The sequence below is a fragment of the Lepidochelys kempii genome, chromosome 5 (assembly GCF_965140265.1).
Source record: "Lepidochelys kempii isolate rLepKem1 chromosome 5, rLepKem1.hap2, whole genome shotgun sequence".
In the NCBI taxonomy this organism is placed as follows: domain Eukaryota; kingdom Metazoa; phylum Chordata; order Testudines; family Cheloniidae; genus Lepidochelys; species Lepidochelys kempii.
Genome location: NC_133260.1, coordinates 92,200,915 through 92,345,093, shown reverse-complemented (window position 1 = coordinate 92,345,093; position 144,179 = coordinate 92,200,915). Strand labels below are relative to the sequence as shown.

Below are 144,179 nucleotides of genomic sequence, written 5' to 3'. Positions count from 1 at the left end.
GGGCCCAGGTTTTTAAAGGACCTGCCTCTTCCAGTTGAGGCCATGCCCCCTGCTCAGGACTCCGGCGTACCGATAAGTCCTTTAAGTTACTTTCACCCCTGCCAGTGCTCCATCTACTAGACTACACTTTTCCCCCTCTTAGAACCTTTTTCCCGTGTTTGCTGAAACTGAAAGGTCCACATATTTACACAGTGTAGGAGGTGTCCATCCTCCACCACTTCTGATCAGCCCAAACCCCCTTCTCCTTTGTGAAGCAGAAGTGCACCTCTTGCACTGCCAGGGGACCCTCTCTGGCTACACCAGCAGTATTTGCCCCAGAATGAAATTCAGTTTGGCAAGGAGAGCTTGTGTAAGGTGCTCTACACCACTTATGCAGGGAGAGGCCAAGTGGAGGAAGATTTTGAGGGTGTGCTGCTGGAGGAACTATTGCAGATCTAGTGGCTCAAAACCAATGGAGGTTAATTGTTGGCCTCTATTCTGGGTCATAGAGGGGCTGCTCTTTACAGCCCTGCAAGGGTGTGTGTTTGTGTGCACATGGATTCCATCTTCCCAGCCTCCCTGGAGTTTCCCACAAAGAGCTTGACCCATGAAAGCTTTGTTAGTAGAGGAGTACCTTTTACCTCCCTAATGAAAACCACCTTATTGGCAAACACTGCCTTGTGTCCAAAAGACCCACAGAGCTGATATCGGGGCAGTGAAAGCATCTTATGTCATCTTCACTGAAATGGAGACAATGTGATCAGTGGATTAATTAGAACAGTTTCATGTATATTAGCTCCAGCTGACCCATGAACCTGAAAAGTTAATAAAAGGATTTATTTAAAACATTAATGTCTCATGGACTTGCATCAAAGCCATAAAGACGTCAATGCAAATGAGACTGAGATGTCAGTGAGACACTTTTTTAAAAATTTTTTATTTTGTATTAGCTATTTTATAGGAGCATGAAAACAGCAAAGGGAATTAAATACAAATACAACTGTAAAATGTCTGAAGCCAGCAAGCTATTGTTATTGTGTCCTTTAAGGGGCACTGTCAAGTTGTTTAGGACCATAACTTCGGTCTGCTTTTAAAAAATAAATAAATAAAAATAAGACTTGGTCATGCTGAGCTCTGGGCTCTTAGCATCTGGCCCTAACTTTTAGAGGACATTCAAGTAATGAGGGATATTTATTCCTTGCCCTTCTTTCAAAAGCTGTTGCCTCCAGATGCTGATATCTATGCAAACTATATTTTAGTCTGGATTTTGAATGTGAGGTGGAAACAGAAAACTGTATGGAAAACAGTAGGGAGACAAAATATTTTTGTTTTTCTCCTTTACGTGTTCAGTATTGGGGGGAGGGCTATGGAGGTAGTGATCTTGCCTTAGCCATTAGCTGTAGTATATTATGTTGTACAATATGGGATTTACCTAACCCACTTCCTGTGACCCCTATCTTTTAATCATGAAGCCTGGACATAAGCCCCTCAATCCTGCTAGAATGCACACCAGTACAATGTCCCATTGCGGTCAATGGAACTCCATGAGGATGCAAGGGCCAGTATACCCAAACTCTTATGATATATGAGGAGAGGCCGAGGGAACTGGGATTATTTAGTCTGCAGAAGAGAAAAGTAAGGGGGGATTTGATAGCTGCTTTCAACTACCTGAAAGGGGGTTCCAAAGAGGCTGGAGCTCGGCTGTTCTCAGTAGTGGCAGATGACAGAACAAGGAGTAATGGTCTCAGGTTGCAGTGGGGGAGATTTAGGTTGGATATTAGGAAAAACTTTTTCACTTGGAGGGTGGTGAAGCACTGGAATGGGTTACCTAGGGAGGTGGTGGAATCTCCTTCCTTAGAGGTTTTTAAGGTCAGGCTTGACAGGCCCTGGCTGGGATGATTTAGCTGAGGATTGGTCCTGCTTTGAGCAGGGGGTTGGAGTAGATGACCTCCTGAGGTCGCTTCCAACCCTGATATTCTATGATTCTATTTGAAGGGATGTGGCTTATATTCTGCCTTTATGATTCTAGGAGATACTAAAGTAGAATTTTTTTGTGATTTTGATGTTGTTCCTTACCACCACATACCATGTACGTTGAGCATATGCAGTGACTTAGTCTGTAATGGGGCCATGATTTAATTCCATTTTTGGACTAGAGTTGAGTGAATAATTGATTTATTTAGTTCGGGGCCAAATTGAAAAAAATCTGAAAAGAATTAGAGTTAAAACTAATTTTGGGGTCCCTCCTTCACTGGAGTGAGAAAAAAATGTTTTGGGTAAAATCAAATGTTTTGTTCTATCCAAAATGTTTTTTTCCTTGCCAGTTTTTGGCTTTGTTTCAAGTTGAATGAAACACTTCGCTGACTTTGAACCAAATCTGAATTTATGAATCATGTAATCTTTAATAGAACCTTTCAAGATTTGGTCCAGGATTGATAAACAAGCAACCCACCTATATGGACAATATGTTTACTTAGAATCTTGTTTCAAATATTAAAGGCTTTTTTCTTAAAATTTGGAAAAATTTAATATAACAGAAATCTTTCCATGTATTCTTTGTATTCCTAAAACATTCACTTGCAGTGCTTATAACCTAGTGCATAACAGCCGGAAAAGAAAAAAAATTACCAAAAGTGAAATTGAAATATATTAATATGAAAACTGAATGAAATGCAAAAAGCAACATCATAAATGGGAAAAAGGACATCAGATTTTAAAATTCTTTCAATTTCAATAATCTGTGATGGTGGTAAGTGTCACATGGAAGGAGAGAATACAATAAACATTTCAGGTGCCTATCATCCCTCAGAATTTGGTTCCATTAAGTGGCTCTGACATGCAAAGGCATAAAAGCTTATAGTATATTATGTAAGATCACCCACTGTTCTTGCAGTATATGCAAGCACAGCAGAGGGAGTCAATGATGAATGTCAGACTTAGTTAGGAATTTTCTAGCTTGAGTCAGTTTGACTTAGTTCCCAGAGGACTGTTGTTTAGCTGGTTCAGAGGGACTTGGATAAGCATCTCCAGTTATCATGAATGAGAATGATGTGCTGCAGTTCTTCATGCTCTGTTCCTAAACTTAAACACTACTTTGTGTATCTTGTCTGCATTTAATAATGTTATAAATTTAATATAGCCCAATAGTCAGCTTTTCCCCTGCCTGGGTTATTCCTTCATAGGGTGAATGAAAAATTCCCAAACTTGGGGAGTTTCCTAATAATTCTCCATTGGGTGGAGGATGGGGATTTGCCCCTCTTCACTCCAAAAAAATAGTCAGGGGAATCCTCAAAGATCTGCATGGATTTGGGGGACCGCAAGAGGAAAAGGGCTTCCACACATAGCCACTTGCCTCCCAGTCCCTATGCAGCCTGACTTCTACAGGAGCCAGGATTCCAGTGACTCTCCTGGCATCCTGAATTGAATCCTCAGCCCTAATTTGTAGTAGCAGATGGACAGTCCGGCCAATCACTATAGGAGTGCAGTGGATGCAGTCCACTGCTTTCCACTATCCGGGATTTTTGGCCAGCGAACGTGTACTGTGCATGGACACGTTGACCAAGCGCTCATCTGCCCACAATCCATTTGCCTAGGGAAGAGAAGCACTGTGGAGCACAGCTGTGTGATTTACAGGGATTGCAGAGTTTCCCTGCGCAGAGTTGATGTGGCATTGCAGCTGCTTTGACATTTATGTGGCCATGTATTTGCTTATCTGAGCCACACTAGTCTAGTGTTGAATTTAGCTGCTCCATCTTGAAGGCCGAGGTTTTCTTTCTTTCCATTATAAGCCTGATTTTGGCTTACTCTCTAAAATCCTTAAGAAGGTCCTTCTCATTTCAAATTGTGTCCACAAATTGTATCCAATTTGAAGAAGAAAATATATTTTTCAAAATTTCTAATTAGATATCTAGCATGCTGAAGGCAATCATTCCCCACTCATCATTTAAATTTCAAGTGGCATCAATTATACAGGTATAACCAAACACAGATTGTGTATCTATATTATACAGATATCCTGGACCCAGTTCAGTTTAGAACTTGCATGAAGAGAACAAAGGTTAGTACGGGTTGAAACATCATGTTTAGTATTGGAAAGTCTCTCTAAAATTTGAAACCAATGATAAAAATGATGTTTGGTGGTTACTATTGTTAATACTCTATCTGTAAGATGTACAGTACACTGTCTTTTCTCAATTTAAAGATATGCACAGATGGCAGACTTCTTAAATCCCTTGTGAAAAAAGATGGAGGGAAGATAGTGGTGGTAAAGTCACTGTATCAATACAGAAATCTTTTCCAAATGTAAGATGTCCACAGCCATATGCCTTGATTCTGCACCATTCAAGTCAATGAGAATTTTTTCACTGACTGGAATGGGAGCAAAATCAAGCCCATAGTCTATGGACTTCTTAAAGAAGTAGCTCTCAACCTTTCCAGACTCCTGTACCCTTTTCAGGAGTCTGATTTGTCTTGCCTACCCGTAAGTTTTTCCTCACATAAAAACTACTTCCTTACAAAAATCAGACAAAAATACAAAAGCGTCACAACACACTATTACTGAAAAATTGCTTACTTTCTCATTTTTATCATATAATTATAAAATAAATTTATTGGAATATTTATATTGTACTTAAATTTCAGTATATAGAGTAGTATAAACAAGTCATCGTCTGTATGAAATTTTAGTTTCACTGACTTTGCTAGTGCTTTTTATGTAGCCTGTTGTTAAACTAGGCAAATATCTAGATGAATTGATGTACTCCCTGGAAGACCTCTGTGTATCTCCAGGGGTACATCATTGGTTGGGAATCACTGTCTTAAATTTCTTAGAAAATCCTTGATCCAAATATAACACATATTGAGGGGATGACGGGATGCTGGTATCACTCTGGGGGAAAAATCAAAGTTGTTTGGGTGTTCTAAACTCTGGATTTATATACTTTAAAAGGTTTGGGTTTCATTTACTTGTAACCTTAGCTTTGAATTTCCTGAGTGTCTAATTGTTGTTTTCTTTAATATGAAATTAAGGCAGAGAGAAACAATTTTAAGTTTTAAATCTGATAATACAATATAGCCTGACAATTCTTGTCTAACTGCGAGCAGTGGAGTTCTGTGGCTGGAGGACTATAAAAACCACATAGAAAATGATAAATTCAGACATCAAAGACATTTGAGAAATGTTTGCAAGCTAGTGTGGTCAATCAAGTAAAATTAAGCTTTCACATCTGTGATTTAAAACAACTCTCTTAAAAAAGATTATTTGAAAATTAGGTTAATTGAGTCCCACTAGGCAATACCAACTAGACAAAACAAGATGTTCATATTTGTCTGATGATATCAAGTCAGACTGTTAAGATCTCTCTTTGCCTGGTGTACCACCTTGTTATTTGATTAGATTTGAAATATATGTCAGCCTTTTGCAATTGTTAATCTTTTTATTTTGACTCCATAAATAAACCTCAAATAAATGATACTTAATAAAGGCATATGCCCAGCAGCTGTAACCCATAGCATTTACAAAGTTAAAATTTAAATCTATACACTCTAAATATTAAACAGAATTTTTTGTTTTGTTTCACATTTTCTCTCCTCTAACAAGGGGAAATTGGTATGCTCTGTGCTTCCTCTGGGCCATCAACATTAATACTGATGGGAAGCAAACAGCCATCTCACTTTCCCCATGCCAGGTGTTCACTGATTGTAAACTGAATAATGGATAATAATACATCCTAGTCTATTTATCAATCCACATATCTTTTTACAATGCAAAAGAGGTCATTTGAGACTCTGTGTAGGTTTTTTCAACTCTATCTATTCATCAACAACAAGCTGTCTGTAAAGACTGCTGTGTGAAAAAGAGGCCACATTACCTGGAAACAATAATGGAGTGTGACACTGCATGAAATTGTAATTAGGTTTGACCAGGGCCAGGATACAGTTGCTATAATCAGTATCACTCAGAATTAATTTCACACTTATGAAAGGATATGAGGTGAGATTGATTTAATGGTGACCAAAGCTACCCTATTTCCCATAAGCCCAAAACCTTTTGAAATGGGGGGTGGGGTGGGGGGCCCAGCGGAGAGAGAGAGAGAAAGAAAATTGAGAGATGATCATCATATTATTAGCACCATGGCGAGCATCCTGATCCCCTTAAAATAACAATGTGTTGCCATTTTAATGAGCTCTAAGGGAATAATAACACGGTGATTATCTTCTGAACTCCTAGACCTTTGTATTGCTCTTTAGATTTTTAAAGGTAAAACTAAAACACTAAAAATGTAATTCCATCCTTTCATAAATTTCACATTTTAAAAAAAAGATGTATGCAGAGAGCAACATTTTAATCTTTACAGGGCAGAGGTGTAACAAACAATGAAGTTGGGAGTATACCTTATTTAGGAAGCACTCGATAGACAGTCAGTCCAGATGCACATCTTATTTTGCCATGTCTTCAAATGAGTAAACAGGATTTTTCCAAGAAAAATTAAGGCAGGAGAGAGACTAGTTCTCCCATTGCATCTAGATTGCTGTGCACAACGCATGAGTCCATTGACCTCCCAGTCAAGTAATAACAACTTCCCCCTTCAGCAATGGAAAACCAGTTGACCAATGGTATTTGAAAGCAAATGCAATGTAATTTTCTTTTTAGATTTATAATTCAGAATAAGAAAAAGCTTGTGAGCGGTGAAGGATGGGGCAAGAAGAATGTCGTGCATTTTGGTCTGAAGACTACGGAAACATTATACCAACGTTATATTCCACGTTATCTATTTTCTTGCATTCTTCCTCTTTTCAATCTCACTGCCAAGTGACTGCTTAAAAATAGACTTAACACATACCATCTGTTATACTCTGGCCCCCTCCACGGTGCCCTCTTGTTTACTACAACATTACATTTAATCAGTTTTCTTTTGCCTCTGACATTTAAAAAACACACAGACCCAGGTGAACTAGACAATTTCAAATCACTGCTAAGCTCCATAAAACACCTCCTCATACATATGTTACTACGTTTTCTTCTCTTTGAATTTTCTGAGCCAATTAGTCTTGGGCTACATCCTAGTTCTGTTTGTTTGAGGAAGGGAGGTTGTTATTACCTTACTGGAAGGGCGGAGGTGGAGATGGGGGTCAAGCCCTATACGGTTTAAAACAGTAGATTTGGTAATTGAGGATTAATAGATTAAATAACTAGAGTTTGCCCCCTTAATCCCCATTCCACTTTTATTAGGTTTCCTCCTTACTCAGCCGCAATCTAATTAATCAGGAGCCAAATGCCGCTCTCATTGGAGTCTATGAAAAAATGCCATTGACTTCAGCAGGAGCAGGATAGGGGCTAAACACGTCTATTTGCAGATCAAAATAGTCTTGTCTTCACTTCTTTACCCCTTAAATGGGAGCAGGAGCTCTGCAGAAATCAGTTTACTAATGTTCTTAAATTCAACTCAGGCAATATGCACAGTGCATGGGCATTTAACATAACATTACTGTCGAATACCACAAAGGAGCTGTAGTGAGTGAGTACACGCACATCAACTTCATGATGAAGAAATAAAAGTATTTTTAGAAAAGTAGCTGACTACTATTGTGAAATAAAACCACATTCCTGCCTGGATGTGATTCAATACTGGGAAATGTTAGTCCAGGGTATATCTACACAGCAAAAAAAGTCTCATAGCCTGGGTCAACGGACTCAGGCTCATGCTGCAGAGCTACAAAATAGGTGTGTAGAAGTCTGGCCTCAGGCTGAAGCCCAGACTCTGAAACCTACGAAAGGGGGAGGGTCTTAGGCTGCAATTTTCAACCCCTCAGCGCAAGCCCTGCGAGTCCGTGTCAGTTGACGCGAGCTGATACTTGCTGACACTTGCTGATACTTGCAGACACTGCTGTGTAGACGTGCCCTTACTCACTATTGTCATGATAATTATATCGCTTGTATAGTTTTAGACCATTTCAACAATGACTATTGTGTGCTTGTAAACTAGTGGACTTCCCACTCTACTCTGCAAATAATTTATACACATTGGCTAATATTTTCAGACCTAGGTGCCTAAAGTTTGGCTCCTAAATCCACACGTTGTTACATAAATGAGGGTGGTCTGATTTTTCAGAAGTTCTGAGTGTGACGTTACTGACATAACTTGTGACCATATAAGTCATTGTTGCAACCACTGTTATATATTTGCAGCAAATTTTGTACAAGGTTGTCATGTAAGATGTCTATGGAAAGGTTATAATTTGCTGATTATGATTATGCTGTCTGTATCATTTTTGTAGTTGAAGTGATAAATATTGGCTATGTACTTGTATATCAATGTGTTTTGATTCTAAGTAGCCTCATTGAAGCATTTGGTCAGCTTCTTGAGAAGGGACTATTCTCAGTAAGTGCCCAATCAAGAAACACTTAACTGACAGGTTTCAGAGGAACAGCCGTGTTAGTCTGTATTCGCAAAAAGAAAAGGAGGACTTGTGGCACCTTAGAGACTAACCAATTTATTTGAGCATGAGCTTTCGTGAGCTACAGCTCACTTCATCAGATGTTTACCGTGGAAACTGCAGCAGACTTTATATTCGCAAAAAGAATAACTGACAATGGACTTTGGAAGACGCCAATCCATATCTGAGCTTTCCTGGGAACATTCAAACTAACATGTATGTAAACAATGGCATCAGCCTGAAAAGAACTGAGTCATGCATGGACATGTGACTTGCCCATGTGACTCCAAACTCCATCTTACTGTGATCTTGCACAGGAGAACTAAGGGGTTTCCACCTACAAGAGAAAGGATATAAAAGGCCCTGAAAACACCTCTGTCTTGTCTTCAATTCTATTTCTGATCTCTGGAGGGACTTTCCTACAAACTGAAGCTCTAAACAAAGAACTGAATGTCCCATCCCAGCTGTGGATGTACTCCAGAGACTTGATTTGTGCCTTCAGTTTATTCCATCACTACTACAAGCCTGAACCAAGAACTTTGCCATTACTGTATGTAATTGATTCCATTTAACCAATTCTAGCTCTCATCTATATCTTTTTCCTTTTATGAATAAACCTTTAGATTTTAGATTCTAAAGGATTGGCAATGGCGTGATTTGTGGGTAAGATCTGATTTGTATATTGACCTGAATCTGGGGGTTGGTCCTTTGGGATCAGGAGAACCTTTTTCTTTTACTGGGGTATTGGTTGTCATAACCATTTGTCCCCATAACGAGTGGCACTGGTGGTGATACTGGGAAACTGGAGTGTCTAAGGGAATTGCTTATGGTTAGCCAGTGGGGTAAAACTGAAGTCTTCTCTGTTTGGCTGGTGTGCAAAGGAACCCCAGCCTTGGGCTGTAACTGCTCTGCTCTAAGCAATTTGTCCTGAATTGGTACTCTCAGAAGTGTCCCACCAAGGGCAGCATCATTACACTGAGCACCCACAAATCCCACTGAAGTGGATGGGAGTTGCAGGTGGTCAGTATTTTTGAAAATCAGGGCACTTGTATACAGTGACAAGATACGGAGTCATTTCTTCACCTCTAGAATAGGAGCAGGATTTGGGGTGGGATGTGAATGCAGACCTTGGCACTTAACTAAAAGTGGCTCATTTTCCAAAGGTATAGAGGGGCTTTAGAGTAGGTAGAGGATGCAGTCACATAACCTTATGGAACCTAGGGGTGCCTGGTTAAGGAAGCTCTAGTTCCCTGGAGGGTCCTCCCGCGCACCCTGCTCTTATTCAGCAAAATCCCTCTCCCCAGCTTTAGATGGGAATATGGTGTGGAGAATGGTTGCTTCTTGCCTCCAACTCCTCCCACTCACAACTCTGCTTCCCATAGTTTCATGGAGCACTGACTCTATGGAGCTCTAGCTGAGGGACTTCAGTGAGGTCTCCAGGACTGAGAGAGGATGTCATGGAATTGCAGCTGCCCCCAGGCAGCATGTATCCTATACTTCTATGAGTGGAAAGGATGATTAGGCCCCATGTTATTTAATCACTGAACTGTAACAGCTCTTTTGTAGGATTGAGGCTCCTTTTAGAGAAATAGCTGTTTTAGATAGCCAGAGCATAACAGTTCAAAAGGGGCAACGACACATGCATTTTACACCACTTGTATGTAAATACTTACAGTTTTAAAATTAAATTGATATTTAAAAACTTTGTTAACGATCAAGATATGCCAGTAAATATTGGTTTAGACTGAAATATCTTAATGTTATTCTTGTTGCTCCCAACCTTTGCAGCCTGAACATTTTGCAAGCACTCACAGTGCATTCTGTGCTGGAGACACATAATTCTAACCCCGCTTTCCTGCATATTTCTCCTGTCTATTTAATTTGTGTTGAATTTTTTATGATAATATGAAACTAAAAGGAATCATGAATTTTATTTACATATGATGTATTTTATTGATAAATGCAGAACTCAAAGACCAAAATATAGCACAGACCTTTTAAAATGTATGCAATGCCCCTAAAGTTGTATTAATTTACAAAAGTGTCCAACATGCTAAGGGTGATGAATGTAAATAAAATGCGCAGCACTCAGGAGAAAAATATAAAACAACAAAATAAACAGGCTTGATAGCCAAAATAGCAATTAACTTGTTATAGTTTAATTTTTATATTTTAGTAGTAGCCAGAGAATGCCCGATCAGGACCATGGCCCCATTATATTAGGCATTGTATAAAGACAGATGGAGACAAGATATTTAGAACAGGCAGTCTAAGGCTCCTGTTCAGCAACAGGCACCTCATCCCTACACCCATGCTAAGCCCCATTGATGTCATTGGGACTTCACTGTGTCCAATGGAATTATTCATCTGCATAAAGTTAAGCATGTATATAAATATTTGGAAGATCTGGATGTAAAGACTTGAACAGGGGAGAGCTATATTTATAGTTACATGGGGCCAGATGTGCCTATAAATAGAGATAGGCACTTTTGAAAATCCCACTGTGTGCATATCTGCACCATTAGATGCCTAATACCTTTAAAAAATTGGCCCAGAGACAGGTCTTCCTCAGGGCCCAACCCCTCACATTTTCCTTAGGGTGAGATTCATCATCACACACCCTCCCTTCCACCTAAGTAATCAGGCTTTGTGTGGGCTCCCCGAAGGGGGCTGCAGAATATAGAGGATTTCAGCCATTACAATTTTCAGCAAAAAAAGGTATCTTCCTAATGCTTTCAGAAAACAAAAGCTCCCCTCTTTGTAATACATTCTTGCTCTATAATTTGAACCCATTATTATGCTAATAGAGCTATGCATATTAAAATATTTAAAATTTCGTTGTTGTAATATTAAAAAACTGTGTCTCAGTTAAATTGTTACGTTTTCTTTTTAAAAGATACTGGAAAGTCCGCATCGAGGACTAAAACCCTTTAAAACAGCATTAAAAATGAAGACATTTTGAATTATAACAGCCCAAATATTTATATACAAAAAAAAAATCAGTAAAAGTCAAATGTATATTTCACTTCCTATGAAATTGGCAGTCTGGATTTAATAAAATAAAATAATAATAATAATAAAAGAATTCTTTAAAAGGAATCACCATCCTCTGTCCTCCTTAACTGAACCAAGTTTAAAATCATAGGAAATCTTCTCAATTTAATCATCAGTCCTGGGGGGTCTATAATGGAAATGCTGATGGATGCTTAATGTTCTATTCAACCTAATCCTGCCTCAGAAGCTACGGAGTATGTGGAAGCTGTGTGGGCCTCCTGGGCTCTGTAGTCATAGATGCTAATCCCTACTGTAGGGCAATATTACCTTTCTGCCAGTGGATATCTATGTAGCCTGGTCTCTGACTGTCCCCATCAAGTGATGCCCCTCAGTGATCCTCAGCTGGGGAAGAATCTGAGAAAGACTGCACAATCTAAACTCCACTCCCTGGTTGACAGCTCCAAAACAGAGCTCACACAAGCAGAAGCCAGGGGCTCATTCCACACCGGCATTTGAGGAGGTGGAAACATCCACACAATTGTTCATTGCATCTGTGGGTGTATTTTTGAAAGTGCAGTTCCACTATACAAAGTTCCATCTACGAATAACATTGTGATTGTTGTTCTTATTGTTTTTCAGTAACTCTAGCTTAACTGTACTCAGTGTACAAGTAAAAATTCCAGCCCTGCCAAGCTAACCTGAACTTTCAGAGTCAAGTGGGGTTCCTTCCTTCACATGCATCATCATGATGAATAAAAATGACGTAAGTGGAACTTAATAAGAAATTGTGTCATGATACGCAAGACAGAATCAAATCCGGCTCATGCTCCCAGGGCTGCGCTGACTCTATTGTATTAATTAATACTGTTTTCAGTATTTCATCTTGTAGCTAAAGTGAATAGATATGACTCTGATCACATACAGGATAACATTTGCTGAGTCAACTTCTCAAAATGCACCCATACTTTAAAAGAAGAAAAAGAAATCCTGTCAAGATCTGTTCCGCTCCTCACAGCTGGAGTCTCATAAGGAGAGGTTATACCAGGTCTGGAGACTTTTTACATTTACAAATATTTCTCTATGAAGGGCCTGGATAACTCAGGGACTTGATAATGGGATGCAGAACCTTTTGCCTCTAGGTCACCAGTCTGTTTGTTAATAACTGAACATTGTTTATTGTTGGCTAGTGGCTTGTATGAAAGGGGTATGTGATCTCAGTTCAGTTTCAAGTGAACAAGTGACCCTTCTACAAAAACCAAACCTCCATCCCTGGCACCTCTGTTACTAATCTCAGCAGAGCATCGAGGGAGCAGACTGAACTGTCCTTTTGGCCCAGAAAGGTGGTTTTGCCAAACAGGACTGAGGCACATTGGCTGCATAGTGTGGGGGACACTTGGTGCTTTTGCTACATGTGCTGGACCTTGAGCAATCTGGCAGTTTCATGAGCAGCAAATTTACTATAAATAAAATAAGTTCTTCTGTGAAAGCTGTTCTGATAATAATATAATAAAGCAAAATTTTTCTGAGGAAGTCTTGTTAGATTTCCTTCATAAAAACTGGAAAGCATTGACTGAACCAAACAGGTATATGTTTAAAGTGCCAAAAACCTTTTGGTGATTTGCTTTCAATTCTCTGATTTTTTTCACATATACACTTATTTCTGTAGATACCTTATCCTGCTTCCACTAATGATTAAAGTCCCAATTCTGCCACCCCTACTCGTGAGTTGCCCCACAGATTAAATGGGACAACTCATGAGTAAAGCACCAGTCACGAAAGGAGATGCATGCAGGTGGATCCCTCTATCACCCAGAGCCTGCTTAGAATCAGTGGGATTCTATGCAGGCTCAGGTGTCTACCTGCCTCTCTCTGTAGCATCAGGGCCTAAGGTACTGAACATGACCAAGGGTGGGAGAATTATGCCCTAAACAAACATGGGGGGAATAGGCAGCTGGAAATAGGTTTGGTCTGAGAATTACTAGGATCACCTGCTTTTGTATTTCAGTATTTTCACTTGAATGTTCCAGGAGTAATGTTAAAATTACTTGTAAATAGCAAGAAAAGGAGGATCCATAATGCACTCATGTCTTCTCTGATGCCTAAGTGATTATAAACATAACAAAACTGCTCTTTTAAAATTCAGAAAGTACATCTTGGAGTGCTTTAAAGACACCGTCTGAGACCTGAAGCAAACCACAAAGACATTAAGAAGGAGCAAAACATGATTTTTTAAATTGCAATTTACAAGAGTACAGCTGAAAGATGGTCTGTAATATTAAATGAACAGTATATACCATTGTTGGCTGTAAACAGAGTGCTTCTTCTAACTCCAACTAAAGCTCCAATTCATTTCTAATTATGGTGTCTCTTGGAAGAGCCTTTCACATTTCTGTATCTCTTAGAGATACACACATTTCTGGTAATTAAACACAAAACAAAAACAGTAGCTTATCTTGTATTTGGACGGTGTGTTTCTACCAGGAAAGTTGAATTCTTATTATATTTCAGTCATAATTTATACTGGAGGTAGACGAAGTGACATACATTTTAGTTCCAGGAGAGGATACAGTAAGCATGTTCTAATTACATTACAAACCCTGCATTTAAAGTCCTTCAATAAGAAAAAATGGTTGTATTATTCACCTTCATGATGAACCAGTTACACAATAAAAATCAGCCATAGAAAATGCCAAAACCTTCCCTATGTTTTTTTCCTGCTGAAATACGGTGATTCAGTCTTGTGCAGATTTTATTTCCCCTCAGAAGAAAAGTTGGATTCCCATTCCATTTTAGGGAAAAATCCTAAGCTCCCTACTCACAGCCTGTTTATGCATGTGCCTTATATGCACACACCCCCAAGCACCATGGTGGAGGTAGAGCAGGACAAAGCTAGACATAATAGAAGTCTCTGCATTCAGGAGAGCTGAGGTGGGGAAGGGCAGGGAGAAAGCAGAACACAGCTCGTAGCGTAGGACTGGTGCAGCATCCAAAAGTGGTCTTGCAACTGTTTCCTCTGGAGCACAGTAGAAGGTGCTCTTTGCATTTATTATTTTCATTCATCATATTTTTAACTTTCTTTTTATTCACATTAAAGTACTTAAAAGTTCTAACAATCAGCCACCACTAAAAAAGGAAAAAGAAAATAGAAGACAATAACTACCTACTACATATCTAATTCTATGGACATGGTGATCAGTCTTTGGAGTTGATTGGCTTAACTTCCCAGTGACTTTATGGTATCAAGCCCTTTGTAACAGTTGGGTTATAATAGCATTATGCCCCCACACAAGTCAGCATACCAGGCTTGCTAGGTCATTCATATCATGCAAGGGTGGATCAATATGGTCAGCCAATGCTCCAGCCAAACTTTGGCATGAAATCCTTGGACTAAAATAGAATGCTATATTGATGTCTAGTATCTCCTGATCACAACTCTTAATTCTTAGGCACCAAGAGATTCAACAAACAGGAAAGAAAAGTAAAATATGCAGTCCAGCTGATGAAATGTGGCTGAATTTTATGGTTCTTAGGGCAACGGTGACTTTCCATCTCCTGACATCTTTGTCTATGTAAAAAGTGTGATGATGTGCTAATGTACTGTAGTCCTTTGAATTTAACTTTCTCATTTTTTTAAATAAATAAAGGTACCTGTGATTGACTACACATTCAGATCAACTCATCATCACCTGTACATGCATGTATCTGAACGTGGAATAGGCAAACGATCTCACATTTGAATTTTCTCACATGCAGAGCATATGTGATCTCACAGTCAAATTGTATCACACATGCCAAGTTAGAACATTTCTAATCAAGAAAATTGGAGTTATCTAGGAGAACAGCAGTGTTTGAACAATTTTGCTAATGCATGAAAAAAACTCCCACTTTTATGCTGCATTATGACAAAAAGCCCAAATGGATTTTTTTCCAATTTTCCAAAACAATTATTTTTATATTTGTTTTTTTACCCAAAAGTTACCAGATAAAAGGCTACATTTCTTGAAAAATTACAGGTGTTTTTGATGAAAATGCTTTCTCAACTGTAACTGCAGCATTGCAATCATGGCTAACACAAAGGGTCAAAATTCTTCCCACTTTACTCACACAAAACTCCCATTTACATCAATGAGAGTTAGGTAAGTTACATAAGAAGGATTTGGTCCTAACACAAGAAGATGATTGTTTTTATAAAGCATGACACCATGGCTCAGGTGCTCAGATATGCTATGGGATGAGAGACATACATACGTTCAAAGACATTTTTCCTCCAAGTATTCCTCAAACATTTGAGTTATATAGCAGATAGAGTAAATGACAAATATGTGTAGCCTGGAACAAATGAATGTGGAGTGTTCAGAGTGGTCTTTAGAAACATGTTAACTACCTTGAGTTAACTGACAAATAACTCCAGGTAAAACCTTTAGGTGCATTCATGTTAGGATTTTTTTTTAAACCACCATGTTAGCTAACACATGGTAACTAATATGTGATAAACTCCAAGTGTTTAGTTTTCACATATGTGAGCAGGGTGACTATGGGAAATCCAGGGTCTCACCTTCATTACCTAACATGTGAACACTGAAGTGCCTTGTCCACACTAGGATTTTACTACATAACACATACTAAACAAATACCTCTTTTCCTAGTGAGGACAAAGTCTTAGTGTAGATACAGTTATAGGATCTTTCAAGAAAGAAAGAGTAGACAAGAGCTGAATTTCTAATGTAAAACAAACAAAAAAAGTTGATAAAAACAATCATATCAGGTCTTCTTCAAACAGGACAAAAACAATAAAGGGCAGAAACCCCATTTCCCCCTCTTTTGCAGTCTACCTTTAAAATAAATGTTTAGAAGAGTAGAGAAAAACAGAAGGAGGAAGACAAAGAATTTTGAAAGCTAAATACAGCCTGCATGATGGCTACTTGGATTTTCTTCAATTATACAGACTACAGCTGTGATACAGTGTTTGAGTTGCAATACAACTCATAAGGAAGAAGCAAAAGGTCTAATCCTGTATTCCTCAAGGATTCAGTCAAAACTCCCATTGAAGCCAGGCAGTTTTTCTAGAGTAACAACCACAGGCAAAAAATTTTTTAAAGCGACTGAGTGACTAGGATCCTAACGCCCTATTCACTGATATTTAGGCTCCTAGGTCACTTAAGTACTTTAAAAAATTTACTTAATAGGATCAGTTCTCAAGTTTTTCACAGTGTTATTTTTCTTCCCTTTTAATAACTTCTCAAAAAACAGGTTGCTTAAAAGGGAGTTTTATACACTTCGGGCCCAATCCTACAATGTGGCTAATGTTTCTAGCAAGGTGTTTAACAATCCCTAGTCCCGCTGATTATAATTGGATACACTCAGTCCCCTTTGTTGGATTGGGCTCCCTTACACAACAACAACAAATAAACAATTTATGAGGAATTTATTATAAACATTTTGTAAAAATAAAACCTTTTTTTAGGGAAGACTATGTAACTTTCACTTTCAGGAAGCTTATTGGCTGACAGAGAATCCACTGCATATTCTAAGGCACTGAAACACGAACATGTTCATAATAGTTCTGTACTGCACTATATTTTGTATTAAATAATCTGGTTCCATGAAAAGTACGTTTTAATATGGTAGCACCTACTTCCCACTATGCTTCTAGCGCAGAACAATTGTGATCCAACACCATCAATCCCTGCCACCTGTATAGACTACATAATGAATATTTTATAAGAAAAATTTACTTAGGAGTTAAAACCCTGGATAGTAAATATTCATGAGGCACTTAAATTGTTGTTTTAAAATAGCTTTTGTGATGTGGAGGGCATGTTTTTTTTGTCAGCTGCTCAATATTTATTTTAAACGTATTAAACCACCACAGAAATATTCATTGCACGAAAACCTTTTTACGTTTGAGTGGATTAAATTTACAAGCCCAAATTAATGCTATAAATTATATTTACATAATTCATTCTCCACAAAGCAGAATTTGTTTTGCATGTGTAGTTGCTAATATATACACTGAAGAAGAAAACACAGCACAGTATTGTTGTCCACACTGCTAATTTGGCCTAAGCAGAGTTTATGAACCATTTCCGCACCACTCTGGTTGTAGGATTTTTCTTTCAGTAGCTATATTTCACAATTAAGCATCAGGTACATGTGTTCTCAAACAACAAGGACCTTGCTAAGTAAACTCAAGCAGCTCTCTCTCTGGCTCTTAGGAACATAATAATGCTTAAAAAGCAATTATTAGCATTTTGCTTATTACTGTAAACAAGAAAAGGCAACTGGGGAGAAGTGAAGTAATTGAACAGAAGGTTAGACACTAATGTCTTTCCTTGTTGATCTGAAACATCCACAAGAAAAAACAAGCTGAGCTCAAATTCTTGTGAATATTAAACTTTTTTTTTTTAAAGTTGAGATTTTCAAAGCCTACTAGGAGATGTAGCCACACAACTCCACTGAAATTAATGGGAGCTGTGTGGCTAAATCCAAGTCAGCTTTGGAAATATCCACCAAAAGTCCCATAGTAACTCCCAGTGGCTGAAAACCAAGTTGATGTGGTACCTGTGATCAAGTATGTGTGATGTGGTAAAGCTGGTAAATTGTTCTGCAAAAATTCAGTGAAACACTTCTATTCATACATTTTCTGGTCTAGAAAGCATGACCTACGAGGAAAGATTGAAAAAAATTGGATTTGTTTAGTCTGGAGAAGAGAAGACCGAGAGGAGACTTTATAACAATTTTCAAGTACATGAAAGGTGGTTACAAGGAGGAGAGTGAAAAATTGTTCTCATTAACCTCTGAGGATAGGACAAGAAGCAATGGGCTTAAATTGCAGCAAGGGAGGTTTAGGTTAGACATTAGGAAAAACTTCCTAACTGTCAAGGGTAGTGAAGCACTGAAACAAATTGCCTAGGGAGGTTGTGGAATCTCCATCATTGGAGGTTTTTAAGAACAGGTTAGACAAACACCAGCCAGGAGTAGTCTAGTTATTACTTAGTCCTGGCTTGAGTGCAGGGGACTGGACTAGATGGCCTACTGAGGTCCCTTCCAGTCCTACACTTCTATGACAACAATCTAGGGCCACTAGTTCTCCAATGCTTTCCCACAATCCCCCAGAACACCTCTTCCCTCTGGCCTTTTCTTGCCATCTTCTCTAATCACTATTTCCTGACCAGAAGCCACCCACCACTGCAAACAGGCCTGCTCAGCATTCTTCCCACCTGAGGCACACGCAGCTTCTGGTAGCAGGAATTGCACACACTGCTGGCACAGACCATTGTATTTTGAAAATAGCCTCCAACCAGACATCATCTCAGTGTGCTGTCAACTAGACAGAGGCTGGTACCCAGGCAGGTACTGGTGGATTTCTGGTGAGAGGATAGCAAGACCTACAATATTGAAAGCAAGATGCAAAGTTTTACTATTAAATTTCTAAGAAGTTATGGGATAACAGTTTAGGGAGGAAATCAAAGGCATTAAGATGCAGTACAGAATAGCAAAGGACCATAATTCCCAGGCGAGGAATTCCATGATGATGTGCCCGTATTATAATGAGATGGATTATGTCATTAGCAACACCCCAGCCATGGACCCCCATTTTAGACTGGGCTGTTTAAAGGCACCAGGCAGATGATTGGGTTAGGTGGACAGGGGGAGCATACAGAGCCAGAGGATGGTGAACTGGAGCAGTTGGAGTAGGCCCAGAGTTCAAAGACCTATTCACAGAGGAGTCCAAAGTGGCGAGAAGACTTGAGATGGATGTGACAGAAGATCTGGCGTCATAGCCTGTTAAGATGTGTGCTGCCATTCTGGGGGGAGAGGGTTCACCTGCTAAAGGCCAATCTCTATTACTGTTAGGAGAGATATTACAAAATGGAGTGTGGGTTTTTGCTATAACCAATCCAGTGACATCTGCAAAGAACCTGGAATCACAGCTCTGAGAGGTCTGAACTGTTCTGTTAATCTCAGTCAGGCATTAACTCAGACACCCCATAATGATAATACAGATATCAACTGTGTGACTATGTCACTACTGAGCAATCATGTAAAAAGAGAGAGAGGCCCACTGATCTGTCCAATCTACTTACTGTTCCTGACATTTCATTTTAGGATCATAAGAGGATGGTGCTTCGGCAAGTCTCGCTACTTTTTTTTCTTTTTTTCTCTCTTCTCAATATGACCTATGGAATCAAAAGGCCAAAGGGGGGCAGAGACAAGAGGGGTACCTGAGACCCACTAAAGAAGCCAACACTGCAGAGCTCATTGGGGCATCCAAGCCCTCTTCCAATAGCCTCCCCGCCCAGTGGTGTGCTCTGGTAATGATGTGGGGACCAGCTGCTCCTCTCTCTCCTGGAAGCTGCCTGCAGCCTCAGGAAGACAGCACTGCATTGGTTACACTCAGTTCCCATTTTAGAACTTCCCGTTGCAAAGATGAGAGCTAGAAACATTTATAGTAAATGAAAGTTTAGATTTTCACATCACATGGGCAGAACCCTATGCCTTTATCTGGGCCTGCCCAAGGTTGTAGCCACACCTCACAGATGGAAAGCCAAGCCTAGAGGAGCTCAGCTGAGCCTATGTGATCATATTTTGAATATCTGCACAATCTACTGTGAGCGACATCTCAGTTGGTATCTCAGGTGGGCGTAGCTTGGCTTGTGGGACAAGCATTACTACCATTTTGCCCTCTCAATTTGAGACCCTTTGCTTTGTTAGTTTGTTTCAGCAACCTGTTGTGTCATGTCTTTTAGAGTATAAGTTCTTTGTCCATGGACTGTCGGTGACCATATGTTGGGACAGTTTTTGCCACAGTTGTAATTTTTCATTGTCCCTGGTACCATATTTAATCATTCTTTGTTCTCAATGCTTCATGGATATTTAACCAGATCTACTTATTTCCTATGGATAGTGGTTCCTAGATCATGGTCTCCCTCGTCGGGGATGCCGTCACTGGAGACTTAACTTGGGCTTCTACTCAGGTGTTGCTCCTAACTTCCCTCTCATTTACACACAACCCCGCCCTCATCAGAGCATGGTGGTGATTTAAACCCAAGCTAGCTGGCTCATCTGGGGGCATGGGCTAAAAGCTGGTAGCCTGTCCACTTTCCAAGGAAGATGCAGGCTAAACTACTTGAATGCTGATAGTCCTCCCATGCCTTCTGATAATTAATTCCTACTGGGTGCCCAGAAGGACAGACAAACTCTCCCACAATTTACTGGGAAAGAATCCTGGAGTGGTTCAGCTTACTGCAGCACAAAGAGCTGTGGGATATGCCCTGAGTCGTCCTGGAGAGAGAGACAGGAGAGAACACAATAACTCAGATGTGGTCTTTTCAGTGTGGCTGCTCAAACCCAGGCTAGGCTAATCCAGCTGCTCAGACCCCAGTGCCAATCACTAACATTAACTGCAGTGAAAACATACAATTTGAAATGAATATCTGGAGTTCCTAAGGTAAAATCCTCTGAAGGCTTAGGAACTTCCACAAACACTTTTGGTATGTTCAGGAGCAGTGAGTTATCCGTTCCATTTATACAATTCCTAACTCTGTACACTTAGAACTTTAACAGAATAGTTATTTCAGAAAAAGTGTCTCCATATGGAGGCTAACATCGAAATAATTATTCCAGTATAGCTATTTTGCTACATTTCCAAGTGTAGACAAGTTCTTAGTGAGACCATTAGGGAGTAGCTTGAAACCACTGTTGTAGCCAGAGATGACTTTTTAACTAGTGTAATCAGAATAATTAAAATCTCTGAATACAACATGATACTCAAATACGCTTATGTTGCCACGACACTTTGGGTCAAGTTAGCAGTTGCATGCATACATTTAAGAACTTAATTTGGCCATTCCTGTATAATTCACAGGAAAAAAAGGAGTATTTAAGCAAAGTTACTCAAAGTGACCAAAGACAGATAATTCACAATTAAGCTCCCCCATAACTTGTGTTGTTAGCAGTACTCTTAACTCAGCAATAACACATTTCACAGCTCTTTAATAGTGCGTGTTAGCAGTGGTGGATTAGTCACTGGGCCAACTGGGCCCGTGCTCAGGGGCCCTGGCCAATTGGGGGGCCCTCAGAAAAATGGACACCCCTGTGCCCTGACCCACTCTGTCCCCCGGCACTCCTGCAGGCAGAAGGGGTGGGAAGGGGCCCCCACCTGTTCTGGCCCAGGGTCTCACAAATGCCTAATCCACCTTTGTGTTTCTTACCTTAGTATAATTAACACTTTTGTGTGTGATTAATAGTAGGGTGTTTCATGGATGGTAGCACTGTACTTATTTTGAAACACTGTTTATCACTCATTTCTAGATAAACAAGAATGGATTTCAATATAAGAGCCTGCTCCTGCTCCCATGGAAGTCAATGTCAAAACTCAAATTGACTTTAATAGGAATAAGATCGAGTCCTTAAACTGTAAGGTTTATATCATGAAGAGTTCATGGCAAATTCTGGGTGGGAGGAGGATAGTAGTACTTAAAGATAAACAAAATCTATTTTTTGAACTAACCCAGAGCAAACATTTTGAAACACTGCATTTCTTATGAGTCAAAATCTGATAAGCTCAGAACATGTATTGCTTTCCCATTGTACAAAGTACTTCTCCTGAGAATGTTCCTCAACAAAAAGTTCCCTGAGATTCCCTTATTTCCCACCCTTTTCTGTGCAGGACAATTCGACTCAAGTCGGTCCTTATTAAAATGAGTGCTTGACAACCTCTGGGCAATAACTATATCCATTCCCTGCTTATTCTCCCCTCTTGATGCCTATTGGGAAGCACTCAACACCTTGGATTCCTCTTACAATAGTTTTATCCAGACAATTTGGGCAAAGCTGTTTATCAAACAAAACATGCTTTGTATGAGTTGTGTTATCCCTAAGCATACAGAAAATCATTTAATCTAGCTGGGTTCATGATACCATTCAGCTTCTCTGATCTCCTGCTTCAACTTTGCTCCTGTTGATGATGTCTCTCTCTTCTCTCACTGAAATATATCTGATGGCTCCCCCTCCCAGTAAGACTCCCGGCAGCTGGCCACTAGGAATAGACAGTAGGCATGACAAACAACTGGAGTTTTTCCCAGCTTGTCTGATGAATGGTTTACACTCTACAAGAGATGGTGAGAAGCTGGAATTTTCCTGGAGGAGTTGCATAGTTGAAAGGTTATGCCTTTCCCCTTGCCTCTTCAGTACAGCTTAATTTTCTCTATCCCAACTCACTTTGCCACATTTTGTTAAACAGAGTTGCCTTGTGTACCTTGATTGCTTCCGAACAGTTTAGTGTCACTTGAACCAAACTGTTCTTGCTGTTTTATGTATGAACACATAATGAACGAACCATGAGCCTTGCATTTCTCATGCTACAGAATCAACCAAGGCTATTATCTCTGTCACCTTTGGCACCTGCGGCTGCTTAGAGCGGTATATGGAGGAGCAGGAAACTGTGTGGGCCTGCATATGGGGGAGCCCTCAGAAAACAGTTGGATCTTTGTTTCTTAAACCCTTTGGGGGCACAGTGTAGCCTTTCTGCAGAAGCACATCAATATAAAATGCAGGTAGATTTAAGAGAAATTCACCAGGAAAATCCAAGTTCAACATACAAACTTCTGAAAATTCTCTCCTAAAAAGTTTCAACTACATGAGTTCTGAAAAAGGTTTATTTTGGTGCTGGGGAAACTGTTCAGGTGCAAACAGGAGGCTGCCCTCTTCCAGCCAAGATTGGCATGTTTTAGTCTGCTGAAACATGATCCAGAAAGTGCAACTTGCATTCAGCAGATGCTTGTGTGACATTTATATTCTGAATTTGTGTGGTGACATAAAAGGAAGCTTTTCCAATGGCTGTCCTAGAAGAGCTCTGCATTCTGGGAGTCCAGCCCAAAAGCAAAGGGAGGAAGAGAGTTTGGATTCCCATTCCATTTTGCTGAAATTGTAGTCAACAGATAACCCACAAATGTGCACTTCTCCTGATTTCTTGCTCACACCTCAGATGTCTTGACATGTGAGGATGGCAAACTCATGAGAGTTATGGTGGAGACTAGCTTTCTATTACAAGTCCAGTTTTTTTGAGTGCTTTTCACTTCAGGCTTTGCATGTGTGGTCTGTGGCCAGAAAAGATTTTTTCCCTTGATTCTCAGGTGATTTGGAGAGCATTGTGAAATCTGGGACTCGGAAAAAAAAATGCATGGAACATTCTTCTAATGCTTTTTTGCTACATCTCATTCCCAAAACAACTTGTCTTAGAAACTTGACATGAACTTCATTTGAAAGATCCTGATGAGATCTTTTGCCATGATGAGGAAAGGCATAAGAAACTTAGAAAGTTAGAATAATCTCATAGGTTCTAGAGAACCAGATGAACCATACCAAATGACTGCTGGAGATCTAAGCTTTCTTTACAAAATAACAAAAAAGCAAGTTGGTCTCTTTTTCTTGCAGAGTTAACTTTAAAACCATCATAAATATGATTTCAAAATGTAAAGAGATTGTCAGGGAAGTTTATCATAGAGATTTATCTGGGAAAAAATAAAATCAAAACATCACAGACTGACTCCCCCACCATCTTTGCTAACTCTCCTCTTGTTTGATAACCCTTGCGCAGCAGAGCTCCTATCTTCTCATTCCCCCTCTGGTCCACCAAAGGGAGTTTTCATTCCCCTTTGTACTCCTCCTAGATTTTTTGCGTGTGTTTCCAGTGACAGTAGTAGCATTACCACCAGGAGAAACTGTTCTAAATTGTTGTGTTATGCAGTATTTAATAGTGGTTGTGTTGCACCCAAGAGCTGGCTACATTATGTGGTGGGAAAAGCAATACCCTACACATAATTATTACAAACGTTGTAGGGTACTGTGAGGCTTAATTTCTGTGGCAAAGTGCTTTTAGCTCCTTGGATGAAAGATGTTACAGAAATACAAGTATTAGTGATCCACCAAAAATTGTGACTCGTGAAAATTAAAATTTAGAAAACATTAATTGTTCTAAAGGAATGAATCCTCTACTTCACAGCACTTACAGAGTAAAAATGATCTCCAGCCCCAGTGTTCATTATATGTTGCATTGCCACTTCAAGGAATGATGCTGGAAAATGGAGAGCAAGCAGGGAAATGTCTGGCATACAGTTGCCAACCCTCCAGGATTATCCTGGAGTCTCCAGGAATTAAAGGTTACTCTTTAATTAAAGATTATGTCATATGGTAAAACCTCCAGGAATATGTCCAACCAAAACTGGCCGCCCTAGTGGCATATTCACTTAAAAACTTCCATTAATATCCAACATAATGGGGAAGTAACATCAAGTAAGTAAGTAGATAAAGTCTGTAGGCTAGTCTCAGCAGATACATACTTTGAAAATGATTATCCTGATGTACATACAAATATTAATGGATTCCTTAACAATCTACAAATTCCCCACATATACACACACACAAAAGGATAACTTAGAAAATGCATTAGATGAGAAGACCATGTGCAGTACTCCATGTGGCCTTTGAATGTGATAAATTGCCCAAGACATTCTGGAGCATTCTTATGTAAAGCTAGAGACGTGTTGCCTTTATCTAGCTTATCAGCAAAGTACTTGTAAAGGTATTGCCAAAAACCTGAAATCTATTATTCAGTAAAACGTCAGAATCAGGTTAGCTTGTTAATTTTTTTTTTTTTTTTTACAATAAAAATTACCTTTGATAAATGTTAATCAGAATAAATACAACAGGGGGCATTGACTACAGAGAGTTACTTTTTAAGCACTGATAATGTCCTTGCTCTGCTATAGGAGTTGTCCCTATACCAAAGGGTTTACAATCTAAACAGACAGAGAGAAGATGGTATATGCTGGGAGAGACCCAGAGGAGGATTTTTTTTTTAAATCTAAAATGTATTTTTGGGGATTATTTTTCTAAGAAAATGCCAGTTTCTCAGGAACAAGAGAGGGAAAACATAACAGAAGTTAATACTTACCAGCTAGAAGAGAAAGAGATACAGCTAGTTACAAAGCAGCCAAAAAATGAACAAAAATGTGCTATTGCATTTCTGCACTGCAGATCCAGAAGCATCATCACGCTCAGCTCTTATAGCGCTTTTCATCAGTAGATCTCGAAGTGATTCACAATCTTTAATGTATTTACCCTCACAATACCCCTATGAGGTAAGGAAGTGCTAGTATCCTCATTTTACAATATGGGAACCGGGGCACAGAGAGAGTAAGTGATTGGTCCAAGGTCAGGCAGAAAGTCTGTGGTGGAGCAGGGAGCTGAATGCAGGCCTTCCTCATGTCAGGGAATAGATGATTCCCTCTTCACTCTACTGTTGAGCCTGTGGTTAGAGTTATGGGCACCTCAACCAGAGGAAGACTGCAGCAACAAAATGCTTCATCTCCTTAGAAAACAAGATTAAATGGACTGTTGTAAATATATTAAACTTGATGGAAGAAAGTGGTAGAAAACAATCAGTGGAAAGGTGGAAACACTTAGGAGGGAGGGGAATGATTTAGTGTGGTCCAGGGTGTAGGACTGGTTATAAGTCCCCAAAGGACAAGTCTATTAGGCTGAGGAATAGCTTGCTAAGTAACATGGTTGAAGCCCCATTGCTTGAATCATTTACAATAGACTACAGAAAGCACATGCACAACACTTCATCTGGATGCGGGGGAAGTGTTGGTTTGTTCCCCCCCATGGGCCACGAGTCTGAAGACTCACAATGTTGAGCAGGCCCAACCTGCGGGCTGTGTGTCTTACACAGAGCCACAGGTTCTTCCTACCACATACATCTCCTTTAAGTCAGAGCATTGTCCTTAACTCCCTGTTGTCCTCCCTCACTGAAGGACAAGCAGGACATGGAGAATGAATCCTCTCACTATTCTCCTCAGTCTCCTGGCTGGAAAGTTATACTTGGCTTCCTGGGCCAGGTAGGTGGATCGCCAGAGGCCACAGGACCTCATCAGCTGGCTAAGGGTATGGAGCTTCCCACAGCCTGGGTGTGGGTCACAGGCAGGAGATGGCATTGGTATGTAGAGTGAGTGAGAAGGAATGCAGTGTTGTAGGAGGTGAGGGAGCTAGGGTATCCCTACAGGTGTTATTTCTCATTGCGGCCACCAAGCTTAAGGCCAGCCCTGTGCCTGAGCCATAATGAGATAGAAGATTTTCCCTCCACCCTGTCTAGGACAAGGTTGGCCCAAAGATTCACCCTGGGCTTAATCTGGACTGTCTGCCTCTCCCTTCACCTGCACCTTTCTCATGGGAAAATACAACAACAGCAAGAGGATTTATACATAGACAAATTTTAAGTACAGCTGTGCATCTTGTTTTTCCTTTCCTGGTTTCTCTATACCTCTGTTTATCTTGTTACTATATTTTCTCCTCCCACTTTCATGTGCATTTCATCTTCCTTTTTCTTTGCTTCTTTCTTTCTCTTCTGTCTCTCCTTCTATCACTTTCTGTCACCCTTTCTTAGGTCCACTCATCTCCCATTCTCATCTTTTCCAGGTTATCCCTTTACACTCTTGCCTGCCACCTTTTCTAGTAACCCCCTTCTGTCTCCTCCTCCCCAATTTTCTCTTCTTCTGGTTCCCTGATTTCTCTTTTCTACCCTCATTCTTCTCCCTCTCTTCTGGTTCTCCAAATATTTCTTTCCTTCTCCTCTAGCTCCCATATTTTCTCTTACTTCCATACTCTCCCTTCCCTGCTATTTCTGGCTTCCTGTAAGTTATAAAGCTGCAAAGAAGTTGCTGTTTGTCTCTGGGTAGTTAGTGCATTACAACGAGAGCAGACTTAACTGTTCAGATGACTGTAACTGTGCATTTCATATTTTGTGAATTATTAAATAAATATTAAAAGAAACCCATTTCCTAGCTTCCTAAATGTTTGTTATTTGATTACCACAACCAGACTCTCACATGTTCCATGAAGCTACATAGGATGTGGCACCTTTATACAGCCCTGGCTGCAGATTAGTGCCCCAGAATCCAAACTTCTATTCAATTTTTTTCTAGCCCTTATGGTAATGAAAAAAAAACATTTAAAACATCAACCATGTATGACCAGTGCAGTGAGTCTGTAGATGGCATGAAACAGCTCAGAAAAGTGAGTTATTCATCTATCTCGGATGACTAATGATGACAATTTACAATATTAACTATGGTATTTTGCTACTGATCATTTCAGCAGAAACATCCAGATAGTGTACAATCCCCAAATGCCATGCAAATCACACATGAAAGTTTTCTGAAGAGGATCTTACCTAGAGGAGAATGACTTTGTAGCTCACCGACAGACCCTTGAGCTGTCCAGTCATATATTTTCATCGTCCCCTCCCCCTCCCTCTCCCTCCAAAAAGAATAGCAAAACCAAAAACAACAAAACAAAACATAGTAACAAGACTAAATTCTGACTTGGGTTGTGTGCATACAATGTCCTTTGAAGAGATGTGGGACACATTTTTCTTCTTAAAAACATTGGGATAACCTCTTTATATAAACCACAATGCAGATAAACTGTGCTGAAAGCTAGTTACATGCACATACCCCCCTCAAGGTCCTGATAATATTTCAAGCCACTTGAGAGTCGTTCTTCTGGTTACCATGTCATCAGACCCTTGATATGTTTTCACAGAATTATAGCTCACAGCAGTGATTTTTCTCTCCCCACAAAACATACTCAGTTAATGCAAATTTAAATTTGAGAATTTAATCCCTAAATAGTCAGGAAATTCAGAGTCAAGCTTCCCACATTAACTTCAATTCTTCCTTTGCAGCATGGCCCGGTTTTTGGTGGCATGTTGAGCTAGTATAATAAATCTAGGTGGCAATACATTGATTCACATAGGGCTTGATCCAAAGCATGCTGAAAAGAGGCAACACAGTCTAATGGGTAGAGCACTGTGCAGCTACTCAGGAGAGAGGGGTTTTAATCCCAGTTTTGATCTTGGGAAAGCCACTTTTCTGTTTTCCCTCTCACCTTTACTCTATTATGGGCCAGACTGAAATCACATTTGTTTGTGAATAGTCTCACCTACTTCACCTGGATTAAGGTATGACTCAATGTGAGTAAAGGTATTAGAATCTGACCTTTAGATTGTAAGATCATCAGGGCAGGGCCCATTTCTCACTTTGTTTGAAGAGCCTCTGCAGCTCTGATCTCAGTAGGGGTTACTAGTCACTATTGTAGTGCAAATAATAAACAACAACAAATGAAATCAACTGGAATCTTTGGTCTTCAGTGGAGACATCACACACTTTTTTGCTACACTCGCCTCAGTTTAATGTCTCCCAGCAACTCAGAGTCATATACAAGGCTGAATAAAATAGTAATGTATACCCTTTGGGAAATGGCAAAAACAAATAATAAAGCCAACCCATCCAACAGAAACAGTCACTTACCTAAGCCCCTATTGCTTGGCTCTGCAGTCTTTTGGTATCATATTCTGAGCCATCACACAGCAGCTGCATGGTACCATTTCAGTAGAACCCTAAACAGAGAAGAAATAGAAGTTTTTAATTGTTTGCATACTGAATGGCCCATTGGCCTGGTTAGTTCAGTACATATTTCTGTAATAAAGTACATGTACCAATTGTATTTTAAGATCCCCTTCCAGAATTCCTATATCAGGCATAACATATATACAGCACATGCAATTTACTAAACCCATTCCTCCATTATATTGCCCTGAAAGCAACATTGGCAGAGTCTATGCGTATTTCTTTTATTGTTCATACTGTATATTTGTATGTGTTACAGAATGCAAGGATAGCTTATGCATACCCTTAACCAATATTTCATGCCCATAAATCTATCTTCTTTATGCCATGTGTACACTGTACACTCTGAGTCTGATTCAAAAACCCACTGAAATCAGTGGGAGCCTGTAATGGAGTTAACAAACTCCATAGTGGACACATGCAGAAGTGAGGGGAGAGTCTTCCATGTTTACAGGCAATCAGGCTGATCACACCCCTGCACGGCTGCCAGAAGTGCCAATCATGGAGACATGCAACCACAGCTGTGACCAATAAAGAAAACAAGCCCAGCTATAGGGGATGGGGAACAGAGAGGGAAAAGGAGGCAGAAAGGCACCAACCCCATATCATGCTGCCACTGAGAAACCAGCAAGGAGACAAAATGAGACTATAGCCCTGGAGTTTAAAGGCTGAAAGACTCAATTAAGTTAAGAGTTTATGGACTGATCTAATTGACAATGAATTGAAGGGGACCAGTTAGGAAACAGCTGGGACCGCTATAGATATTGCACCAAGAACAGAGGACAAAGCCTTTCCATTAACTTCAGTAAGCTTTGGATCAGGCCCTACACTACTTAGACAGTAATGCTGTGTTCCTTTAAAAATACATTACATTGGAATGATTTTGAGTACTCTGTATACTCATATTTTAGTCTTTACAGCTTATATAATGCAATAGATACCTAAAACACCTCGTAGAAAATGTAAAGAATTCCCTCCCCAGAAGAACTTATAAATGAAGATTAGAGCAACAGGAAGAGACACCACACGGAGGAGTTGGGAGGGGTCAGATAAGGAAGAGGACAACATGATAATGCAGTCTCTTGGAAGTTTAGTACATGGCTAAAATATTCTTAGATTTTAATTGGATTAAGTTTCAAGTGAAGAAATGGATTTGGAGACGGGATTTAAAAGAGGAGAGGAATGCAGTGTAACTGATGGGATCAAAAAAGCCATTCCAAGATCAGGGCGCTATGTGAAATAAAGTAAAGAAGTGAGGCCTGGTCTAAACTACAAAGTTAGGTTAAAGTAAGTCACCTTGCATCAACCTATTTGTGAGTATCTACTCTAAAACTTGTCTGTGACTGATGTAAGTGCCCTGTTACAGTAGAACAGTCTCACTGAATGGTGTGGCGCTATGGTTGACCTGCTGAGGGAGTGTGACCTGTGTGAACCCTAACTGTTTTCCAGCAGCTGTCCCACAATGCCCCATTCCTTGGGACAGTGACTGCTGTAGTCATAACCGTAAATGCCACTGCCTGGAGATCATGGAGATTGGAAACCTCCATCCTCTTTAAAGCCCCCTATGTATTTTTGAAATGCCTTTTCTTGATTACCCACGTTGGGAAGCACATCTGGCAGCTCTCCCATATTGTGTGCAACTGCCCATCCAACCATGCAGGCTCCATGCACTAGATGCTCTCCAATGCCAGGAGGCATTGGATCTCCAGGACTTGTGGGAGGAAGAGGCTGTACAAGCAGAGCTATGGACCAGGTGTAGAAACGTGGACATATATGAAGATTGCACGGGGGATGCAGGCAAAGGAGTTAGGTCAAGGATCATCATCAGTGTCACATGACAGTGAAGGAACTTTGTCAGGAATACAACAAGTTCAGGAAGGGTTATTTTACAACGAGCTGCATGTCATACTGGGCAGAGAACCCACCAGCTCCCCACAGACCACCATGGGTAGCTTAGAGGAACCCAGGACACAGACCCCTGCCATGAACAGTGAGAAGAAGGAGGAGCAGAAGCGCTGTGGGGGCTCCAGCAATGCCATAAGCCAGGCCCTGAGGCTCCACTGAAGTCTAGCCAGTCCTGGTAGCCAAATACAGATGAGCCCAATGAACAGGAAGGACCTTGGGTAATTGTGTGCATGCATTTTTCCTTACAAAGTTTAAATATAAAGATGTTGCCCAGCCCACCCCAAAGTTGACAAGACCTGGGTATCAACTTTTCATTGTTTTACTTTTATGAGAAGAGGTAGAGGTACAGCAAACAAAGGTAGAGTTGGCATCTGCTTTTCATTCTTCTGTTGGATTAGGTGGGGGCAGGGGGCTCACAGAGCAGTTTGTTTATGTACACAGGGATGGCTGCTGTATCCTCCTGAGAGGGCTTGAAACTTTCATGGAGATACTCTGCAATTCTCTCCTGAAGCTTTTTAGGGGTAGCAGCTGTATTTCTCTCTGTGCGATCGGTCACTTTCTCACTCTGCTCCATGATGAGTTCAGCTGGCACCATTGAAGTAAACAGGCTAACAGCATATGGGCCTGGGCAGCTTTGGGACATCAGTAGCAGCTCTCTGTGCCTTTATTAACCCCAGAAACGAGTTACCAGATTAAACCATCACTGCCTCTGGAAAATAATTCCAGTATTCAAAACCATTGCCCATGGAATAGGGACCAATTTTTTTTTGTTTCATGCAACTGAAATTCTTTCCCCAACTCACCGTTGGTGGGCCACACTCACAATGGCTGGGGCTGGAGAGTGGTGCTGTGAAGGGGCGTTCCAAAGCTGAAGTGTCAATAAGTATGTCTTATTAAAAGTTATGAGAGTAAGGGAAGGAAGTTTTGAAACTCTTTCCCTTTCCATTGTAACTGTAAATCCAATGACACATCTATCTGTTTTTATCAGCAGCTGCTGCCATTGTGGCCTTGAGGGGTCCTTCTCCAAACCTGCAGATTGCATGACCCTGATGAGAAGTAGAAAGAAAAGGACTAGGAGGACTTGTTCAGTGAGAGCTCCTGCAAGCTAGTGCTGTATTGGATTGTAAGAAAAGGGCCAACATGGCAGATGGCATGGAGAAAGAATGAACAGACAGGAGAAAGGGCCAGGAATGCAAGCAGGAAAAGAGGGAGAGGTATCAGGACATAATGGGTCTTCTCAAGAAGCAAACTCAAATGCTGCAGACCCTAGTTGACCTACAGGTCCAAAAATCCCAAATTCCTCATCCTTTGCAGTCCTTGAAGAACTCCATGGTTGCAGCCCCTACACCCAACATACCACATGACATTCCAGGCTGGATCCTTACCCCTATCACTCCACATCAGAGGACAGCAAGGAAAATCACTGTTTCACACACACTGAACTGTGAGAACTATTATTGGTGTATGTATAGCCACAACAGACTACATTTGTGCACTGAAGTTGACAAAAATGTTTGCTGCCTTTTCAATTTCAAAATCCCATTTTGTTAGTTTGTTTAAAGTTTGCATTGTGTTGTCTGTTGGTTTTTGCACATTGTTTTTCTGAACTATTTTTTGCCAGTCAATAAAGTTCAAGACACATACTGCAGAATGAATTGCAGTACTTAAAGCACTTGGTACTTGTAAATGTATAGCAAGCATCATGTAACTCATAACTTCAGGGAAACATGGTTATATTTATAAATGTAGAGCACGTACTACACCATTGCTAGCAGCACACAATGCACCAACCCAGAGAACAGTCCAGGACAGAACATTACTGTGGCTGACCATTGAAGTGCTCTTTCAAACCTCCCTTAACCACATAGCTCCATGCTGAGCTCTGGTAATGGCCCCTGTGTCTGGCTGTTTAAAATCATATGTTTCACCTCTGCCAGCCACCCTGGTGGCAGTCTTTCTCCCTTTACCTCACAGATATTATGCAGCTGGCAGCTATAACAACTGGGATATTTTTATCACTGAGATCAAATCTAGTGAGTAAACACCACCAGCATCCCTTCAATCTATTAGAAGCACATTCAACTGTCATTCTGCACCTGCTGAACCAATATTTGAATCTTTCCTTGGTGCTCTCGAGGTGGCTGGTGTACAGTGTTATGAGCCAGGGGAGCAAGGGATAGGCTGGGTCCTACAGAATCCCGACTGACATTTCAGTATCTCCAATGGTAATCCTCTGGTTGGGAAAGAATGTCTTTAGTTCCAGCTTTCTGAACAGTCCTATGTTCTTAGAGAGACAAGCATCATGCATCTTCCCTGAACTGCCCATACTTATATCGGTGAAACATCCCTGGTGATCCACCAACGCTTGTATAACCATAGAAAAACAGCCCTTTCTGTTAATAGGTGGGAATAGAGGAAAGTGGGTTGGTGACAAAATAAGGATATACATGGTGTCTATTGCCCCACTGCAGTTCAGGAATCCCATTGCTGTAAATCTATCCACGACAACAGTGATTTTTCAAACCTTTTTTTCTGGTGACCCAATTGAAAAAAAACTGTTGATGCCAATGACCTAATGGAGCTGGGGATGAGGGGTTTGGGGTGCAGGAGAGGGCTCCAGGTTTGAGGGGGGCTCAGGGTTGGGGCAGAGGGTTGGGGTATGGGAGGGGGTCAGGGCTCTGGACTGCGGGTGCAGGCTCTGGAGTGGGGACAGGGATGAGGGGTTTGGGGTGCAGAAAGGGGCTCTGGGTTTGAGGGGGGGCTCAGGGCAGGGGACTGGGGTGCAGGGTTGGGGCACGGTCTTAACTTGGACAGCTCCCAGTCAGTGGTGCAGCTGGGGTGCTAAGGCAGGCTTCCTGCCTCTCCTGGCACCATGGACTGCGCTGCACCCAGAAGCAGCCAGCAGCAGGTCTGGCTCTTAGGCAGAGGCATGCAAGCAGCTCTCACCCACAGGCACTGCGCCCCCTGCTCCCATTGGCCAGGAACCGGCCAATGGGAGTGCAGAGCAAGTGCTTGGGGCAGGGCAGCGCGCGGTGCCCTGTGGCCCTTCCTGCCTAGGAGCTGGACCCGCTGCTGGCCGCTTCCGGGGCACAGTGCAGTGTCAGAACAGATAGGGACTAGCCTGCCTTAGCCAGGCAGCACCGCCGACTGGTCTTTTAACGACCCGGTCGGCAGTGCTGACCAGAGCTGCTGTGACCCAGTGCCTGACATGCTGCGACCCACTACTGGGTTGCAACCTGCAGGTTGAAAACCACTGCACTACATCTTGCACACTGCAGACAGTCACAGTGCTGGAGGGTGGCACCTGGCACACTGGGATATCTATCCAGGATGCACCACACTTTGCATCTACACAAGCACTCCTAGTGACTATGCCCCCCTGCACCAATGCAAGCAACAAAATGTCCATGCATGAGTGATATACAAACTTCAGCAGTTGTATGCTACTAAACTTTTGTTGACCTCATTTGTCATGTAGACATGGCCTGAGTCAGAGAAGAACATGAACAGGGTAACACTGAAATGTGGTGGAGGAGCAACAAGAGCAGAGAAGTGGGAGGGAGCTAAATTGTGGAAGGAATTTTAGGAAAGGCTGAATATGGCAGCAGCAACTGGCAAGGTAGGTGATTTTTAGCAACAGATTTTTGCATGGACTGGAGAGGGCTAGAGTGATCAGATAGCAAGTGTGAAAAAGCAGGACAGGGAATAGGGGGTAATAAGAGCCTTTATAAGAAAAGGCCCCAAATATCGGGACTGTCCCTATAAAATTGGGACATCTGGTCACCCTAGAGAAGGCTGAGCTGAGTTTCATGAGGCTAGGGAGAAGGTAGCAATAGTTGGGGCATGAGACAATCAAAGCCCGGATAAAGGTCATGATGATGCATGTTTTCTAGTATGTTTGCACAATAGTAGCTCACCTTGGATTCAAGTATTATTAGTCCAGCAAACACATGAGATGGAAAACTAGGGTCTTTGAGTACTCTTAATGTTCTGTCATTTCAGTCCTGAGAATCCTCTTATGCCTAGACTGGATAAAGCCAGATGAGACTATTAACAGTGGAATGGCAGGAAGCTCAAAGTGAGGTCACCATCTCATAGAGTGCCTGGTCTGGGGGATACGTGCAACTCAATCTAAACTATTTCTAGAGCACTCATCACCATAGTATCTAAGCACTAGGTAACTGAAGAGATGTTGTGGCAGCTGAAAAAATGAAACTAAAAGCTTCTCCAAAGTTGAAAAACTTTAAAGAGGGAACATTAATTCCAGTCTTGAAAAATTTCCACAGAAGGCACTGTTAAGTTTTTACTGTAGCAATGACATTTTTGAAACCGGATAAATCTAAGAGCCAGGAGGAAATGTTGTTGCCAGACAACATAATGAATGAACGATAAATGTATGTGTACTTATGAGAGTTTCATGGTGGAGGGTCAGGCTGTAACACTTGTCTGACCCCATATACATTTCATGGGCATAAATCTTGTTAAAATATTTTCAGCAAACTAGGTTTTAAATGCAAACACTATGTGCTTATTATCTCATGAACAAACATAGGTTTAAGCAAGTTGATTTTATCAGTTAGTGTAATTCCCCTAGAGAACCCATTGTATTTCAGACTTACGACATATGTGTATTTCTTAATATTAGATATTCCAAACACAGAACATCGATTAAAGTCAGAATTATAATATTAATTAATGCAAAGCTTCAGTCAATCCAGGACAGCAAAGCACTCTCCTGTTTCAGAAAATAGCTATAATATGGAAATTCTGCCAACAATTCTAAAATATTTTATACTTTGACTGTTTCCTAATAGTTGATATTTTTAAACTCCACTCATTTTTTAAAAAATAATTCATCCTTTATTTTGGTGTTTATGGGGCCAGTAGTGGGGAGTGTGTGTTTGGGGCAGATTCAACATTTTAACAGACTTATTTGGAGAAGGACAGTCCTGAGTTTTTGGCCTGTGTTCCAGGTCCTCTTATCTGTCTTGAGAAGTCAGTTCAAAAAGCGACCCAAACATTGTGGTGCAGTGTTGTGTCATACCCTTGACACAATAGTAAACTAGAGGGATTATTCGGCTCAGTGTAGTAGTTCATTAAAATCCAGGGAATATGACATAAAGCTAGTTTAAAGCAATGCTGGATGTTCATTCTCTTGACTGGAAGGAGGCTAAGGGTATATTTGCACTGTACTTCAATATTGTACCATCAGTGGCTGCTTCATTTGTACTGTTTTTAATTTAATCAAGAAGGCACCACTATGATTACTAATTTACACAAACACACCTGTCTCTTGTTACCGTGTCCACCACACCTTCTTTAGCTTTTTCTATTCTAACAACTGGATTGAAAGCTCTCTGGGGCCCGGACTGTCTTTGTGTTATTTGTTTGTGCAGTGGGGCCTAGTCTCTATTTGGGGTCCTTAGGAATAAATAATAATAGTGTATTATTTTCATAATGTGTTTTGGGATAAGGTTTGCCTCCAACACTGCTGCTGAACAGAACGGTGTCAAGACCAACACAGACTTATTTTGGCCTGTTCAGGAAGAAAGGTCTCCGTGCAGCATTTTGAGCTGGATACATGACTACATGGGGCTCTTTACCAGATGTAGCTGAATCCCACAGAACCAACAACTGAAATCATAACAATGGTACTGAGTGGATTATTTCTAGTGGGAAAATGTAATAATTTACAATGCCACCAAGATAACCCCAGGGCTGGATTTATACCTTACGCGCCCACAGGCACAGCATCTTCAGTGCCGCGCCCCTGCCTCGTGCTTACAGCTGACCTTTGTGTTGCACACAGTTTTAGAGAGGTAAGGCAACCCTAGAATGCCAGTGCCCCTAGGCACATGTCTACTGCTCCTAATTGGAAATCTGGTCCTGTATAACCCTCATTTCATTTGTATTCAGGGCTACGGGTTTGCATATATTTGAAACGCTCTAGCAGCACAGCTGTGGAGCTCCCGTTTAGATACTCACTACAATGATGGGAGTGTTCTCCCATTGGCATAGTTAATCCACCTCCCTGAGAGACGGGAGCTGAGTTGATGAAGAATTATTCTATCTGTGTAGCACTGTCTACACTGTGGGTTAGGCTGGCTTAACTGCATTGCTCAGGGGTGTGGATTTTTCACACTCCTGAGTGAGATAGCTGGATTGACTTAACTTTTGAGTCAATAGACCTGGCCTAAGTACTGTCTCCTTTATTCCTCTGAACTGGGAAAGGTGACCTGCAAAAAAGGGGGAGCTGTGCCTTTCAATAAAATGTAAGTCTCAACATTTCCCCCTCAAAATAAATGAAAATAAAATATTCATTTTATCATTTTTTCCTCTGGTTATTTTTTACATTAGGAATATCAGATCAGGTCTTACTGGTGCACTATTTGGTGATCTTAGATGTTTACATGTAGAAAAAAAGATTTTTCTTCGAACTGCTAGTGCTGCAAACTCAAACAAAGTTTTGAGAATCAAGTTACGTCCTTCCACTCTTGTTCATCACCAGTGCCATCCATGTACCTATTATTACCTTAATGGTGTGCACAGAGATGCCTGGAACATTTCTTTTTAATGATGCACAAGGAGGAACAGAATCCAGCTCACTGACTCTTCACTGTGTTGAATCTGTAGTGCTAGCGGGAGTCAAAAAGAGTAAACTATTATTTTTGCCACCTAAATAAGCAGGTGTGACTGAATACACCCAAGAAACAGTTCTGCTGAGTGAGAAGAGACCATTTTTGCCTAGTCCTTTTGTGGACCAGCTAATATTGTTAGGTAGGGATGTAGTGTGCAGCTGCAGAGACCAAAGATCATTGTGATGAGATGCCTGCCCCACACTGGGCTCTAAGCGGTTAATAGAGCCCTAGGGAGGTTGTGCAGGAGGCAGACAATCAGAGGAGGCCTGAAGGAAGCAGCCAATCAGGACCATGCAGGCCCATATAAAAAGGGAGCTGGGTGGCAGAGGAAGGCAGTTTTCTGCTGGGACCTCAAGGAGAAAGGACTATGTTTCTGGAGGACTGAGAGAACTACCAGCACCCTGGACAGAGCAGTGCTGCTAGCGGGGACTGGGGGAGTGAGAGATAGCTCCTGGCTGGCTGCTGGGGTTTTCAGGCTGAGGCAACGGCAAAGCGGATGCTGGGGCCATGAGGAAATGGCCAGACAATTTGCTGCAGTAGCCACTAAGTGAAGTGGCTGAACAGTGGACTGTGGGTCCCCTGGAAGGGGTGAGCACAGTGTGTGGCATGGCTGAAGGGCTGTGTTGCTGAAGAGGATGCTGTGGTCCTTGGAGAGATGTGCGTGCTAGAGGAGGAGTGATGGTGGCAAGGCACCGCCTGAATAGGGTGCACTAACATACAGTGCTAAGCCCCAAGACAGCCAGCAGAAGGTGCCAGAATGGTGAGTGAACCCTGTTATAGTCATCCTCTATTTTTGAAGAGGGTTCTGGACTGCTGCGTGCTTATAGCTGGCTCTCATTGCTGTACTATGGAAAGTTTAAATAAAAACAATTTAATTCTTAAATGCAAGCTCTCTGTGCCTTAATAAGAACAATACAATCTATTTTCAGAGAACAACACATTTTGTTTATCTTTCAGTACAGCTGTTCTTTGGATACAAATATTGGACTTTAGGTATCAGTAATTTAAAGTAAAGTAGAATGAAGTTCACTACTAGGTAAAAGGCCAGATCAAGGCATATGCAGCTCTGAAGTCCTGCTTACACCCTCAAAATAGGCCTTTTGCACAGTGATTAATTTCACCTATACTGATGAAAATAGCAATGATTAGCTGAAGATTTTTTTTTATTTGCTATTGAGATAGACCTGACCTTGAGGGGGAAGTCTATCTTATTAGCACCAATGTGCAACACACTCTAGAAAGAATTTCTAGCATTATGCTTCTTGGAAGGGAAAGATAGTAATATATTTGGTACTGTCTGAAAACAAAAGGAATAGGAAAAAATACTGCAATGACTTAGCATGGTACTCACTCCATTTTATTTTTACTTGATTTTTTTCTTTTAATCTTTATTTGGCAGCTTCTGCACTGAAAGTCTGCAAGCCTGCAGCTCAGAACTGCATCACTTGGAACCAACTGAAAACATCTCTAGAACATATGTTGTCCTGATTAAATAGCTATCTATAGGCAAGCCATAACATTTCTAATCTTATAGGATAGAGAAGCCATTACCAAACGGTGTTTATTGAGTGGATTAGGTACCAGTGTCTCAACTACACCAAGAAGTGGTGGGCACAGCTAAAAAAGGGATTGTATGCAAAAGAGCCCTTTTGAGGCTAAATTGTTTCAATGGGAGATGGTCCAGTAAAGTAGCCATCTTGAGTCACTGCATCTGAAGTAAGTGGAGTGAATTACGTTACATAAACTAGATGCTCAGTTACCATGGTTACTAAAAAATAAAAACAGCTCACTTAAGCAGATCTAATGTGTGTATATATAAGCTTTCTCCAGCAGCTCGAGAAGCTTGTAGGCTTTGTATCTCCGCCATACCACCTCCAGTTTCTAAGCCTTTCCAAGTTTTTAGAGTGCATTAGGAATGGTTTCAGGTCCACTTTCCATGAGGTAAGAATTAGTTCTCAGAATACTCCTGTCTCCAAGCATGCTTTTTCTTGAAGCTGTAAATAATGCAGCCACAGCTACGAGAGACAAGAACAGCCAAATAAGCAACACTGTGGTTTGTTGTCACACATTAGAAGGTGGTGTGACAGGTTGGGTCACAGAAACCCGCTGGGAGCTACCACCTGATGTGCCAAGACTACTTCTGCGCCTGCTTTCCCTGCCAGCTTAGGACTCCAGCACCCTGTCTGGCTGAGCCAGACACGCCAGTCTGCTCCAACCCAGACCCAGGGTCTGAACCATGTACCCCAAAGCTGCAAACTTAACTGAAAGCAAGTTAAGAAATGTTCCTGCCTTTAACACTCAGATGCCCCACTCCCAATAGGGTCCAAACCTTAAATAAATCCATTTTACCCTGTATAAAGCTTATACAGGGTAAACTCATAAATTGTTTGCCCTCTATAACACTGACAGAGATATGCACAGCTGTTTGGCTCCTCTCGCAGGTATTAATACATACTCTGGGTTAATTAATAAGTAAAAAGTGATTTTATTAAATACAGAAAGTAGGATTTAAGCAGTTCCAGGTAGTAACAGACTGAACAAAGTGAATTACAAAGCAAAATAAAACAAAACATGCAAGTCTAAGTCTAGTACAGTAATAAAGCTGAATACAGATAAAATCTCACCCTCAGATGTTTCAATAAGTTTCTTTCACAGACTGGATGCCTTCCTAGTCTGGGCACAATCCTTTCCCCTGGTACAGCCCTTGTTCCAGCTCAGGTGGTAGCTAGGGGATTTCTCATGATGGCTGCCTCTCTTTGTTCTATTCCACACAGTTATATATCTTTTGCATAAGGTGGGAATCCTCTGTCCCTCTGGGCTCCCTCCCCTCCTTCTCAGTGGAAAAGCACCCGGTTAAAGATAGATTCCAGTTCAGGTGACATGATCAACACATCATTTTAGGGCAACAAAAATGATTCGGGGTCTGGAACACATGAGTTATGAGGAGAGGCTGAGGGAGCTGGGATTGTTTAGCCTGCAGAAGAGAAGAATGAGGGGGGATTTGATAGCTGCTTTCAACTACCTGAAAGGGGGTTCCAAAGAGGATGGCTCTAGACTGTTCTCAATGGTAGCAGATGACAGAACGAGGAGTGATGGTCTCAAGTTGCAGTGGGGGAGGTTTAGATTGGATATTAGGAAAAACTTTTTCACTAAGAGGGTGGTGAAACACTGGAATGCGTTACCTAGGGAGGTGGTAGAATCTCCTTCCTTAGAGGTTTTTAAGGTCTGGCTTGACAAAGCCCTGGCTGGGATGATTTAACTGGGAATTGGTCCTGCTTCGAGCAGGGGGTTGGACTAGATGACCTTCTAGGGTCCCTTCCAACCCTGATATTCTATGATCACATAGAATCATAGAATATCAGGGATGTAAGGGACCTTAGGAGGTCATCTAGTCCAACCCCCTGCTCAAAGCAGGACCAATCCCCAACTAAATCATCCCAGCCAGGGCTTTATCAAGCCTGACCTTAAAAACTTCTAAGGAAGGAGATTCCACCACCTCCCTAGGTAACGCAACTCCTAGTGAAAAAGTTTTTCCTAATATCCAACCTAAACCTCCCCCACTGCAACTTGAGACCATTACTCCTCGTTTTGTCATCTGCTACCAGTGAGAACAGTCTAGATCCATCCTCTTTGGAACCCCCTTTCAGGTAATTGAAAGCAGCTATCAAATCCCCCCTCATTCTTCTCTTCCGCAGACTAAAAATCCTAATTCCCTTAGACTCTCCTCATAAGTCATGTGTTCCAGCCCCCTAATCATTTTTGTTGCCTGCCGCTGGACGTTTTCCAATTTTTCCACATCCTCCTTGTAGTGTGGGGCCCAAAACTGGACACAGTACTCCAGATGGGGTCTCACCAATGTTGAATAGAGGGGAACGATCACGTCCCTCAATCTGCTGGCAATGCCCCTACTTATACATCCCAAAATGCCATTGGCCTTCTTGGCAACAACGGCACACTGACTTATATCCAGCTTCTCGTCCACTGTAACCCCTAGATCCTTTTCTGCAGAACTGCTGCCTAGCCATTCGGTCCCTAGTCTGTAGCGGTACATGGGATTCTTCTGTCCTAAGTGCAGGACTCTGCACTTTTCCTTGTTGAACCTCATCAGATTTCTTTTGGCCCAATCCTCTAATTTGTCTAGGTCCCTGTGTATCCTATCCCTACCCTCCAGCGTATCTACCTCTCCTCCCAGTTTAGTGTCATCTGTAAACTTGCTGAGGGTGTAATCCACACCATCCTCCAGATCATAATGAAGATATTGAACAAAACCGGCCCCAGGACCGACCCTTGGGGCACTCCACTTGATACTGGCTGCCAACTAGACATGGAGCCATTGATCACTACCCATTGAGCCCGACAATCTAGCCAGCTTTCTATTCACCTTATATTCCATTCATCCAGCCCATACTTCTTTAACTTGCTGGCAAGAATACTGTGGGAGACCGTGTCAAAAGCTTTGCTAAAGTCAAGGAACAACACATCCACCGCTTTCCCCTCATCCACAGAGCCAGTTATCTCGTCATAGAAGGCAATTAGATTAGTCAGGCATGACTTTCCCTTGGTGAATCCATGCTGACTGTTCCTGATCACTTTCCTCTCCTCTAAGTGCTTCAGAACTGATTCCTTGAGGACCTGCTCCATGATTTTTTCCAGGGACTGAGGTGAGGCTGACTGGCCTGTAGTTCCCAAGATCCTCCTCCTTCCCTTTTTTAAAGATGGGCACTACATTAGCCTTTTTCCAGTCGTCCGGGACTTCCCCAGATCACCATGAGTTTTCAAAGATAATGGCCAATGGCTCTGCAATCACATCCGCCAACTCCTTTAGCACTCTCGGATGCAGCGCATCCGGCCCCATGGACTTGTGCTCGTCCAGCTTTTCTCAATAGTCCCGAACCACTTCTTTCTCCACAGAGGGCTGGTCACCTCCTCCCATGTCACTGTAAGACTTCATTACTCACTTGCCAGCACACAGGTATTCAAGAAGACTTACAAGTAAAACAGAGCTATCTACAGTTAATTGTCATGGTTAATGGGAGCCATTAAGATTCCAAACCGCCATTAATGGCCCACATTTTGCATAACTACAATAGTTATATTGTACCTCAGAGTTATATTTCACATTTCTAGTTTCAGATACAAGAGTGATACATTTATATAACTAGGATGACCACACTCAGTAGATTAAGCTTTGTAATGATGCCTTACAAGAGACCTTTTGCATGAAGCATATTCCAGTTACATTATATTCACACTCAGCATATTTTTATAAAATCATATAGAGTGCAACGTCACAGGTGGAACATCTCAGTTCTCTCCAAGAGAGAAAAATGAAGGACACCATCTTACTTCTATTCTGAAAAGATCTGATAAGAATTAAAGAGCCTTCTTTGTACTGTACAAGCTCTTGCATCTTACTGCAAACAGGTTACTGTCCCATGAAGTGGATTACTTTTCCATATTTAGCAGTGATAAGTATTTAAGCCCATGAGTAGGGTTTCTAGCATCTTTGGAGGGCAAGGCTATTTGTGTTTCTTTCAGCCTTCTACATAAAAGTTGAGCAGCATTGACAACTAATTTTTTTCAAGAAACATGATCTTTTCCATCTGGACTAAGGTTGAGGTCAATGATCATCCGGTTTTTCTAAAGTTGCCTTTCGTTACCCCTCCGCAATACTTCCACCTGCCTCTCTTTGCCCAGAGTACTATTTTCTAGCACCACTAGCTTTGCTACCTTTAACATCCTTATTCCAATTCTTAGACGGCTTGACAACATCAGCTTCCCCTTACAATTAGAATCCAGCTGGGGAGAATTTTAACATCACTGGCCAAGATTTTTGAAAAGTGATTAGTGATTGTGGGTGATGAATGAAAGTCATTGTGGAGGGGCATGATTTTCAGAGTGTGGATGCACTTCACTTTAAAAATCAGGCCTTTTAGAAGAGTCGCAAGTTGGGCATCCTAAAAGTGAGGCACCCAGAGTGACTAGTGCCTCTTTAAAATCGTGGTCCAAAACTGATGGTAGTTTTGTATTAAACTGGTATTGGACTGAGTTAATAAAAATATTTATGCTTTCATTGTAGGCAACAGACATAAACAATTTGTCTGAGTCATACAGCCAACTGGTTTGTTACAATATACAGGTTTTCTTGTGAAGAACTTTCACTGATGATATTCTGCCATCTAGTGATGTTTAGCTGAGAAAGGAAACATTCAAACATTCTACCATGTGGGGATGGTGGGAATCAAAGCAAAAATAACCCAGAACCATGTACTGGCTGCACCGCAGTACATGAAAGTAATACATGTTTCACGAAAAAGGAAAAGATGTTTAGGAGAAAAGAAGCCACAGCCGTAGTAGCAGGAAAGTCACATGGACATAGAGGAAAAGTGCAACTGCAGGTCTCATTCTGGGCTCCACTGTTGACTAATTATGGCAGCTCAGCCATCCTAAAGAGGGTGTAAAGAGCTGCTTGACCATTCTGAGGGGATCCCTCTGGTGCAGGGGATTCCCTGGGTGGGGTCAGGTCAGCATAATTGAGATAAAAATCTAGCACCAGTTATACTGGGGTAAATCCAGAGTAATTCGGTTTTCATAGTAGCATTGCTCTGGACTTCCATTAGAATAACTGCATGGCTATAGAGCTGAATTCTGCTCTCAGACAGTTTGAGCAAAATCCATGGGCAGTTTTTTCAGAATCTATGGGGCTATGTTTCATTCATACAATACTGTACACCTACCACACTGTCACTGAATCTTTCCAGTGGCCTCCTGGGGTAGTGCATGCAACACAAATATAAATGATTCAAGATACATGGAAGAGATATTGTGGAGTTTATCAACTGTGTAATCAGTGGTAGATTAGGGCAACATTGAATGAGTTGCATGCAAGTGTATATGCAAATGATGGGACCCAGTTTTGAACACTTGGCCCACAGAGCTAATAAACTAGGTAGAATAGGCAGCTGTGGATCACATGCTGGTAAACAGGGACTGCTTGCTACTGCATGAATTTAAATGCATCTCCTGTTATCGTTTCCTGCCTCATTTTCAATCAGATGCTATAGTAATTGGCTGGTGTTTGCATTAGGTAGAAAAATAATACTATTGGTGATATATTAAGGGACTATTTACTTCCTCCTTTTATGGACTAGAGTAATCCTATTCGAAATTGAAGACCCAAGACAACAGTTACCTCTGCTTATACCAAGCCTGAATTTGAGCCTATGACTGGGGGAGGGGCCGAGGTATGTGCTCTGTGGTTTCTAACTCTTAGGTGCAACATCAGACCTGAGGACATGCCTTTGTATGCTCACATGCCTACAATGATCCTGCTCTCACAATCCATCCATCTAACAATGGCATGGTCCCCATCACTGTACTAGCTGACCACTTCACAACCACGGATGACTGTGCTTTCACAACACTTCTGAGGGACAGGGAATTATTCCCATTTTACAGATGGGAAACTGAAGCACAGAGAGATTAAATAACTTGCCCATGGTTCCACAGGAAGTCTAGAGCAGAGCCAGAAATTGAACCCAACTGTCCTGGAGTCTAAGTCCAGTACTTTTACCACAAGACCATTCTTCCTAAATGGGGAACTCACTTTCCTAATGTTACTAAGTCATTTTGAAGCTGAGTGACAGTCTCCTAGACCTAGAAAAATCCTCAGAAAGAAAAACCTAAGAAAATGTGAAATTTCTTAAAGATTAAATAATTTTATTACATTTTTTTTCTGCACTGTTAGTAAAATTCAGCCTATTTTCTGGTTTTCTCTTGACAAACCCAGGTCTGAGCACCAGCCCACACTCACAACAACTGAACTCAAACCTACATGCTAACAATTCGATGAAAGGCTATTGTCGCTGCCTTACATTTCTAGCTACCTGCCACCAACGTCATCAGTCAATAAGGAGAAAAAAAAAATCCCTGGGTCTGTTTTCACCATGACAACCCATGCATAGTAATCAATGTCTCTCTGGTTTGTACGCTGGTTGCTATAGTGAGTCCCTATGCTGCAGTATACTATAGCAACAAGAAAATGCCATAATTCTTGTTTGTTTACAAGGCAACAAAGAGCCTGTTTAATCCTGAGCCAAAACTTGGTGCTACTCCCCATTCTGTTGTGTTACATTTACTTAGCTACACAAGGCAAGACAACAGTAGTGTGTATAAATACACAGGACCTGATTCAGATCCCATTTACACTAGCACTGTAATAGCAGGAATAACTCCCCTGGCTTCAATGGAGTGACATGAGTTTTTAACCAGTATGAGATCAGAATCAAGCCCAGGGAGTCAAAGTCTACCCTTCTTTACACTGCTGTAAATGCAGAGTAACTCCAACTACAGTAGAATTTACTCCAAATTTTTACTGGTGTCAATGAGAATAGATTTTAATTAAGGGTCCCTGACCTGAAGAATTTACATTTTGGGCCTGAGTCCATTGTTCACATTCATGCTGCAAGGAGTTCCATTCATCCCATGGGGCTACTTGCAGAGTATGACATTGTTCCATGTGAATAAAGGTCTGGGTTTCAACCTTATTCACATCAACAGTCCCAACGAATTGAAAATGGCATTGTTCATTTAACTACTTTTTTAGCATCAGTAAGATATGCAGAATCAGGCACAGTTAACCTTCCCAACCATGACCTGAAGAAGAGCTCTGTGTAAGCTCAAAAAGCTTGTCTCTCTGACCAACAGAAGCTGGGCCAATAAAAGATATGAGCTCACCCATCTTGTCTCTCTAATATCCTGGGACCAACAGTGCTACAACTCCACTGCATATTTCTCATCCATGGCAGTTCAGATCTCCCTTCCACTTCTTATGAAGAAAAAGTGGCTCATTTTAATTAAAACCCGTGTTCATTTTTGTTACTTTATATACTACATGCCATTCCCTCTAGTTTCATTATTCCGCTTTCTGCCAGTGTCTTCTGGCAGTCATTTCAACAGCTCCAGTCTTAGATCATAAGAAAACTGTTTGCTAATAAATGCCCTTGAATCTTATCATTGTTGAAACGTATCTGTTACAGGAGTAGCAACTTCTCCATATTGAACTTTAATATATGCTGTTAAATATACACAAATACAGCTCTTGTACCCTCTAGTGGGTAAGAATGAATTTCTCATACAAGATACTCACTCTCTTTAAAGGGACATCATCAACTTGAAAGCTAGCCAATTTTTTTTTAATTTTAAAAGTAATTTCAGGTACTGCACTTGCCCCTGAGTTCCACCTAAGTGTTCCAACTCCAGCTAAGTGTTGTGGTTTTACAATCCATGTTTTCCTACTTTTAAAAATAGAGGGTGGGATAGTCTGGGGGAAAGACAATTAAAAAGTTAGGAAAATGGGATTAGAAAAACCACAAAAAGTCACAGGAGGACACAGTGGCAGGTATAGTACCTGAAGCTATCTTTACTTTATTTTTAAATTGACTAGATTTAAAATTGATAGGGGCTATTTAGAATTGCAGGAGTAGGCTGATTTTTTTTTAACTCAGGCCAAACTGCCATGCTAATGGCAATAGGAGTCCTTTTAATTTCAATGGAAGTTCTGCCAGAGAACTTACTCCTGGGGGAATTCTGCACCACTAGGTGCATGCATAATTAATACATAGCGTCTACTGGAAAGTTGCTGCAGTTCCACCTTTTTCCCACCAAAGGGTGCCATGGTGCTAGAACAGAACAGCTGCTCCCAGCCAGCTAGGGAAGAGAGAGAGCCTGCAGTCCCTTCTTCACAACATCTCTCGGGCCAGGACAGGGGATATGGAGAGACAGACAGCATGAGGTTGCTGGGGGGTCTGACAGGGGTTCATAAGGGCTAATGGGGGAGGACAGACTGGGGCAGAGGCTGAATGGGAGAGAGAGGTGCAGGGCCACATGGTGGAAGAGGGATGGCAGGGTGGGGGCACAGAGACACATGGGGACAGAGGGGAGGGGATGCAGGGACACATGGGGATGGGGGAGTGGGTGTCTGAGTGGGAGTGAAGGAACACATGTGGACAGAAGGTGCAAGGATACATGGGGGTGCAGGGGCAGATGTGCCTGACTGAATGGGAGAGGCTGGGGGTCAGCCAGGGTCTGCATGGGGGAAGCTCCCGAACAATTTCTCCCCACCCCCCAAAAAACCCCCTGTTCCATACTTTCCCCACCCATACCCAACAGCCCTCCAAGTTCACACCCAGGCTCCTTCCCAACAATTTACTTCCCTCTCCCTCAGCTCCTCCATTACCCCTGACTCCCCCAAGCTTCAGAGGCGTACAGGAAATACAGTTCTGTATTGTAGTTTAAATGAATTATTACTCAGAGTTCTGTATTAATATGCCTAGTAAGGAATCTATTTGTCAAAAAACATTTCCTGAATCTTTTGTTGTTGTCTGTATTGTTACAGACATACTTGCTGACAGGCATATTGAAATAAATTACCAAAATAATTGAAACTGGTGTGATTATATTGTGTTGTTTTGACAAATCAAATATGCAGAATTTTAAAATATTGTGTGCAGAATTTTTTATTTTTTGGCACACAATTCCCCCAGGAGCAGGGCTGGCCTTACCATGAGGCAAACTGAGGCGGCCGCCTCAGGTGCCAGACTGTAGGGGTGCGCCACTAGGACCCAGAGTGTAGGAAATTGTGTCTGCTGCTGGTGCATATGTATTCTCTCTGCTCTAGATGCACAGAGATGGTGGAGTGCTGTGCTGGAGGAAGGAGGGCACAAGAGACATAACAGGCAGGCAGGAGAAAAGGTAAGAGGGAATAACAGAAAGCAGAAGGAGCTGCAGGGAGAGAGAGGAGGAGAAGCCTCTTAGGTACCTCTCTCTAGCACCCCCAGGAGCCTGGACTGATTAACACCAGCTTCTCAGGGAGCTTCCTGTTTCCTGCTGCTTCCCTGAACACACTTGAGGAGAACAGGCAGTCAACTGAAGTAGAAGGAGCCAGTTAGGTCCTTAAGACGCTGATATCTTCCCTCACTCAGGCCCTGCTACCTACCAGCCTGCTTATTTGTCCCCTTCAATTGGGTGTTGAGAACCACTATAGCTGGCACAGAACAGCAGTCATGAGTGAAAGAAGAAAATGCCCCTCTGGGGCAGCATTCAGAAAAAGAAAGAAAGCAAGGAAGCTTTTCTATCTAAGCAGGAAGGAGCTTAGACACACATGTTCACAGTGAGCCTTCCGGCCCCAGTGAGGATGTAAATGGCGAGGACATGCCTGATCTTCCAGTTAGTTAGAGTGTAGGTGACCTGGCAGCTACTGCGGCATCCATATCTCCATCTCAAATGGATGTAACCATGCACATTCCTGAAGAAAAGCGTAGATCAGAGAAGAGTGCGGTGGAGGTGCAAGAAACAGCAGCTGCTGAGTTTAGTTCCTTAAGTCTAGATGATACAGGACTGTGGACTCACTTGAGCAGTAGCCAAAGAGACTTCTTTGTACTGCATGGGCCACAGCAAGTGAAAAGCTTCATGTTCCCCAAAGACAATGAAAACAGAAGTTTCCATCCAACACATTACTGGCGTGAAACCCCAATGGTGACAAAGTGGAGAGGCCATGGCCTATGTACTCAAAAACCCAGAATGCTGCATGCTGTTTTTGTTGCAAACGCTTCCAGTCTAATGTTCCAGTCCAATTGGGTTCTACAGGAACAAAGGACTAGAAAAATCTGGCTAGAAATCTCGCATGCCATGAGAAGGCAGCAAATCACCAGAGAGCATACCACAGGTGGAAAGAGCTTGAGATGAGACTCAGGTTAAAGGCCACCATAGATGATCAGCATCAAGAGAAGATTGCATCAGAGTCTCTTTACTGGCAAAATGTTCTGAAAAGGCTCATTGCCGTTGTGAGAATGCTTGCTACCCAAAACCTAGCACTGCGTGGCACTTCAGATCAGCTGAACTCAAACAATGGAAACTTCCTTAAAATTGTGGAGCTGATGGCTGAGTTTGATGTTGTACTCCAGGAGCATCTAAGAAGTGAGCTGTAGCTCATGAAAGCTTATGCTCAAATAAATTTGTTAGTCTCCAAGGTGCCACAAGTACTCCTTTTCTTTTTGCGGATACAGACTAACATGGCTGCTACTCTGACACCCAAGAAATGTACACACACCACTACCTTGGAAAAAACAATTCAAAATGAGATCATACAGTTACTGGCAACAAAAGTCAAACAGAAGATTGTGGCAGATCTGAAGTCAGGAAGATATTACTTTGTTATTCTGGACAGCACACCTGACATCAGCCATACGGAACAAATTACTTTAATTGTGCATTTTGTAACAACAACAGAACCTAGTGAAAATTTCCCTGCAATGGTGACTGTCAGAGAGCATTTTCTAGAATTTATTGACATTGATACTACAGGAGCTGGTATGACAAATATGATTCTTAAAAAGCTGGAAGATACGGAATTGCGATAGCTGACATCAGAGGTCAGGGCTACGATGATGGTGCCAACGTGAGAGGAAAGAACAGAGGAGTGCAGACACGGATCTGAGAGTTAAACCCTTGAGCTTTTTTGTCCCATGCAGTTCTCATTCATTGAACTTGGTGGTCAGTGATGCAGCATCCGCTTCTAATGAGGCTGCTGAATTTTTTAATGTAATTCAAAGCATCTATGTAGTTTTCTCTGCATCAACTCATCGATGGCAAATTTTGAAGCAACATCTGGGAACATCCTCTCTGACACTGAAACCACTGAGTGCCACATGATAGGAAAGTCGAGTGGAGGCGATAAAGCCTATCAAACACCAAATTGGGAAAATAGATGATGCTATGACAGGAATTGTTCATGGGAGAACAATGGCAGATGGAAATGGAATCACCAGAAACATACATAACTTCAAATTTCTGTGCGGCTTAATCTTGTGGCATGACGTACTGTTTGAAATAAATGTTGTGAGCAAGAGACTCCAAGGTGTTGACCTTGATATATCTGAAGCAATGGAATAACTGGACAAAGCAAAGTCATACCTACAGTCTTACCGGTCAGACGAGGGATTTCAAAACATTCTGAAGAATGCACAGAAGTTGAGAGAGGAACTTCACACTGAAACTATTTTCCCACCCACCCAAGAATACAAGAGTCACCGAAGAAGACATTTTGATTACGAGGCACAGGATAATCCCATAAGAGACCCCAAACAACAATTCAAAGTTGAACCCTTTAACTAGGTGCTAGACTGTGCAATACAGTCAGTTGAAGCACATTTCATGCAGCTCAAGGAACACAGCAGTATATTTGGGATGTTGTTTGAAATTCCAAAACTCCTCACTATACCTGAAGAAGACCTACACCAGCAATGCAGGGCACTAGAGACGGTGTTGACACATGATGACATGCGTGATATTGATGCGAGTGATTTAGGTGATGAACTGAAAGCCCTTTCAAGATACATTTCAGCAGGATCAACTCCAAAGGCTGTTCTAGAATATATGTGCCCAAAGAAGATGACTACCCTTTTTCCAAATGCTTTTGTTGCTCTGCACATACTTCTAACACTTTCTGTAATAGTTGCCAGTGGAGAACGCAGCTTCTCCAAGCTGAAGTTAATAAAAACACATTTATGCTCCACAATGACACAGGAGAGGCTGGTTGGTCTTGCAACCATCTCAATAGAGCTTGAGCTGGCCCAGACTGTGGACCTTCAGGAGGCAGTTCAAATCTTTGCAACCAAGAAGGCACAAAGCATCACTTTGATTATTCAATCAGATAAAAATGCCAGTTTTGGCCCAAGCAAGGTGGCATGGGGGAGACATTTGAGCTCCCTGCCTCAGGTGCCAAAATGTTGTGGGCTGGCCCTGCTCAGGCATAAGAACTGTAGGAGCTGGCCCAAAGTTTTCACAACAAGGATATTTTAAGAGCGTCTGTAGCACACAATACTTATATGATGATACAATACGTTGTTATTGGTTGGATGAAACTTCAATGAATTTAGTGGGTGTAACAGCTGCCTTTCATTCAGGTTAAATGTAAAAAGCAACTGAGGTGTTTTTTTTTATTGAATCAGAAAACTGAAATACAAAAGAAGCAGCAGAAAGCCAAAGACACAGCCCTATTAGTGTGATCCTGAGGATGGTGGGGGAAGTTAGAGAGAGTGCTTTTGGCTGAAAGATGTTTGGAAATGTAAATGAAGAAACTATTGTGTTGAAGGAAACAGGACTTTATGTACACTCTAAACAAAAAGGGTTACCTCAGAGAAATACCTGACTCCACCTTGAATCTCTCCTACTAACCAAAACAACCCACCATTTCCCCCCAGATTGACTAACTGCTGAGGTCAAAAAGGGCTAACAATATTCTAACGCAAAAAATAAATGTTAGCATTTGTTTTTTTACTCAGATTATTTTCTGTGTAACAATTATCCGGTAATATAAATTATTTCCTGGTTTTTGATATTCACAGAGGCCTTGATCTAGCAAAATGCTTGAACACATCCACAATTTTAAGGATGTGAATAGTCCTCTTGATTTAAAATGGGATTATTCATGTGCTTAAAGCTACACAGACGCTTAAGTGCGTTGTTAGATTGTGCCCAGAGAGAACTTGTGTTAAAATGAAAGGAATTTCCTTTGATTATATATTCCTTTTGCATTATAAAAAGTATTAATACGTTTGCTGGAATTAGTCACTCAACTGACTAGCTGAGCTAATTTCGTAACCATACTACATAACAGAACTCCTCAGGGCCTTGGAATACATCCTTGCATCTCGTAGTTAGCAAACATGATATAACTGAGCCTATTTTAACAAAGCACTTGAATTAGATCCAACACTTTATATTCTGGTCTGTCAGTAACACAGAAGGATAAAGTTGCAACCTTCCCTTGTGTGGGGGAACTAAACTGGGGATACTACTACTTAGGTCTCATTGCATCCTCTGAGATACTTAATTAGATGTCATTTGAAGAGTGCTTTGAGATGAACAGTGCTATACAAAGTATTATTGGCAATTTGATTTTTTTAAAAAACATTTATTTATTACCGCTCTGTGCCTCACTTTCTTCATCTGTAAAATGCTTTGAGATCCACTGACGAAAAGTGCTATGTAAGAGTGAGGTATTATTATTTAGCTTTGTGCCTACCAATGCCATAGTTAGTGTGAATTATTCCACAATAATTCATACACTGCCATGGTTTAATGATTAACAACAATCACTGATTTTCACACCAACCATTTTAAAAAGCAGGAACAGTATGGCAATAATCCAGAAATATATACTCTGTGTGTGTATATATATATATATTTCCCCACCCTCCTCTTTCTGTTTTAGAAGATAACCAGCAGACTGATGTTTGCTGTGTGACAATGTGCATGCTGAATGACTCAAGAAATGCTATGACCAAAGCAGCCTGAGCTTCTAAACATCCTGGGACTGTGGTTAGGAGACCAGCACCACCTGTTTATGAAATTCCGGACCCTCTGAGGAAAGCAGGACTGTTGGCAGCTATGCTGTTAGAAATTTGGCCTGCTCTGGGCTTTCCCAGTTTATTGGGTTAGCCCTAGAATATGTGAGATTTAGAGCTTCCTTAGCACGTTGTGTCACACCACTACCACAGAAAGTTCTGACAGTGGAGATTGTCATTGACAGAAAGTGGTCTTTTCAAAGCATGAGGGTCCTTGATAACAAGTTCCTTCTGTTCTCTCTGCATCCCTTGTTCTGTCTTAAAAGCTCTAGAACAGGGGTGGGCTGAATACCTCTCTGTCACTAGATTCCTTTAATTCAATGTACAGGCCAGGTAACTGATCTGTTTGCCTAGAAGCAAGCAGAACAGTAGAAAACTCCTGTAGGAAGGGAACATGCTAAATCAACCAGGTGGTAAAAAGATTACTCCCTCAAGTCATACAGGAGTCATTTTTGACAGTGGGAAGGGACTTACCACTTGTGTACTTTTACTGGAGAGAGTGGTCTTACAAGCCAGGCTTGGAAATGCAGCCACAAGAATGTCAGCCATTTTAGAAGGCTGAAGTGGAGAGGAGCATGCTAGGAAATAACCAGAGGTAGAGAGAGTCTGTGGGTCCTATTAAACAGGATTCCTCTCTCATTGATAGGAAAAGAGGTTCTATATCAGGGAAGTTTGGAGGAATGTTACTTCTGGTCCCAAGTCCCATTGCTACCTAGGAAAGATTTCAGAAGTAGCTCTGACTTTGCTTTTCTGTATAGCTAATGTTTTTGATTTACTGTTTATTAACAATATATGTTTCTACATTTCAGTAACCCTAAACTTTCAAAAATCACAAGTCAGGCTCCACTAAAAATCATGAGATTGACTAAATCGGGCTAAAATAATTTTTTCCCCTTCCTTTTGGTTTTCGAGCCTTTAGGGTGAGCTTATTTGATGTTTTCAAGCTTTCATCTGCAACCTTACTTTAGGCTATAAACCCACCTTAAAAAAGAAAAAGCTGAGATTCTCTTGCAATCTCCTGATTCTAGCAGTTGGGGCTTTAAAAGAAAACAAACAGCAAGTATATGAGCCCTTGCAATAAAATGAGAGATGCCAACACTGGCATTTGTTGTTTGTGTTGGGGCTGAGATAATAAACCTCCTTCCTTTTATACACACTCTTCCTCCTCAGTTTTACAGAATGTGGACACTTTTCTTAAGGAACCTAGAATCAGAAGTGATTATCATAAATTCAATGAAAATAGCACTAGCAGCAGTGGCCTAAGGTCTTGACATAGCCATGTAAGGATAAAAATTTAATGACCCAATCAGGATTGCCAAAAACAGGTTCTCAGGTGTTTAGATGGAAAAGTGAAGGGTTTGGTAGTTCTTATTTTGGTAGAACTGGTTGACTTATCCCATACCTATATGAGTTAAGGTTGGTGTAGGAATCTCAACCAACAATTTCCTTATTAATTAATATTTAAATTCTTCATTTTAGCTTTGTAGCTAACATCTTTGGCATTAATATGGTCTTGTGCTGTGGAAATATATACTACACGCTTTAAAAAAGTAAACTCCATGAAAATGTTTTCAGGCTCAAAAGACCTTGGTGTAACTTATGTAAAAAGAGGGCTAAATCATGACACACATACTCTTCATTTTTTTTTAAAAGAAAACTCTTGACATAGGCTAATCATCATTTTCTCTAAATAAGTAAAAAACAAACAAACCCAGATCTCTAAAATATAGAATAGCTTTATTATGAAAAGGCACAAAATATTTTAGTCTGCTCTGTCAATTTAATCTCAACACATTTTAATAAAATATATACAGCCAGATGACTAATAAAATGAGCTAGTTCTCCCAAAAGAAGGATTTTTATAATGATGACAGATTATTCTTTTTCGTGGTAATTCCGGTGTTCATGACTCACGGATGTTCTCCCCATGTCAGTGCCCTGCAGAGCAGAGGCCAGATTCTGGTGTCATTCACACAGGATTTACATGAACTTAACATTGATTTCAATGGAGTTACTTCTGATTTAGCCTGATGTGATACCAGAATCAGTTCTCAGAATTGCAGTAACAAAGGAACCAGTAGTGATAATACAATGAATTTCGCCTGGAATCTCATCTGATTTGGAAATTAAGTCACAAGTGGACCTTTCCAATTATATAGTTACCATCTTTCTACAAGAGCACGAAGAATCCCGCTACAGAGATTTCAAACAGCAAACAAGGACATTTGTCTTAGCATAGTAAAAAACTTGAGACTCAATATTATAAAAAGAAGAAATACCAGTGGCAGTAGATGACAATTTTGAATATAAAGGAAAATTGTGACTCAAACCTGAACAGCTACCAATGCACTGGGCCCGATTCTCCCCTCACAGCAGTTTTAGACTAGAGAGGCTCCATCAGATTCAGTGGAGTTACCCTGATTTATACTGGTGCAAGAAAGAGGGGAATCAGATCCAGCAGCTAGGCCCATGATGGTAGTTCTCATGTTCTCTTCAGGCTGATTTCATGACTGGAGAACTGATGCGGTTGTCTGGGCCTGGTTGTCAGAGTAATTTAGGAGTCATTCCACTCAAATCAAAGGAGTTGTACTGGTGTGAAAGAAAACTAAGGCTCAAACTTTTGCACATTCCTTAAGTAGAAAAAGATTTCTCCACTCTTCATTTCTTTCCCCCTGTCCAACAAAGAGATGTGACCTTATTCCAGCCACTTGGTTATAACTAGTCCCAGTTCAAAATAATGGAGTGGTCCAACTGCAATTAAAAGTGGGAGAGTCCAGTATTTGGCAACATCCTCTCAAGGAGCGTAGGCTGTAGTTTCCTCCTAAGAAGATCTCTTGAGAATTGTTTGCACTGGTGCTGGTGAAGGAGGGGAAAAAAAGGAAGTCAGGTCTATTTTCACAATGTACATATTTTGGCTAGGGGGTTTAGAATGTTAAATTATCATACTTGAAATATGACTTAAAATAGACAGTTCTAAACCCCTGCAATGCTAAAGTGACCATACGTCCTGGTTTTACTGGGGCAGTCCTAAGTTTCCATATGAAATTCCTGTGCCCCAGGAAATTCTTCCAGGACACCTGAAACATTCCACTGTTTAATTTTTTTCAATCAGATTTTTTTTTAATCTTTAAACTGTCTGCTCAATATCATTATACTGAGTAGAACTCGCTCTGTGTTTACCAGGAACAAAGAATCAAGTGGAATGAACATTCAGTGTGATGAACGTTGCTTGGAGTATGCCAGTGAGGGAGGACCCCAGCAGAGCTGGATTTTTTGCTCTAAGTAAATGTTAGCCACATATGTTTTATAATAAACTCATTCAGAACACTAAGTTACAGGAAAAAGTCATCCTCTCCAAGTAACATGCATTTAGACAGAAGAAGCTGGTGGTAATGGGACCGACATACTAGTTTAAAAAAACGAAACTGTGTACTTTTGCCTATGAGTTTTTGTAACCATAAAAATGTCATCATAAAAGCATACAGGGTTTTGATTTTGAAAATATGGTCATCTTTCCCATTGCATATGCAATATTGAAAGCTACTTCTCATATAAAGTCATCCAAGCTAGAAACATATTTAGAAATCTTAAAATAACAAAAATAGAAAATTAATGTTAGGACTGTGACCTAGGTCTGTATTAGAAAGAGAGAAATTTCAGCTGGAAGTTTAAAATTTCCACAAATCCTGCAGGGCGCTCTGCAAGATCACATTTCCAGATTCTTGCATGGAGGGACAGGAATGAATAGCAGAGGCTGACATGGGGAGGGGGGTGCAGAGCCTTTGATGATGTAAATTGTCATAGCTCCATTGAAGTCAGTGGAGTTAGTACAATTTACACCAGCTAAGGATCTGTGCCAGAGAATACAGCCAGGCTACATTACAGCAGCATCTGTACTGTATTTACTTTATAAATTATTTTGGGTTTTTTTGTATATTTGTATAACTTTCCATAAAAGATTTAGAGGGACAAAGTAAATAAAGCTATGAAATAAATAAGGACTATATTAAACCAAGTTTATGGAAGTGTTTCTATGATTTATCCTAAAGTCTGTCTCAGTCATCACTGCAATTATACAAGGGCTACATCCATCCTCAGAGAAACCTAAAGTGGATGATGAATGGGGGCACAAAACTCTATAAGGTTCCTTTGATTTACATTTGTGTAAGAGCAAGAAGAATCAGTCCCTTGATCCTTAACAGATAACAGATTTATTGTGGAAGTGAAAGAAAGGCATATTAGAATGAATAAAATATGTGCCTGCCATAACTCAGAAAACATAGACCTTTGTTGCCTCATGTCACCATCTAAACTTGGTTTAATATACTCCTTATTTATTTAATATCTTTATTTACTTTGTCCCCCTAAATATTTTATAGAAAGTTATAAAAATATACAATTTACCTCTAGACCTGATTTGGTTCAAATGTATACAATATTTTCGAAAGAAAAGATGTTCTTTTTTTAACCAGACACACAGGCCGTTGGAGGAAAAGACCCTGGCCTATCTCAGATATGTGGTTATGGTCATGTACTGTGGTAGATCAAATACTTAAGGTTCTAGTAGTTTTAGAGATGAACCCTAATCATAACACAGGATCCAACAAAACTCAGACTTTGGGGATGTGTGCTTCTGTGTCAAAAATATGACTGCCAAAACAGTGATTCAAATGAGAGTTCCAGATCTAAAATTCACTTGAAGTTCACATTTTGTTCTGAATTTCTCAGCTGTCCCATCTCAAGTTGATATCGGACAGAGAGGACATGCACAGTTACAAGAAAAACAAACCGGGTTCAAATAATTTCTTTGAGGCGTGCAAAAATCACCTGCAGCCAGTGGATGGAAACAGACCCAGATATTCAAAGTAAAATCAGGCTGTTGGATATCCAAATGCACAAGTGAGTGAAAAAGTTCCATATGCTCTGGATGGTAACTTTTTTATATTCCATACTTGTGAAGCACCATGTGCATTGTTCTGGTTATTTACAATGGAAAATGTTATTTTGGCTCCAAAGCAATGTCTGTGGACATGGGTTTTTTCCTTATATTTCTATTACTTGTGCCTTTATTTACCACAGTTTCCTAAAAGATTGCTGTGGAAATACAGCAGCCTTGGGGAATAACTGACTTCACAGAATGACTGTGAGAGAGAATGACACTCTCCTAAGTACCTGCTAAAGAGATCTTGGCAGCATCCAACTACTTCTGTGGTGTTGCTTGGCAAATTTGTTGCATTGAAGGCATCCCCTAATAATATGTGGCATGGAACCTCCACAACCGGTACAGATAATATTCCTGGAAATTGAATACAGTGGTGTCAGTTTCCTTAAATAATAATAGAAATCTCTAGGTGTGTGTCTTCACTAGGAAAAGAGATGTGTTCTTACCTCATGTTAGCTAACGGGATAGCTAACACGAGGTAAAACCATAGTGACAACAAGGCAAGTTGTAGGTTAAATAGGAAATAGCAGGTCAAGGTAAAGGTTAACTCGTGAAACTACAAACTGCTGTGTCTTCATTAGGATTTTTTACCTCGTGTTAGTTACCACGTGTTACCTAAAGCAAGATAAGAATATTCCTTTTTTCCTGAATACAGGGCCTAAGATACCATACTAAATTCAGAGAAGAGTGATGGACAGTTTCTCCCATTTGTATCACATGACACAAAACACCGCTGAAACATGAGAGGCCAGATTCTGGGTGAAGCTCATTCATTTCAGACACATCAAATCCTTTGTTCCAGTTCTGAAATAACCTCTCTTTAGTGGACAGCTATCTGCCTTCCTCATGCTTCTTGCTAGACACTGACTGATGTCATTTTCCAAATAAGTTCTTACATATTGGTTGACATTTCAAGGGTTTATCTCCTGCCAACCAGTAAGGGAAAACCTTTTTAGTGATGGTGGTATCAGGTCTGTATGGGTGTGTCTGCACTTGGAGCTAGGGGTGTGATTCCCAGCCTGCATAGGCATGCTCACGCTAGTTCTCATTCATCTAATGCACTGCAAATAGTAGTGCAGCTGGGGCAGCGGTGATTAGCAGCCAGGGCTAGCCATGCAGGGTATAGCCCTTCTTGACCCCCATGGATACATACTCAGCACGGCTAGCCCATGCCATTGCTGCCTGTGCGACCCCTGCTACGCTACTATTTTTAGTGCACTAGCTCAATGAACGCTAGCTCAAATATGTCTACATGAGCTGGGAGGTATGAGCCCATTTCCAAGTGTAGACATAGCCTCTGAGAGACCAACAGTGACTGGAGTTTGAGCATGGCAGTCAGTGGCCCATGAATTTATAAGGAGCTTGAGCCTAAAGGTAAAATATTTGAAAGTGTCTAAGTGACTTAGGAATCTAATGGGACTTAGGTTCCTAAGGGTCAAATTTTCAAAAGTATTTAGGTGCCTAATTTCAATGGAAGTTAAGTGTTAACCTGCTTAGGCACTTTTGAAAATTCAAAATTCACTACGTGACTATCTGCATCTTTAGGCACCTAAATACCTCTGAAAATTCTAAGTCACTTAATCACTTCTGAAATTTTACCCTAAAATCTCCTCACATATTGGTTTCATGTCAGTGTGACTTTGTTGACTAATATGGAGTCACTCCTGATTTACATCAGCATAAGTAAGCAGAGAATCAGGCCCATTGTTTTGGTAGCTTTGGGCATAAATTTTAAGTTTTGCTAAGCATTTTCCAAAATATAAAATACATTTTCCAAAGTATAAAATGGTCTGAGGAGAACCACGTTAATTTATGTCTATGGAGTTTCAGGACTTGGTCCCATGTCTATAGATTCTCAGAAAGTGGGTTACCAGAAATTACTGGGGTATCAGAATTTGTTCTCGGCATAAGAAAAGCATTAACTATAGCAGAAGTGTGTGGAATACAATTTTCTTTCCACAGTAGATTTTGGTATATACAGGAGATTTGCCTATGGATATTCCGAGTTCTTAGTCAACCCAGGACCTTCAAATGACACTATTTGCTAAGATTTTCTAATGCCTCAGTTTTTCCATGTAAGATAAAGTTGTCATTTGTCAAAAACTCAGAGCTGTGGAACTCATGTAATGTCAAGGGTACTAATTTCATAGCTTTCAAAAAATGGAAAGAGCTACATAGGGCCATAGTGAAAAAAACCTGATATACTTAAAAGTGGTCTTTTCTGATCTGGGACATGATCTGGCTGTGCTATTTATGCACCAAGATCCAGTCTAAAAACTAAAAAAGCATCAATTTTCTGATTTTGATAATGACAGTTCTGGATATTACATGCTCAGAAAGGAAACTGCAAGAGGGATAGTTAGGGGAAAAAACTGTTGCACAATTTAATCACAGCTGATTTTTTTTTTTTTTGAAATCTCACTAACTGGCTAATGAATTAACCCCTTCAGTAGTATGATTCCTGATATTACATCCTCTTTTCATTTCCTCTCTGAGATAGTAATTTCTTTGTAACTCATGACTCAACTTGAGACTTTTACTCACATTTTGATGGGATTTTGAAACTAAAGGCCTAGTTTCTGATCTCACTTATACTGGAGTAACTTAATTGACTTCCCTGCTGTGACTCCTGATTTACCCCACTCTGAGAATGGAATCAGGCCCATTAAAAAGAAAAGTACTCTATTTCCCCAACCCCTCCCAATCTTGTATTTCTTCTTTGCCTTCTAGTTCTAAATTAAACCAGGATAAAGATGTGGGTGAGGTCCTATAACTCACCTGTAACTGGTAATTATAATTTCTTCTAGATGTATCAGTAATTATACATTGCCTAACAAATTTTAAAATTGATAAATTAGATGTAAAAGACAGACTAGGCAAAGTCTTTTTATATGCCAAATTCCAGGAGCTCTTCCTCACTAACAACTTTTAACCCTCTCAAAGCGAGGAGCACTTACAGGTAGGTCGATAACATGAATGATCTAGTTAGAAAATTAGTGTACTGACACACTGACACCTCGTGGTCAGTCAGAGATATTACAAATTTATACACAGTACCTGCAATACAAGCTGTCATGAAGCAGGCGACAGTACCAGCAATCATCGCCCTAAAGGCAGTATCAGCAATGTCTCTTTTTTTGGAAGGAGCAATAGATGCTGGAAAGAAAATTAGAAAAAAATCAAATAAAGAGGGGATGAAATTCCTAGGAAGCATATCCTCTAGAAAAGCAAATTGCAAGTCACGGTACTGACAAATAGGGGAAAGTAAAATAAATCTGATGTTCTCAGTGACGTATGCAAACACAAAGTATATACACATTTTTCTTCCTATTAAAAGGTGGGCTGCAAATAAAAAATGTAATTTCCATTTACCTCAACAATATGTGCTGAATACCCGACTGAAGCAGGCTAATAGGTACCAACTACAGTCAAACCACTTTTTTCCCTTGTATCAGATTGTCACACCCATTGATTTCTGCTCATCTGTGCTGCCCCAGAACACACCATTCTCTGACAGCAGAGCTGTCACAGAATCCAGTGCAGACAGGAGAGAGCCTATATGGGATCAGGTAAGACTATTTTAAAAAATACATTCTGGTTTTCAAAGTTCATTTTTAATTTTTTGATACTCCTGAAAAACAGGGAAGTTGGAAGTTGTTTATAAACGGATTCACTTATGTGGTGTTCTTATAGAAAGCAAACCAATATTTTCCAAAATACCAGCAAGAACACAACGAACCTAATGAAATGGTTTATTTTGTGCAAAGCGTGAGGGTTTGCTCTGTAGCACTGGCTGTCAATGGCCAAGAAGGGAGGGTACAACAGTAGAGGACGGCCAGGGCGTAGGAATGCCCTGACCACATCCCCAGCCACAGGAGTGGAGCATAGGGACTGCCACAGCAGCTTTACATCACCCAAGGATCCCACTAAAGAAGGCGAGCTCTTCAGTGGCTGATTCATTCAGGTTTAGGGCAGCTTTACACTGGGGAGAGGCAAAAGCTGCCCTAATGCAGCTGAGAATCAGGGCCTTGCTGATGTGTTGCAGTTCATCAAAAATGTATCCCACAGAGTGGTTTTTTTTTAATTATACACACAAAAAATTGTCAAAATGAGAAATAGATATTGTTCTTACTGAGTCCTCCTATCACCAGTCCCAGAGAACCAAAATTTGCAAATCCACAGAGGGCATAGGTGGCAATGGTTTCAGAACGGATCTAAAAACAAACACACACACCCCTCAGACAGAAAATAAATTATTCAGTTGTTTGAAAGGTTGCAGATGATATAAAATTACTCAAGATAGGTTAAGTCCAAAGTGAAGAATTACAAAGGGAACTCACAAAACTGGGTGACTGGGCAACTAAATGGCAGATGAAATCCAGTGTTGATAAATGCAAAGTAATGCAGATTGGAAAACATAATCCCAACTATACATACAAAATGATGGGGTCAAATTAGCTGTTACCACTCAAGAAAGAGATCTTGAAGTCATTGTGGATAGTTCTCTGAAAATACCGTTGCAATGTGGAGCTGCTGTCAATGTTAGGAAGCATTAGGAAAGGGATAGATAAAAAACGAAGTATCACAATGACACTATATAAAGCCATGGTACACCCATACCTTGAATACTGAATGCAGTTCTGGTTGCCCCATATCAAATATATATATATATATTGCAAAAGGTACAGAGAAGGGCAACAAAATGATTAGGGAGGTGGAACAGCTTCCATATGAGAGATTAAAATAACTGGGACTGTTCAGCTTGGAAAAGAGATGACTAAGGGGGGGATACGATAGAGATCTATAAAATCATGACTGGTGTGGAGAAAGTGAATAAAGAGGTGTTATTTATGCCTTCATACACCACAAGGACCAGGGGTCACCCAATGAAATGAACAGGCAACAGGTTCAAAACAAACAAAAGAAAGCACTTCACACAATGCACAGTCAATCTGTGGAACTCATTTCCAGGGCATGTTGTGAAGGCCAGAGTATAACTGGGTTCAAAAGAATTAGATAAGATCATGGAGGATAGGTCCATCAATGGGTATTAGTCAAGATGGTCAGGGATGCAACCCCATGGCTCTGGGTTTCCCTAAGTGTCTGTTGGCAGCAGCTGGGATTGGACAACACGGGATGGATTATGCAAAGATTTTCCTGTTCTGTTTATTCCCTCTGAAGCATCTGGCATTGGCACTGTCAGAAGACAGGATATTGGGCTAGATGGACCATTGGTCTGACCCAGTATGGCTGTTCTTATGTTCTTAAAATAATAGAGCTGTGGTTTATGGGCTTTACTTGTCCACTGCTGACTCACATAACAAGTATGTGATGAAAAATGCACCTTGGTCTAGAGGACTAAACACAAGACTTAGAGCTAAGAGCTCCTGCATCCTCTCAGTCCCGCTCTGCCACTAACTCATTCTATGGGCAAAACACTTAATCTCTTTCTCTCTCGGTTAGCTTATCTAGAAATTTGGATACTCACATACCTCAAGAGGTTCTGTGAGGATTCATCAGCTGATGTTTGTTACGCTTGTTGAAGCACTATATCAAATTCTAAGTATCATTATTGTTTATTAGCAGGTCTCGTTGAACTGAATTCTAGTAATTCATAGATTCTAAGGCCAGAAGGGACCATTGTGATCATCTAGTCTGACCTGTACAGCACAGGACATAGAACTTTCCCAAAATAATTCTTGTTTGAGCTAGATCAGATCTTATAGAAAAACATCCAATCTTGGTTTCAAAGTTATCAGTGATGGAGAATCTACCACAACCCTTGATAAATTGTTCCAATGGCTAATTACCCTGACAGTTAAAAATTTATGTCTCACTTCCAGCCCGAATTTGTCTAGCTTCAAATTCTAGCCATGGGATTGTGCCATACCTCTCCCTGCTAGACTGAAGAGGCTATTAATAAATATATGTTCTCCATGTAGGTACTTATAGACCCATGGTTCTCAACCTATTTACCACTGTCGGCTGCATATGCAGCTCTCTGTGTGTTGTGTGGGCCACATCAACACAGCATATATACTATCTGTACAACTACCAAAAAAAAAAAAGTTTAGTATTTGTTATATGACAGCCATACAATTAAAATTGATATAGTACCTTTCATTTCAACACTCGCAAACGTCTATGAAGAGCATTTTAAATTAGCAAAACAAGTCAAAAAATAAACTGTTACATTAATTAATTTACTACAAGGGTTATACCTCTGTACAGTTATAGACTATAATCAAGTCACCCTTTAATCTTATTTTTGTTAAGCTAACTAGATGGAGCTTCTTGTGTCTATCACTGTAAGGATTTTCTAATCTTTTAGTCATTTTTGTGGCTTTTCTTTGAACCCTCTCCAATTCATCTTTGAATTGTGGGCACTAGAACTGGACACTGTATCGAGCAGTGGTCACACCAGTGCCAAATGCTGAGGTAAAATAACCTCTCTATTTCTCTTGAGATTTCCCTCTTTATGCATCCCAGCTCAAGTTCAGATGATTAAAAGGGGTTGTCTGGATTAGGACTGAAAATCCCAGAGGGTTTGATTATCCAAGCTGGGTTAGGGCCCCTGCACTAGCTGGAAATGCTGCACCTTAGGAGGCATTCACTCTGAGGTAGGACAGGTGGTGGTACTTGCTGAATGCTTCCTTCAGGGGAAAGGAGCACATTTAAATTGTTATTGGGGCTCCTCAGGAACCCAAGGGGCAGAGTTGGGATCAGTGCATTCCCTGGCTGCCTTTGTCCATACCTGCTCCCTGACCAGTACCATCTTCTTTTGGGGGCAATTCTTGCTCACTGTGGGCCTGAGAGCACAGAGAAGTTTGTATTGCTTTCCATTTCCAGATGCTCACCTCTTTCCTCAATGGACTTTCCACTGACAAGAGCCACTTGCAGGGTATATGATAGCTTCCCGAGGGTGAAACTAGGCTACAGTCCTTGAAGAAGCCAACCTAGTTGAAAGCTTTGCTCCCTGCATCCCTTTCCCCACTAACTACATTTTAAGCCCACACTGAAGTCTGATGAGTGCTCTCATAGGTTTCCTGTTGATTAGAAGCTCCTTTGTTCCTGCTCTGGTTTTCTGATAACCAATTTCTAGATATTTGCAGTCATGCGGCACATATGCAGGAGAATGCTCGTCAAGTACTCACTGTATCTGCTTTCCCTAGAAACGGCTTTGTTTCCTATGATTTTTCTGCCTTCACTTGTACTCTCCTAGCTTTGAAAAACAGGAAGCCTTGTTGTTATAGGCTGTGGGGGTGGATCCATCAGAGTGCTCGCTCTCTCTGTGAGCACATAGATATATTAGAGGGGTCTGAGGTTGAATATAAATTAAATCTGAAATCTGAAAACCCAAACACTCTCATGTCCAAGTCATCAGGTCACACTTAAAATTGCTACTGGCAATGTCCAACTCCTGCAATAATAAAAGGAGGACTTGTGGCACCTTAGAGACTAACAAATTTATTTGAGCATAAGCTTTCGTGAGCTACAGCTCACTTCATCAGATGCATGCAGTGGAAAATACAGTGGGGAGATTTATATACACAGAGAACATGAAACAATGGGTGTTACCATACACACTGTAAGGAGAGTGATCAGGTAAGGTGAGCTATTACCAGCAGGAGAGCGGGAGGGGGCGGGGGACGGGACAAAACAGTCGGAGAACACTTCAATCTCTTTGGTCACTCAATTACAGACCTAAAAGTGGCAATTCTTCAACAAAAAAACTTCAAAAACAGACTCCAACGAGAGACTGCTGAATTTGAATTAATTTGCAAACTGGATACAATTAACTTAGGCTTGAATAAAGATTGGGAGTGGATGGGTCATTACACAAAGTAAAACTATTTCCCCATGTTTATTACCCCCCAGTTCCTCACATGTTCTTGTCAACTGCTGGAAATGGCCCACCTTGATTATCACTACAAAAGGTTCCCCCCACCCCTGCTGGTAATAGCTCACTTTACCTGATCACTCTTGTTACAGTGTGTATGGTAACACCCATTGTTTCATGTTCTCTGTGTATATAAATCTCCCCACTGTATTTTCCACTGCATGCATCCGATGAAGTGAGCTGTAGCTCACAAAAGCTTATGCTCAAATAAATTTGTTAGTCTCTAGGGTGCCACAAGTCCTCCTTTTCTTTTTGCGGATACAGACTAACACGGCTGCTACTCTGTAACCTGTCATCCTGCAATAATAATCCTTTGCACCACAGCATAGGTGCAGCAGGATGAAAGGGATATGTCCCTCTCAATGCAGATGCAAGACTAATGCAGTCCCATTCCTGATTTCCCCCCCTTCCCTCCAACCTTTGTATGTGGTTGCATCACTAATTCCTCTGTGGCTCTGCCACTCCCTCCCTCTGTGACCTTGGGAAAATCTCTTAACCTCTGAGCCTCCCATGTTTCTACATCTGTAAAATGAGTGTGATATTTATTTTACTCAAATCTACCTTCAGTGAGGGGGAAAATGATACTTTGCAAAGTGCTTTGAAACCTATGGATACAAATTCTTATATGAGTGCTGTGCATGATTATTATTTTCTCATGTGAGGATCTCAAGATCTTTACCAAGGGAGTTAGTTTGACTCCCTCTATGAACCAATAATAGTGAAAGTAGCTCTTCTGTGTCACAGATGATAACAATAAAGTGAGATGTGACCAGATAGCCAACAGCATCCATCTTTCAAAGTTCAGGTTCACCCAGAGATTTAGAGCCACATACTGCTCCTTGCTAGGGTACAATGGGTTAATAACTCTGCTGTTGGAAAATAATCCATGGGATCTTTAATGACCATAAGTGGTTAGGATATCAATTTTAAATTTTATTTGAAGAGAGGGCACCGGCAGTATCACACAACACTGGGTCACAGATTCAATACTGGCTCATAAGCATGGATGGCCAAAAAACAAGGATTCTGTTTTGTTGAAAACATTTTGCGGTTTTGACATATAGTTTTGTTCCCATGAAGGACAAAAATGAGACACTTGAAATTTTTCACATAAAACACATGAGAGAGTCCTCCCTGATTCAGAGCAGGTTCTTGAACCTGGGTGTCCCACATCCCCAGTGAATGCCCTAATCAGCATTGAGGTGCCTGGGGCTCTCTTTCTCTCTCTCATTTTGACCAGAAATTCTATTGGGAAAATTTTTACCGGAAAAAGTTTTCTCTAAATTTATTTGACCAGCGCCACTCAGAAAGAAAACTGCCACCTAACTAGGTCTTGTCTATCTTGGCGATTTGCCCTGATTCCACCAATCAGAACCAAGCCAGGCCCTATTGGTGCAAACCATGAACTTGGGCTTCCAACTAGTGTAGCTACATTTGTGCCTGGCCATTCAGTACTGGAGTCAGGACAAATTCCCAATAGGGACAAGACCTTAGTCTTTAATACCACTTTCTGCAGCACACTGGGCTTTCCTTAGAGTTCTTTAATCCTAGAACTGACCAGGCCTGACCTTGTCTGGCTTGTGGGATCTGACATGCTCTCAGCCCAGGATGGCATGGCTGCAAGAACATAGCAGGGTCTGGAGAAGGCTGAACTTCAGTACTTGAGGTCCATTGGGGAAAGATAAAAAGAGATTTAACACAAGAAAAAATGTCAAAGTAATGGGCCATATTCATCCCTGTTGTGATTCCACTAAAATCAGTGGAGTGCCATCAGGTAAGAATTGGGCCCAGTAAATCAGTAGACTAGAAAATGTTACTCACAGTCATATATTGCTTCACGCCATCAATGAACACTGGCCCACCTTTCTCCCGCAAGTGGATCAATGTTGAAAGACGCTCATAAGCCACAAATTCATTGAAGAAAGTCTTGTAACCGAGGAGTCCACCGACAATAAAACTGTCTTCCCAGTCTACCCCCATCATAAAAGAAAATGGCATGAAGACATAAGCGCAAATGATCTGCAAAATATACAAGACAGAGAGGAGGGCCGGGTGCACAAGCCCAAATATTTGATAACCACAAAAGAAAACGTCAATCAAAGAATGAAGGTATCTGCTAAATTCTTTAAAATAAACTTCTACATATTTTTTAAAAAAGTATACAAAAATAGTTTTTGGCATCTTGCTGCTCTCTCTCTAATAGTCTGGGGATTTTTAATGGTAAGGTCTACCTGAATTATCACAAAAGTAGCAATTTAAGACTCAGATCCAACCAAAGTACTTAAGCATATAGTTTAATTTTATGCCTCAAGTTAAACACATGCTTAAAAGCTTTGTTGGCTTGTGGCCTAAAATGGGGGCTGTGGTTCAGGGAATTGGTAAGAGAGATGGAGGGTTAATTTCTCATCTGACATAATCTGGTAAAGCTACACTGAGAAAATGAGTGTTAAAAAATGTTAACTAACATGTTTTAACTACTATGTTGACCACCACCTAGGGTAGACAGTGTTTGTCTATATATAAAAGATGTACAGCTTTAGCTATATTGGTATAGTTAAGCCATATACTCCCTCCTTGTATTCTTCTTATTCTTGTATGGGAAGAGGAATAAGCTAGACTAGTACAAGGCAACTTTATACCAGTATAATTGTGCACTTTTAGGCTGATAATATTTTGGTAAAAAATATCACCCCCACGACCAAAATAGCTATACCTGTTCAAAAACTGCACGTAGACCAGGCCAGAGACAATCTGGTTTAAAAAGTCTCTTAGCCCAGCAAAAAAGATATAGGTATGTCTTACAATAAAAATCTACAAACTCAGCTAACACAAGTTTGTCTAAACTAGGAACTAAGTGCAGTTTCTGATGCACCTGATTTTCCCCGTGGAAGGGCTGGTCTAAACTGGAAAGTTAGGTCACCTTAACTACACCACTATGGGCTGTGAAAAATTTCACCCCCTCTCCGATGTAATTAAGTTGACCTAAGCCCTGATGTAGACACTGCTAGGTCGACAGAAGAATTCTTCCATTGACCTAGCTCTCAAAGAGGTGGATTTATTACAGTGACGGAAGAACCCCTTCCATCACTGTAGTAAATGTCTACACTATAATGCTATCACTGTGCTGCTGTGCCAGTTCTTGTGTAACATAGCCCTCACAAGCTTTGCCTAGGTAAGGATAAAAGATTCAGTGCAGTGGTCTGAAGCGAAAGCATTGTGGGTGTTTAGTGAAGTGTTAATTGTGTGGCTGGTGCATGCAAATAGCTCTTCTGGTTTTTCTATTCATTGAAGGTAGCTCTGGCACAGACTAGAGCTAAAGCAAACTCACTCTGCACAAAATGGCAGTCTCTTTGGGGTGAAGTCATAGACATTTATGGCTACAGAATGTTTACATTGCAACAGGTATTTTTCACAGATTATCTTGTTATACAGGGATTTAAAGGAGTTCTTTTTAAAAGAAATATATATTTAAATATACAATGTTTGATTAAAAAAATCACTGGCATTTTTCTTTAAGAAAGACAAATCATGAAAAAAAAGTTATGAGGACAATACCTCAAAGTTCAGCTGTGGATAGTTAAACATATTCCCCAACCAAGACAGTGCTGAATCAACGAAAGAGAGCAAAGCAAGGAAGGCGATCAGGTTCACAGCAATGTTTGCCACCAATGGGATGGAGGCAGAGGCACCCTGACTAGCAGCTTCCAGTAGGTTTTTTGAGTCTCTTTATCAAAGAAAACAAAGAGAGACATTTTACAGTTCACGGACAAGTTGAGAAACAGTAAAGGTTACACTGCAGTTGATTATAAACTAGCTATTTACATCACTGGACACCCACCTGGCGCTCTCAGGTGTTCTGGAGGGGTTGCAGAGGGGCCACCATGTGAATGAAGCCTCTAAGAGAAATTCTGGCAGACTCAGAATTCCTTCCAGGAGATCCTAGAAAGTGACCTTGAGGATGGCCTCAAGCTTTGCCATCCTTGGAAAGAGTGGAACATGCTCCTCATTCTTCCCTGGCTCTTTGGGGCTTTGATCCAAGGCCTTCTACAGTCAGTTGCGGCACTCTTTCTATTGACTTCAGTGAACTTTGGATCAGGCCTGGGCACTGCTCATGCCTGCAGGAATGAAGGTGTAGGCACTATGCTCACCACAGGGTTAAGGTCAGGCCTTACACAAAGGTGCAAGCTGATGAAGAGAGGCTCCTTGCATTTTCTGCCTCTTTGCACTCCTCCACAGAGATTTTCTTCATCAAAAATTATATGCACTGAATGCTCTGATTTTTGTATGCAAAATAATCCACCCACCTTCGCTTTTGCTTACAGACATTTAGTAAGTGCTTCTGAGTAAAGCAAAGGCAACAATAAACAAATAGAAAAACATCCTGTAGAATTGTACTGGACTTTTGCAGTTCTGTCTCTGTGAAAATGCCAGTGGGACAGCTAAACCTCTGTACAGCTCAGTGTGTAATTAGTGTAATGTGTGCAAAAGCAGTGTACAGCTCTCATCAATATATAATATTTGAGCACCTATGTATATTGCTGTTTCTAGGCATAGATCTACTTACCCTTTCTCCATTTTTATACCACTCTTCAGAGTTATTTGGGGTATTTTAGTCTCAGGCCAGAATAGTTTGGAGATAGCCAGTGATGCTGGTGCTGACATCACAGAAGCAGTTAGTAAATGGGACGCTGAAACCTGGAATTCCAGATGCCAGAAAATAAGTTTTGGTCAATTCATCTCAACAGCACATAGAAACAACAACAAAAATTCCAGAGAAAGGCAATGAAAATCATTAGACGCCTGGACGATTTTTCATACAAAAAGAGCTTGAAAGAACCAGCATTGTTTATCTGGGAGAAGAGTAAGCAGCAGTATGATACAGGGATACAAAATAGTGAATAGTATGGAGAAGGCCACCTGTTTACCTCTGGTGATAACACCCATCCCAATCTGGTGGCACCAAGTCCCAAATACCGAGGTGGGCTAGGGAGAGGAAGAGTAGCACTCCTGAGGGTGAAGCCAGCTTTCAGGAGCAGTGACTCCCACTGGCAGAAGCTGTGGCAAAATCAGCAATGGGGGAGTGAGAATCAGACCACGTAGCCTCAAAGCCCCTGGACAGCAGTGATGTCAGCAGACTGCATTCCTCAGCTGGAACTCTGGACATTCTTTCCTTCTTGATTGTTTGGCCTGACCTCCTCCTGCCTATATTCTTTCCACCTTCTCCCACACAGCCCCACCTGCATCTTTTCATCCCTCACCTCCTGCAGTGTCTTGAATCCCCTCCTTCCTTTTCCTATTCCCTTAGTCCTATTGAACAATTCCCCTCACACTGCCCTTATAATGTATATTTTTAATGGGTTGACAAACATCAAGTTAGTTCCATAGTCAGCCTGATCATTCTGCGTGTATGTTGTATCCCTTTCCCTCATCTGTCTGTCTTGTCAGTTTAGACTGTAAGCAATTTGGGGTGGGAAGTGTCTTTTTATATGATTGCCTAGCACAAAGGGGCCCCAATCCTGAATGGGACCTTTAGGTGCTACCATCATGTAACTAAATAATAATAAATCTCTGAAATATCTGATTGAGGTCACTGCCAGGATCCTGGAGCAGTTGAACCGTGGGTATATTCCACTATGCCAGTTCCTACTGCATGTAAACTATAAATATAAATACATCCATTATTCCCTCTGCACTGGAGCTGGATGAATCTCTATATTACCGAGAAAAGAAAAGGAGTACTTGTGGCACCTTAGAGACTAACCAATTTATTTGAGCATGAGCTTTCGTGAGCTACAGCTCACTTCATCAGATGTTTACCGTGGAAACTGCAGCAGACTTTATATACACACAGAAATCATGAAACAATACCTCCTCCCACCCCACTGTCCTGCTACTGAATGCTGCACTAAACGTCAAATCAATGGGTTTAGTCTTCCATACACATATGAAAATAGAGAATTCCTTGTAGTCGTAATGGGAATTACACATATAAACCTTGGACACATTGATGGAAGCATTAAACCCACGATTGGTCAGGAATCTCAGCTACAGACACCTTTCTGATTCAAAGGGCTGTTTGAATTTGAATCCATAATACCCTGAAGGGAATTAGGAGTGCTACAGGTGCAACATGTATAGGGGATTTGAACACGCACTATATTTTCATGATTTATTTTCCCCTCCTTACCCCAAAAGAAATGTATGCTCCTAAGACACTGCCAGCGATGGTTGCGAACCCTGAAGTCATGATCGAGTGGAGTTCAGACTTGGTGACATACGGTAAATAGGGCCTCACTAGAAGAGGAGATTCTGTCTGAAAATGAGAAGCAACTGTCAAATGAATAATTTTGGTACAAACTCTCATAGAGTGACAAGTTATTTTATGAATTAATGCAATACACAGTTCTATCAGAGTGTCTTTGGTGTTATCAGACAGTTAATGTTTGTGCTGATGAATGCTCTGAATATGCATGGGGCTTTCTCAAAGCTAAGTGCTGTTTTTCAGGTAGTGCAATTGTGCTGGACATCCACCTCGCCTGGCTGAAAGTCATTTCTTGGTTGCTGTAATGTAGTGGTTCCTAATCTGTTTTTTTTTTTTTACTGGAATCTCCATTGTCCTGTATGCCTTTGGGCCATGTCCTCACAGTTAACCCCTTATCTTATTTTTCTGCCATTCTCTCTCCTGCCCTTTTCTGTTTCTGTTCACTTCCCCCCCTTCTTATCCTATTTTCATTTTCTACCAGTTTTTTATTTTTTTGCTTTCTTCCTATTTTTAGACTAGTCTACTGCCCTCTTGAGGGGGGTCTGTCTCCCAGCTTCATGCCAGAGCTTCATCTGTGAACATGGTATAACCTTCAGCACTTACCTGATTGTGTGTCATTGCTGATTTATAAACTGATGGAATTCTGGCTCCCAAAAAACCAAGCACCTGGTGCATTAGAGTCCTAACTTCACAGAGAAGGGATGTTTGTTGGAAACAGAAGCTCATTAAATGGTGGTATTTCACTTTCCACTGTCCAGGATTTCTGTCTTTTAATAGGTGGGTGATTAAGGATACTAGCCTATTTTTCTATTTCATAACTCACCTGTCCCACAAATATATTGCCAGCTGCTACTAGGGACTCAACAGGAGATGTCCCCAAGGTAACTTGCATTATCCAACCAACCTAAAAATGATAAATATTACATTAAAAAAATGCCACAATTTGACTCTATGGTTGCAACAGCTGTGTAATACTTGAATATCTCAAATAAAAAGCATTAACAAAATTCCATGCCATGGTACCTTTTTAATGAGCCATTGCATGAATCCAACATGGTAAAGCATAGACATGACTGTGCTGAAGAAAATCACTATTGGCAGGACCTAATTTGGAAACACAAAATAAAGTAACTTACAATTTTAAAGAGTTTTTATTTTCTCTCTGTCTGAAAGAAAAGGCCAATGTCTTTGAGATACATTCTGGTTTTGAAATCTTTTAAAGATCTTGCAAGCTCAATCATTTAACCTCAACTATTCAGTTCAGAAATTGTTTTACTCTGGAACTCCTAGTATTGTTTTCTATGTAGAGCTGTTGAGTTTGGATGACTTGCTTTTCATAGATTTGGATACTTTCCAGCTCAAACTGTGATAGTTTTGTAATGGTTTCATAACAATATATTGCAGGTTGGCTGTAGCCATGTTTAAAGCAGCTCAGTAGTCAGCCACTCAGATACCTACTGGACATTAGCATCTGCAAATATCTAGATCAAAATTCTGTAAACTTTGTGCATGTTTCAGATGTGAGGTTTGGTGGACCTGCATTGCAAAGTTCAGATCTGGAACTACTTACCTACTGTGTGACAGGGTGCTAAGCAGAAAACTGCTTAGCCAACCCTGTGTTACTCCAGCTCCAATTACGGGAGGTAAATTGGAGCTGGGTAGATCACCTGGCTCTGATTGGAGAAGCTGGAACAGCTGCTGCCTCATCAGGCTGGGGCTGGATAAGAGCCCCAGGGGAAGGAAGCAGAAAGAGGGAAGCTGCAGTAGAGGAAAGGCAGTGGGGGAGGAGAGAGGGAGGGGTGCCCCCCTGTGGACTGTAAGAAGGGGACTATGTGTACGGTGGGAGCATAGCTTGTAAATAAAAGCACCAGGTGTAAATCACTGCACCAAGGTCTTTGTGTGACTTTTGCAGTCCAGCGGCGGTAGGAGCCAGGAAGGCCCTGCAGGGACCCCGTTACGCATTTTTATATGAGAACATAAGAATGGCCGTACTGGATCAGACCAATAGTCAATCAAGCCCAGTATTCTGTCTCAGACAGTAGCCAGTGCTAGATGCTTCTGGCACTTAAGGGTTTAGGGACACCCAGAGCATGGGTTTGTGTCCCTGACCATCTTGGCTAATAGCCACTGATAGAACTATCTTCCACAGTTACCTAATTCTTTTTTGAACCCATTTATACTTTTTAGCCTTCACAAAATCCCCTGGCAATGAGTTACATGGGTTGACTGTGCGTTGTGAGAAGCAGTCCTTTGTTATTTTTGTTATAAATCTGCTGCTCATTAATTTAAGTGGGTGACCCCTCATTCTTGTGTTAGGTGAAGGGGTAATTAACACACCCTTATGCACTTTTTCCACACCATTCATGATTTTATAGAGCTCTATCATATCCCCCCTTAGTCATCTCTTTTCTAAACTGAACAGTCCCAGCCATTTTAATCCCTCCTCCTATGGAAGCTATTCCATTCCCCTAATCATTTTCAATGCCCTTCTCTGCATCTTTTTGAATTCTAATATCTTTTTTTGAGATGGGGTGACCAGAACTGTGTGTAGTATTCAAGGTGTGGGTGTAACATGGGTTTATATCGTGGCATTATGATATTTTCTGTTTTATTTTCTATCCCTTTCTTAATGGTTCCTAACATTCTGTTCGCTTTGACTGCTGCTGCTGCACATTGAGTGGATGATTTCAGAGAACTATCCACAATGACTCCAAGATCTTTCTTGAGCGGTAACTGCTAATTTAGACCCCACAACTTTGTATGTATAGTTGTGATTATTTTTTCCAATGTGCATTACTTTGCTCTTATCAACACTGAATTTCATCTGCCATTTTGTTGCCCAGTCACACAGTTTTGTGAGATCCCTTTGTAACTCTTCGCAGTCAGCTCTGGACTTAACTATCTTGAGTAATTTTGTATTTTTGGCAAATTTTGCCACCTCACTGTTCACTCCCTTTTCCAGAACATTTATGAATATGTTAGAACAGCACAGATCCCAGTACAGACCCTTGGGGGACCCTGCTATTTATCTCTCTTTTGTGAAAACTGACCATTTATTTTTACCCTTTGTTTCCTATCTTTTAAGCAGTTACTGATCCATGAGAGGACCTTCCCTCTTATTCCATGACTGCTTAGTATGCTCTAGAGCCTTTGGTGATGGACCTTGTCAAAGGCTTTCTGAAAGTCCAAGTATACAGTATCAACCGGATCACTTTGTCCACATGCTTGTTGACCTCCTCCAAGAATTCTAATAGATTGGTGAGGCATGATTTCCCTTTACAAAAGCCATGTTGCCTCTCTTGTTCTGTATGTATGAATGAAAGGGAAGTTTTAATCTGGATCTTTATAGATTTATGGAACAGACAAAAGGTTCAGGTCCAGATCTGGATCCAAGTTTCCCAGAAGTTTGAGAGGGTTTGGATCAAAGGTTTTGGTTTGGACCCACGTTGACTGGACATTCACAAGGTCAAGGGCAACTTGCTTATCACGCTCCAGTTTAGTTTAGCTGTAGAATAACAACATATACAGTATTAACAAACTCCTCTTCTTGTCATAAGGGGAGCAGAGCTCACCACAATAATAACACCAATTATGTCCGTCTTGGATGTTTGAGCTTTGCAGTAGTGAGCAAAGTCACTAAGTTCCTTAAAAGTAACTCCACGGAGATCTATTCATTGTATGGCAGTGAAACTGAAGGAAAATAACTTTCTTTAAACATACGGTTTAAAAGAATCACAAATGGAGTAACACATGCATGGCCCACAGTCTGGCAGGTAATTAGCTGCTTTTTTCAGAGTAACAGCCGTGTTAGTCTGTATTCGCAAAAAGAAAAGGAGTACTTGTGGCACCTTAGAGACTAACCAATTTATTTGAGCATGAGCTTTCGTGAGCTATCATTTGGTATGTATATATCTTAAACACACAGGAACTCAACATTTCTATGCTAATATGTAATAGGGAAAAAATCTTTCAGTAGAGGTTCATGATAAGCCAGAGAGATTAGTAATGTTTAAACTACTACCTCTAAAGCCAGAAAGCTTTTTAATTGTGCAACTGAAGGAGTCACATGTCATAAATAATGAACATGAACAGATTTAAAAAAAAGTATAAAAAATCAAATGCATCAGTACTAAAGTATTTGTCAATAAATTCAATTCTTAATTCTCCAGAGGAAAGTTACTACCATAACTTACACTGATGAAGTTTGAAAAAAAACCCCTCTCAAAATATATTAATGTGGCTCATAGCCATAACTGCCTCTGTCCTTCAAAAGAGTTAATATTGGGATGCTTCTAGCTTGACTCTGTTCCTCTAATGCATTTAATCTTTTAAATTGATACTAGCTGACAGACAGGGGAACCTTTAGCATTATCTTGTGATAATGGAATTAGATCAGGAATTAGAAGTATCACAAAAGTGAGATTAAATAAACCATCAAATAGCCACCACTCTCTTTTTCTAGGCATAATCCTTACATTAGGTCCCATCCTTCTTCTTATCCCATATCCTATACTTCAACTTGTATCCCTACAAGAGATGCAGCTAAATGGAAATTCCTCAGATTCTTGGAACATGGTTATCCAGCAGGAAAGTACTGCAGGGAGAGGAAGAAGACTGGTGGCCACCAACCTCAAGTAGCAGATCAAAATTACAAGCAAATATCCTTTCCTTTCTCACAGCCCAATTGGAGGCAGAAGGTTTCAGTGTAGCTGGGGGAGTGTGTGACAAGTTGGAGAGGGAAAGAAAGAATGTGCCATTTAAGATCCGACACTTGCTACCCCTCTGTCATTTGCACTACACATGTCAGTGGCCAATGCTGTTACAGGCTTGTCCCTGATAAAATCACTTTACAAACTGTCTTTAAGAAACTGAATTTTTAAAAGTGGTTTCCTGTTGTGCACCTGAAGACAATTACAGGTGCAGTTTTTGTTCCTACAAGTCAGGATGTTCCAATTGTGATCATCTGCACCCTTGCCTGGGTATGGAACGTAGGGTGTTTGTTTTTTAAAAAATCATTCCCTGATTATTTAATATGATAGCAACTTGTGTCAATGGCTTCAACAGAAAGTGGCACACAACCAATTACCATGTATCTAATTACTGAGATGACCTGTCATACCTAGGCTAGCTTTTATCTAGAGCATGGAGGAGTTAATTTGGAAATGTCAGACTTTCCTTCCCTAGTGTGACCCAGAAGAACTGAACTACATGCAGCATGCGATTAAACTATTTTTACACGTTGCGCCCACCCTGATTTTCTCAGTTGTGCTGTGCTCACTGGCCCATATTAGACAAACACAAAGAAAAAGCCCTTAAGGTAACATTAGGGGGGCTGCAAAAGCAGAGCTGTTTTGAATGAAGGAACAACAGCCTTAATTCTCACAATATGCCTAGGTCTTGCAGGGTTCTCTAAATAGGGGGCAGTCACACACATTGTAGATATAGAAAAATCTGTGCACAGCAGGCCAAATTAAGGGTACAGCATCTACCTTTCCTTTTCTTTGTTGGGTTAGTTTTATTGTCAAATACATTTCACAGTCTAAGGTTAAACGCTCCCCTCTGTTCTTCACCAGGGAGCAAACATGCACTGATTGCTTGAAACTGGGCTAGAAAAAGCCGGAGTAGGGTGGACACGAAATGTTGTGCTTCTCAGGCCCCCAGGTAGTTCTTCTTCCCGTGCACCACTCATTTGTAATTCTTCAGGTGTATGGCTACCTGAATCAGAAATAAAAGGGAGATTTTTCCTGTATGCCGCCGCCTCCTCCCCCACCATACTTTCAAGGCTGTGACCATGCGTGAAAAATGTCAGCCCAAAGAGAATACGTAAAAGACAATTAAGAGTAAGGCTATGATTTAGTCACAGGTATTTTTAGTAAGTCATGGACAGGTTGTGGGCAATAACCAAAAAGTCACGGCCCATGACCTGCCCAGGACTTTTACTAAAAATACCCCTAACTAAATCTTAGGTGCTGGGTACGGGGATGCTCCAACAGATGCTGCTGCTCTGGAGGGGGGAGGTTCAGGGGGATGCTGCTGCTCCTGGAGGGGAGGCACTCCGGGGCCCCGCCGCTGCTGGGGGGCGGGGTGGCCCTGTTGCCGCTGCTGCTTTGGGTGGGGGGCGGCCCTGGGCTCTGCCCCCACTGCTGCTCCAGGTGGGGGCAGCCTGGGGCCCCGCCGCTGCTGCTCCTGGACTGCTGTGCTGGGGCAGTGCCTGGCACCAGCTGCCTGGGGCCCACCCGAGCAGCATCCAATGTGGCTGGACATGGGGCTGCTCGGGCAGCCATGGGGTCGGCTGCACTGGCCGCTGCAGGAGTCCTGGAGGTCCCAGAAAACCACTGAATACCTTATTCCGGGACCTCCATGAAAGACACTCAGCCTTGCTTATGAGCAAATGTAAGAAGGTCAGAATAGAAGCTGGAACTCAGCCACAACTACGCCCTGTTCTACCTGTGCCCAATATGCTATGCTAATGCCCATGAAGGTGGGTAAGGGCTTGTTTCTGTGGGAAAGTTTCATCAGTTATACCAGTATAATTATACTGGTGTCGTTAAACCATTATAATTATACCAATATAACTCACTGCGTGGACATTCATCTACCAGAATACAAGAGTCCTCATAGGGAGTTATGTTGGTATAAATATAGCACTTTAAATTCACATTCTACCATATACCAGAATTATTTCCTTGTGCAGACAAGTCCTAAACCAGGAATAAATTAAATAAAAGTGAACATCTAAATGGAAAAAGTAAGTATCAAAAAGCTTTTTCTGATTTCATGTCTGTCAGCTACAAATGTTACATTAATTGCTATTAGTGTAATAACCCCCCAAAGAAAATAGAACTCTCTCGTTGTTATGGCCTTTATAATGTGGTTTTGATTAGCCACACTGTTACATCCACTACTAATTCTGATAAATATGGGAAATCACCTTTGGACCTATAAAAGTGTCATTTGACTTCTCAGCCATGTCACCTAATGTGTATGTAGCGCATGACTCTGAGATGCTGAGTACTCAGAACTCCCACGGAAGCCCAGCATTGTGGGTGCTCAGCATCGTGCACAATAAGACCCCAAATAAGAAGCAGGCGGCAGATGATGCATAGGTGCATTCTAGGTTTGAAATCTTTGGCAGATTCTCCAACCTCAACCATTCAAACTAGACCCTTATATTTAATGAACCAGAAACCTCTGGCATAAATAAAGAACAAGCAGTCAAATTAACAAAAATCCAATAACATTTCATCTCTAAAGAAGTATAAAAGATTTAATTCTGACAAGTAAGTTTTAGCTGATCTATTTTTACTTATGTCAAGAGGCAATTTGGTGTGATCTTACTTTATGGATCTGGGAAAAGGGTAGCATCACCTGCCTACAGAAATAATATTTATAACATCTCTGTTAGTGAGAATAAATATTTAAAATAATGGGTTTAATCTTGACTATCTGGGCTATATTTTCAAAAATAGGTCTACATTGGGCCTGAAAAATATGCATGTGCACACACAAACATGCAACAGTATGTGTTTAAAATTGACCATTTTCTGCATGTATATACATATTTTGCATGGATAATTACTGCTTTTGCCAGTGCCTGCCTATTTTATGGGCACAGCTTGGGTACCTGCTTTTGAAAATGTTGCTCTCTGTGTATTTAGTGAATATGACTGCAGAGGATAAATCCTAGTCCACGTTTTCAAAGACACTTGCTCATGTATATCGGGATGTGCTCTTCTGTGTGCACAGGAGGATGGCTATGTACAAAATTTTATGCATGCACTTACTCTAAGTATCATTCTGATTAGAACTGTGTGCAGCCAAAGTTGGGGTGTGGACATTAAGTCTCATTGCAGGCACTGGATTATTGCAAAGGGGCAATCCAATTATCCTGCCCATTCCCCCGTCTCCTGGGCCAACAAAGTTTTGGGTGGTACCTCATTATCTCTTTGAAGCTACTGCAAAATCCACTTGCAAAGAATGGAAGATAGTAATATCACTTTTGACCAGCTTGATACCCACGCACTGGAAAAAGTATTGCAAGAGTTGGAATATGCAGGAGGTAAATGGACTGGCTGCGTCTGTCTCCTTAAATGTATCTTTTACTCAAATTGGAGGAAGTCAAAATCCAAGATAAACCATATTGATGATCAGCCAGAGGGAGGATAAGAAGCTATTTATGCACCAATGTGTCCCAACTGCTGCTTTTTTTTGGCCTACAGTAGGTGGCCCATAGGTCAATGGAGACTGATGAGAGAGACAATCACCTTCAGGCTGGCACCAGCTTGACACATGATTAGCATGCATATTCCTAAACTGAGCCATGTGCAATTCTGAAAATAAGCAGCATATGCACAGTTTTGAGGCCCACATCAACCATGCAGCCCATTCTGACTTGTCTGTCCTTCAGTGTGAACATATTCTGCTAGTATCCAATCCCACTTTAAAATTTCCATGTGTGTCTTTCTCCAGTTTATCTCATAGAAAAAGGTACATATGGATGTTTGAACACATGCAAACTTCTGAAAATGTAGCCCTAGCTAACATATCAGTGCACAACATGTCTTTGTCACTGCTGGAGCATTTTTTAAAAAACAGGCTATAGGTCCATTGGAATCAAGCTCTTATTCGTGCAATGCACTCACCATGCTTTCACAAAACATAGTGACTGAGCATAGAAATGGTCACTTAGGTGCCTGACTGTGTAAAAGTGAGAGATGGTTGGAAAACAGAAACATTTACCACCAAAAAAACCCCAAAAAAACAAAAACCAAAAAAAAAAAAAAATCAGCAAAAGAACCCCAAAATTTCAACAAAAACCAGAAGGGAAAATATGTTTTTTTTTCTTTCAAATATTTCTTTTCTAACTATCCTTAGTAATAGACCACTATAAATGCACAATCATGGGAATTGTGCATGGAAGCAGAGGCATAGAATTTCTCATGAATTGTGTACTACGTGGATCTTGGGCCTTCAGGGTGGCAGAGTGATTCAGCAGGTGAAGTATGAAAACACAGTGTTCCCCTGACTGGATTTTATCACTCAGTGTTGTGTTCAAAGTGCACTAACTATTTTCTACAAAAGAAACAAACCAGGTTGGTCTTATATAGCTAGAAAGCTAAATGAGAATAATTCCAGTCTGGGCTATCACCTCAGTCTATGGGAGAGAGAAGGTATAAGAGCTTGGATAGAGAGACATTTCAGCTTCTTATCTCCTGGAACAATGGGATCAGTGACAGCCCATTTCTCAACCTATCTTCAGGAAGGGAGAGGAAAGATAACTTGCCTGTTGGCTCTTTCAAAGAAAGGAAGTACTGTTGATCTGTGCAGAGAAAGCCTTGGGTAAATAAATGCTTAATTCAAAACATCTCCTCATTTTGTCCCCTAAACAGCTATTTTTATGGAGTTTCTTGCCTTTCTACTAGTGAACCTTATTGGCCTGCAGCCTCCAGCCCTGCCTCTTCTTAATTCTTTCCACCTATCCATGGTATTTATGAGACAGCTATTTCCATGATATCTCAGTACTATCATCTTTCCCTGAGTACTTGTGGGAGGGAGGATAAGATAAGAAGATAAGATAAGATAAGAAGTTAACCCTCTGGTTACCACTGACCAGTTAAGACCCCTGTATCTTGTCATGCCTCCATTTTGAAAATGTCTGCTAATAATGTCATTGTGTCAAAAATGTAAATTAGTGCAGCTCGGTTAAATGCATTTAAAGCAAACAAATACATAACATTAAATGGCAAGTTTAATCCCCAGTTCCCCAACTTTTTCATAGTGTAGGTCACGTCTTAATGCGGAGATTGTCCCCTGGACATTTCCTCTCCCATTGGTAATTGCATACATGTTGTAAATCGTACATGGAACATGTTTTCCAATGAGACTCTTTTTGTGGTCAACTATATGTAAAATACAACATATATAATAGCTGTTTACCTTAAAGGCAAAGAAATGATCTGTATATTTTTCACCAAACACAAATTTAGCGCCATTATCAGAGTATTCCAGGAAAATCTAAAGAGAAAAAACGAACAAACAAAGCATCTGTTTTAAGCAGAGGGTCACTGCTAAATAATAAGCAAACATTGCACAGATTTAAAAAAATTAGAAAGGGTGAGACTGGCTGTTGGCCCTATTGCAGGTGCTCGTGGGGAGGTGAGGCGACTTCCTTCTGCTCTGCATCTTGTCCAATGAACAAGTACAATTGTAGTTCAGGATCTGCTCTCTAGGACCAGTGGTGAACAGTGCTTCAAAGGGAGCAGATGAGAGACATAGCCATAAGTCACACTTGCCCATCTGTGCCAGACTACTGAGCTGACCAGCTGTGGAAAGGGGAGTAGTGTGCACCATCCTAAACCTTCCTTTGGGGTGGGGCAGAACCACCCAGCCACCTGCTCATTATTAATTAATATTATTTAGTATTTGTGTTACAGAAGTGGCTAGTGGTCCCAGCTGAGATTGGGGACCCATTAAGTACAGTTCAACGTGTAGTAAGAGACAGTTCCTGCCCCAGGACAGTGGCGAAATGCTAGTCCAAAGGAAGTGTTTACTTTTCACTCTGCACAGATGCCATTGAGGTGCATTTGCAAATTCTACATAAACCTCTTCCTGTTGGCAGAATTTCACAGAGCAATTATGAGCAATAAGTTAACCATTTTCAAATTGAAGCCTGAGGGTAAAAAGAAGATATTGTCAAAAGAATGACCATGTGCCAGGTAGGATCAATGTTTGAGCGGCCCAGCCCCCTCTGAGTCAGAATGGCAAGGAAAGGATGATATTTGAGGTTGAAAACACCAGGGGGAGTTTTCACTTGTTTCCTGGAGATTAGTGGACATACTTCAGGGTTAATTTCTGAATGGGGGTAATTATATTTTAATAAAATTTTTATGTGGGAATAGTGCCCCATTATTTGTCTACATTGGATTATTCAACTGTACCTTTTAAGAGCTATCAGAGAGGGACGCAGTATGTTTTTGTGCCAAAAGTTTGAATTCCCCTCACTGTATAACACTTTGTCCACCTTTTCCACTGTTACTCTCCAGCAATGGATGATTTTTTTACATCAGTTGTCTTGCAGGTTGGCCACATGTAGGAGCTCAGACTTGATGCAGCATCCACTCCAGCAATGCTACAAAGTCATGCTAGTCTCAATGAGCAGCTCTTTATGCAGAATTCTATCTCCATCTCCACTTGTGTTTCTGCCACCAATGCTTGAATTTGATTCCTTCTGTTTCTTCTATCGCAGGTGATCTGAGAACCATGGGGTCGGTGGGGACAAGGAGTGTAGGCTTTGGTGCTAGAGTGACAGTGGCTGTGGTGATAGTGTCTCATTAGATCTTCTATTACATGGCATTTTAGTGGACAGAGTTTCTTGCAAGGATGTTTCAGAATTGGACCATGAGCTTCTGTGAGTGGACCAGTATGATACTCTTGCCTGGTGATTGGGTGGGTTCTGATTTCAGCCCAAATGAGGTGATGGTCAATCAAGAATGGGGCATGTTCCAATTGTTGTTTATTAGGCCTGGTCTACATTACAGGGCTAGTTGACGTAAGCAGCCTTGTGTCAACGTCTTCACTTAAATTTGGCTCCCAGCAACGTAAGTGCCTCTCTACACCGATTTAGTAACACCACCTCCCTGCGTGGCGTAGCCTTATGGTTGCTGTAATAAGGTTGACCCAGTGTCAGTGTAGACACTGTGTAGCTTATGTTGACTGTTACTGGCTTTCAGGAGCCATCCCACAATGCCCCACACTGACAATACAAATAATACAAGTGCTTTTGGTAAGGACGTGCACAACCAACACAAGAAGCCAAGTGTGCACATACACAAGTGATTTGATAATGGTGGTGGCTGTATGACAAGGTAAGTTAGGTAGACATAATTTTGTAGTGTAGGCATAGCCTTAGGCCTGACAATTAGGCATAAGAATAACATGCTCATTTGAAGACAGTATGCAGAGAGAAATGAGGTGACTGGATCTGATCACTGGGCAGGTTACCGCACAGAGGACCCTATTTCTCCCAGGAAGTCAAAACAGTAAGGATCTGATTCTGCTCCCTTTGACTTCTATGGCAAAACTCCAATCGACTTTATGGAACACCAGGTGCATTAGTCTGGGAACAAAGCCACATTTCATCCCAAGAGGAAAAGAGGGTAACAGTTGTGTTCAAGAAACAAACGTTTGACTCTGATAATCTGGCTAATTGACTGTTTCTAGTGCTGTATTCATGTGTAACAGAATGCAGGTCTTCTGAATAATAGGTGACTGCAGACTTATACTGCGCAGAACATATAAAACTTTCTCTTATTAGTGTCTTATTTACTTTTGCAGTCAACATGCCCCGGTTCAAATATAAATACCCTAATAATGAAAATGTTAAAAAGAAAAGAACTCTTTTTTTTGGCTAATGCCTTACCTGTATCTGCCTACCCAGCCAATTAAATACATCAAATCCTGCTTTAGTCCTCAGAGTAACAAGTCCAAGAATAAACTGCAGTCCAATTCCCCAAAATACTGGTCTCCAGGCAACCTAGCCATACAGAAAATGAAAATACAGAAATCACTTGATATGAAAAGAAATATATTAGTTTAACATACATCTAATTAATGATACATTTAGCTACACTGTAGTGTTTTGGGGCTGCCAAAAAGGAGCATACAGAGATTTCATCTCTTTGGGTTACCACAGCTGCCCTCTTCTTTACTATGGAGTGATGGACTAATGCCAAATCCCTCAATGTGATGCTCCCTTTTGATCCAAGTTAGAATTGCTCAGATAAAGATGGAGCAGTGCATGCTGAGCCCTGAAGAGCACAAACCATGAACAATAATAAGAAAAGAACAAGAGACACATTCCTCCCTGTGTATAGTACAGAGGTGAAATAATTGTTATGTGACTGCAACAGACAATGAAAATGTTAGCACATGATTCTTCTATCATCACAGCAGTGAATATATCACTAGATGCTAATATAACATCATGATGTTGCTCATATAACTGGATAAAGCATTGGGCTGAGAAATAGGAGACTACTATTGTCTCACTATGTGATCTGGGTAAGTCATTGCACTTGACTATGCCAGTTTCCCCATTTGTAAAATAGGGAGAATGATGCTTCCCCAACTTTGTAAAGTGCTTGAACATCTATGAATAAAAAGGGCTTATAAGAACCTGTGGGCTCTAGGGTGCTGATGCTTCTGCATAGGAAGTTTAGGCTGGGTTTTTGTTAGAGGAGCCCCTGAAGCTAGATACTGCAGGAAGTACCACCCAGCAGGGCCTGAGTGGCTTCCCTGCAGCCCACTGATAAACTAGGAAGCCAACACAGGGAGCTGTCTGAGCAACAATGCTTGCTTGCTCATGCTCTAGGCCTTGCCTTGCTGTGGACCCTAGACTCTGACTTCTGACTCTGGTTCATCCCTGACTGCTACTTGCCTGCTGCCTCTAACTAGGTGCCTAACTCTGACTTCCTGGTATCCTGACCCAGCTTGATGCTGACTTTGCTACTTCCTTCCTGCCTGCAAGTTGTTCCTGAGCCTAACTTTGTGGTATCTGGCTTGCCCCTGACCCTACTACTTGTCTTCTGACTGCAACTAGCTAACTGACTGGTGTATACAGGCTGCCCATGGCCTGCCCCTGACAGGGCTACATGTGTGTTAAATGTTATGATTATAATAATATACATGCATTCATTATTGGGTTATTCCATCTGGAAATGTGAATTGGTGACTATAACCCTATACTTCAGGCTTTCTGCTCTGCTATCACAGTTTGTATATTGTAAATCTGATCAATTTACAAGGACTGAAGTAAGGTTCAGCCTTGCTGATTTGCTCCCACTTTAATAAAATAGGCCAGTTAGATGTAATGAAGACCCATGGGAGAACACCAGATTTGGCACTTATTAATTCTCACTTCAGTTGCTGGTAGTAATGCTTTGCAAAGGATTATGGGCAGTGATGGGCTGCCAAAATCTTAACAACCAGTTCCCTATAAAAAGTTCTGATTTAAGGGATGTGCCACAGTGTGTATTTTTTGCACCTTTCTCCATAAGTGGCAGCAATGCGTTGAGTCATTGGGAGTCAGACTTAACAATAAAAAAAACAAACATTGTTACATGTTTATTACGATAGAAACAAAGTATTGCTTTATTAAACACATATCAACATAACGAACGAGGCAAGTGCGACCCCTGTTAATAAAATAATAAACTAGACCGGGGTGGGCAAACTTTTTGGCCAAAGGGCCACATCGGGGTTGCAAAATTGTATTGGGGGCCGGGTAAGGAAGGCTGTGCCTCCCAAAATAGCCTGTCCCTGCCCCCTATCTGACGCCCACCCATTTCCTGCCCCCGACTGCCCCCCTCAGAACCCGCAACCCGTCAACCCCCACCCCCGCTTCTTGTCTCCTGACAACCCCCTCCCAAGACCCACCACCCTAACTGCCCCCCCAGGACTCCACCCCCTACCCAACTTGCCCCGCTCCCTGTCCCCTGACTGCCCCGACCTCATCCACCACCACCCTGACAGACCCCCGGAACTCCCATGCCTACCCAACCCCTGCCGTTCCCCATCTCCTGACCACCCGCCCAGAACCTCCGCCCCCTACAAGCGCTCCCTGCCCCTTATCCAACCCCTCCTCCCAGCCCCGGCCCAGCCCCCTTACCATGCTACTCAGGGCAGCATATATGGATGCCACGCAGCCCGCTGGAGCTCGCAGCCCCACCCCCTTACCATGCCACTCAAAGCGGCAAGAGCTGCAGAGCTGCCCAGGAGCAGTCCAGAGCACTGGCGCCAGCGGTGAGGCACACTGTGGCTCTGTGAGGGGGGGAAGGTTGGGGAGGGGCCAGGGGAGCTCCCCGGCCAGGAGCTCAGGGAGCCCTAACAATTTTTAACAACCGGTTCTAAAACTGCTTCAAAATTTAACAACCAGTTCCAGCTCACCACTGATTATGGGGTAAAAGCCAAACAGTCATTATTCAGGAATAGAAGGGGCTATCAGGAGGACAGACTGAAAAAATAAGCATCCTCATGGAGTTCTGTGTGTTGCTCTTTCCCTTGGCTATGGAAAGCTTCAGCATAGATACAGAAGAGTTACAGGAGGCTTTGTGAAATCTAATGAACCAGACAGTGGATTAATGTATGGCTCAGATGAAAAACACTAATGTTATGCATAAAAACAGCAAGTAAAAATTGAACAGGGATTTGTGGCAATCAAAGCACAACCTTTACAAAAATCTCTCCAGTGCAGAGTACTGAAGCGGCTATCACATTTCCTTGGAAAACAAAGATAAATAAACCAACAGGCATATTTAGAAAATATAGTGAAGGGGTAAATAGAGTGAATTAGAGCAGAAGCCTTGTACCTCTGAGGGCCTTTGAATGAATACTTTGCACCCTACATGCTTCCTATCTCTTTCCATGTAGTTATACCCTACCTAATGCTCTAATAGGCCTGGCCATTGCTACTAGAGAAACAACATCTCTAGAGTACAGATTCATTTTGTACTCAGTCCTTAAAAATAGGCAAAACTCCCATTGTGGCAAATCCTGAAATTAATAGGAGTTTCATCTGATTAAGGACACAACGTAAAATGAATAAGGACTGTAAGATCTGGCCCATTGTTTTTTAAAGTTTTAGGAGATACTGAAGTGTACTTCATTCCGTTTTTCCATTGATGCTACCCTTCTCTCTTTTACTGGATACTACTAAAACAGATTCATGCTGATATCCTTCTAGCAAATGTGTCTTCATTGTCAATAGGATTATTTGAACATACGTAGAAAGGGACTTAGACCATTGAAGCCTGAGTGCCAGCCAAACAACAAAGATAATTTTCACCAATTGACCCTGAGCTATTTAATGTAACATGTACTGTGGTTTTTACATGAAGTCAGAGTGAAATGGTTTCTTTTCTTACTATAGAGAAATGGTGAAAATGTACTGTATAGACTTGTATTTTAATTTTACAGAACATAGAAAATGTTATAGTCAGAGTCTAAATCTAGAGAATCCTGGATTTTCTATTGCTCTTATTGGGCACAATTTTGCAACTCCCACTTGCATTTTCTTATTCAAATTGAGTAGTGTTGTATGTAAACAGTTCCACTGACTTCACAAAAATACATCGTGACTTCAGTGGAACTCTTAACATGAAGTAGCACTCAGCGTTAGTAAGGATTTCAGAGTCAGGCCCACTGTGACTGCTGGATTTCAGAACAATGATTAAGATTTTTGTAAGTGTACAAGTATTTGACCAAATGCATTCATGCATATGACCATATAGGTACCTCTCAATACTACATTAAAAAATAAAGTTGCAAAGTCCAGCACTCAAGTTAGGAAATGCCGGAATTCAGGTTGCCTGTGCAGTACAGTAAATATCGTAACTACAGTTAGGTTTGTAGATAATTTATATAGTTACGTGTAAATTGCAGTTGGCGGGGTGGAACTGGTCAGTGAGTACATTCTTAAGACCTAGTCAAAATGAAGGAAAAGATCAAGAGTTAGCCAAATACTTACTTTGGTTGGGTATTTGGAAAAAATCAACGTCAAGAGAAGATACATCACAAGCCCACCAAAGGAGATGAGCTGATTGGTTCCCTGTTTGGCAGTGTCAAAGATGAGCCAGCAAATGATAGCTGCAATTAGAGCTATCCACACCACCCTATCAAAAGGGAAACAAATATAATATCATAAACAATATCTTAATAAAAAGAAGAGATATCAATTACTCCAATTTCTATTTTATTTTAGTTTTTTCAGACCAGTACTGCTACATCAAATACCACCCATCCCAGCCTCTGAGCACCCATGGCAAATTCTTAAAAATACATCTCTACATAAATAGGCAATTACCCAGAGATAATATTACCCCAGCAGCAATATGAATATCATAAAAATCTGTCACTCACATAGGGTGACTGGATAGTAAGTGTGAAAAATGAGGATGTGGTGGGTGCCTGTATAGGACAAAGCCTGCCTGCAGAGGGGGGAGGGACTGAGGAATCTGTTTGTTAGCCCATTTTAAACAACAACATCTTCTCATACCTATAACCAAAGAAGGAAGCAACAAACAAGCTGCACTTGGTTGTCATGAAAAAATGTGCAGGGATGGAGCCTCAGCTACTGTAAATCGACAATCTATTTTATATGGCCCTCACTACTGTATTATCTGAACACCTCACAAACATTCATGTATTTACCCTGGTAAAACCTGTCTGTGGGAGGGCTTTACTGTTATCCCCATTGTATCAATGGGGAACTGAAGCACGCAGACCAAATAACTTGTCAGTGGTCAAGCTGAAAGTCCCACACCAGCACAGAATTGAACCTAGGTTTGTCAGGTGCCAAGCTAGTACCCTAACCACTAGACTAGCCTTCTTCTGTACTATTAATCAGCATGTTTATTACGCTAGGACCTAATATGGTCCCTGCCCTTAAGCACTTACAATCTAAACAGATGAGACACAGGGTGGGGGACGGGGTAGAATGCACAAGCAGAGTGAACAATGTGATGGCAGAAAATGGCCTACTACTTTTGGGGTGGGTTTACTTAGGAGGGGATCAGGAAGGGAAGTGGGTTAGGAGGATAGGGAAGGGGAGAAGATGGTAAGAGGGGCAGGTGTGGTGTGAACCTGAGGTAAAGAAATAGGGTGAGGGGTGGGTTGTAGCAAGTACCAGTTAGCACAGAGCAGAGAAAGTCTAGTTAAAACTGTAGAACATTCTCTGAATGTCCAGAGGTCCTGGCTTTGGCTGCTTCTGTCTCTTCTGGCAAGAGTGTCTGACTGGCTCCTCTCTGCAGTTTTCTACCACATGCACCATCTGCATCCTACTGCCCCCAGAATGTGTGTGGGGCAGTAGGAATGTGTTCTGGGTCCAGGAATGTGTGTGGGGCAGTAGGAATGTGTTCTGGGTCCAGGACAGTGCTGGGCAGAGGGGGTGTTCCCAGCTTGTTCCCATTTTGCCCTCTCTCTCCCAGTGAACATGCCCCCACTATGACTACTTCTGTTCTTACTGCCTGGAGACAATATAATGTTCAACTTTTATAATTAGATTGAGTGGTGTGTGTGAAGACCACAGGATGGATACACTGGTGTCAATCAGGATTAACTCCAGTGAAGCACTGGATTTACATCAGTATATCTGAGAGAAGAATCAGTCCCTTTATGAGCACACAGTCATTTTCCACAGAAAAACACGTGAAAATCCCTGCTATTAAGTGCAAACAGATCCCTCCCAAAGACAAAAAAAAAAAAAAAATTGCTCTTCAGAAATATTTTTGAGCCCTAGAATAACTGAGAAAGGGGTGTGAACTGCATCAGAGGCAGGCATTTTGGCCAATTTCCTTTCCCTTTTGTGTCGGGATTTTAACAGGATGGGAACCTTTAAGATTCCCCTCCGGCACATCACTCTACTGTAATATTCCTTTTGCTGCCAGGTATTAGTTGATTCTAATTGCTCCAAATAACCAACCACTTTGTTAATAACATGTTATTTTGCATAGTAGACATGTTTGTCTCCTGAGGGGTAAATTATGCTCAGATACCACAGTGATGGGGCCATACAAGTACCTAGACAGATTAGATATAGATATAATACATTTCAGACTTCAGCAATTTGTTCATCTTAGATATGTATAAAGCCCTGAGAATTATGCTTTATAATGGGGAACCTGACACAACTTGAGTGCTCAGTAATGGTTTGAATAGCAGTGATCTAATATTGGAGAAGGAATCATTCAGGATGCTTGCATTCACATTCACTTTCCAATGAAAACAGTAAATGTTTTTTAAAAAATGGTCCAGTGAAGTCCTAAATTTATAAACAGTTAAAAGGCTAAATTAACTTAATGGCATTATGTCCCTCTGCATAAAGTAAGAAGCCAGTTTCATTTACCATTTTAGCCAAAACCACTGTTGTTTCAGAAACCTTTCACAAGGGGAAAAGAACTCAGCAATTTTGTCTTCATGTCTGGCCATTAAAGAATCCCAGCAGATGAAGAAGATGGCTAGAAGAGTGAGTACAAAAAGAGCCAGGGCTCTCTGAAAATTCAGGACACACGCTGCAATGACTATCACCAGGTAAACTGTCAAGGAAACAAGCATACGTATGTCAGTTACATCTGTCCTGTAAAAAAAGCAACCAAGCCAAACACACAACAGATGTCTATTTACTTACTTGAGCTTTAATTAGGAAATAGGAAAGTAAAGCCCTAATTCAGGAAAGCACTTGAACATGTACTTAAGTTCCACTTGATTTCAATGAGATTTAATGATGAGCTTGAAGCTAAGCATGTGCTTCAGTGCTGTCCTGAAGGATAGCTTCGTGATTCCTGGCTTAAATATGGACAGTGCTATTACATACAACATATTCAATCACTATCAAATCCCATCACTGGGAAGTAGGGAAAGAAAGGGGTTCTGGTGTATGTCCAAAGCAAAGTCCATTTTTAAGGTAGCAGCAAGGTAATAATAATAAACCAAACTCATAAATAGCACTATTCATCCTTAAATCTCAAAGAACTTTACAAAGGAAGTAAGCACCACTAGCAACGTTACATATGGTAGTAATGTCCACAGTTTCATTAAAAACAAAACCAGTGAATGTTCATTCAGATTACAGGCCTGGTGCCAGAAGTATGGGGTGATGTGATGCAAATAGTTGTAAAAAGTAGACACGGAATTTGGATACTGCCCTGTAGTTGGATTAAGGGAGTTTTGAAGGCTGAGAGCCAGTAAGCGGGCAGGAAGTATTTCTAGGAGAGAGAGAGAGAACTAGGCTTTGCGGCAACAGTAGATAACAAAGCTGCTACATTGATGTGCGCACTATAAACACTTCAGGGATAAACAGTTATGAGGAAGGGGAAAGCAAAGCAGTTAAATAAGAATGGTTGGAACCTATAGCTAGCAGATGGGATAGGCGGAGAGATGAGATGAGACCTGGCTCATGGACATGGGGCAGGGATGAGGAATGGATAAGTAAAAAAACCAGCAGAGAAGAACTAATAACAACTGATTTAAGGTGTACATTAAACAATAATCCCCAGATTAAACAAGAAATAATTCTGTTTCTGTGTTAAAGTAATCTAAATAAAAATTAGCTTTTAGGGGCTTCAATGTTGTACTTTTGGCTGAATAAAGCCTACCATATATTAGAAGAAGGCAGTTTCTTTGATCACTGGGGCAAAGTGAAACATACTATGGAGAGCAGCATGTGTTCTGTGAACAAACCTCAGCTGTACACTCAACGCCATCCACAGCCTCAGAAACAACTCTGACATTATAATCAAAGGGGCTGATAAAGAAGGTACTGTAGTCATAATGAACACATCGGATTATGAACAGGAGGCTGCCAGGCAACTCTCCAATACCACATTCTACAGGCCACTATCCTCTGACCCCACTGAGGAGTACCAAAAGAAACTACACCATCTGCTCAAGAAGCTCCCTGCTACAGCATGGGAACAAATCTACATGGACAAACCCCCAGAGCCCCGACCAGGGGTATTCTATCTGCTACCCAAGATCCATAAACCTGGAAACCCTGGTCGCCCCATCATCTCAGGCATCGGCACTCTTACAGCAGGATTATCTGGCTATTTGGATTCTCTCCTCAGGCCATACACTACCAGCATTCCTAGCTATCTTTGAGACACCACTGACTTTTTGAGGAAACTACAATGCATTGGTGATCTTCCTGAAAACACCATCCTGGCTACCATGGATGTAGAAGCTCTTTATACTAATATTCCACATGAGGATGGGCTACAAGCTGTCAAGAACAGTATCCCTGATGAGGCCACGGCACACCTGGTGGCTGAGCTTTGTGACTTTGTCCCCACACACAACCATTTCAGATTTGGGGACAACTTCTACCTTCAAGTCAGTGGCACTGCTGTGAGTACCCTTATGGCCCTACAGTATGCCAACATTTTTATGGCTGATTTAGAACAACGCTTCCTCAGCTCTCATCCCCTAGCGTCCCTCCTCTACTTGCGCTACATTGATGACATCATCATCATACGGACCCACGGGAGGGAGGCCCTTGAAGAATTGCACCTGGATTTCAACAATTTCCACCCCACCATCTATCTCAGCCTGGACCAGTCCACACAAGAGATCCACTTCCTGCACACTACAGTGCAAATAAGTGATGGTCATATAAACACCACCCTATACCGGAAACCTACTGACCGCTATATTTACCTACATGCCTCCAGGTTCCATCCAGGACACATCACACAATCCATTGTCTACAGCCAAGCCCTAAAATACAACCAAATTTGCTCCAATCCCTCAGACAGAGACAAACACCTACAAGATCTTTATCAAGCATTCTTAAAACTACAATACCCACCTGGGGATGTGAGGAAACAGATTGACATAGCGAGACGCATACCCAGAAATCACCTACTACAGGACAAGCCCAACAAGGAAAATAACAACACGACTGGCCATCACGTACAGCCCCCAGCTAAAACCTCTCCAGCACATTATCAACGATCTACAACCAATCCTGGAAAACAATCCCTCACTCTCCCAGACCTTGGGAGGCAGGCCAGTCCTTGCTTACAGACAGCCCCCCCAACCTGAAACAAATACTCACCAGCAACTACACACCACACCACAGAAACACTAACCCAGGAACCAATCCCTGTAGCAAACCTCATTGCCTACTCTGTCCCCATATCTACTCTAGTGACACCATCAGAGGACCCAACCACATCAGCCACACCATCAGAGGCTCATTCAGCTGCATGTCTACTAATGTTATATATGCCATCATGTGCCACCAATGCCTCTCTGCCATGTACACTGGCCAAATTGGACAGTCCCTACGTAAAAGAATAAATGGACACAAATCGGACATCAGGAATGATAACATATAAAAGCCAGTAGGAGAACACTTCTATCTTCCTGGACATTCTATAACAGATTTGAAAGTAGCTATCCTTGAACAAAAGAACTTAAGAAACAGACTTCAAAGAGAAACAGCAGAACTAAAATTCATCTGCAAATTTAACAGCATTAATTTGGGCTTGAATAGGGACTGGGAGTGGCTGGCTCATTACAAAAGCAGCTTTGCCTCTCCTGGAATTGACACCTCCTCATCTATTATTGGGAGTGGACTACATCCACCCTGATCAAATTGGCCTTGTCAGCACTGGTTCTTCACTTGTGAGGTAACTCCCTTCTCTTCATGTGCCAGTATATTTATGTCTGCATCTGTAATTTTCACTCCATGTATCTGAAGAAGTGGGTGTTTTACCCATGAAAGCTTATGCTCAAATAAATCTGTTAGTCTTTAAGGTGCCACCTTGTTGTTTTTGTGGATACAGACTAACACAACTACCCCCTGATACTTGTGAACAAACTGAGTGATTTAAAAATAATGGTGCCTATTGCATCTTCCACGATATGCATGAAAGTGGAAAATATTAGTGGAAATAAGGAGAAGCATTCAGAGATTTGCCTTTGTAAACTGGACTATGCAACAAGGGCCTGACTCACAGCCTGCTGAAATCAATGGGAGTCTTTCCAATGATTTAAATGGGCTTTGGATTAGGCCCCAAATTTGCTGCCTGCAGTAACTAGCTACAAATGGATTTGGCACATGACAGCTTCCTGGATAAAATGTGGGGCAACAGAATACTTAATATACATAAATAATTACCTGCTTTTGCATGCTTATAACAATGAAACAGTATTTTGTAAGGCAAGTTGTTACTTGTAGAATTGATACATTAAACATTGACTTGTTCTTGGGAAGCCTCTCTCTTGAGTTATTCTGCTAGTTATTCTAAGAGTTTAGGTAGGAGGACCTCAAAAGGAAGCTCATAAAAGGACAGAATGGAACAACCCGATTTACTGCACAATCAGGAGAGGGACAAACAGGACCATTTGAATGAGTTCTCTACGTATGCTGGAATGCCGAGGCTTTGTGGCATGACCTTTCCATAATGAAACACTCTGGCGTGGGCACTAAATGGCTCAGAGAACGTTAATAGGACAAAGAGCCTTTCACTTCTAGAACACTGATTTGAATCCAGTCTAAGTTGGTACTAACTAAAAGTCATTAGTATCTGATTGCTGTTTAGTGGTGTATAGTACATGAATTTGTAGTCTCCAGCAAACTCCTAGAAGATATAATTTAAGATAACTGACCCCACTGTCTTAGCCGAGAAGCTGATCACTGAATGGACATGGTAACTGAACTACCCTTTTCATCCCTAAATGTAGTCTGTCCAGGTCAGAGATGAAGCATATTGGTGGCACAGCATAGGGAAGCTTCCACTATTATTGCTCTTGCTGTACTTGTCTGGTGAATAAATGGAGAATTTCAGTCTGGAACCATTATCCAGGACTAGAATTCACTTTTATCTCCTATATCTTCTCAAATACATTCAGAAAGATTTGATGGACTCTTATCTGTAGAAATGTCTGATAGTTTTCGAGAATGTTATGTCAATTAAATTCCACTTCACACTATTTAATTCAAACATTGAATGCAAAATATGCATAGCCTGAAATCAAAGTAAAACTGAAATAGGGTACAGTTATTTCCTATGGTTTTAAAAAATAAAGTACCTGCTATTAAAATTCCATATATCACATATTGAATTCTGGTTTTGTATTTCTTGCAAAAGTCACAGACTTCATCATATTTCCTTTCCAGATACCTAGAAGTAAACACAAGCAACCAAAGCAAACAGAACAAAGAAATAAATTCCACCAAAGCAGAAAGAAGAGTAATTCATACAGGAACATTGCATTAGATCTATCAAAGGTCCTGGACTGCCAGAGAGTTAATTCTGCATTCCAAAGTGTAAAATAAAACTCCTTTGAAAATCTTGGATATCTTTTTGGAACTATTTTAGTATTAGTTATTTGACTTTGGACTAGTAGAGTGAAAATGGATTTGGGAGATCCTTAAAGGGCCACAATTTTGAAAGACTAAGATGTGGGTCTGTCCACACAAAATTCACATGTAAATGTACAACTGCAATGTGTCTGCAATTACTGTAATTGTGTGGAAATTAGATTATAGAATTAACATAAACTAGTTAGGCTCTTAACTAGTCATTAGTGTACTCATTACCAAATTTGTGTGCACATCTGCAATAATTATGATCTTTATTGCAAAGGTGTAGTTTTTTGTGCATGGCAAGGTCCATGCACAAAATCATTGTAGTAATTCTGGATCTCTTGAAAATATAGCCCATCATTACAGGCACTCAACATTTATCAAACTTTAGATTATATGGAAGCTAAAATTATCTAGTGTATCCAAATACTATAAGTGTATCTTAGCATCTGCCCTCCCCATGTGTTAAGTGAACCATTTTTGGTTCTTTTTTTGTGTCTGTAGTGAATGTCATGGGATTTTACCATGGTGCACTAAGATGTAAGGGAAGAACAGTGTAAGGGAATTAATTCACCTCAGATTTTCATTAATATGATATATGGTGGTACAAAGTGTGTGTCTAGGCCAGTGGTGCAGCTCTCTCTGTGTTATGTGGGCCACCAAAGAACATATATACTACCTGTATGGCCCTGAGGATGTCATAGGGCCACAGATGTGTGCTGATTGGTCTGCAAGCAGCCTGTGGGCCGCGGGTTGAGAATCACTGAGCTAGACAATCACCTAAGCTTTGTGTAAGCTTGAAAAGAATTCACAGCTACAGATATGACCCTCTAAGTCAATTCCTGACAACCTTTAGACTAGAAAAGCAAAGATATATTTAAGGATAATAATTATCCAAACTGACAGGTTTCAGAATAGCAGCCGTGTTAGTCTGTATTCACAAAAAGAAAAGGAGTACTTGTGGTACCTTAGAGACTAACATCCGATGCATCCGAGAAGTGAGCTGTAGCTCACGAAAGCTTATGCTCAAATAAATTTGTTAGTCTCTAAGGTGCCACAAGTACTCCTTTTCTTTTTGCAAATTATCCAAACTGTATTCATGTGGTAAACAGATGCAGCTGGAGATAAATACGCAGTGAAACTTAGCATGAGCTTCCTCCTTATGCTGTGGTAAATAATGATTAATTTTAAAGAAACAGGCAATGTCACATGCCACTGTAATGTGATTCATTTTTATTTAGTTCAGATTAGCACTCAAACAACAGACTAGGAAAAAGTTTGATTACCAGGTCAAACAGTAACAGATCTTTGATAAATGTTGTTTGCTTCTGACATGTCAATTTTTGTTACTGGAATTTCTATTGCCATACAAATTATAGCTCTTATTTGATAGGACATTAAGTTACCCACTAAGCCTCTGCAAAGAGATTAGGTACAAGGAAAAGGAAAGAAAGCTGAAGGAAAAGATATATAAATAAGACAGAACAGCCTTATCAATTTTCATTGTTGGTGAATGAATTAAAGATTATTAGCGATTACTTGCTGTGGTGTACTCTTACAGTGATATAGTAATGGACAGATTTTTTTTACAACTTAGTAATAGATAGCTAAGATAGGGTATGGGCATGAAAGGATACAGTCAACCTGTGGAACTCTTTGCCAGATGATGTTGTGAAGGCCAAGACTACAAGCGGGTTCAAAAAAGAACTAGATAAATTCATGGAGGATAGTAGCCAGGTTGGGCAGGGATAGTCTCCCTAGTTTCTGTTTGCCAGAAGCTGAGAATGGGCGACAGGGGATGGATATTTACCTGATGATTACCTGTTCTGTTCATTCCCTCTGGGGCACCTGGCATTGGCCACTGTTGGAAGACAGGATACTGGGCTAGATGGACCATTGGTCTGACCCAGTATGGCTGCTCTTATGCTTCTTCATTTATTGAATAGTGGAACACAAGCTGCTTGGTTACAGTATATTCTAAAGGTATTTTGTATAATTCTACAAATCATCCTTATTGTTGATTCTAACTCTGAGATCTTAAAATTGAATTGTATTTTCTTACAGTCTCTTTTGCCCTTACATCATTTGCATAATGGGTTGGGTTTGATTATTTATTTATTTAAGTGCCTGTCATGTTAGCTCCTTAAAACCAGGCTCCTTAAAACCATTCAATATTAAACAAATACACACATAATAAATGGATAATTTTACTCTGAGATGTGCCATTGGAAGAATAGCATCTTGAGGTTCTAGTTCGTTATCTCTCAAAGAACTGAAAGCCCATCTGGTTGTATGGGTGTAATGTGTAAAGTGTAAAGTGTAAAAAAGCCAAAATGACTGAGAAATTAAAAATGTAATAGTAATAGACTATCATGAATCCCACTGGTGCCTGAACCTGGTGATATTCTGAACAAAAAGAGCTCCCAATCATACTAGTAGCTGTTTCCATTGCTTCACATTGACACTTGGAGTGATAATCTTAGAATCACATTATATAAATGATTCCTTATCAAGTCTGCTCACTTTATAAGTACAAAAGTCGTTTTCTGAATACTATTCCTGTAAACTTTATCTTAAAAGTTAAGCATGTAAGAACATAAGAATGACCATAATGGGTCAGACCAAAGGTTCATCAAGCCCATATCCTGTCCTCTGACAGTGGCCAATGGCAGGTGCGCCAAGGGAATGAACAGACAAGTTATCATCAAGTGATCCATGCCCGATCACCCAATCCCAGCTTCTGACAAACAGAGGCTAGGGACACCATTCCTGCATATCCTGGCTAATAGCCATTGATGGACCTATCTTCCATGAATCTAACTAGCTCCCTTTTGATCCCCATTATAGTATTGGCTTTCACAACACCCTCTGGTAAGGAGTTCCAGAGGTTGACAGTGCGTTGCGTGAAAAAATACTTTCTTGTGTTTGTTTTAAACCTGCTACCCATTATTTTCATTTGGTCCCCCCTTGTGCTTGTGTTATGAGAAGGAGTAGATAACACAGCCAGGGCACAAGGAGAGCATAAAGGTGATTTGATTGTGTTACTTCCTTATTTACTTTCTCTATACCACTTGTAATTTTATAAACCTTTACCATATCTCCCCTTAGTTGGCTCTTTTCCAAGCTGAAAAGTCCCAGTCTTATTACTCTCTCCTCATACGGAAGCCATTCTATATCCCTAATCCATTTATTGCCCTTTTCTGAACCTTTTCCAATTCCAATATAACTTTTTTGAGATGGGGCGACCACGCAGTATTCAAGGTGTGGGTGTGCCATGGATTTATATAGAGGCACTATGATATTTTCTGTCTTATTATCTATCCCTTTCTTGATGATTCACAACATTCTGTTCGCTTTTTTGACTGCCGCTGCACATTGAGGGGATGATTTCAGAGAACTATCCACAATGACTCCAAGATCTCTTTCTTGAGTTGTAACAGCTAATTTAGACCACATCATTGTATATGTATAGTTAGGATTATGTTTTCTAATGCGCATTACTTTGCATTTATCAACATGTGCTTAAATACTTTACTTATTTCAAGCAGGGAGCAGATCTATTGAATGAGAATTGTCATTTTTAAAAAGGCACTTTTAGAACATAGAGTTAGTTAAAATTAAGGTTATCAGTAGCTATACAAATCACTATTCTTACTAGCATTAATCTCCTAGAAGATACACCTCAATACTGTCCTGCTGGTACATAATTCATAAAATGCCTAACTGATGGAATATACCTTATACAGTCTATGAAATCATAGAATCATATAACTGAAAGGGACCTTGAGAGGTCATCTAGTCCAGTCTCCTGCGCTCGTGGCAGGACTAATTATCTAGACCATTCCTGACAGGTATTTGTCTAACCTTCTCTTAAAAATCTCCAATGATGGAGATTCCACAACCTCCCTCAGCAATTTATTCCTGTGCTTAACCAACCTGAGAGTTAGGAAGTTTTTCCTAATGTCCAACCTAAACCTCCCTTGCTGCAATTTACGCCCATTGTTTCTTGTCCTATCCTCAGAGGTTAAGAAAAGCAATTTTTCTTCCTCCTCCTTGTATATGTTGTTATTAATGGATTGATCTGTTTCAAGACTTGTGACACAGGAATGCTAGGCTACTGGGAGTGATTTTTATTTTTAAATATATCAATGAGGCATTTGTCTTCAAAATAAAGGACACATAATGAATGGACTTTACAAGAACACAGGAAAAATAGTTAGGTTAAATGTTAGGTCCATCTTGAAGATTCAATTCATGAATAAAAATTTTATAGACATACCACTGCCCCCACCATATGCCTGATATTCTACTCCCACTCCATTTTCAGTGACATCAAAAGCTGGCCTTAGAGTAATTCAAGTGAAGCAAAGTGCTCTTCGGATTACTGTGTAAATAGAGATTTCGTTACTGTGAGTAATTATATTGAGCTGCTGATGGAAGAACAAAATGACGTGGGGAACAATAATAAAGCACTGTGAATAAACCTTAATTATTTTGGAACTCTCAATGGTATTATAAATAAATCAGAATTAATAACTTCCTATCACATGCCCTTCATCTTCTTTGTCCTAACTCATCTTTCCAGTCCTATCTATTATAATTTCATTACTATTCTTTGTTTTGGTTTTCACCAAGAAGGTTGGTGGTGATTGGACGTCTAACGTAGTGAATGCCAGTGAAAAAGAGGTAGGATCAGAAGAGGCTAAAATAGGGAAAGAACAAGTTAAAAATTACTTGGACAAATTAGATGTCTTCAAGTCACCAGGGCCTGATGAAATGCATCCTAGAATACTCAAGGAGCTGACTGAGGAGATATATTAGCTATTAGCGATTATCTTTGAGCAGTAATGGAAGACAGGAGAGATTCCAGAAGACTGGAAAAGGGCAGATATAGTGCCCATATATGAAAAGGGAAAAAAGGACAACCCAGGGAACTACAGACCAGTCAGCTTAACTTCTGCACCCGGAAAGATAATGGAGCCAATAATTAAGCAATCAATTTCCAAACATCTAGAAGACAATAAGGTGATAAGTAACAGTCAGCATGGATTTGTCAAAAACAAATCATGTCAAACTAGCCTGATAGAAAAGGAGGACTTGTGGCACCTTAGAGACTAACAAATTTATTTGAGCATAAGCTTCCGTGAGCTACAGCTCACTTCATCGGATGCATTCAGTGGAAAATACAGTGGGGAGATTTATATACACAGAGAACATGAAACAATGGGTGTTACCATACACACTGTAACGAAAGTGATCAGGTAAGGTGAGCTATTACCAGCAGGAGAGCGGGGGAAATGGGGGGGAACCTTTTGCAGTGATAATCAAGGTGGGCCATTTCCAGCAGTTGACAAGAACATCTGAGGAACAGTGTGTGTGTGTGTGTGGGGGGGAATAAACATGGGGAAATAGTTTTACTTTGTGTAATGACCCATCCACTCCCAGTCTTTATTCAAGCCTAAGTTAATTGTATACAGTTTGCAAATTAATTCCAATTCAGCACTCTCTCATTGGAGTCTATTTTTGAAGTTTTTTTGTTGAAGTATTGCCACTTTTAGGTCTGTAATCGAGTGACCAAAGAGATTGAAGTGTTCTCCGACTGGTTTTTGAATGTTATAATTCTTGACGTCTGATTTGTGTCCATTTATTCTTTGACGCAGAGACTGTCCAGTTTGGCAAATGGCAGAGGGGCAGTACATGGCAGAGGGGCATTGCTGGCACATGATGGCATATATCACATTGGTAGATTTGGAGGTGAACAAGCCTCTGATAGTGTGGCTGATGTGATTAGGCTCTTTGATGGTGTCCCCTGAATAGATATATGGACAGAGTTGGCAACGGGCTTTGTTGCAAGGATAGGTTCCTGGGTTAGTGGTTCTGTTGTGTGGTGTGTGGTTGCTGGTGAGTATTTGCTTCAGGTTCGGGGTCTGTCTGTAAGCAAGGACTGGCCTGTCTCCCAAGATCTGTGAGAGTGATGGGTTGTCCTTCAGGATAGGTTGTAGATCTTTGATGATGCGTTGGAGAGGTTTTAATTGGGGGCTGAAGGTGATGGCTAGTGGCGTCCACCCTATCCTGAAGGACGACCCATCACTCTCACAGATCTTGGGAGACAGGCCAGTCCTTGCTTACAGACAGCCCCCCCCAACCTGAAGCAAATACTCACCACCAACCACACACCACACAACAGAACCACTAACCCAGGAACCTATCCTTACAACAAAGCCTGTTGCCAACTCTGTCCACATATCTATTCAGGGGACACCTTCATAGGGCCTAATCACATCAGCCACACTATCAGAGGCTCATTCATCTGCACATCTACCAATGTGATATATGCCATCATGTGCCAGCAATACCCCTCTGCCGTGTACATTGGCCAAACTGGACAGTCTCTACGTAAAAGAATAAATGGACACAAATCAGACGTCAAGAATTATAACATTCAAAAAACAGTCGGAGAACACTTAGATTCATAGGTATTTAGGTCAGAAGGGACCATTATGATCATCTAGTCTGACCTCCTGCACAACACAGGCCACAGAATTTCACCCACCACTCCTGCAAAAAACCTCACACCTATATCTGTGCTACTGAAGTCCTCAAATCGTGGTTCAAAGACTTCAAGGAGCAGAGAATCCTCCAGCAAGTGACCCGTGCCCACTTCAATCTCTTTGGTCACTCGATTACAGACCTAAAAGTGGCAATACTTCAACAAAAAAACTTCAGAAACAGACTCCAACGAGAGACTGCTGAATTGGAATTAATTTGCAAACTGGATACAATTAACTTAGGCTTGAATAAAGATTGGGAGTGGATGGGTCACTACACAATGTAAAACTATTTCCCCATGTTTATTCTCCCTCCCCCCGTCTCCCCGCTGTTCCTCAGATGTTCTTGTCAACTGCTGGAAATGGCCCACCTTGATTATCACTACAAAAGGTTCCCCCCCATTTCCCCCGCTCTCCTGCTGGTAATAGCTCACCTTACCTGATCACTTTCGTTACAGTGCGTATGATAACACCCATTGTTTCATGTTCTCTGTGTATATAAATCTCCCCACTGTATTTTCCACTGAATGCATCCGATGAAGTGAGCTGTAGCTCACGAAAGCTTATGCTCAAATAAATTTGTTAGTCTCTAAGGTGCCACAAGTACCCCTTTTCTTTTTGTGGATACAGACTAACACGGCTGCTACTCTGTAACCTGATAGCTTTCTTTGACAGGGTAACAAGCCTTATGGATAGTGGGGAAGCGGTAGACATGCTATAGCTTGACTAAAGTCAATACTGTCGATACTGTCTCGCATGACCTTCTCATAAACAAACTAGGGAAATGCAACCTAGATGGAGCTACTATAAAGTGGGTGCAAAACTAGTTGAAAAACTGTTCCCACAGAGTAATCAGTGGTTCACAGTCATGCTGGAAGGGCACAACGAGTGGGGACCCACAGGGATCAGTTCTGAGTCTGGTTCTGTTTAATATCTTCATCAGTGATTTAGATAATAGCATAGAGAGTGCACTTATAAAGTTTGTGTACGATACCAAGCTGGGAGGGGTTGCAAGTGCTTTGGATGATAGGATTAAAATTCAAAATGATCTGGATGAGAAATGGTCTGAAATAAATACTGTAGGATTAAATTCAATAAGGACAAATGCAAAGTACTCCATTTAGGAAGGAATAATCAGTTGCACACGTAAAAAAAGGGAAGTGATTGCCTAGGAAGGAGTACTGCAGAAAGGGATCTGGAGATCATAGTGGATCAGAGGCTAAATATGAGTCAACAGTGTAATGCTGTTGCAAAAAAAGCGAACATCATTCTGGGATGTATTAGCAGGAGTGTTGTGAGCAAGACACGAGAAATAATTCTTCCGCTCTACTCTGCTCTGATTAGGCCTCAACTGGAATATTGTGGCCAGTTCTGGACGCCACATTTCAGGAAGGATGTGGAGCAAACTGGAGAGAGTTCAGAGAAGAGCAACAAAAATTATTAAAGGTTTATAAAACATGACTTATGAGGGAAGATTGAAAAAATTGGGTTTGTTTAGTCTGGAGAAGAGAAGACTGAGAGGGGACATAATAACAGTTTTCAAGTACATAAAAGGTTGTTACAAGGAGGAGGGGGGGAAATTGTTCTCATTAACTTCTGAAAATAGGACAAGAAGCAATGGGAGGTTTAGGTTGTACATTAGGAAAAACTTCCTAACTGTCAGGGTGGTTAAGTACTGGAATAAATTGCCTAGGGAGGTTGTGGAATCTCCATCATTGGAGATTTTTAAGAACAGGTTAGACAAACACCCGTCAGGGATGGTCTAGATAATTAGTCTTGCCATGAATGCAGGGGACTGGATTAGATGACCTCTTGAGGTCCCTTCCAGTTCTATGATATTAACACTCTAAACTTTAAGGGCCCCATTCTGAGAATGGGAGTCTCTGCTCAAAAATGTGCACACAACTGCGTGTTTGCAGATGCTTAATTTGTACACACAACTGTGGTAATCGCCAATGGTTATTTAGACACTCAAATGCTTAATTTGCACTCACAATTACAGCAATTTCCGCCCTATTTTTTTAACATGGCCCTAAAAGTTTAAAATGGGAAATTGTTTCATAAATGCTAGTAAAACCACAAATTTCCAAAGAGCAGGGAGGAGGGACTAGAGAAGAATAGCTCATTTGGTTATGTAAAAATAGTTAATTACTTTACAAGTTGTGTGGCATAAAAACTAATGCTAACTATTTAAGATAAATATTTTAATTTTATGACTGTTTGTGAAACTGACCAAATTATGGGCTTGGTTTTCCAAGTTAAGTGTTCAGAGTAACAGCCGTGTTAGTCTGTATTCGCAAAAAGAAAAGGAGTACTTGTGGCATCTTAGAGACTAACCAATTTATTTGAGCATGAGCTTTTCTTTTTCCACAGTATGCATCCGATGAAGTGAGCTGTAGCTCACAAAAGCTTATGCTCAAATAGATTGGTTAGTCTCTAAGGTGCCACAAGTACTCCTTTTCTTTTTGCAAGTTGAGTGTAATGCATATTTTATGCATATACTTAATTTATGGCTCCAAATTCCCAACTTGTGCATATAAATTGGGTAATTTTACATGCACATGGCCAGGTCAAGTAACCCAGTTGGAATGAGATAAATTCAAAGTACCTGGCTACCCAGCAGCTGAGTTGCTAGAGTTTGCTGAACTATAAAACAGGAAGACTGTGCTTATATGAAATCTTCTCCCATCCCAATATGACAGAAACATGTTAATTCAGAAGTCAGTATTTTATCTCAAGCTCAGGAACCTCTTTTATGGAGATTGGATACACACACGCACACAGGGACTATCAGCTCAATTCATTGTGTAATCACTGACACCTGTGCAAAGTAGTGTAAAACACTACCAAATCAGGATGGTGGTGGTTTATATCTACTTTGCACTGGTGTGAATTCCTATACAGTATGCATGGCAATGATGAATCTTGAACTTCCAGCAGGAATCCATTAACAGGCTCAACTATTATTTAAGCTACTATGCAAAAGTGGTGCTGTTGGATCAAATGTGCAAATCTAGTCTATGTAAAAATATTAGCTTCTCTAATTTGCAAAGATTCCTGATCATAATCACATGCTCAGTTCCATGATCATATATGTCAGTTGCAAGGCATAATAATTTTAAATATAATGTAGTTTTTTCAATACACAAATTACTAGGAGATACAAAGGACTGCCTGGCTTAGAAATATGGCAGCTGAATTTTGGCCTGTCATTCAGGAGGCTGAGACATTGGCAAATTTTTGCTTGGAGTGGGGGTGAAATGGGTGGAAAAGTTGCTCATTCAAAAAAAAAAAATTACCCTTGTAAGAATGTTTTCTCAGCTACTGAGTCATGTTTGTTTTTATGCTGATCACTCTCGATATTGATGTGTGTATCCTCCTGGAAAACAGATACACAAAAATATAGTGAATATGACATATTTCTCTTAAGGACAGCTGAGGTGGTTTCACAGGGCAAGATTTGGTTTCATTCTGTAGCTGAATCACAATCAGCATGCAGTCTCAACAGGAACTCTCAAGAGTAACATCTCATTCCATTTATTCTATTCATGACACACATTCTTTCTCATTTTGCATACAGCTCTGATTCAGCTTTGCGGTACCAACACTGTTATTAACATCAAGCACACTCAGTAGTTATATAGCATAGCTGTCAAGTGATGAGCTTTTTGAATTTTGAACCTTCTCAAAGCCCACAAAATTTGAAAGGGGGAGGTAAAGAAAGAGACTAGCCTGGCCCCTCTATGTCACTAGATGAGGAAAAGAGTCAAGAACAGAATAGCTTTGTATAGCTGATCAAAAGTGAATTTTATATTCTAGGTGGATCTTGTAGCACTGCCTATTAAGGTTACCTGACTTTTCATTATAAGACTCTGTTTTCAGTTAATTGTAACTTTTGCCAAACTTTAACCACTTAGGCTGAAATTTTCCATGCCAGGTGTCTGCTCAGCACTCAGTGTTTTTTGGCTAGTGTCAGTCAAAGTAGTCCAGTTGCTTCCAAGAAGGTGGCTAGGGAAGAATATGTTGTTTTGCCCATGTTTAAAAAATTCTGGAAACATTTTATTTGAAAATCTCTAGCACCCCCTTGCTTTAGAACAGGGACCTGAAGTTTGGCAGGGAGGTAGCCTTTTTGTCAGGGATATCCTTTTAGGCAGATTTTCATAGAAACAATTAATCTGGCCAAGTTATAAGCCTTTGAAATTTTGTAGTTTACATGTGACAGCTTTTAATTTTAACAGCTAAAAACTCTAAAGATTTTATCCACCCTGACCATGCTTGAGCCTCTCACGGCTCCTAGTGCTGACCAGACTGCATGTACAATTCACATTGAGCAACTGAGCATGCTCCATCCCCTCACAACTTCTACAGGTAAACAAACTGGACATGCCCAGTCCCCAAAGAGTGACTGAGCATGCTCCAGATTGGTGATATGGTGGCTCAGAAGGACTTTCCCTGTAAGAGCAGTTCCCAATAACTCAAGGCTGGGGTTGGGCCAGGTACTGGAACTGAGAGCAAGGAGCCTGTCTCTCCTGTGTTCTCTGTGACTCTACCCCTTGCTGGCACCCTGACAGTGGGAAGGAGGAAACCACCTGATTTGATTGCAGAGGGACAAAAGGCAGAGTAGGGGGAGGGAAAGAAATAGACTGAGACAGTTACTTGTAGGAGGAGAAACTGACTAGAAGTTGGGGGGTGGGGGGACATGTTCCTTCATAAACCATATTTCTCTGAGGTATAAAGTATGCATCAAACATAGCCAGAACACTTTCACAGTCATCTTTGTGTTGGACTTCAGTAGAGTTAAAGGATTTGATCTGCTTGCTCCCTCAGAGCATAAATTAAAGAAGATACCTATGTATCTCTAGTTTCTTTGTGGTGCTTGGTAGCAATGTAAAATCTTTCAAAATATTGTTTCTAGTTTGTCCATTCTGAAGGTTTGTCACAGCCAAAATTCTCTGGGGACACTGAAGAGTGGCATGTTGATGAGATCCTGCAAGCTTTGTTATAGCTTTCCTTTTGTTTGTGTTCTTAGTTTACTCCTGACACCATGTCATGTACTTCTGTCCCAGATAAGGACTGGTCACAGAGCTTGCTTATACACAGCAGATATGTCCATTATAAGATCCTTTAATGCTCTGCCAGGTATGACTAAGGTTTGCTTTAAATAAGGTATTTTACACACAGTGCCAATTAGTAGCTGAATAGTATAATACAGTTTAGTTTCCATTACAATGGGATTTCCTCCAAAACACCACTTATATCCGGGACTGGTTCCTCTCTACCAATTTCAACTTGTTACCTTCCAGTCATTTTTGTGCTTTTTGCCCCTTCTACTCAAATTCCTAATGTCACCTGCTTTCATATTTTTTTTATATACATATATATATATGAAACAGATTCTTTGCAGTACATCACAACATAAAGCATTCTTCTTTGTCCCTTATAAATTAAAATGTTAAAAATAAAAATTAACCAAAATAAATATGTACAAACAATATCACAATTTTGTCTTAATATATCAATGCTAAATTTATTTGTGAAGTTCAGCTACAATTCTTGAGCCTGATTTGCATTTATACTACTGCCCTTTAAACCATTCTGGCAGAGTATTACACTTACATTTCCTGTAAGATCCTTTTGCCAGAATAGTGAAAAGAGGCCTTAGTGTAAATTCTGTTCTTTCTTTGTCAGCTGAAAACTGTAAAGTAACTGAAGGTTTTCACATAATTAACTGAATTTTCTGTAATACAAGGAAAGCAGTCCCCATATGTTGTTTTTGTTCTTATCCCCTTTCAATGTGTTATTTTAGCATGTGACGAAAGAGACTGTAATAATCAATTGTACACTACTTGGTATGGGGCTGGAAATATTACAGTGTGCAATTATATTGTGAAGCAGGACAATGTTGTCTTAAAAATACGTACTGATGCAACCATACTATGGACTATACACTAGCCTCCAAAGAGGAAGTTTTATTCAGTTTGGCTGGTAGTTTGGAGCAATTGTGTGTTGAGTAATTTTAGACTTTGTATGCCATAAATTTTATGCTACTTACGTTCACAAAACTAGTTTATAAATCAAGACCTGTCACTATTTTTCTCCTGTTCAGTCTATTTTTTTCTGCTGCATATTATACATTCTGTTGAAAGCTCTGAAATGCCCTAAGTTCATTTCCAGGGAGACCATTTGAAGCAAACTAGCTCAATGGGAAAACTAACAAAATAACTAAAGTGGCACGTAGGGAAAAAAAAATTTGCTCAGAAGCTACCACTCATTTTCCTATGTGATAGTCCAAAGCTACATGGATAGAGGTCTGTTTGTAGCCTTCGTGATTCAAATTTCCATGAGAGGGCCCTGAAAGCCTTTCAGCTCTGTGGAGCTAGACTATTGTATATTATCTGCTCTATTCTACTTAACTTTGATTACTTTCTTTTTGATATTCACTGGGAAATAAAATGAAGATCAAACATGAATCAAGCCACTCGTACTGTAGGTAGTATTTGCCAGCCAAGGGGTTCTTTCCGCTATACATCTGTAGCAGGGTTCTATCCTGATGGATCTAAAGTGATGAGGCTATCAGAGTGCCATTTTCTCTATAGTTAAATTAGGGTTATACTGCATCTGTTCATTTTGGATAGGTGGAATCAAGAGACTCAAACCTAAATTACAGCTGATCACATAGAATGAAAAATGGGCTCATTTACTTGGCTCTATCTTCCCAAGTCAGACCTCCTAACTCTCAATTTTGCCATGATACAGTCATGCTTAAAATGCTTGAGCCACACTACCCAAAACAGTGGGGGCTAAAATATGATTCTGAGTGTCCTGGAAAGGGAGCACTCTTGGGAGTCATAAGTAAGGCTATGGTTTTGTCATGGAGGTCGCAGAACTCACAGAATCCGTGACTTCCGAAGACCTCCATGACTTCAGCCTCAGTGGCTGGGACCTGCAGGGTTCCGCCACCTCCCTCAGTGGCAGGGAGCTGTAAGGTACTCTCTGCCACTGAGGTAACAGTCTCCCAAGCTCTCAGCTGCCATGGGCAGCAGAGGTACCCCGCAGCTTCCAGCCACCACAGGCAGGGCGGGGTACCCTGCAGCTCCCTGGCCACCACCGTGGGGCAGAGGAACCCCCACAGCTCCCCAGCTGCCACCGCAGGGCAGGGACACCCTGGCAGCTCCCCACCACCGCCTCAGGGCAGGGGGAGCCTGCAGCTCCTGGCCACCGCCACAGGGCAGGGGGACCATGGCAGCGCCCATTGGCTGGGAACAGCGAACCGTGGCCATGGGGAGCTGCGGGGGGCTGTGCCTGTGGACAGTCAACGTCAGCAAAATGTCTCGCAGCCCGCAATCAGATTACCCTGATGGGATGCATGTGGCCGGAGGGCCACAGGTTGCCCACCACTGTACTAGAAACTTACAGGATGTTCATTCTCATGCTACTCTGCTGGCATTTGCTGGTGCTATATAATGGTCAGGTGTCTTGTGAGGTCAGAGATCCACCAAGGGCCTGGTCCTACAAAAGCTTATGGCTGTGAGTAACTTTACTCACACAAGCAGTGCCCTAGAAATCAACAGGGCCCTAAATGCAGTGAAACCTGGGTTTTCAGCCATTTGTTTGTGGTAGATCATAAAAGGCAGATCTCTTGCCAATAGTTCTTCTACCAGAAGTGATTGCAATTCATTTCACAGAGATTAAGGGTTTGTCTTCACAGCACCGCAATCCAGAGTACGGAGTCTGATTTGTAAAGCGCTTTGAAGCATTGTGCTCTATTTGCCTCATGTAGATCCTGCTGGCACAAACTAAAAGGTACCTAGTTTGCATTAAAGTAGTTTGTCCCAGCAGAATCTCCATGGGACAGGTAGAGCACGACACTTAGTGTGCTCTACAAATCACACTCCCATACTCCAGACTGTGGTGCAATTTAGACAAGCACTAAGTACAATAGATGTACTTAGCTCTTCCTAGAGTCTGAAGCCCCTGTTGTGAAAGACACATAAAAAGTTGAGAGGTATTTCCAGAACACATGTACAATTCTAAACACATCTAAAAACATAATGTGGTGACTGCATAGATGGTGCAATAAATAGGATAATACTCTACACAGAACACTCAAGGCTACGATGTTTCAGGCATAACTTCCCTGCCCTTTGAACTGTATAACTGTTCCTGCATAGGTAGGCTAATATACTCAGGAACTGAGGGGAAAAAATTAATTTCAAATGGTTATATATCAGGGATTTAGCCAAACTTCTTTCTTTTGGGTTTTCAGAATAACAAAGAGAACCTATTTGCACCACTGAAAATGTTTAAAATACAATATTATTATACTAATTTACGATACCTTTGTCAATCTGCCTTCCTAGAACAGCATGAAAAATAGAGATACACGAAACAAAAGTTAAAGGCTACGTTGTGTCTGGCCCTGTGCAGGTCTAAAAGCATCTGAGGGAAGTGGGGGTAAGAAACTTACTTCCTTTCTTTCCTGTGAGAAGGCCAGGCACAATCCCAGAGCTGGGACTGAGAGATTGTCTACATGGAAAGTTACTGTGCACCAAGCCAGGGTGTGAATTTACAGTGCACTACCTAATCTGCATTAACTTCCTGTGCGGACACTTACTGTCCACGATAGTGCTTTTGTGCAGTTTAGCTTAGTATAGGGCACTGCCTGATGGCCCCTTTAATGTGTAGTAAGAGTATCCACGTGGGGAGTTAGTGCTGAGAGACTAGCGTGCTGTAAATTCACACTCTATCTCGCTGCACACGACTTCTCCATTTAGACAAGCTCTCAGGGGGCATTAGAACTTCTGGAGATTAGGCCTGATGGACATGGGACCTCACAGGCCAGTATGGGGAGAGCACGTACTGAATTCTGTGAAAGGGCCTACATTCTTCTGAAGTCCCCAGAATCAGGCCTCAGGCACACACCACTTCCGAGAATCTGCAGTGTGTCTATCTGCATTGCTATCTTATATGTACATGTAAGAAGGGCTCGCTGAAAATTTCAGTGAAAACTTTTTTTTTTTTTTAACAGATAATTGGGTTTTGACTAAACAAAAAATGTTATGGAATGTGCCTCATTTCCTCAGTTTTTTTCATTTTCAACAAAAATACAAAACTGACAAATGTTGGTTTTCGGCTGAAAATCTGTTGTTTTTGTTGAAATTTTCTGTGGAAAATCCCTCATTTTCTGACCACCTTTTCTAAAATACTCCTCATCTTCCTTGAATCTTAGTGCCTCACAATCATTAATGGATTTTATCCTCATAGCACTCTTGTGAGGTAGGGCAGCACTATCCCCATTTCCTTAGAGAGGGAACTAAGGAAAAGGGTAGAATCATAGAATCATAGAATCATAGAATATCAGGGTTGGAAGGGACCCCAGAAGGTCATCTAGTCCAACCCCCTGCTCAAAGCAGGACCAATTCCCAGTTAAATCATCCCAGCCAGGGCTTTGTCAAGCCTGACCTTAAAAACCTCTAAGGAAGGAGATTCTACCACCTCCCTAGGTAACGCATTCCAGTGTTTCACCACCCTCTTAGTGAAAAAGTTTTTCCTAATATCCAATCTAAACCTCCCCCACTGCAACTTGAGACCATTACTCCTCGTTCTGTCATCTGCTACCATTGAGAACAGTCTAGAGCCATCCTCTTTGGAACCCCCTTTCAGGTAGTTGAAAGCAGCTATCAAATCCCCCCTCATTCTTCTCTTCTGCAGGCTAAACAATCCCAGCTCCCTCAGCCTCTCCTCATAACTCATGTGTTCCAGTCCCCTAATCATTTTTGTTGCCCTTCGCTGGACTCTCTCCAATTTATCCACATCCTTCTTGAAGTGTGGGGCCCAAAACTGGACACAGTACTCCAGATGAGGCCTCACCAATGTCGAATAGAGGGGAACGATCACGTCCCTCGATCTGCTCGCTATGCCCCTACTTATATATCCCAAAATGCCATTGGCCTTCTTGGCAACAAGGGCACACTGCTGACTCATATCCAGCTTCTCGTCCACTGTCACCCCTAGGTCCTTTTCCGCAGAACTGCTGCCTAGCCATTCGGTCCCTAGTCTGTAGCTGTGCATTGGGTTCTTCCGTCCCAAGTGCAGGACCCTGCACTTATCCTTATTGAACCTCATCAGATTTCTTTTGGGTAGATTAAGTGACTTGCCTCAAATCATGCAGGAACTCTGTGGGTGAGCCACGAATCAAACCCAGCTCTCCGAAGCCCAGTGCCCATCTTTCTTCCCTCTAGCCTGGGCCATGGGCTGGGTCTTAAGGGCACAATCTTACATTACCAGTACTCTTTCTAACTGAAGAATTTCATTGATGGCGCTTTAGATTAATTTGTCGTTCCACTTTAAAAAACAGATTTTTATTTATCTCTAATACATAACACCCTTATAAAGAAAGAAGGGCTGTTTGTAAAGTGGGTTTCTTTTGTGCCACTCTCGTATTTAAAGTAGACTATAACAAATATACTGAATCGTTAAGATTTTCAAAATAATTATAATTTGCCTCAGAAGCAGTTGGAATTGTCTCATGTGACACCAGCCCTCTTGGCTGACACACCAGAGACTGAATGTGTCGGGTGACCTCCAGAATTAAAAGCATGAACTACTGCACCTTGAGTTATAGCTCTGTAGCTGGGGTCTGTAACAACTCATATCTTCAAGGGATCAGCACAGAGGGGGAATGGTAACACCCTCCCCCACCCCCACTGGGTTATACAATGTTAGCAATTTCTTTAAATATCCCTGAATCTACATCTATTGTGTTCAAATGTTTAAAAAACATGAACTTGGAATAGAATTTGATTTTTTTGGCTTTCAGACTCATTGTGTCTGAAAGCATTTGTTAGGGGTCCCATACTGCTGTGCCCTTTTAAGTCTACAATATTTTAACCTGAGTTGTCCCCCCGAGCACTGCTGGAAATTAGTGTAGCACATGAGCTGCTGAAGTGTGGTACAGACTGTTGGAGTTCTGCTAGTGAGCATTTACCCCATATTTCTCCAAGTGTTTGGATTTACTTCCAAAAAACAGTACTGTAGGGCCCACCACAAACACAGTGGGCCAGATTCTGATCTCATCTTGACCCATGTATCTCAGGAGTAACTAGAAGGATTCCAGATTTACAGTGGTGCAACAAAGATCAGAACCTGGTGTACCATGTCACCAGTGGAAGGTTTTAGTATAGGAATAGGTTTTAGTGCCATTATAGGCAATCGGAGTAGCTAGTGGTGAATTAACTCTTTTTGTTGCCCTGGATGAAGTCAAAAAATGTTGGCCTTGCACACTCACTCCTTTCTCCTTGCATTTAAGGGCAGCAAATGAAAAACTTGTTACCACTGCTTTTAGGCCTCTTGCCACCAAACTCAGTCACTGGTCAAGACTTCAAATCAGGCAAATGTATTAACTAAAGCATCTAATGGAGCTGCTTGAAATATGGAGATTTTTTTGTGAAAATATTGATGAAATCTTTGCTGTGCACTAACTTCACCATGCAGACAAGCCCTAAGTTCAAGTTCTAGAATTGTGTCTGACCTTTTGAAGGTAAAGGAAGGAAAGAAAAGTTTTGATTTTCAAAATTTTTTGACTATCTCTAGTAAATCTAAGTGATTAGTGACCCACCACATGGGCCAAGTCATACAGCCAAAGGAAATGAAATAGAAACATTTGATGTAAAACCATCTGTATAGCATTTCTGTCACCCTTTGACCATTGGATGTTACCTCTTATTTACTGTTGCCCTGGGATTTGGGCCATCTAGTGGATGTGTAATTACAGCACAAATCCAAGTATGTGCTCAATTCGGGGAGATAGGGTATAATTTTTTGTCCTGTGTGAAAAATAGCCTCACTAAAAGTGTTGGAGAGCCAGACCAACATTTTCAACTGTGAACCCTCCAAAAACCAGCAAAATCTAAGAGGAAGAAAATACTTCTTTCAGTGTCAGTGGATTCTGGAAAGTGGAATTCCATTTTGCTTATGGTCAAAAATGTTTACAGTGTAGAATCTGCCCATGAGGTTTTAGATTAATAAGTTAAATAAAACCCATAAAAACTCTTTTGATAAAGACAGAGGGAAAAAAATCAGGGGCTTCATGACAGCACAGAATTTACTATAAAGGACCACATTCTACTCTCGGTTACATAGATTTGACTCTGGAAGAGCTCCATTGAATTAAAAGCTTTAGACTATTTATAATACTTTCTATAGAAAACTGTCACCACACCCTCTACAGGTATAGTTGTACACTGAGCTGGAGGTGTAATTTCCAGATTGAAAATGTATGCCCTCTGCTAGGTCTGATTGAGCTAGGAAGCTAAAAAACAGCAGTGTAGCCAGAGAGGTGCAAGAGCAGCAGGAGGGCTACCTGAGTATGTACCCATCCAAACCACCTGAGTATGTACCCATCCAAGCAGCTAGACATATACTCAACATGGCTAGCCTGTCCCACTGCTATGGTTACACTGCTGTTTTTAGCTTCCTAGCTCATTCAGAGCTACCAATGTCTCCTCAAGCTGGAAATTACATTTACAACTCAAAGTGCAGACATACCATATTTCAGCTCTCTGCCTTTAGTACTCATCATGACCAGCATTGCTATGCCTCATGTACGTTTTGGATAGAGTTGTTATGAAATTATGAAACATTTTCAGGAATCCTGGTAGTGATATCAATGTATCCATGTCTTTTTGATGGATTTCTGAGAACAGGACTGGCTCACCTCTCAGTTTACTGATTTCAGTTCTAATTCAGTTATTCATTTTATTCCTGGATGTACTATCACAAGTGCATATTCATTTTCTGTCTTGACAGTATTATTAACCCTACTGTGTTTCTGGTTCGTTCTGATTATAAACATGGTTACTCTAGTGACTGGATATTATTTTCATCTGAAGAAAAACAAAAACCTTACCGGGTCACTCTGCACAGCATCACTATTTTGTAAATTCCTGCTTCTTAATGAATTGTTTCTTAGCCCCTCCTCATTTATAACTTCATCTTCAGAGTTGTTCTGAGAAATATCAAAATTGTAAACAAGATGTGAGTTCAAAACCAGAATCAAACATCTTTCTTTAATATAGGAATAGTTGACTCTAGTTGCGACAATCATGCTTCTGTGCTTTACTTTAGCAAGACAGCAAAAGTACAGAGTTGCTCTGTGCTCCAATACTGATCTGCATGCAACGCTCAAAGGAAGAATGGAGGAGAAAGGGGTGCTTTAAGATGCTGAGTGCTGAGTCATTTTATCCCTCAAATTACTAAAATAGTCATACCCTAGAGAAACAAGAAATGGTAGATGCCAAATCTTAATAATTGTCCTAATAATAATGCCAATTCAGGGATGTGACTTCCACTGTTTTAGTCATACGAGGTTCTTACCAAGCCTTATGAGTATTTTATTAATAAAGAAAGGCAAAGAAAGAAAAAGTAAAGCTAAAACAAAACAAGCAAGAGGAAAACAATGGTTACTTCAGTATGTCTCTTTACGGAGAGCTTTGAACAAAGATTACACCTCAGAGAGCAGCTCCATCCTGATGGGGATGCCGTTCTCTCAATAGGTTAAGACCAAAGTATATAATTCCCCCTATCAGTAGTGAGTCCAATCTAAGTGTATGAGAGATAATAAAAACAGTTTGTAGATGGGTAAGGGAATTTCATTTAAGGGTTTGTGAATCATGGATGGACAGAGGTAAGTTGTCTTAACTAAGGCCTTGTCTTCACTACAGGGAAAAGTCGATCTAAGCTATGAAATTTGAGTTACGTGAATAGCGTAACTCAAGTCGATGTAGCTTAGAACTACAGTAACTCCTTGCTTAATGTTGTAGTTATGTTCCTGAAAAATTCTCTTTTAAGCGAAATGATACTAAGCGAATCCAATTTCCCCAAAAGAATAATGTAAATGGGGTGGTTAGGTTCCAAGGAAATATATATATATATATATACACAGTATAAGTTTTAAACAAACAATTTAATACTGTACACAGCAATGATGATTGTGAAGCTTGGTTGAGGTGGTGGAGTCAGAGGATGGAAGAGGGTAGGATATTTCCCAGGGAATGCCTTGCTGCTAATGATGAACTAGCAGTCGGCCAAGTCCTCAAGAGTTAACACATTGTTGTTAATATAGCCTCACACTCTACAAGGCAACACAAACGGAGGGAGGAGACACAATAGACCAGCGATTCTCAAACTTTTGTACTCATGCCCCCTTTCACATAGCAAGCCTCTGAGTGCGACACCCCCCCTTATATATTAAAAACAAACACTTTTTTATATATTTAATACCATTATAAATGCTGGAGGCAAAGCAGGGTTTGGGGCGGAGGCTGACAGCTCGCGACCCCCCACATAATAATCTCACGACCCCCTGAGGGGTCCCAACCCCCAGTTTGAGAACCCCAGCAATAGACGCATGGCAGTGGCTGCAAACATTCCCTGTGGAAACTGAATGTGATGATAAACCCACGCTATCCCACTGGATCGTACTACTCCCTCCATTTTCCAAAGTGCCGGGGGGTGCACGTGTGCACGAGACAGACTCACACACCATGTGTGTGTGTGAGAGAGAGAGAGACACACACACACCGTGTGTGTGTGTATGTATATGTGTGTGTGTGAGAGAGAGAGAGAGAGAGAGAGAGAGACACGCATTGCTCTTTAAGTACGCTGACTCCACTCTAAGTACATTGCCTTTTTAAGTAGATCAGCAAGCTGAGACACCAGCTGCTGCCAGCAAGCTCCATCCATCCTGAGCCCTGTAGTGTCCCCTCCCTGCTTTGTGGAGATGGAGTACAGAAGTAGGGGCCAGGAGCAGGGGGAGGAGGACACCCTGACATCAGCACCCCTCCCCCACCCCCACACAGCAAGCAGGAGGCTCCGGGAAGCAGCTCCAAGGCAGAGGGCAGGAACAGCACATGCAGTTGGGGGAGGGACACCTGAACAGCCTGGCAACTGATAGCCTGCTGGGCGGCTGCCGCACTGGGAACTTAGGGGAGCTGATGGGGGGCTGCTGGCCCACCCTGGTTCTAAACTCCCACCAGCTAGCTCCAACGGGCTGCTCTTCCTGCAAGCAGTGGACAAAGCAGGTGGCTGCCAAACACCGTTATAAGGGAGCGTTACGCAACTTTAAAAGTTGGAATGTTCTCTAATAGATCAGCGATGTAAACAATGAAACGTTTACCAGGATGATGTTAAGTGAGGAGTTACTATACTTACCGGGGGTCCATGCTACGTGATGTCGACGGGAGATGCTGTCCTGTCAATTCCCCTTACTCTTCTCAATTCGGTGGAGTACAGGAGTCGACGGGAGAGCGATCTGCAGTCGATTTAGCAGGTCTGCACTAGACCTGCTAAATTGACTGCCAATGCATTGATCACCATGTGTTAATCACCCGGTAAGTGTAGACAAGCCCCAAGTCCCATGACCTGAAGTAAATATTTCACTCAGTTACTTAAAAGAAGCCATTTAAGAGTTACTCAACTGAACTAGCAATATTTCTTATGAACTCATCCAATCGCTTTAAAGATCTTGACACAGGCAAATAAATGAATGCTAAGAATCTTAAATTCAAATAAGTCCCAATATTTCTCTCTTTTCCCTGAGGTTACTTTATATCTCTTCTCCAGGAGTACATAGTCTAAACAATCTGATGTTTAACAGAAGTTGTTGGTACTTTAAATTACAATAGCATTTCAATATCTCATTAAATCATTACAGGAACTATTTAAGTCTAGTCTATTGGCAGTGCTTTTGGAAACATTAAGTCATCAGTGATGTTGATGTTGATGTCATTGCAGAAGCAGTGCTGGACTGGAAGGTTGCTTCTTAACAATGCTGTGTTGTTGCTTGTTTGTTCTTTGTCATCTTGATTCTGTTTATTTGCATGGCTGAGAAGAGATGAACAGGCTGAACTGAGAGTGCTGAGTGGTATCTCAGTTCAGATAGATTTATATCCTTCTCTTTCCATAGTCTCACTAAAGGTGGCAGCCACACTGTGCTACAGAGTAAGTCTTCCAGAAAACATAGAGATGCCACACCGTGTCTACTCTAGATGCAGTCTTGGGTTTCTTGAGATGCACTTCCTGCTGGGGCAGAAACAAAAGCAGCCCAGTTGCAGGCTGCAGTTACACAAAGCAGTAGGAAGTTTGTTTCTTCACTGTTGTTCATGGTTCTGCCAAAAAAAGGATTTATCTTGAGGCGTCAGTAAGATACTATACACACATCTTTCTGAGACTTGGCTGGATCCAAATACCTGTTGCTATCACCTCTTCACAGGCTCAACACCTTTATGGGATGGTCAGCTCCTGAATATGTAATCTGCTAAAGCATATGCAGCAAAGTTGTACATTTTCTTCAACTCATATTACTTTTGTCTTTGTGGTATGACATTTTCGGAACATACTTACAATAGAGTTTAACTCTTTCTTTTATTCAACTCCTTTTTGGAGATGCCCCTTTAGTTCCATCAGGGTTTAATACACGTTGAAATTCCCTTTCAAATGAGTCCAAAAGCTTCTTACTACATAGAAGTATTTGAACTTTCAAAATATGTCTTTTTAAATTTAAATGATTCTTAGAGAGAGTCTTTAAACTTATGTGGTCATCAAAGAAGGTATTACCTCTTCTTTACAATCTTTGGAAAGGTGGTTCGCGTCTGAGCATCAAGGTCCATGGGTCTCAACTGCCAGCCCAGGACTCTCTAGGAGTCACTATGTTCTGACCTACCTCCCAGTGATCTGTTAACAGTCACCAGAACTCAAAGCTCAGCTCAGCAGAGGATGCCAGTCCTGGGGTCTGACTGGAAAGGCTCTAAGGATCGCCCTGCTTCTATTTAAACCAAGCAGAGGAACAGGAAGTCATTTGTGGAACTGGATTGTTCCCTGCTTAGGATTTCCTCCGCTGCACTACCTGATCCTGCTGCCTGACTTTGACTTCCTGGTATCCTGACCCAGCCTGCCACTTGGCCCTGACTTCCAGTCTGCCCTCTGTCTTGTCTCAGACTCTGATCACCTGGTAACCTGACTCTGCCTGGCTGCTGACACCCAGGGGTGAAAGTAAAGCCGAAGACTTACCGGTAAGGGGGCTGGCTCCACGGTCTGGCCCTTCCACGCTGGCTGGCCCATGCTGCTTGGGGTTCCAGTGGCAATTTAAAGGGCCCAGAGCTCCGGCTGCTGCCGTGGCAGCAGTGGCGATGGCCGGAGCCCCAGGCCCTTTTAAATCGCCATCCCCGGGACAGCTGCTTCGTTTGCCCCCACATCCCTCCATTAGCGGCTGGGGGGTGGGGAAGGGGCAACGACATTAAAGCACTGCCACAGCAGCGCTTTAAGCAGTGTCCTTTGCCGCGGCAGCACTTAAAAGTCAGCTGGATACGGGCTGGTACTGGCGGCCATTTTTTATCAGTACGCTGTACTGGCCAGTACCAGCTTACTTTCACCCCTGCTGACACCCGACTCCAGGTATGGCCTTTGGCCTTTCTCAGATTCTTGTCTATTGGTATCCAGACCCAACCTGTCTCCTGGCTCCTGACTTCTCTGACCACTAAGTCAGATCACTCACGTCCCAGTAGCGAAACTGAGTTTGGTCAGGAAGTTGCTTAACCATTGCCTGAAAACTAATTAATTCCCCAAATAATATAAATATTTGATAATCAAGTGGCTTCTTATATTAGTAACCATTTATAAGATTACTTTATTCCATATCAGTAAATAAAAGATATTACTACTCACATAGCAGTGGTATCAATGTCTTACATGGTTGAATTTAGATACAAACCATTTGCAAGTGAACATCACAAAAAAGGGGGTTATACCATCTTAAGCATTTAAGGAACAATCAATCAAAGGTTTCCACCTTTTAAGTGGAACTGTGAGCTTAGATATAACCAAAATATTTCTCAACTATACATATTTTCCTTAAAGTTAAACAAAGGAATATTTTAGGCTGTATAAAAATCCGTGTCCCAAAGAATATTTCCAGAATTCTTTGTATGGGTTTCAAACTGAGGTTTTTCTCTTTGAAGAGAGGAGGTGGGAAAGAAGTAATGACAAGAGACTCCTGGTTCAGCTTTTATGGCCTTGATATATCCAGAGTGAAACATCATTTTTCTTTCAGATACTAGGAAAAGTCTATCTTCAGATCCCAGTCGAAGGGGGAAGAAAACCAGTGTTGTGTGTTCAAACTGACAGCTGCCTGCGCAATAGCGTGTTCACATTTGCGGCACTTGCAGCGCTATTCAGAGCGGTGCACTCTGGGCGGCTATCCCACAGAGCACCTCTTTCTCTTTTGCCGCTAAGACTTGTGGTAAGGTGAAGGGGGTTGCGGGGCATCCTGGGTCCAGTCCCAATGCCCCGTGATGCATTGTTTCGCATCCCAGCAATCCCTGTGCTTCCATTCGCATTTGGCGCCATCTTTCGACGGTTTGTGTACTGCGCACCCTGTCTCATTCAGGCTGCAGGAATGGATCTCGAACTGCTGAGATACTGCTCACTCTGACCAACACATCACGAGTGGCACTGAAATTATTCCTTAATTTACAAAGTCAAGAGGAGTGCAACATTGATCTCACCATGCGTAGCAGCTACAACCCGAGATTGCTTGTGTGTTTCACGGAGGGGCTAACCAGAGTGGAACACCGCTTTTGGGCTCGGGAAACAAGCACTCACTGGTGGGATCACATTGTGATGCACATCTGGGATGATGAGCTGCGGCTGCAGAACTTTCGCATGAGGAAAGCCACATTCATGGGACTGTGTGATGAGCTTGCCCCAGCCCTGCAGTGCAAGGACACGAGAATGAGAGCTGCCCTGTCGTTGGAGTAGCACATGCCGCTGGAGCAGCTGGCTTCTCCAGACTGCTACCAATTGGTCGCTAACCAGTTCGGAGTGAGAAAGTTGACTGTTGGACTCATGTTGACGGAAGTCTGCAGGGCCATTAATCGCATCCTACTTTGAAAGACCGTGACTCTGGGCAATGTGCATGACTTTGTGGATAGCTTTGCACAAATGGGCTTCCCTAACTGTGGAGGGGTGATAGATGGCATGCACATTCCAATTTTGGCACCAGACCACCTAGCCACTGAGTACATTAATCACAAGGGGTATTTCTCAATGTTTCTCCAGGTGCTTGTGGATCACCGTCGATATTTCCCAGACATTAATGCAGGCTGGTCTGGAAAGGTTCATGACGCATGCATCTTTCGGAACACTGGCCTGTTCAAGAAGCTGCAATCAGGGGCTTTCTTCCCAGACAAGAAGATCACCATAAGGGAAGTCGAAATGCCCATTGTGATCCTGGGAGACCCCACCTACCCCTTAATGCCATGGCTTATGAAGCCATACACAGGGCAACTAGACAGCAGCAAGGAGTAGTTCAACAACAGGCTGAGCAAGTGCAGAATGACTGTTGAGTATGCATTTGGCCATTTAAAACCCACTGGCAATGCCTGTATGGGAAGCTGGACATGGCTGATGACAATATTCCTACACTTATAGCCGTGTGCTGTATGCTCCATAATATTTGTGAAGGCAAGGGTGAAAGCTTCACTCAGGGCTGGAGCGCAGAGGCTCTGCGCCTAGAGGCTGAGTTTGAACAACCAGAGACCAGGGCTATTAGAGGGGCACAGTGCAGTGCCATAAGGATCAGGGATGCCTTGAGGCAGCAAGTTGAGGCTGAAAGCCACTAATATTTGTTGTTATGCTTGGGATTGCAGTGCTTGTAATGCTAGGAGGTGACTGATGCACATGATGCAAGAAGGGGGCTTAACATAATTGTATGTTGCTTTGCAGTGCTCCTTTTGCTTTTACTTAATAGAATAAAGATTTCTTTCAAACCAACACAATTCTTTTATTAAAAGACAACAACCAGAGGAGAGAGTCAAACAACAAAAATACATCAGCAGGGAGGGGGATGGGTAAGGGAAGGTCTCCAGAGGAGGAGGGGTCCCAGGATGGCTACAGATTTGTGTATGTCCATGGATCATACCCAGCCTTCTCCTTTGGAGTACAATGTAGCTGGTGCTCTACTTCAGCAGGGCCAAACTGCAGAGGGATGGGTGTTGAGTGCAGTGCGTAGAGGGAGTCCACAGTGCTGGACTGTGAGGAGGGAGGAGTGGAATGCTGCGGGTAGAGAGTGGAGCCAGGAGGTTGATAAGAGTGTGTTGGCGGGGGTGGGGGCACATGGGAAAGAGTTTTGTGATAGTGGCTGCAGGGGAGGGCCTGCGCAGAGCTGCTCGGTTTGAAGAGCTAGTATTGCCCGGAGCCTGTCCACTTGGCGCTCCACAAAATTTAAGAGACGCTCCATGGCTTCATTCTGGTGTGCCGCATTCTCCTTTCGGTCCCTCTTCTCACTGTCCCGCCACTCTTTCAATTCCTGTTTCTCAGCAGTGGAGTGCATTATAACCTCATGGAGAAAGTCCCCCTTAGTTCTTCTTGATGGCTTTCTCATTCTGCGCAACCATTCTGCTGCAGATAAGGGAGGCTGGCCTCCCAAGGTCATCTCTGTGAAGTTTAATGCAACATTTTACAGAAGCAGTGTTGTTTGCAACACAGACAACACTGATTCAGTGCTTTAAAACACAGCCAGTACTCACACACATGTCACTAACTGGCTGCCCCCAGACAAGCACACATGAGCCACAAGACCCCCAAAATGGTGCGTAACTGCAGGGGCAGGATGAATCACTCTTCCCGGACCCTACTGTATACTGGGCATGTGGCTCTTGGGGAGAGCCAGCACTATATGTGGGGCTTGATAATCATTCCTGTCCCCACACTTTCCACAGGATGTGATCATTATGGAAGATATCTCACTGCTGAGGGAATCAAGGAATCAAGGGAGGGTCTTCTTCAAATCTGCGGCTTCTGCCCTTGCCCCTATGTGGCTCCCCTGTGTGCAGCAATGGTCCCCCTCCCCCCACCATGATGGCAGAGTGGAACAGGAAAGTTACCATTAATGGGGCAAGAAACAAAGCAGCTCCACCGAGGAACCTGTGGCAGCAGATTGCCCAGTATCTCCACAAGAGCTTCCTGGAGATCTCTTTGGGAGATTCCTGTGAAGTGAGGGAGTGTAGCAGGTGGTCACCCACTCTGGCCCTGAGGGGGTTAAAACAGACCTGGGAAAGGGCTGCCCCCGGAAGCCAATAGGCTAGGCTGATTGGGGAAGCAGCCACAGTGGGGGCCACGCCCCAAGCAGGCCACAGCTGGCCCTATAAAAGGGCTGTGAGCCAGGAGCTCAAAAGGACACTCTCTCTAGCTATAGAGAGAGAAGGACCTGGCTGCCTGGGAGCTGAGCCGGGCACCTGACAGAAGCAGGGCTGGGAAAGGCCAGAGGAGCTGGGGAGCTCCAGCCTGGAGAACCCGCAGGCTGCAGGCCCGAAGCAGGTACTGGGATTGCAGAGGTGGGGCCCAGGGTTCGGCAAAGGGTCCACTCTTGACTGGCATGTGAGTCAATGAAGTATCCAGAGGGGCTTCACAGGGGTCTTCACAGTGGAGGTGGGGTCGCCACTGAGTATCGCATCCAGCTCTTTGTAGAACCGGCAGCTTGTGGGCGCAGCACTGGAGCGGCGGTTTGCCTCCCACGGCATGTGGTAGGCAGTCTGCAGCTCCTTCACTTTTACCCTACACTGCAATGTGTCCCAGTCATGGCCCCTTTCAGTCATGCATCATGAAATCTGTCCATAGGTATCATAATTCCTCCGGCTGGAGCGCAGCTGGGACTGCACAGCTTCCTCTCCCCAAATGCCAGTGAGGTCCAGCAGTTCAGCAGTGCTCCAAGCAGAGGATCACCTGGTGTCTGGAGCAGGCATGGCCACCTGAAAAGATGCACTGAGACCACTGCATGCATCACCGGGGACACAAGAAGGGGACTTTCAAATTTGCAAAGGAATGTAAGGGGTGGGGATGACGGTTGGTCACCTGAGGGCAGGAAAGTAGAGTTCAAACCGATGACCAGAGAGGTGAGAACAGGCAGTGTGGGACACCTCCTGGAGGCCAATCGCAGCGCTGCAGTCACCACGGTGTCTACATTGGCACCGCAGCGCTGTAGCCCTGGTGCAAAAAGCTGTACGCCTGTCAGTTTCTGCACACTAAGTGGCTTGGCAGTGTGTACACCTCAGGAGTTACAGTGCAGAAAGCTGATTTACTGCACAGAAACTTGCCAGTGTAGACGGGGCCTAGATGACATCCTCTTAGTCTCAGAAGACGGGTCTATTTGCCATAGCCTTTCTACAGGCTACCAGTTTTGAATAAGAATATTCTAGATGTGACTCCACAGCAATCTGTTAAACAAAGTCAGCATAGTTTCCATTATCAGTGTTTAGTATTCTGTCTAGACATAGTGCACACCCAAGAATTTTTCCAGATGAGGATGAAAGATGGGCTGACATCACAGCACTGCAGTAACTGCTTAGAGGTTACAGATTGTTTTGGAAGGAACTGTTATATTGTTAGAGATTAGTCAGGATGACTTTGAACCCCAATGCATATCCGGTGTCTACTGATGCAAATGACACTTAGTTGCTTTTAGTGTGTGGAAATACTTGATTTGCTTGCACAATCAGAATAGCTGCATGTTCAAATATAAGTACATAATTGCTCATGCTTTTTTCTGTCTGGACATCCAGAGCTTTCTGTTTTTAATTGACCTGTAAAGTCCATCTCCTCAAAGTTTCGGACATTCATTCATTCAGCCAGTTGCAAATTAAGATGTCTTCTATGTGATTCACCAAATCTCATTTCCCCCCCTAGCACATTGTTCATCCTGGCTTCGTTCTTCATCCTGCCTCATCTGTTAACTAGCATGTCACTATCATTTAAAAAGGTATCAATATGCAGGTTCTATCCTGAGACAGAATTTTCCAGATCAGTAATGCTGAGGTCCAGGAATAGTGACTTTGGGACTTTTAAATCAATTGTTGCTAGCATATGCTGAAAGATATCAAAGCTACTGAACAAGAGAGAGAAACATGGATTATTTATATATTGAATTCAAGCAAATGGCTCTTCCATGTACAGCACAGAGAGATGGAAGATCAGCTAGCAGATTTAAATTCAGTGGGTCCAAAGTGAAGGTGCACAAATAGTGTAAATTAAGCCCACTTGTGTACATTTGATATTTTTAAAGGTTTAAATCAGCTGTGGAGAACTAGGCAGCTGTAAATCTATGACACAGTGGGTGGACAAGTAAGAATGATGTGACACACAGGCTAAGCGTGTTGCACAACTGGCTTATAGAAACCAATAGAAAGCTGCTCACTATCACAGCAGACAACACTTTTGGCAGGCAGAGAAATAAAACCAGAGGAACTGAAGCGGAAAGAGAAGTGACTTTTGAAGCTGCTCATAAAAAAAATAGTCAGAGTCATAAATATGGTCCTGACTCCCTGGTCTGCCCTCTGGCTTGTCTCAGGCTCTTATCTCCTAGCAGTCTGACACTGCCTACCTCCTGACATCCCCATTGTTGTGGCATTCACAACCTATTTGTGTTTAACTCAATTTATACTTTATGTTTGTTGGTTACTTTAAAAGTCAGGTGGCTTTGAGTGTATTGGAGTCCTTCTCACAACTCCTCAGTATGTGCCACCTCCCATAGATCTGTGTAGGAGGTGGTGAAACTTTTGGATTAGCAGCAGTTTTAATGAGAGCCCAGAGTTTTAGCACTGACTTAGAGCAATCTTCAGATAACAACCCAATTAGGGTGTTTGAGAGATGAACCAAGTTAGCCCCATGGCTATACAGTGGGAACTGAATTTTGTTACTGACTAGATTGTGGCTTTAATGCCACAGCCTTGAGTTGGCGACAGCATGGCACAGATGTCCAGAAGATCAAATCAGTGAGGTGTTCACAAGCGTGACATTAAGAGTATTCAAAGCTAGATGACACAATATTGCATAACCTCTGTACCACACTACTTATGTATATTGTAGATATATATTGTGACAGGGTCAGGCCAGATGGCTGCAGGAGAGTGACAGAAGGCAGACATATTAGCTCCAGGTTAAGTAGGTCCCTTTCCCCTGGGTAAGGTAACAGGAAAGATTCCAGAAAAATCAGGAACTTTTTGGAAACAATTAAGGCAGACAGGCTGATTAGAACACCTGCAGCCAATCAAGAAGCTGCTAGAATCAATTAAGGCAGATTAATCAGGGCACCTGGGTTTAAAAAGGAGCTCGCTTCAGTTTGTGGTGTGAGGAGCTGGGAGCAAGAGGTGCAAGAAGCTGAGAGTGAGAAGGCATACTACTGGAAGACTGAGAAGTACAAGCATTATCAGACATCAGGAGGGAGGTCCTGTGGTGAGAATAAAGACGATGTTGGGAGGAGGCCATGGGAAAGTAGCCCAGGGCGTTGTAGCTGTCATGCAGCTGTTATAGGAGCCACTGTAGACAGCTGGAATCCACAGGGCCCTGGGCTGGAACCCAGAGTAGAGGGCGGGCCCGGGTTCCCTCCATCCCCACAGCTCCCTACTTGATACTGGAGGAGTTGAACTGGACTGTGGGTTCCACCAGAGGGGAAGGTCTCTGGCCTGTTCCCCGATCCACTAGGTGGATCAGCAGAGACTGCGGGGATTGTTCTTCTTCCTTTCCCCATGCTGGCCAGTGATGAGGCTAACTGAGTGAACGGCAGATTTGAGCCACGAAAATGGCCAAACTGAGGGCTGCTGTGAACCTCTGATGTGAGAAAATCCACCAATAAGCACAGGACCCACCAAGGCAGAGGAGAAACTTTGTCACAATATATATATACAGAGAGAGACAGATATTTCAACATCTAACACTGATGTTCTCTTCAATAAATACATGACAGCTCTCTATGCTTAAACCTACACAATAACGATTTATGTTCCTTAAATTATGTGACATTTTCCAACGAATACATCTGTTAAAAGCCTGAAGACATTGACAAATATGATTTGTGTTAATTCTTGAGTTGTAGCTGCAAGGTATCTTGGAAACAAGGAATTTAGCATGTAGGTTTTATAGTTGCAGTGATGCTATCTTGTGTTATACTGCAGGGGTAAGAGTGTGCTATGGGGGATGGATAAGATTCAGTGCAGGAGGAGCTACATATGTTGTGAGCCATACATGTAAGCAGCTGACGCTTATGAATCTCCATCACTTCATTTTGCTACTTCAAAATGATTTTTATACACTAAATGGTGCCAGTTTCCTGGTATCGTTTTAACTGTAGTTGCATTTGCAGGGGTGCAGTGGCTGCCGTACAAGCTGCAGGCATTCCTCTTGTTCTTTAGTGACATTTCTTGGAAGCTGAAGCTGCAAATGATGAGGGGAAAGTGCTTATATGACAAAGACTGCAGTTTCTTAGACATATGTATGATCACAAAGCAGTTGGGAGGGGAGGTGCATTGGGGCCATTACTACAACTAGCTCCAGTGGGATCCATGTAACACAAATGAGAAGAAGTTGATCCTAAGGAGGGCTGAAAGCAGGAACCTCTAACATCAAATATACTATAGAAAAGGTTATACTCATGTGGTACAGTGAGAATACTGTTATATTATCTAGGGCTATGTAAATTGTTTAAGTATCTTAGCCAAATGGAAACTGAAAAAAGCTCAAATATTTATACAAATAATAAGTAAAATAAATTGATCTCTTTGCTTGTGTTCTAGCCTCTCTGTCAAAGTACAATCTCTCCACATTGTGAGGCAAATAGTCTCTCATGCCTGATGAAGGGAAATACAGATATGACCCTTTGACCACAAACCAGTTACCAGTCAGGTCCAATGAGCACTGTTGAAAGCTGTCTTATTTACTTTCTAAAACAAACTCACTGCTGCAGATTTACTTTGTCCCTGTCTTATTTTCTGTTATTTTGTGGTTTAATCATTAAACAGTTCATACATATCTGAGAGTTTGTTTATGGGACAGTACCGCAGATTCAAAGGAGCTTAAATTAAATTAATCACTTTCCTCAATGCCCTTATGTTTATGGCCTGGAGAATTGCTGACTACTTTGACCTTTCTATTGTATAGCAGGGAAATTATTGGTTGTTTAATACAATACAACCAGACATCATGTCTTTGAAGACAATAAGGGCCTACTCTATGCTTAAGAGAAACAGACAGAAGGAAATAGGGGGAGCTGATCATCCTATTTTGCTCCTGGGCCTCTGTCAGGTGATTCATTTTTGGGCACAGGAAGCTAAACATTATCTTCTGACTTTTGTCCTTTGAGGAAATGAGTAACATGTCACAAATAGAATCCCTATATAATTAAATCTTTTTGTTTTCTTCCAGCAAAAACTTCATTCTGGTCAAATTCAGATGTGATAATCTGGAGTATGGACCACTGAAGTCACTTGGATCAGGTCCTAAGTGCATGCCACTTCATTGAGTTCCTAGAATTTGAACCCTCTCACCAAGTCTGAATTTGTTCTATGATTTAGCTGTAACACCAGAATTGCAATGTGCACTTTGTGTTTTGAGGTAATTTGGGACTCTGATTTCACTTCACTTATGATTGGGGTTTCTCTCTCTGAGCTCACTGTAAGACACTGCACTAGTAATAACTACATACCATTGCTGGGTTTAGTTCAGTTGGCAAAAACATTTATTTGGAAAAAAACCTCTACAGACAATATCTGGTTGGTGTGAATGTTCCCATTAGCATGCAGAATATAAAAGGTGTCACATATTATTCTGAATGCTCTGTAATAAGAACTTCATGTTCCTATGTGAATCATGACGACTGGCTTATGTGCATAGGCCACAACAGTAAAAGCCAAATACTGTCCTTCCTGCTGATCTCCCTCGCTGAGCTTTGAACAAGGTGGGTTTGGTGGTTGTGGGAGGAGAGGAAGGAGTCCGTCCTGCACAGAGCAGCTTCAGGACCATAGTCTCTCCCACACCTGTGCCCCAGTACTCTCAGTGACAATGCTGCCAGATGGTGGATCCATTGGCCTCTCTGCTCCTTCTTCTCCTGTCCCTGCCCTGCTACTCATGTCTTGCTGTGCATGGATATGCTGGGAACCTTTGCTAAGCTGGGCTCCATGTTGTGCACAGCATGCGGGCCCTGTGAGTGGGTTCCCTAAATCCTATCTGCTCCTTGTCCCTCCCTGTAGCAGAATGTGCTCTTGCAGCCAGTGCACTGAGTGAAGGAGCAAGATTTGCCCTGAGCGATTATGTATGTGACTGTTTTTCTTAAGGCAAGACCAGCTCTTTGATTAGAAGTTAAGGTTTGGGGGTCTAATACTTTCCTCTTATTAATTTTCCTTGCTTTGATGGGGCAGTTGTTTGCACCACAGCGATGACTAATTCCAACACCCTCAGCTGCAATCAAAGCATGCACTGTACATTAACAATCCTAATAACAACCAAATATGATTTTAGTCTGAGATGCTCTGCACAGAGAAGATAGTGGGGAAAAGTCAGTGGTGAGATCTGTGAGCACAGGTGACCCTCTGAATTCAAGAGGCTGAATGTGAACAAGGGACTTTTCAGCTATCCCAGCACACTGGGTAACAAAGGAAGGCAGTAAATGGAGCCTCTAAGTGTGCCAGTTCTGGTTAGTCCCTTTATTTAAGAGCCTTTCACACTGGCAGGGTATGTCTGCAAGTGTGCTGTAAAATATTTGTATGTGCAGAGCAGAAACTGTTCTCTCCATGCAGATTCCTAGTAATTACTTTCCAACCCCCTACAAAAATCAGGCTTACCTGAAATGAAGCATTATAGAATCCATCTGCTCCAGAAAGAGCATGGCTATTTTCTTTCAGCTCCATGTGTATAACTTGCACAGGGATTTCTAGCTGTCTGTTCAAAAAGGCAGGCGGTCAGCAGCAGCACTTAGTTAATCCATCTAGTATTCTGTTTCTATTACTTAAAGTTTACCTGGCTGTGACCACTCCCATCCTGTTTCCTCATGGCCCCACCTTCTAGCTCTTTTGAAACATTCCCCTGCACATAAAGGCAGGGTGAAGCAGAATTCCAAGACTATTAAAATGACAGAAGGATTCATGCATGCAAAAAAAAAAAAAAAAAATGCCTTCCTGAGTGATCCAAAAGCAAAATGTATTTTTACATAGCTTTCATTCACTCACACGCACAAAGCATGTAGTGCACAGAAAATCCTCCTCACCCAGATCTTTGAGAGGTAGCACTCATTTAATCTTTTGTGATGCTTATCTTAAAATGACAATCAAAATATATGAAATATCCATTGGCATCTATTTTAACAAATGACTAATAAAAATAGTCAAACTAGCCAGAGACCTAGGATATTAAAAGGCTTGTTTTTCAAAAGATCAGGCCCTGAGATAATGTACAAGTGTGTGCAATTGCACGTTTAAGTGGCATGCACTGTGAATGTAGTTGTACCTGCAAATAGATATGACAACTTACACCAGCTGAGTCTCTGCCTCCCAGAATGTAGTGTAAAGGGGCCTTTGTGTACATAAGTATAGATCCCAGGTGTTGCTACAGTCAAAGCAAGCAATCAGCCTCCACCCTCACCCCCACCAGCCCCTTCAACTCTTCTTTATCAAGTATAAAGACACTAAAAGTCAAAAGCATTTTTTTTCTTCTATGCAGATCACCTTTAAATGGGACTGTCTCCAAAACAAGGATTGATTTCCTAGTCATTTTGGGAACTGGAAGGATTACTGAACTGAAGGGCCCATTGTCTCTTCCATATACAGAAGTAACTTCCATTAGTGTTCCTGTGAGTTAGCCCTATTTATACCCATTGTGGAGAGAACTGACTACAGAATCAAACAATTTTACCTTTACAAAGACTGATACATAATTAGATCCAATGAATAGAAAACAATATAAAAAAGAGAACCTACAGCTTTTTATTTGTAGTGTTTCCTTATCAAGCTTTGTATAGGAATGGAGATACACTTTAAAATACCAGCATTATTTGAGAAATTCATACTCCTTGCATAGTCAGCTTTCTTATGGCTGGGATAATCTCAATTCAGCGGAGTTACATGGGTGTAAATCTGCTATCAGTGAGCTCAGATTCAGATCTATGGTCCAGGAATTTCAGATGAGGATTGACAATTTGCATGCCTCCCTTTCTCCTTGAGAAAAGCTGCACCACTGAGCTCCATTCCCTTCCCTTGTTCAGCCCAGTACTTTCATACCACATGGGTGTAGCTAACATTCCAGCATCTCCTTTTCTTAAACAAAATGAGCAAATGAAATCCTGTATGTGTTTACAGTATTGCAGGGAGTCGGATGCTGTTACATTACACAATGGATAGCCACCACTTCACAGCAGTTACAAGAGAAAACATAAGAGATTAATGCTCTAGAGAAAACAAAAATTGTTGAAAAGCATGCATTTAACATCTTCCCTTGTAGCCATTTCCAAAAACAGATGGGAGGTTTTTTCAGTGCTCTCTGAGAAAGATATCAAGCTATTTGAAAGGACTCACAGCAAAAAACGAACTTTCTTTGTGAGTCCTGATAGACATATAGACAATTGTAAAGAAAAACACAAGTCCTACTAAATGGATAAACCTTCTGCCTGAGCTTTGTGCTTATCTACACTTTTACTTTTGAATAGGAGAAAAGGATGGCAGTTGATATAAATGGGCAGCCTACAGCTATTGGCGGTGGAACTGATAGCCATCTTCAATGCTTCTTGGGCAACAGACACAGAAAGGTAAATAGTAAAAGATGGACAATTCTGGCGAGCAAATAAAGGTCCCAATCTTCAAAGCAAGGCTGCTGCCACAATGGGACTAAACTACATTAACCACACAACTCTAACCACAAGGAACAGCAAACAAAACACTGTAGGACTCTGGAGTGTTGAGTAATGGGGCAGCATTCAATTTGCTCTTCCAAGTCTGCTTTGAAAGTCAGTCATTCAGCCTTGCTAGACCATATTATGCAAATCAAATTGTTTCTACACATTTCCAGTAGCTGAGGAGATTAGAATTTTTACAGAACCCAAAGGCCTCAGGCCACGTGAGGGCCTCATTGGTGTAGGCACTGTGCCAACACATAGGCCTTGTCTACACTAGCAAGTTTCTGCGCAGTTAAGCAGCTTTCTGCATTGTAACTCCCGAGGTGTACACACTGTCAAGCCACTTAGTGCACAGGAACTGCACAGTTGTAGTGATCTAAAAAAACCACCCCAATGAGAGGGGTAGAGCTTTCTGCAGCAGGGCTACAGCTCCACGGTACCAGTGTAGACACCGTGGCAATTACAGCGCTGCGATTGGCCTGCAGGAGGTGTTCCACAATGCTTGTTCTCACCTCTCTGGTCATCGGTTTGAACTCTACTGCCCCTACCCTCTACTGCCAACCGTCATTCCCATCCTGTACATTCCTTGCAAATTTGAAAGTTCCCTTCTGGTTTGCTGGGTGATATATGCAGTGATCTCAGCGCATCTTTCCAGGTGATCATGCCTGCTCCACTCACCAGGCGATCCCCCACTTGGTGCAATGCCGAGCTGCTGAACCTCATCAGCATTTGGGGAGAGGAAGCTGTCCAGTCCAAGCTGCACTCTAGCGGTAGGAATTACGATAGCCATGGACAGATTTCATGATGCATGACTGAAAGGGGCCATGACTGGGACACATTGGAGTGCAGGGTCAAAGTGAAGGAGCTGCGGAACGCCTACCACAAGGCGCGGGAGGCAAACCACTGCTCTGGTGCTGCATCCATGAGCTGCTGGTTCTACAAAGAGCTAGACACGATACTCGCACCTCCACTGCGAAGGCCCCTGTGGATACTTCATTGGCTCACGTGCCAGTCGAGATTGGACCGAGCCAGGAGGAGGAAATCTTGGACGAAGAGAGGGAGGGGGACCCAGAGGCAGAGGATGACTCGGAGGCCAGAGATGCATGCAGTCAGGAGCTCTTTTCTACCACAGAGGAGCCTAGCCAGTCACAGCAGGCGGATCTTGGCAAAACGCAAACAGGAGAGGAGGCCCCTGGCAAATCGATCTAATTTTGGGAATTGCTGAAGTGAGTTGTTGGGGGCAGGAGGGTTGCAGAAAGCTGGCTTGTCTCCCACCACATGCCTAGTCTGAGAAGTGGAACAGGCTGTTGATAGACTCCCTCGCTTCATAGGAATCTCCCTCAGAGATCTCCAGGAAACTCTCATGGAGAAACTGGGCAATCCGCTGCTGCAGGTTCCTCAGCAGAGCTGCTTTGTTTCTTGCCCCATTAACGGTAACTTTCCTGCGCCACTTTGCCATCACAGTGGGAACCATTGCTGCACACAGACAAGCCACATAGGGGCCAGCGCAGAAGCCTGATCACCCTCAGCAGCGAGATATCTTCCATAATGATCACATCCTGTGGAAAGTGTGGGGACAGGAATGATTATCAGGCTTCCCCTACAGTGCTGGCTCTTTCCAAGAGCCACGTGCCCAGTGTACAGCAGGGTCCGGGAAGAGTAATTTCCCCTTCCCCTGTGGCTACTCACCATTTTGGGGGTCTTGTGGCCCATGTGTGCTTGCCTGGAGCCAGCCAATTAGTGACAGGTGTGTGAGTACTGGCTGTGTTTTAAATAACTGAATCAGTGTTGTCTCTGTTGCAAACAATACTGCTTCTGTAAAATGTTGCATTTAAACTTCACAGAGATGATCTTGGGAGCCCAGCCCCCGTCTTTGTTATCAGCGACAGAATGGCTGCGCAGAATTAGAAAGCAGCCAAGAAGAACTAAGGAGGACTTTCTCCGTGAGGTTATGATGCACTCTGCCACAGAGAAACAGGAACTGAAGGAATGGTGGGACAGTGAGAGGAAGGACCGAAGGAGAATGTGACACACCAGAAAGAAGCCACGGAGCGGCTCTTAAACGTTATGGAGTGCCAAGTGGACATGCTTCACGCGATACAAGCTCTTCAAACCGAGCCCTCCCCTGCAGCCTCTGTCGCAAAACTCTTTCCCATGCGCTCCTCTCCCCCACACCGCCAACACACTCTTATCAACCTCCTGGTTCCACTCTCTACCCACCGCATTCCACTCCTCCCTCCTCACAGTCCAGCACTGTGGACTCCCACTACTCAACACCCATCCCTCTGCAGTTTGGTCATGCTGAAGTACAGCACCTGCTGCTTTGTACTCCAAAGGAGAAGGTTGGGTATGATCCATGGACATACACAAATCTGTAGCTGTCCGGGACCCCTCCTCCGCTTGAGACCTTCCCTTCCCCCATCCCCTATCCCCCTCCCTGCTGATGAATTTTTTTGTTTGTCTCTCTCCTCCGGCTGTTGTGTTTTTAATAAAAAAATTGTGTTGGTTTGAAAGCAATCTTTATTAAGTGAAAGCAAAAAAAGCACTGCAAAGCAACATACAATTATGTTAAGCCCCCTTCTGGCATCATGTGCACCAGTCACCTCCTAGCATTACAAGCACTGCAAGCCCGAGCATAGCAACAAATATTAGTGGCTTTCAGCCTCAAATTGCTGCCTCAAGGCACCCCTGATCCTTATGGCACTGCACTGTGCCCCTCTAATAGCCCTGGTCTCTGGCTGTTCAAACTCAGCCTCCAGGCGCTGAGCCTCTGCGCTCCAGCCCTGCGTGAAGCTTTCACTCTTCCCTTCACAAATATTATGGTGTGTACAGAACGTGGCTATAAGCATAGGAATATTGTCATCGGCAAGGTCCAGCTTCCCATTCAGGAATCACCAGAGAGGCTTTTAAATGGCCAAATGCACACTCCACAGTCATTCTGCACTTGCTCAGCCTGTTGTTGACCTGCTCCTTGGTGCTGTCAAGTTGCCCTGTGTATGGCTTCATAAGCCACAGCATTAAAGGGTAGGCGGGGTCTCCCAGGATCACAATGGGCATTTCGACTTCCCCTACAGTGATCTTCTTGTCTGGGAAGAAAGTCGCTGCTTGCAGCTTCTTGAACAGGCCACTGTTCTGAAAGATGCGTGCGTCATGCACCTTTCCGGACCAGCCTGCGTTAATGTCCGTGAAATGCCCATGGTGATCCACAAGCACCTGGAGAACCATTGAGAAATACCCCTTGTGATTAATGTACTCAGTGGCTAGGTGGTCTGGTGCCAGAATTGGAATGTGTGTGCCATCTCTTGCCCCTCCACAGTTAGGGAAGCCCATTTGTGCAAAGCCATCCAGGTCTTTCGGAGCAGGATGCGATTAATGGCCCTGTATACTTCCATCAACATGACTCCAACCGTCGACTTTCCCACTCCGAACTGGTTAGCGACCAATCGGTAGCGGTCTGGAGTAGCCAGCTTCAATAGTGCAATCGCCACGCGCTTCTCCAATGGCAAGACTGTTCTCATTCTCATGTCCTTGCGCTGCAGGGCTGGGGTGAGCTCATCACACAGTCCCATGAATGTGGCTTTTCTAGTGCAGAAGTTTTGCAGCCTCTGCTTGTCATCCCAGATGTGCATCGCAATGTGATTCCACCACTCAGTTCTTGTTTCCCAAGCCCAAAAGCGGCGTTCCAATGTGGTCAGCACCTCCGTGAATGCCACAAGCAATCTATTGTTGTAGCTAGTACACGCGGTGAGATCAATGTTGCAGTTCTCTTGCCTTTGTAGTTTAAGGAATAACTCCGCGGCCACTCGTGATGTGTTGGTCAGAGCGAGCAGCATACTGGTCAGCAGTTCGGGATGCATTCCTGTAGTCCGAAAGAGGCAGGGCAGGGTGTGCTGTACACAAACCGTTGAAAGAAGGTGATGTCTCACAACCCCCTCCCACCTTCCCAAAAGTCTTAGCGGCAAAAGAGAAAGAGGTGCTCTGTGGGATAGCTTCCCAGATTGCACCGCTCTGAATAGCTCTGCAAGTGCTGCAAGTGTGAACACGCTATTGTGCAGGCAGCTGTTAGTATGAACACACAACAGTGGTTTCCCTTCTGCGCTCTCTGAGTGGTGCTGTAACTGCCGGCACTGTAACTTTGCCAGTGTAGATGTGCCCATAGGAAGATCTAGTCCCAGCCCCAAAGAGTTTACAATCTATACAGAGAAGACAGACAAAGGTTTGAGGAGAGGAATGCAATATATAAACAGAGTAAGGGTTGATGAATATTTTTTTTTAAATCATGAAGGTGCTGGTAGCAACTTCATATTTAAGGGCACTTTGAACTTTTTAACTTAAAACAGCACTAAAATTCCTCTGCTGCTGTGGTTCTTGACCTTTTCAGACTCCTGCACCCCTTTCAGGAGTCTGATTTGTCTTGCGAACGCCCAAGTTTCACCTCACTTAAAACCTACTTGCTTACAAAATCAGACATAAAAATTCAAAAAAGTGTCACAACACACTGAAAAATTGCTTACTTTCTCATTTTTACCACATAATTATAAAATAAATTGATTAGAATATAAATATTGTACTTCTATTTCAGTGCGATACGTAAGCCTATATTTCACTTGTGAGCCTTGTCATTCTGGGAGGCAGTGGAGTGACAGCAACAATTAAGTTTTTCTCCACATTGAGTCTATTCCTACTCTTGATGGCAATCATAGCAGAAAATAATAGCACAGAAAGATATGTTGACCGAAAAGGTAACAGAACATCCAAATCATGGTTCTCAAGGTCAGTGTATTTTTTTGTACTCAACACTAGAACTGGTTGGTATGGAGCCTTAAACTTCATTTGCAGACCACGGTCTGAGGATAGCTCAAAATGATTTTCTTGCTGACTAGTAGAGAGGTTACTGCTGCTTACATATGACAAAATGAATGTGTTTGTGACCCAGTTGAGTTAAGCTAAGTTGTGCTGAATGTTGGGAAATATGACTTGAGCTCAGATGTCAAATGGGCCAAATGATCTACTATTATTTCTTTAATTTTGCTCTGCTCAATTTCCCCTGTTCAGACATCAGTGACATATACATGAAGCAGTGGAAAACAAGTAAAGTCTTTGTCTCCACATTTGCGCTCTGGAATTCAGTTTTTCTTGATAAAAGCATTCACTTGGTCATAGAGAGTCAGAATGTTAGTCTCACGGCCTTGCATGTACAAATTTAGATCATTCAGCTTGCTAAATATATCTACAAGGTAGGCAAGTTGAGTTAACCACACAATACTGTCAAACACAGAGACAAGAGGGGATGAATAATCAGAAATGTGTGAACTTCTGTGCATAATTCAAAATCTGTCATGTACTTGTGACCTTATAGATCATTGTTGCAACCACGCTCCTATGGTTGCACCAGGTCTTGTACAGAGAAGGTCAAGTGGGGTGTTTATGGAAAGGTTGTAGTTTGCTGGTTTTGATTATGCTGTCTGTAAGTGTGTATCATTTGTGTATTTGAGGTCATGAATATTGGCTATGTACTTGTATCCCAAAGTGTTTGATTCTAAGTAGCCCCAGTGAAGCATTTGGTCAGCTTCTTGAGAAAGGACCATTCTCAGTAAGTGCCCAGTCAAGAAACACTTAACTGACAACGGACTTTGCGAGACGCCAATCTACATCTGAGCTTTCCTGGGAACATTCAAACTAACACGTAAACAATGGCGTCCGCCTGCAAAATGTTGAATCATTCATAGATATTTGACTTGCCCAGGTGGCTACAGACTCCATCTTATTGCTGTGACTTTGCACAGGAGAACAAAGGGGTTTCCACCCACAAGAGAGAGAATATAAAAGGCCCTGGAAGCCTCTCCATTTGGTCCCAACCGTCACAATAGAGAGTCAGAATGTTAGTGTCACAGCCTTGCATGTACAAATTTAGATTATTCAGCTTGCTAAATATATCTACAAGGGGGGCAAGTTGAGTTAACCACACAATACTGTCAAACACAGAGGCAAGAGGGGATGATAATCAGAAACGTGTGAACTTCTGTGCATAATTCAAAGTTTGTCAAAGTTTCCCTCTTCGGAGCCACTAAGTCTGTGCGTGAAGCAACAGTTGCTGATATTCTGATCCCATCCCTTCACAAAGAATGCAAAACAGGTGAGCATTGAGTGGCTTGAACTTGATAAAGTTAAGAATTTTGAAAGATTCATTTAAAATTTCATGCAGGCCAGTCCTCGCTTACAGACAGCCCCCCCAACCTGAAGCAAATACTCACCAGCAACTACAGACCACACAACAAAAACACTAACCCAGGAACCTATCCTTGTAACAAACTCTGTTGACAACTCTGTCCACATATCTATTCAAGGGACACCATCATAGGACTTAATCACATCAGTCATCAGGGGCTCATTCACCTGCACATCTACAAATGTGATATATGCCATCATGTGCCAGCAATACCCCTCTGCCATGTATATTGGCCAAATCGGACAGTCTCAACACAAAAGAACAAATGGACACAAATTGTCAAGAATTATAACATTCAAAAACCAGTCAGAGAACACTTCAGCCTCCCTGGACACTCAATTACAGACGTAAAAGTGGCAATTCTTCAACAAAAAAAGAGACTCCAACGAGAAACTGCAGAACTGGAATTAATTTGCAAACTGGACACAAGCAAATTAGGCCTGAATAAAGCCTGGGAGTGGATGGGTCATTACACAAAGTAAAAACTATTTCCCCATGCTAATGTTTCCCCTTACTGTTACTCACACCTTCTTGTCAACTGTTTGAAATGGGCCACCCTGATTACCACTATAAAAGTGATTTTTCCTCCTGCTAATAATAGCCCACTTTAATTGAATTGTCGCCTTAGAATTGGTAAGGCAAACCCCATCTTTTCTTGTACTCTGTATATATATCTTCCTAATGTATTTTCTACTCCAGGCATCTGATGAAGTGGGTTTTAGCCCACAAAAGCTTACACCCAAATAAATTTGGTAGTCTCTAAGGTGCCACAAGTACTTCTTGTTGTTTTTGTAGAAATAGTTGAAGATTTTTTTTCATTTTAAGCTGGCAAGTCTGGGACTCAGAAAGCTTTCTTTGAAAAAGTTCTACTGGCCTACCCACATGCACAGGGTGTTTTGTCTTCAAATGTAGTTGCAATTGTGCCAGCTTCATACTGTTGTTTGATAGTTTCTCTGAAAAGGAAACACAAAGCTTATGGTGGATTGCTGTTTGTAGATGTGAATCCAAAAGCAATATATTCTTGCAGAACTGACTATGGTTTTTTCCCCCACTCATTTTCAATTCCTTAAAAATTTCTCTGTCACCACCACCACCACTTCCAGGTCCTTTATTTAAAAATCTATTTTTACATTGCAACCTCATATACATCATGACAACTTCAACTTCATTAATATGCTTTCAAGCATCAGTACATAACATAAAACGCATGTCTAATACAGTACATATACACATTATGTTACCATATAACATATAGAGACCAGTATAAAAAGGTCATTGTATGAAATTTTAGTTTGTATTGACTTCACTAGTAGTTTTTATGTAGCCCGTTGTACAACTAGGCAAATATCTAGCAGGGTTGATGTGCCCCCTGCAAGATCTCTGCATAGTCTCCAAATTTACCAGCTACAATTTTATTTTCTAGAATATTTGGGTAAAATTTGCAAAAGTATCGAATCCATCAACTTCCTATGAGACCTAGGTTTTTCATTTTTGAAAATGGGACTTGGCACTTTTGAAAAAATTTACCCGTTCTGAATAAAATATTTGTTATCTTTGCTATAGAAAGCCATTATAGTATAGTCTGTCAAAAGTGCTCAGTGGGATAAGAATTAACTCAAAAAATTCTTGGGAATCTTTTTTTGAGCCACATATGCTGCCTAACTTGTTATGATCTCTGCACCACCCAGCACACCTACTGCAGTTGCTAAAAATATGACTCTGATTAGGTTTAGGACAGAGAGGAATATCAACCAAATTACTCTTTGCCTCTGTCTCATGTCTTTCACTGGAAACATTTCTTTCTTTTATCTTACTCCACTAAACTGTAATTTGTCTGTTCTGTAAAACTGAAACAGACCAGGAGCCATTATCCTCTCTGAGATTTAGATTCTTTAGGAAAAGTGGAATTTTTAACCCCAAAGACTAACTGTTCCTCGGGAGTTGGCCATCATATCCATTCCTAAAAGACTGAGTCACTGTTGCCCTGCACATAAGCAGTTACCTACATTAGTGCCAAATGGGTATAAAATAATACCATTCTGAATTGGAAGCATTTTATACCCAATTTGTACTAATTTTGAATAGAAATTGGGTAGAAAATGTAAATGGGCACAGTTTGCAGGTCATAGACCTGTTAGACTAATTATTATGATACAATTACAGCTGCTTACACTCTGCTGTACTAATATAGGCTTGTGTGCTAGAACGTTTGAGGGCACCTTCACTTAAAAAAATAAAAGTAACAGATGCCTGGCCAGAAAGCCATTTATTGGGTTTGAACCACTTAGTGTGACTGATCCACAAAGTTTTTAAGGTATCTTCTAAGGTCTATGCTATAGAATTTTAAAGTGTTTGAACATGGTTGTGAAGATACATAGTTAACTGGGATGGTGCTGAATGTGAGTTAGTAGTCAATGTGACCCAGAAAAAGTATGTACAGCATCTTGTCTGCTGGGTGTAAACATGATTGGCTGACATAATGCTGAACAAAAGTTGTCTTAGCCTACTCTATTATTCCTAAGAAACCTCCGAAACTGACTCGAGTCTGTGGCATCCCTTGGGATAAAACAATAAAAAAGGTATGTCACCATAATAGGAATACAGAAACCTTGACTTCAAACCCAAGGAGATGAAGGTTAGGCCATGACATAGATATATCCTCTCCAAACCCAATCCAATAGCAATACTCCTCTGCTCGGAGAACTCATGGGTTGCTAGAATTAAAGAATCAGTAGAAAATCCAATCAGTGCCCACTATTTTCTGTCTGTGCAGCTGACAACTCCACAGCAATGGCCAATAGCAAAAAAGTGAGCTTTTGAAAGAGCCAGGGAAGAACTGTACATGGACAAACATATTTACTATTGTGTGTTATAGTTTAGCATTCATCTCAAAGGAAAGGTGAGAAACTAAACACGGCCACTGTTTTCAGTGGCCTCATTTGGTTAAGAAAAATATTTGCTCTGAAAACGAAGCACCTGATCCTGCACACATTGTCATTAGCAATCCTGCACTAGTCTTGACCTCAATAGGTGCAGGATCAGGCCTGTACAGTTTTGGAAAACTTGGACCGGTGAGAAATGCCTCATTAATCCTTATAACGGCTCATGACTCTCACCATTTTACCATATACACAGTTTTTCATAACCACTTTCTCCAGTGAAAAATTGTACATGGTCATGAAAATGGAAGGGATGACGGGAAGGAGTGAAGCTACTTTTCAATACAGGGGGATATACAAAATAATTCCAGGTAGGTAACTAGGAATTTTGTCACTTTTCTTGGCAAAAGCCCAACTTTTCACTCTGTTTTACTAAAGGAAAACATTTTTGTGGGTGTACTTCTCTGCTATTGCTCTTGAAGTATGGGTCTTTCAGCAGCAATACAGATGTTATTAAGATTAATATACTTAATATATTAAGTATTTTATCTTAACCTATATTAATATATAGGTATATTAATATAGGTTAAGATAAAATACTTAATATATTAAGTATATTAATATAGGTTAAGATAAAATACTTCCAAGAATATTTACAACATTGATTACAGAACGAGCCACATCTCATGGGAGAGATCAGGGCGACTGCCCTATAAAGAGCAGCGGGAGGCTGCAATAAAGTCGGGAAATCAGGAAATGGTAGGGAGACCACAGAGGGTGTGAAAGGCTCCGGCAGGGAAGACTTAGGGCATGTGTATATTGCAAATCACAGAAAAACAAAACACCCCACCCACTCAGACCCCTGTGGCAGTGAGTCTCAGAGCTGGATCTATAGACTCAGGCTCATGCTATGGTGCTAAAAATAACTGTGTAAACATTCTTCCTTGGGCTCTGACTAACATTCTCACTGAAATTGTTTCAGAGTCCGAGCATGAGCCCTGAGTCTATAGACACAGGCTCTGAGACTCGCTACCATGGGCATGTGTTGTTGTTTTTTCTCAGTATAGACATAACTTCTGAGGTCCAAGGAGCTGTGAGAGAGGAGCTGAAGTGAGCAGGAGGCTTCTGCTAGAGACCCTGACTGTCAGAAGGATTCAGGCCTTGAAGCCAGAACCACAGGGCGAAAAAGGCTGAGGTTCAACCTCAGGTCTGAGACTACTGGAAGAGACCCTGACTGTGAGGCACCTGGAAGCCAGAGGGCTGAGCTCCAGACAGATAAAGCCTGAGGGCTGACCTACACTAGAACTTTAGGTTGGCTTAACTATATCACTCAGGGCTGTGAAAAATTTTACACCCTGTGAAATGTAAATAAGCTGACCTAACTTCAGTGTAGACAACACTATGTGGACAGAAGAATTTTTCCATTTGACCTAGCTACTGCCACTCACAGAGGAGGATTTACTAAAGTGCTGGAAGGGATTCCAACCCTTCCACCACTGTAATAAGTATCTATACTACAGTGCTAGAGCAGCACAGCTGCCCCACTGTCGTGTTTCTAGTGTAGACGTACTCAAAGAGACTTAGAATTGGGACCTAGATCTGGGAAGAAGGGCTAGGGACTCCCTACCTAAAGGGAGAGTGATTGAACTGGGGTTGGGGCCTGGAGGGCTGGTATGTAAAGACTCAATAAGTGGAACCCCAGTAGTGGAATGCTTTAATTACTTGTGGACTGTGAGTTAAGGGACCTGAAGAGGGGAGAGATTGGTAACAGATCACTGCAGAGGCTCCTCTGGCCATGAGGGGGTGCTCAGGAGATGACCTGAACCTTGTATGGTCATTTACATTCAAACAAAGTGGTGGTAAAATGCTACCAAATTAGAATGGCAAATGACCATACGAGGTGCAAAGTGGTGAAGAAACTGTAATTCTAATGGGCAAAGTTGAAGAATAAACCAAAGAAAGCTGTTGCTTCAGGAAACAAACACTCAAATGGGATTCCTGTGGAATTAACACTTTCTGGAAAACAACACACATCTGTTAGCCACAAAATGAGGAATAGGCTGTTTTGGTCAGAACTGTCCAGAACATCTGAGTTCAGGGGCCTGAGCACTCGAACCACTCATGGGTCTGACCTCTTTACTTGAAGATCTCAGAGAAGATGTTTGCTTTGTGAGTAGTTGGGGGATCATCAGTGCTCCCAGAATAACTTTGCCATCCCAAGATCAACTTGCTGAACATCATTTTTGTGGTTTTACCATCATACAGCTTCACCCTGTGCAGCCATAAAACGTGTAGTCCACAGTTGTGTGGAAAGGAACAAAGAGGATGCAGGAAGCAATCCCATGAAGAAAACTGGAAATATAAAATATATTTTCTTTCTGTAATTTTGAAAGTGTTTCAAAATCTCTTTAGTGAGTTAATTCCACCTACATAGTTTCTGAGAAATGGAGCACAAAGGGATGGGCACACAAGAAGAGAACCTGGCTACATTCCAGTAGAATAATACCACAAAAGGTATGAATCAAAGGTAAAGGACAGTGGCTCACATATGATCATCTTTATCTGACAACTGATCAGTCCCAGTTGTCATCAAAAATAAAGATAAGATCAAAAGGTCATTTGTTAGGGTAACCCTTTGAATGGACACATGTTTCTCTCCTCCTTTCACTGGCTAAGATAAGTCTCCAGTATCTTGGTGGGAATCCCTGGTCAAAATCAAAGTAACATAACATTGTGAGACAACTGTCTCAACGTGCTTCATGAAAGCTATGTGTAGGACTAGGCATGTGTGCAGGCTGGCGGTTACTTGATGTTTGGTTGATAATGGAATTCCTGCTTCCTGCTCAATAAAAGTGAAACTCATGCCTCTGCAGAGGGACAACACGACATCCAAGTATAACTGAAGTACCACTTAAATCCTCAAGACAGACCTGAAATGGTACTTCAGTGATGCCTGAGTCTAATGCTGACCCTCTGCAGATATGTGAGTTTCTCCCTAAGTCAATAGCTTTGTTATAAA

At 41.7% G+C, this 144,179-nt stretch overlaps 1 protein-coding gene across 1 annotated transcript; it reads right to left on the bottom strand.

Annotated features, from left to right (window-relative positions):
* Window positions 1–54,983: 54,983 nt before the first annotated feature.
* SLC28A3 (solute carrier family 28 member 3) lies at window positions 54,984–130,079 on the bottom strand. Its single transcript, XM_073346238.1, has 18 exons — window positions 130,011–130,079; window positions 115,256–115,354; window positions 105,648–105,727; window positions 95,524–95,615; window positions 90,833–91,022; window positions 88,457–88,601; window positions 84,353–84,466; window positions 81,871–81,948; window positions 72,958–73,038; window positions 72,758–72,838; window positions 71,860–71,985; window positions 70,237–70,367; window positions 69,228–69,396; window positions 67,494–67,691; window positions 61,905–61,986; window positions 60,830–60,928; window positions 58,003–58,126; window positions 54,984–55,686 (listed from the first exon to the last, which is right to left on the bottom strand). The coding sequence occupies exons 1-18, from the start codon at window positions 130,074–130,076 to the stop codon at window positions 55,560–55,562; spliced, it is 2,082 nt and encodes a 693-aa protein (XP_073202339.1). The 5' UTR covers window positions 130,077–130,079; the 3' UTR covers window positions 54,984–55,559.
* Window positions 130,080–144,179: the final 14,100 nt, after the last annotated feature.

Coding starts and splice junctions, on each gene's coding strand:
- SLC28A3 (XM_073346238.1), bottom strand. CDS start 130,076: ATGGAGCTGAAAGAAAATAGCCATGCTCTTTCTGGAGCAGATGGATTC. Junction 105,728..115,255: donor ATGCTGTGCAGAGTGACCCG/GTAAGGTTTTTG, acceptor TCTGTTTTCCAG/GAGGATACACACATCAATAT. Junction 81,949..84,352: donor GGCTGGGTAGGCAGATACAG/GTAAGGCATTAG, acceptor TTTTCTCTTTAG/ATTTTCCTGGAATACTCTGA.